Below are 137649 nucleotides of genomic sequence, written 5' to 3'. Positions count from 1 at the left end.
TCTACTTAAGCTAAATGACTAATATTGAACTTGAATTGGGCTCATCCACTGACCTGTGAGTAGTAAAACTGTTGCCACACAGCTCACTCATTCAGTGTATTTGTGGTGTATTTGTAGAATGAAGTGGCTGACTCGTAGTCAAATCGCATGAGACTCCCTGCGCCCATGTCCAGGTTTGATTGCGGGGTGACAATAAACCATGGCAGATGTATTGCTAATCCCCTCTCCCCCCACTTCCACCTTCAGCCCCTTCCTCCCCCGCTTCCCACTCAGCACAGGCGATGGGGAGGGACAGAAGGACAGGGAGAAGAGAGTTGGAAAAATTAAAGATGTTTTATTAATGCTACTAATAAAAATAGCGAAAATAATACAAAATATACAAAACCAATCTTGAAAGTCAAGGCACCCGAAGTCCTGGACTGGACTATGCAGCCAACCGGAGCTGGATTCAGTCTCTCACCGGCCTCAGTTCACAGGGATGACTCACAAGGTCCTCTCCTGATGCCGGCCATAAGGAAAAGGGACGAGATCCTCGTGATCTCCCACTTCTATATGAAGTATCATGTGAATGGGATGGGATACTTCAGTTGGTCAGTTTTATGTCACCTGTTTCTCGTTGCCCCTCTCGCGAGATGTGCATCCATCCTCATCAGTGACCTCGCATTCCATCGCTATGTCTACCAAAACATGTATCTGGTTCTCCAGGAAAATGCAGCTGATATGAAGCTTTAGCTGACAGGCAAATTCACTAAGAGAGAAACTTGTTTTTAACAAAACCAGGACAGCCCACAAGCCACTGGTGTTCAGTTGCTGTTCTGTTTCCCTGTGGGTCTCCTGGAAGGACTTGGCCTGGTTACATCTCAGGCCCTTCCCTCTTCTTGAGCCCAGACCAAACTGCTGCTGGTCTGGCTGGGGGGGATCGAGTGCACCCACCACAGTTGCCCAGCACCCATCAGCACTCACCCATGGGTTCCATGTGAATAAACTATTGCCATGTCAGCAGTAGACACCTAGTCCAGGTTCCCTTTCAAGTGACTGGATGGAGATGGGCATTTCGGGTACATAATTCATTGAACTTAACTTCACATCTATTCTAGGGTGGGTTAAGTTATTTTTTGGCTGTTCCTCCCTCTCTCGGCATCTGACCTGTCTTTATCGGCTTGCGAAAACTGAGTCCTGCCAACTGCCCCAATAGTTTCAAGATCCCTTCCTGGATCGGCTTCATCTTTATGCCGTAAATGAGGGGGTTGAGCACGGGAGGGACCGTCAAATAGAAATCAGCCACCAGGACTTGGATGTGAGGTGCCAAGCCAAACGGGAACATCTGGAGGTACATGGAGAGCAGGCCACCTATGTAAAACACCAGGATGATGGAAATGTGGGACCCGCAGGTCCTGAGGGTCTTCAGACGAGCCTCCTGGGATGGCAGCCGTATCACAGACCGGAGGATCATACCATAGGAGAAGGTGATGAAGACAGAGTCTGTCCCCACCAAGAGCGTTGCCACGGTGAGGCTGTAGAGATCGCTGACAGATGGGTCGGCACAGGCCAGCTCCACCACGGCCATGTGCTCACAGTAGGAATGAGGGATGACTCTGGTTTTGCAGTAGGGTAAGCCAGTGAGGAGACACATTAAAGGTATCATGACACCAACACCCCTGGCCAGCGACAGCAGTCCTATCTGGACGGTCCTCGAGCTTGTGAGGATGGTGGTGTACCTCAGGGGGTTGCAGATGGCTGTGTAGCGGTCAAAGGACATTGCCAGGAGCACCCCTGACTCCACTGCGGTGAACGTGTGGATGAAGAACATCTGGATGAAGCAGGCCTCAAACCCAATCTCTCTTGAACCCAACCAGAATACAGCCAGCATTTTGGGAACCACAGCAGTTGAGAAGATGAGGTCAATGACAGCCAACATGGAAATGAAATGGTACATAGGCTCGTGGAGGCTTTTGTCCAGCCTCACAGTGAGAAGGACCATGCTATTTCCTAGCAAGGTCATGATGTATGTGAAGCAGAATGGGATGGAAATCCACACATGGAGAGCTTCCAGGCCAGGGATTCCCGTCAGGACAAAAGGCAAAGAGTTGGTGTTGGATTGGTTGGAGGTTGACATGGCACAGTGGGCCAAGTCAACCAATGCTCCCAACTTCAGTTCCCTGTAACAGTGACAGAAACGTTGGGATTTTGCTGCCACGTGTTTGATCATGAAACTGTGCACACTGCCAGAGGACAACAAGGCTGGTGAGGGGCTGGAGCACAAGTGTGATGGGAGCAGCTGAGGGACCTGGGGGGTTCAGCTGGAGAACAGGAGCTGAGGGGAGACCTTCTGATCTCTGAACTGCCTGAAAGGAGCTTGGAGCCAGGGGGGTCGGGCTCTGCTCCCCAGGAACAAGAGCCAGGAGCAGAGGAAACGGCCTCAAGTTGCGCCAGGGAGGTTGAGGTTGGATCTGGGACCAATTTCTTCCCCAAAGGGCTGTGGGGCATTGGAACAGGCTGCCCAGGGCAGTGCTGGAGTCACCATCCCTGGAGGGCTGGACAGACGGACAGGAGGTTCTCAGGACATGGGGCAGGGACAGGGCTGGGGAACGGTTGGACTCTATGATCTTGAGGGTCTCTTCCAACCAAAATGATTCTATTCTATGACTCTATGTTTTCAAGCATCACACAATCTTGTTGTATTTATTTCTGGAAAAACTTCAGAACCTGTTGTCTACAGCGAGGGTTTTACCCCGGTGCTGTGGTCAGTGTGTTCCAGAGGACACATCACCGGAGAGTCCTGGCTGTCCTACTGCTCACGAGGGAAACCTTCCCACGTTTCCCTTTCCAGCCCCTCTGATTTACCTCTAACTTCTGCCCTGCCTTGTCATGGCTTCCAGCCACTATTGCTGCTATCAGTGGGAAGAAGTGGGGCATAATGACCCCCGGCTGTTCTACCCACCCTTCTCGAGCAGGGCAATGCAGGACTTCAGGACGTGCTGCAAGTCCTCCCTCCCTACGCCTGTCTCGGTCACACAAGTTCCAGCCTTTTGGCACTTTGGGTCATGCAGAAACTGCATTTGGACAACATGTCCATGGTGAAACTGGACAGAAAAATTGTGCTCCGAGTTGTCACTCGACACCATGAAGACACAAGCGTCATCGACAGCCACTGGCTGCAGACAAGGAGGGCACGATTAAAATGCTGTTTCCCCCTCCTCCACACTCACCCATCCACGAGACCGGAGGCCAAACCAGTGCGGGATGCTGTCCTGCCACAAACGGTGGAGTTGCACCCACTTTTTCCTCTCTGGAGCCCAATGACATGAGATTCGCTCAAGCATGCTTTCCTGGAAGAAACTACGTGTGGGCATCCGGAGATGGAGAGCCTCCGTCCCTTGATGCCTTTGGTAAGTGCTAATCATCCTGATGGTTATAGCCACCTGCTTTTCTTCCCATTTCTCTTTGTCCTTCTACTCCCACCCACAGCATCCTACTCCACCTTCCCATGCTAGGCCAGAGAGCCCTTCATGGCAGAGAACCTTCATTGCATGTTCTTCCCATGACCACGGAGTTACTCTTGATAAACTAAAGACCCAGAGCACTGCCAGTTTCTCATCTCCACTTACTCATTCCACTATCTAACTGCACAAGCCCCATGGGTCCCCGTGTCACCCTCTCCATGTGGTGCCAGTGGTTTTCCAGAGCCCGTTTTCCAGTGTCCCACTCCAAAAACCTGCGCAGCTCTCCTTACCCTGGTATTCAGCTCATGGCAGGAGTTCCTTTGAACCACCCATCTCTCTAGACTGCTCTCCATGAGTTGCCTTTCCCCAGCAGCATCTGAGATGCAATTTGTAGGGATTTTGGGAAAACTGATGAAAGTTGTGCGGAATAACTTCTAGCCCAGGGCCAGCCACTGCGGCATCCCCGCAGAAACACGAGGTTTTTGGTGATGATGGGTCTGACAGCTTCATTTTGAGGTCCCTTGATCATCCTGTTCTTCATCCACTTTGCTGATGCTTCACGGATGTTGCACAGTGCCATCTCCCCACCTGACAGCAGCCCGGCGAGGGACATTTCTTATAGATAACTCTGTGTACTCTACTCACACACACACACACGCTGATTAACTAAACTTGCTATCTCATCAGAAAATGAAATCAGTTTTGTCTGACGAGAGCCGTTTCCTGCGAAGCCACGCTGATTGCCATAATTCAATTTGATTCCAGTCCTTTAATTCTTTATTGACCAAATCTTCTGTTAACTTCTGGGCTGTTCTGCTGGGCATTGACGTCAGGCTAAGCAATCTGCAGATAATCACATCATCATAGTTCTTGCTCAAGTAGTGGCCTGAGGAAGCGTCTGCTGTCACCGCAGCACGCTGGGCTTGTGAAAGTTTGGCAGAACAGGCTGAAAACCTCCTTGCCCAACTCAGAGATGCTTTTCCCATCGTGCAAATCACCCAGAGCTGCTGCTTCACTTGTTTAGCAGAAGCTGTTTAACATCCTTCCCAGCCACCAATCAATTAAATTACGTTAGAAAACAAATTTCTCTGATCACCCTTCTCTCAGGTGGACACAGACCCCTCTTCTCCATGCAGAGGGGCAGATGCCTTCATCTGCTTTTATGTGATTTCCCTACTTTACAGCTCCTACCTCCCATCAGATCCTGACCGGCTCCCCAACTCGCTTTGTCCGTGGTGCCTCAGTTGCAGCTCTCAGTGCTCCATTTGCTTTTCTTGGCCATTAACTGAACTTGTTCAAAACATCTCTCGGCTTCCTCTGCAGCTTCCTTTTCTAAATTCCATCTGCTTTCAAGTTCTGTCGGCTTTGGGAAAATTAAATTTTAATGAAAAATCAGTACCGCAGGCTGAAATGCATTTAGATCAGCACCGCCAGCTCCTAGGCACCACCAGCTTTTATTTTTCCTGTGGTTTAATTCCTCTTTACTCCCCATAGCTCATTAGCGCTGGATGCAGAACCCTTTGATTGAAGGATCGGTCCCTGTGCCTTCCTGTGACATTTTATATCGGCTTTGTCACACCTTCCAGACCGAGCTCTCCCCACCTCAGCCCTTGCACCTTTTCCCTCTCGTCACGGACACCTCGGTGCCATTGGGCATTTCCCACCACAACACTCTGCATCCTGCAAACACACTTCCCCATGGAGATTAAAAAAAAGGCTATTTCGGGTGGGGACACAAAGCTGAGTCGAATCATTTTGGTTTTAAGAAACCCTCAAGATCATCGAGCCCAATCGTTCCCCACCCCTGTCCCTGCCCCATGTCCTGAGAACCTCATGTCCGTCTGTCCAGCCCTCCAGGGATGGTGACTCCAGCACTGCCCTGGGCAGCCTGTTCCAATGCCCCACAGCCCTTTGGGGAAGAAATTGTTCCCAGATCCAACCTCAACCTCCCCTGGTGCAACTTGAGGCTGTTTCCTCTGCTCCTTTCCAGCCCATTTCACCAAATTCTGCCTGTTGGCAAGAACCCCCAGCTGCATGACCATGGACTTCTATTGAGATACCTGCTGTGAAACACAAGGGATTAAGAACATTATCCATGGTTGAAAATTTAGGGTTTTTTAAACAGAAAAAAATGTATGTTTAGCTAATTATTGCTTAGTTTATGCAAAGAGAAACAATTTGACTCTTTTGCAGCTTTTTTTTTTTTGTCTTGTTAGAAGGTTTGGTATTTATTTTTTACTTTTTTTAAACTCAAGTCCTATTTTTACCTAAAAAAAAAAAAAAACCTTAAAAAAAATCAGAATTCTGCAGTGTTTGGCCTGCAGTTTCATTTCATAAGAAACTTTAAAATTTTGAAAAACTACTTAAAAAAGAACATTTCAAGCAACTGCCTGTTTTCCTAACTGATTCATGTGGTGAGTGCAGGCGGGTAGGATGCTGGAGTCCCACCAGCCTCCGTCCTCGGGCACCTGGAGCATCCTGCCGTGCCCTGACTCGTGCCAGTCCTCCCCAGCCGAGCCACCCACCTTGCTCTCTGCCTGCAGACACCTTCTACCCTTGGGTATGCTCACAGTGAGAAAGACGCATCTCCTGTGTTGGAGAACAGAGCTGTGCATAAATCACCCCAGGCAACGCCGCCCGGAGTCTCCCCTGGATGGAGATTCCCAAGAGCACGAGTCTTCTCCAGGCAATAACCTCAGCAAGGGGCTGGATGGTAACAGCCTCAGCCCCAATCAATTCTTGCTCATCTAAGTTCTTTCACAAACGGCAGGTGCTTGGAGATGACCGAGACAGGAATAGGCGATGCAGGTTGTCTCCAGCAGAATGAAAGACCTCTGTGTTTCTGCATAGAATCACAGAGTAATTTGGGTTTGAGGGTCCTTCCCAGCTCCCCAGTGCCCCCCCTGCCATGACAGGGACATCTTCACCAGCTCAGGGTGCTCAGAGCCCCGTCCAGCCTGGCCTGGGATGTCTCCAGGGATGGTTCAGCCACCACCTCTCTGCCCAACCTGGGCCAGGCTCTCACCACCCTCAGGGCAACAATTCCTTATATCCAGCCTCAATCTCCCTCCTTTAGTTTAACCCATCACCCCTTGTCCTGTCACAACAGGCCCTGCTCAAAAGTCTGTCCCCATCTTTCTTATGGGCCCCTTTTCAGGTCAGAAAGGAGCAATGCAAGTGCAGTTCCATTTCTGGCTCTGCTGAATGAGGCGCTGGACGCCTCTCCTGGGTCTCAGAGCAAAGGGCCATGCCATGGCATGAGCTGCCCTCATGCCCCCAGAGCCCTTCTCCAGGCCCCATGAGGCGAAAATGTGCAAATTCAGCATGGCAAGACATGCAAATTCAGGATAGCAGAGACTTCTGCCAACTATTTTTTTCAAGATGTCAAGGAAGAGCGGGGCAGAAAGTCAGAAAAGCACCGCAAAGACAGGCTAAAATATTTTTGATGTGGGGAATGACACATTCAAACCAGCTTTGAAACTGAATGTGTTTCACTGAGTTTAATTTCAAAGTGATTGTAAAAGTGAAGACTAAAGAGAACTTTTTCGGTGGGATTCATCTGAACAGACACAGGCGGCAGTTGTGGACATGGTGTCGGTCTATGGCTGGAGCTGGTCATCCAGGTTGCCATCACATCCACAGAGACAAACAGTGATTTTGGGGCGGTAATTATCCCAGTCTAAAGCTGATATCTGAAATAGGTCAGAGGAATTAGGCTGCACCTGCCCTTTTTATGGCTATGAGTGTGAGGGACATGGTGGTGACCATGTGGAGCTCTGTCCTGAATGTGTCTGAGGAGGATGAGGGTTGTCCCACTCCTTTGCTGTAGGACATGTGCCATCTCTGTGAGCTTTCATTCTGAATCCCTGTGTTAATGAAGGCAGTTCCCCAACTCAGTCACAGTCACAGAATGTGAGGGGTTGAAGGGCCCTGGAAAGCTCATCCAGTGCAACCCCCCCATGGAGCAGGAACACCCAGCTGAGGTTCCACAGGAAGGGGTCCAGGCGGGTTTGAATGTCTGCAGAGAAGGAGACTCCACAACCTCCCTGGGCAGCCTGGGCCAGGCTCTGACACCCTCACCCCCAACAAGTTGCTTCTCAAATTCAAGTGGAACCTCCTGTGTTCCAGTTTGCACCCTTTGCCCCTTGTCCTGTCACTGGTTGTCACCCAGAAGAGCCTGGCTCCATCCTCCTGACACTGCCCCTTTCCATATTGATCCCCAGGAATGAGTCCCCCCTCAGTCTCCTCTTCTCCAGCTCCAGAGCCCCAGCTCCCTCAGCCTTTCCTCACACGGGAGATGCTCCACTCCCTTCAGCATCTTGGTGGCTGCGCTGGACTCTCTCCAGCAGTTCCCTGTCCTTCTGGAGCTGAGGGGCCACAACTGGACACAATATTCCAGGGGTGGTCTCCCCAGGGCAGAGCAGAGGGGCAGGAGAACCTCTCTGACCTACTGACCACCCCCTTCTAACCCACCCCAGGTACCATTGGCCTTCCTGGCCACAAGGGCCCAGTGCTGGCTCATGCTCACCCTGCTGTCCCCAGGACCCCCAGCTCCCTTTCCCCTACACTGCTCTCCAACAGCTCCTTCCCCAACTTACACTGGAACCTGGGGTTGTTCCTGCCCAGATTCCAGACTCTACACTTGCCCTTGTTCTAGTTCATTCCATTTCTCCCCGCCCAACTCTCCAGCCTGTCCAGGTCTCTGATGGCAGCACAGCTTCCAGTGTCACCACTCCTCCCAGCTTGGTGTCCCCAGCAAACTTGCTGACAGTCACTCTATTCCCTTGTCCAAATCATTGACGAATATATTGAATAATCCCGGCCCCAGCACTGAACCCTGAGGTCCCTTGAGATGGCACCGAGGATAAGTCGTTCCATCAGTTTCCCAGGGATGGAGGTGAGGCTGACCGGTCTCCATCTCTCTGCTTCTCCTGCACCCTTGAACTCAACTGAGGTCGTGTCTCCTCTCTCTGGATGAAACTCCCCCCACCCCGCAGAAGACCACAATCATCTCTGAGACCCAGATATTCGCCTCTACTGGATTCTCTTTATCTCATCACTCACACAACGAACAGCAGCAATCACATAACCCTGGCAAAGCACCCAGGCAAACGTTCACCAGCCTGCTGCTTCTGTCCCCAAACACTGATTCTTTGTACTTTCAGCGTTACTGAGTCTGTGAAGACTCCAATGTGACCTCAGGAAGAGAATCCATGCAGAGTGGGTGCAGAGTGGGTGCAGAGCATCCCTCTGTTGTCGGAGCATCCTCCACGTCTGAGGACCAGAAACCCTTGCGGGTGGCTGAACCCCTGAGCCTGCTGAACCTCTTGGTAGTGAAGAAAGGGAAGGTTTGGGGACATCAGTTGTTGGTCTTGGCGGACAGTTCCTGTTGACACGTGTCTTCATGGTGGATGCCCCATCCCTGGAGACATCCCAGGCCAGGTTGGACGGGGCTCTGAGCAACCTGAGCTGGTGAAGATGTCCCTGTCATGGCAGGGGGGGAACTGGGGGAGCTGGGAAGGCCCCTTCCCACCCAAACTGTTCTATGATACTATGATTCATGCTCACTGAAATTCTACCTTTCCCAGCAAGTTTCCAGTACCAGTTTAAAATTATGCCTGCAGAGTATCTCCTATCCCAGGTCAGAGCTGGACTTTCCATCTACTGATGCCAAGCTGTAGAGCCTCAGAACAGCTCCTTGTGCCTGCAGTTTCTGGATAAAACCTGTCATTGCTGAGGGACCTGACCAGTCTGGGTCGTTGCCAGATGGATCCCAGCTTCCTTACCCTAGGTTCCAGTATAAGTTGGGGAATGATCCATTAGAGAGCAGTGTAGGGGAAAGGGACCTGGGGGTCCTGGGGACAGCAGGGTGACCATGAGCCAGCACTGGGCCCTTGTGGCCAGGAAGCCAATGGTACCTGGGGTGGGTTAGAAGGGGGTGGTCAGTAGGTCAGAGAGGTTCTCCTGCCCCTCTGCTCTGCCCTGGGGAGACCACCCCTGGAATATTGTGTCCAGTTGTGGCCCCTCAGCTCCAGAAGGACAGGGAACTGCTGGAGAGAGTCCAGCGCAGCCACCAAGATGCTGAAGGGAGTGGAGCATCTCCCGTGTGAGGAAAGGCTGAGGGAGCTGGGGCTCTGGAGCTGGAGAAGAGGAGACTGAGGGGTGACCTTATTAATGTTTACAAATATACAAAGGATGGAGCCAGGCTTTTCTCAGTGACAAACAATGGTAGGACAAGGGGTAATGGGTTTAAGTTGAAACATAAGAGGTTCCACTTAAACTTGAGAAGAAACTTCTTCTCAATGAGGGTGACACAGCACTGGCCCAGGCTGCCCAGGGAGGTTGTGGAGTCTCCTTCTCTGCAGACATTCAAACCCGCCTGGACACCTTCCTGTGGAACCTCAGCTGGGTGTTCCTGCTCTGGCATCCTGCACTGGATGAGCTTTCCAGGTCCCTTCCAATCCCTAGCATTCTATGATTCTATGATTCCAGAACAGGATGGCTCTTGCACCCAGGGAAGTCTCAGCATGGCTGGGTGCTGCAAGCCCTGGACAGAGCCTATGAATCTTGGTTGAACAAAGCTGGTTGGCTGAGAGAGGGCTCAGAGAGGGCTGGGATGCAGCAAGAGTTGACTGGGCTCAGGACGTAGACCTGTGGCACACTGTCCTTCAGGCCTCCCAGACATGCTGGATTTAGCTATTCATGTGCTTGGGGACATTACAACAAGCAGACACAGGACTGGTAGGCATCCCCAGGCAGATTCAGTGTGTATTTCACCACTACAAGGTGTGGACACATAGATACAGCGATGAACACCATTGTGCATCTCCACCCAGCTGGTGTGAACTGTTGGGTGGATAGAATGCCTTGAAGAGCTCAGTTTTGAAGATGCTCCATTTGCATCATCACCCAGAAACCCAGAAAAGCTGGTCTGTGCTCAGCGAGCATCAGCCTTTTGTGCAAGAGAGGCCCAGAGAGGACACCCTCTGTGTCTACAGCACCTGCAATGGGTGACAGTCTCCCATTGCCAGCCCTGACAGTCCAGCAGTGACTGAAGATGAAAGCACGTAACAAATTTCCTCATTGGGAACAGAATCTGTGTATTTACACATATGTACCCAGAGACCTGAAATGTTGCTTTAATTTACCACAGGGATGTTGATGGTATTGGGAACATCTCAGAGAAGTGGCCGCTTACTTCTCTGCATCACCTGGAAAGGAGGAAGGGAAACAGGACTCTCATATTTGCCGATGATCCGAGTCCCAAGGAGTTTTGTCACAGAGTAGGGTCTCATGTGGTCAGTTCATCACTTTTGTCACCATAGGAAAGAAATTGGTGCTGTCTTTATGCGTACACCTGGAAAAAACATTGACTGTGGTTCCAGGCACGATTCTTCCTGGAAAACAGCATTTTGAGCACTGCCTGACAGATCTGCTTGGTCCTTATGCTGTAAACAACGGGGTTGAGCACAGCGGGGAGGATCAGGTAGAGGTCCGCCAGCAGAACCTGTGCGTGCACAGGGACGCCGCTGCTGAACTGCTGCGCGTAGATGGAGACTATCCCAGGGACGTAGTACAGCAGCATCGTGCAGACGTGACACCCGCAGGTCCTCAGGGCCTTCCAGCATGACTTCTTCCCCAGGACGGTTTTGAGGATCATCCCATAGGACACAGCGATGAAAGCCATGTCCATCCCCACGATAAGAGAGGACCCAGCCACGCTGTACAGCCTGTTGGGTCTGGGGTCCACGCACGCCAGCTTGGCCACCGCCATGTGCTCACAGTACGAGTGGGGAACCACGTGGGAGCGGCAATAGGGGAGGTCTGTCATCATCCCTGCCAAGGGGACCATGAAAAGGAGAGCTCTCACCACAATGGCCAGGCCAATTTGGGCAACTGTTTGGCGAGTCAAGATAGCTTGGTACCTGAGGGGGTGACAAATTGCGATGTAGCGGTCAATGGCCATGGCCAGGAGCACTCCCGACTCCTCTGCTGTTGTGGAGTGAACAAGGAACATCTGAACAAAGCAGGCCACGTAGCCAATCTCCTTAGAGTTCAGCCAGAACACACTTAGCATCTTGGGGACGACAGATGTCACCATCACCAGATCAGTGACCGCCAGCATGCCAAGGAACCAATGGACGGGCTCACGCAGGGAGTTGTCCAGCCCGATGACCAGCAAAACTAGACCATTTCCTACCAAGGCGATGATGTAGCTTGAGCAGAAGAGGATGCCCAGGCAGGTGGGGAAAGCTTCCAGGCTGGGGACACCCACAAGGATGAAAGAGGAGGAGCTGCTGTTGGGGTGGCTAAAGGGATCAGAAGCCATGCAGCACAATCTTGCTTTTGTGTTTAGAAAAAGGGGACAGTTTCAAGCCCTAAGGGGGATAAGATGAGGACTCTGCATCAGTGCAAGAGCCAGATCAGGAATCCATATTGTTATTAGGCTGTGCAAGATGGGAGTGACGGGGCAGGGGAATGGATCAGAAATGCTGAATAAATGGGGTTGTTATGGCTTAAAAGTTCCTATCAAGTGGAAAGTTCATCTTTCGAGGATAACCAAGGAACTTTTACAGTCCATTGCTCGTGAAAGGCTTGTTTCTTTGATGGTTCCTCATCACTGCTCAGCTGACATCTGGAAATAATCTGCAAGAGGAGAGAAAAAGGTCAGCATCCAGCTTCCCTCGGACGGCACTTTTGCCTAAGCAGCCCTGGCTTCTCTGCCATGGGCCAAATACAAGAAGTTCCTACAAATTTATAGGGCAGAAAGCGGTCTGGGAAAGTGCTCGGGGACATTAAATGTGATCACAAAATTGCCTTTTGTTGCTCTGTCTTCATTCTGTCATTTACCCATGAGACAAGCCTGCAAAACTAAGCAATATTCAGAGGAAAATATTGTTTTCTGAGGTTTTATTCTTGCAGGAGAAGCTTTAAGGTAGTACAGAAACTCCAGAGGACAGTCCTGGAGAGGCAAGAAGAAGAGTCTGGGCATGGCGGGCAGGATCTACACATTAATTTGTGCCAAAGCTTTGATTCCGCTGCTCCTCCCCAGACGGTGACACAGACCAGGCAGGCGATGACCACACCAGGTCCCTACCTGTTGACAGAAATTGCCTGGATGATCACCCACCAGCAGCCTTTTAGCAAGCAACAAGTTGCGGGGTGGATTGTGCCTGACAACACCCGTGCTAGTGACAACACGCAGTAAAATACACCTGTGTACAGCCCTGCTGCGGGATTATTTAGGCTAAAATTTATCATCAGACATGCTTAGCATGGGAGTAGTGAGAAACAGAAGCTAGACAAGTTCAGAATAGAAATAAGATATTGGGAGACAACTAAGGAAACACAGCACTTGAAGTTTAAAAATGAAAATCAGACTTCGGTAGGTTTTGAACCCTCCATTTGAACTATTGATTTGCCTCAGGTGCGGGGCTGCTGCAAGAGCTGGTGGCTGGAAAGACCGATCAGGACAGAAGCACTTACCTTCTGGTCTAAATGTCTGCGAATTGGGACATTTTAGAGGCTAAAGTGGGATGAAAATTCCTTTTCAATCACTGCACTCAATTGTGTGGCACTGGCCCTCTGCATGCCGGTAACCAGCAGCTTGCAGGAGCCAGGTGTGACTCCAGATTGAGCAGTGGGGTTAACCCACAGCTGCTTTCACCCACCCACACTCCTGCGCAGACCCACATGATGCCAGGGACATGGACCAGCCTTCCAGACCAGACCCTGCTGCGGAACAGAAAACATGGGGTGCTGCAAAACCCAGTCTAACACAACAGATCTCAGGGCCTACATGAGGGTCCCCCTGCAAAGACCCGGGGTATGGTTCAGCTGCCTAGAGCCATCAGAGACCACTGGTGTGCCCCACGTGGCCTGTAATTCCTTTACACCAAGCAGGGTGCAGTCCCTGCAAACCCTGGGTGGTAGAATCACAGAGTCATTTTGGTTGGAAGAGACCCTCAAGATCATCATGTCCAACTTAGGCTGGAGAAGATCGTCAAGTCCAACCATTCTCCCACCCCTGGCACTAAGCCCATGTCCCTGAGAACCTCCTGTCCGTCTGTCCAGCCCTCCAGGGATGGTGACTCCAGCACTGCCCTGGGCAGCCTGTTCCAATGCCCCACAGCCCTTTGGGGAAGAAATTGTTTCCAAGGTCCAACCTCAACCTCCCCTATCGCAACTTAAGGCTGTTTCCTCTCATCCTGTCACTTGCTACTCAGGAGAGGAGACCAACCCCCTCCATGTGATGGTCTGCATCTCCCATGTGGGTACCTGGGTACCTGGAAGCATCTCAAGTGGCTGTAGACATGGAGGTAAGGGGCAGTGGAACGACACCCCAAGGGTCTGAGACTCTCTTGCAGTCAGATAAGAGCTCAGGTAACTCGCTCCCTAAATGTGAGGGTCTGTCCTGGGATGAGCTGAGTTGCTCCTCAGGATGTGCTGACTGCAGGGGCTGGATCTCCACTGGCGGTGCTCAGTGCTTAGACACCAAGCACTCATGCACACAATCATATGTGGACACCTCCCTCCAGGCACTTACGTGTGTCTGAGTCCAGAGACACGTCCCCAGGTGCCAACATCCAAGGCAAGAGTAGATTTGCTTCCAGAAGCTCTCTTCCATAGCCAGTGCTCATTGCAATAGTATTGTCAGTATTGCAGCAGTGATGAAGAACCCTGGTCACTGGGACTCCTGGGCCTGGGAGATGGAAATAGCGCAGGGATGAGCTTTGCAGCCTGAGCAAAGGCTCCTCATCTCACTCTACCAAGAAGGACGAGCGCTGTCAGACAGTGAGACATCTCCGTCACTTGCAGGACTGTCACCTGGGAGGCTGCAGCAGAACATCCCTGCGCATCTCCAAGTGCAGCGCCAGGGTATTATTCTGTCCTCTCCCCTGAGGGACAGCAGATAGAGGATGCAGAGATTGTCTGTCCTGTGAGGAGATGGTAATTTTCAACACTGCTTCAGCTTCTTTCATTAGCTCTCCCTTGGAGCGTCGTACTGTCGGGGTCTCGGGAGCACCGTGGTCTCCAGAGCACGCCGGGTGCCCATGAGATCAATGCAGAAAATGTAAACTAAGAAGTGGAGAAAAACCCCTTTGCTCTTGCCAGAGAGAGCAGGATGGTTTGGAAACTCTGGATTTCACAGAATCACAGAATCACAGAATTGGCTAGGTTGGAAAAGACCTCAGAGATCATCAAGTCCAACCCTTGGTCCAACTTCAGCCCATTTACTAGATCATGGCACTAAGAGCCATGTCCAATCTCAGTTTAAAAACCTCCAGGGACGGTGAGTCCACCACCTCCCTAGGCAGGCCATTCCAATGCCTGATCACTCTTTCCGTAAAGAACTTCTTCCTAATATCCAGCCTAAACTTCCCCTGGCAGAGTTTAAGCCCATGTCCCCTTGTCCTATTGCTAACTGCCTGGGAGAAGAGACCAGTTCCCACCTGACTATAACTTCCCTTCAGGTAGTTATAGAGAGCAATGAGGTCACCTCTAAGCCTCCTCCTCTCCAGGCTGAACAACCCCAGCTCCCTCAGCCTCTCACCATAGGTCATGTGCTCAAGTCCCTTCACCAGTCTTGTTGCTCTTCTCTGGACCCGCTCCAGCACCTCAATATCCCTCCTGAACTGAGGGGCCCAGAACTGAACACAATACTCCAGGTGTGGCCTCACCAATGCAGAGTACAGGGGAAGGATCACTTCCCTTGTCCTGCTGATCACACTATTTTTGATACAGGCCAGGATACCATTGGCCTTCTTGGCCACCTGGGCACACTGTTGGCTCATGTTGAGCTTGCTGTCAATCAGTACCCCCAGGTCCCTTTCTGTCTGGCTGCTCTCCAGCCACTCTGTGCCCAGCCTGTAGCGCTGAAGGGGGTTGTTGTGGCCAAAGTGCAGGACCCGGCACTTGGCCTTGTTGAACTTCATCCCATTGGAATCAGCCCATTTTTCCAGTCTATCCAGATCTCTTTGCAGAGCCCTCCTGCCTTCCAGCAGGTCAACACTGCCCCCCAACTTGGTGTCATCAGCAAATTTGCTGATGGTGGTCTCAATCCCCTCATCTAAATCATCAATAAAGATGTTAAACAGGACTGGACCCAACACTGACCCCTGGGGGACACCACTAGTGACTGGCCGCCAGCTAGATGCAGCCCCATTTACCAGCACTCTCTGGGCCCGGCCCTCCAGCCAATTCTTAACCCAGCAGAGAGTGCACTTGTCCAAGCCATGGGCTATCAGCTTTTGAAGGAGTATATTATGGGAGACAGTGTCAAAGGCTTTGCTGAAGTCTAGATAGATCACATCTACAGCTTTCCCCTCATCCACCAGGTGGGTCACCTGATGATAAAAGGAGATCAGGTTGGTCAGACAGGACCTGCCCCTCCTAAACCCATGCTGGCTGGGTCTGATCCCTGGTCCATCCTGGAGGTGCTGTGTGATTGCATTCAGGATGATCTGCTCCATCACCCTGCCAGGCACCGAGGTCAGGCTGACAGGCCTGTAGTTGCCAGGGTCAGCTTTGCAGCCCTTTTTGTGGATTGGGGTAACATTTGCCAGTTTCCAATCATTTGGGACCTCCCCAGTGAGCCAAGACTGTTGGAAGATGATGGAGAGCGGCTTGGCGAGCTCTTCTGCTAGCTCCCTCATCACCCTAGGATGGATCCCGTCTGGTCCCATAGACTTATGAGGATCCAGATGGCTCAGTAAGCCACCAACTATTTCCTCTTGGAATACAAGGGGACTATTTGGCTTCCTATTCCTGTCAACCATCTCCAGAGGCCAGTTATCCTGAGGGCCATCTGTTTGACTGGTAAATATTGAGGCAAAGTAGGTATTAAGTACCTCAGCTTTCTCCTCATCTTTGTTAACTATATTTCCCTCAAAGTCCAGTAGAGAATGGAGGTTTTCCTTGCCCCTCCTTTTGTTATTAACATATTTAAAGAAGGACTTTTTATTATCCCTAACAGAATTGGCCAAATTAACTTCAAACTGCACTTTTGTTTCCCTGATTTTTTTCCTGCACGATCTAGCTATTTTCCTAAATTCTTCATAGGTAGCCAGCCCTTTTTTCCACAGTCTGTAAACTCTCTTTTTATTTCTGATTTCCTTCAAAATCTCCACCCTTCTCTCCACTCAGAACCATCACAGCAAGCTCTCACTTCTGTGGAGTCCCCAAAAGGAATCTGAGAACCCACGCAGGGAGGTGGGATCTCACAGAGGGTCCTCAGCCCCGGCTGCACCATGCGGTACATAGGTGAGGAACGATGCTGGGGAACTGATCATGCACGAGGAAACCACACGCGATACCAAACCTCCAGCAGCTCCAAGGCCTGCCTTTAAGGGTCATTAGCAGAATGCCAGCGAATTAGGAAATAAATCCCTAATTTTACCTAATTTTTCATCTTATTTTCCACAAAAGATTCTGGGGGAAGTGCAGGTAGGAACATATGTGTGAGCAGAAGTGCAACACAAGAGGAACACCCTTCTGAAGTGGAGCCTGACAGTTATTCTCCTGTCATCCACATAAAGTTATCCTACCTGGTGCAAGGCAAGCAGGCGCACTTATTTTACAGCAATGACTGGTCTGTGTCAGGCCAAGCACAGCACTGAAGGGACAGGTGGAACGGCCCCAGAGCTCCTCCATCCCAGCTCTGTCCCACTGAGACCCTCTTCTGCCCTGCCCTGTCTCTTCTGGCTCCGCTTCCAGCGCCCCAACCCTCCCATCAAATACAAACCTTGATAGGAGAGAACAGCACCAGATTTGTTCAGCACAGGGACAAAGCAATGAGGGACATGTGAAATGGCGGAGGGGATGAAGATGTGATGTGCAGGGAGTGTTATTCCTAGAGATGATGTCAGAAAGGGGAGGTTTTCCTAATACGGGGATTTTGTTCTGCATTCCTTGCCCTAAGAGAACTTTGTCCTCAGCCCATGTCCTGTCTCCAGCTCTGCAATCACTGTGTCCCAGAGGAACGTGTGCACACTCTGACATGGAGACGCAGCCTCCAATGCGACCTTGAGTGGTCCCCATGTCAGCTGTCCTGTCCCATGACATCTACTCCAAAGGTGCAATTTCTGCTCTCCAGCACCATGTCCTGCCGAGCAGAGGGAACATCTTCAGTAGTCAGGCCACGTGCTGTGGCAGGGACACACTGTTAGACTGTGAACAGGAGCATGTTTTCAAGAAAAACCCTTATATTCAGGTCGTTTTGCTTGAAGTTCACTTCTCTGAGTGGTTGATGTGCCGCAATGGCAGATCAGGAAGTCTAAATACACCCAAAAAAGACCCTCTTCCCAAGGGAGGTCTCCCATGCCTCTCACACACTTTGGAGCCTGTCACATCACACAGACCGTGGAAGGACACCCAGACCACATTTCACAGAATCACAGCATGGACTGGGTTGGAAAAGCCCTCAGAGATCATCCAGTCCAACCTGTGGTCCAACTCCAGTCCATTGACCAGATCATGGCACTAAGCGCCATGGCCAATCTCAGTTTACAAACCTCCAGGGCTGGTGAGCCCAGCACCTCCCTGGGCAGCCATTCCAATGCTGACCACTCTCTCTGCACAGAATTGCTTTCTAATCTCCAGCCTCAATTTCCCCTGGCAGAGTTGAAGCCCCTACCCCCTTGTCCTATTGCTGACTGCCTGGGAGAAGAGCCCAATCCCCCCTGGCTAGAACTGCCCTTCAGGTCGTTCTAGAGAGTGCTGAGCTCAGCTCTAAACCTCCTCTTCTCCAGGCTGAACAAGCCCAGCTCCCTCAGCCTCTCCCCATAGGGCTTGTGCTCAAGTCCCTTCCCCAGTCTTGTTGCTCTTCTCTGGACCCGCTCCAGCACTTCCATCTCTTTCCTGAGCTGAGGGGCCCAGAACTGAACACAACACTCCAGGTGTGGCCTCCCCAATGCAGAGCACGGGGGAAGGATCACTGCCCTTGTCCTGCTGACCATGCTGGTTTGGATACAGGACAGGACACCACTGGCCTTCTTGGCCACCTGGGCACACTGTTGGCTCAGGCTGAGCTTCCTGTCCATGAGTCCCCCCAGGTCCCATTCTGCCTGACTGCTCTCCATGTCACAGTGTTCGTTGTTCTTGCACCCAGGAGATTCCTGGCTGCTGATCTGGAGCCTTTGGTCAGCTGGGGTCAGGTGTCCCAGCTGCGTCCCCCCACAACTCCCTGAGCACCCCAGTGCTACTCACTGTTGGGGCAACATGAGGAGCAGAAAAGGCCTTGAGGCTGTGCAAGCAATGAAAACATCCCTGGTTTATCAACACTGTTGTGGCGGTTGACCATGGTTGGACTACAGGTGCCCACCAAGCTGCTCTATAACTCCGCTCCTCAGCACGACGGGAGGGAGAGAATAAGACAGAAAACAAACCAAAACAAAAGCAGCCAACAACTCATGGGTCAGGATAGAGGCAGTTTAATAAAGCAAAATCAAAGACTGTGTGTGGAAGCAAAGCAAAACGGAAGTTTTATTCTCTGCTTCCCATCAGCAGGCCACATGCAGCCACTTCCCAGGAAGCAGCGACCTGGTGTGGCCTCGTAGGTGACCCTGCTTTGAGCAGGAGGTTGGACCAGAGTCCTCCTGAGGTCCCTTGCAGTCAGTTACCTGTGGTCCTGTGACCCCATGTCCCTTGCACCTCTTGGCACAGCTCTGCTGCACATAGAATGATACGCTGATGAAACAGCTGTTTTCCGTGGTTCAGCTGCGGTAGGTCATTTTGTCAGAACAAGTTCAGGTCGTGGCTGCAAAGGTCTTTTTGTTGGGAGCTCTGAGGGAGCTGGATCACCCGGAGGTGCTGTGCCAACATCACTGCCTCACTAGGGATGGGCAGAACAACCAGCTGAAGCCCCTGGTGCTGATCTGGATTCAGTGGGTGCCAACACTTCCTGAGGCAGCTGCAGCTCTGAACATACACCGAGAGCCACATCAAGGTCCAGCAGAAGATCTGACCATTTTAGGGAATGGACTTTGTCTTCATGAGCCCCAGCCTTGGGCCCTGAAGGCCAGACCCAATCCCTCCTGCCATGGGTCTCCTCCGGGAGATCACCCTGCGTGCTCCATCACGAATCTGCTTCGTCCTGATGCCGTAGATCAGGGGGTTGAATGCTGGTGGGATGAGTAGGTAGAGATCAGCCAGCAGGACCTGAATATAGGCTGGGAGCTCCTGGTGGTATCTCTCCATGTACATGGAGAGCAGCCCAGGGATGTAGTAGAGGGCCATGATGCAGAGGTGTGAGCCGCAGGTACCAAAGGCCTTTTTGTGGGCCTGTGGGGAGGAGAGGCCGAGCACGGCCCGGAGGATGAGCACGTATGAGATGGTGATGAGCAGCAAGTCGAAGCTGACCACGAAGGTGGAGATGGAGAGGCTGTAGGTGCTGCTGAAGGCAGCGTCCTCGCAGGACAGTCTGAGCACGGCCATGTGCTCGCAGTACAAGTGCTCCACGATGGCCGGGCCGCACAGGGGAAGGCAGCGAATCTGGAAGGTGAGGGGGGCCATGAAAACAACAGCCCTGAGCAAGGTGGCCAAGCCAATGACAACCACAACGGGACTGGTCAGGATGGACAGATACCGCAGTGGGTGACAAATGGCCATGTAGCGGTCAAAGGCCATTGCCACCAGCACCCCTGACTCCATTGCAGAGAAAGCGTGAACAAAGAACATCTGGGTAAGACAGGCACCCAGGCTGATGGTGGTGGAGTGAAACCAGAAGATGCCCAGCATTTTGGGGGTGATGGAGGTGGACATCACCAGGTCAATGACAGCTAGCATGGAGAGGAAGAGGAACATGGGCAGATGCAGGCTGGGATCGGCCTTTATTACGCACAGGAGCATGCAGTTCCCAACCAGTGTGATGAGGTACATGATGCAGAAGGGGATGGAGATCCAGAGGTGCAGGTGCTGCAGCCCCGGGATGCCCGTCAGGTGCAGCTCCAACAGCGAGGTGTTGGTGGGAAATGAGCCGGACATGTTGGTCGCTGCAGGAGCCTGAGCGAGGAGAGCCCAGGCGCACAAGGACAGCCATCCCCTGGCTCACATCAAAGGTCCATCCAGCCTCAGATCCCACGCCCAGCAGCAAAAGCAGACCCTGAGGGGAGAACATGAGAAAGGAAACATAGCATGAGATCTCTCCTTGGTGCCTCCCCAGATTCCAACAATTTGAAGCTCAGGGACTTCCTGAGCTTGATGTGGTTTCTCCATTATTGTTAACCACACCTCGGAAACCCATCTAGCCTCTTCTGTGCAAAATTTTAGTATCCATACCATAGAATCATAGAATCATAAAACCATAGAATCGTTTGGGTTGAAGGGACCTTCCCAGCTCCCCAGTTCCCCCTGCCATGACAGGGACATCTTCACCAGCTCAGGGTGCTCAGAGCCCCGTCCAGCCTGGCCTGGGATGTCTCCAGGGATGGTTCATCCACCACCTCTCTGCCCAACCTGGGCCAGGCTCTCACCACCCTCATTGTAAAAAATTTCTTCCTCATCTTTTACCAAGGAGCTTGACAAACTAGTGGAACCTTTCGTGAAATCATCCCTTCCCTTTTGCATGACTGACATTCACTGGCATCATTTGACATCCCATAGTTCCTACATCAAAACAGGCAAAGAAGAGTTAGTCAAATCCTTGACCTTCCTTTACCAGCCACCATGGAAATAACTAAACCTCAGGTGATGGAAGTTTTACTTCAGACCTGCAGGAGAACTTTTAACCCTTCTATTAGCACCGACTGTTTGATTTCCCGTCTAAGTTTCCCCTCTTCTTGCTCTGGATCTAGGAAGACTGAGCTGAAAAGGACTTTCTGGATCACCAAGCTGAGTGCCTGTTGCTTCAGGTGTGACAGCTCATCTTGCCCAGGAGAACCGGCAGTCAGCACCCTGGGGTATTCTGGTTTCATGCCTCTGCTGAGGACAGTCCCAACCCTCCACCCTGCTCCAACAGCTGGGAAATTACCTCCACTTTCCTCTCTCCATTTGTTCCCACCCAGTTTCCGTCTGTCACCTCTGAAGCTGAATCTGATGCTTTTTCCTCCCTGGCATTTTCACCCCAGCACATCCATAGAACCACATAACCCTCCTCCCAGCCTGACACTGGCTGCGCAAACTCCTCTCTGCTCTTTGTCCCCTTTCACAAGGCCAGAGCTCTGCTCCTGGTCCACAAGGGCTTTTCCTCTCTACACCTTCCTTTAGAGCACCTTTCTTGGCCACGCTTGGCCAGAGGTACAGACGAGGTCTCACCAAGGGGCCTCTGATGATGCACAAGAGTTTCCCCAAGACCAGTCTTTGAAGAGCTCTGCTCTATTTGTGGTTTAAATACTCCCACGATTTTTCGGTCCAGTTGCCCATATGGCTTTCACCTCTTCCCCTCGGGAAAGAGAAGCATTGGGGTTTCTGTTTCCCAGGGCTACAGCTCATCTGTCAACCAAACCAGCTGGTGTTTTCCAGCAGGACCTTGCAGGCAGAGGGCGACGTGTCCAGAGAGCATCACATTATCGAAGGTAGATCTTCCCAGGCCAATCTGACTGCTGCTCTTTCTCTTCTTTTATAAAACACATTTGCGGATCAAAGTGAAGTTTTGAGCTAATGATACTCTCAGAATTGCTTGTTTGGTGGACCACACTCAGGTAGGATGAACGTGAAGGGCAGGAGCAGAGGACTGAGCTGGAAGATCTTCAGAGTGATGTGCCTTGTGGTGGGCACTTTATGGAAAACAAGGGCAAACTGCACGGAGTTCAGAATGAGGACCAAGTGAAGCTGGAGAGCTGAGGTGACTGACTCACCCTGAGAAAAGCCTTGAAGCATCTTAAAGGCTGCAGTGAAGGGGAACGGAAAAATGTGTCCTACATGTCCTGTGAAAGGAAAGTCAGGGGTCTGAAGCCCTGAAAGAGTAGGAGAAATCCAGTCTAGGCTTAAAGAAAATGTCTCCGATGGCAAAGATAGCAATGTGCTGATGAAAATAAAGCTGCAGTGCCCAAGGAGACAATGCTCTGTTTTCACAGAAGACCGAGCAGGACAAAAATCTATTGGGGACGACCTCAACACAGCCCCTTTCATTGGCAAGGCAGCCAGATGGAATCAGGGTTTGTTCACTCTCTTCTGAAAGGCTTCTGAGGGTGGTGCAGGGGGAGACAGCAGAAACACCTTCAAAACCAAACCCGCACATTCCCTCCCTGCTCCTCCCGCCCACCCCTTCCCATTCCTGAAAGCAAACAGAACGCAGGAGAATAAAGCGATGTGCCTGCAGATAAGGTTCGTCCATAAATTTATTTAGTTCTAGATCAAATCTTCCGAGATGACCATGTGCAAGCTGGTCTGAGAATTTTCTGTTGCAAGAAGCCACAGTTGCCTTGAAGTTTTTCCAAATATCATAACATCTGTTTGTAGAGAATACGGTCAAGAAGGATGGGAGTGGAGATGGTCATGAGGCCTTTTCCAGGCTATTTTTTTATTATTTTTCCTTCTAATACATACATATATTACATTTATAAGTAAAATATGACAGCAGAATATCCTCTTTGCTGTTTCTATTTGAAATCCCCACACAGATGGATGACCTACCTGGCTTGCTGCTGCAGGTTCATCCAGATCAGTGAGCAGCCATACCCACCTCGCCCACCCCAGCAGCAGCGATGCTGCCAGCCCTGCTGCCCCCAGGAATGTCCCCGGCTGCTCTGACTCTGAGCTTTCAGTGCTGGAAGCATTTGTGAGTTTGCTGAGAGGAATCCCTGGTGTGTCGGTCTCAGGGCTCGAGAAACGAGTCCACACACAAGGGCGTGCGCAGCCGACTCGCTCATTACTGACCAACCCTCTAACTCAGTTCGTTTAATCAAGATGCTGTTGCCAATCCCCTGTTGTGTTTATCACCCTTGCAGCAGTTTGAACTCTTCCTCGCCCTTTGACGTGCAGCCTTCCAAACACAGGTCCCTGAGCCTGGCAATGCCAGCTCTCTATTTTCAGGATGCTGTATCTTTCCGGGTGCATATTCTGATTCCAATGGGATGAAGTTCAACCAGGCCAAGTGCCGGGTCCTGCACTTTGGCCACAACAACCCCCTGCAGCGCTCCAGGCTGGCACAGAGTGGCTGGAGAGCAGTCAGGCAGAAAGGGACCTGGGGGTACTGATGGACAGGAAGCTCAACAGGAGCCAACAGTGTGCCCAGGTGGCCAAGAAGGCCAATGGTGTCCTGTCCTGTATCCAAACCAGCGTGGTCAGCAGGACAAGGGCAGTGATCCTTCCCCTGTGCTCTGCATTGGGGAGGCCACACCTGGAGTGTTGTGTTCAGTTCTGGGCCCCTCAGCTCAGGAAAGAGATTGAAGTGCTGGAGCGGGTCCAGAGAAGAGCAACAAGACTGGGGAAGGGACTTGAGCACAAGCCCTATGGGGAGAGGCTGAGGGAGCTGGGCTTGTTCAGTCTGGAGCAGAGGAGGCTTAGAGGTGAGCTCAGCACTCTCTAGAACGACCTGAAGGGCAGTTCTAGCCAGGGGGGATTGGGCTCTTCTCCCAGGCACTCAGCAATAGGACAAGGGGGCATGGGCTTCAACTCTGCCAGGGGAAATTGAGGCTGGAGATGAGAAAGCAATTCTGTGCAGAGAGAGTGGTCAGCATTGGAATGGCTGCCCAGGGAGGTGCTGGACTCACCGGCCATGGAGGGTTTTAAGCTGAGATTGGACATGGCACTTAGTGCCACTATCTGGTCAATGGGCTGGAGTTGGACCAAGGGCTGGACTGGATGATCTCTCAGGTCTTTTCCAACCCAGTCCATTCTGTGATTCTGTGAAATGTGGTCTGGGTGTCCTTCCACGGTCTGTGTGACCATGAGCTGGAGCTCCTGGCTGTGTCCATTCTGTAAGAGGCTACAAGTCCTGGGGAGGGATGTCCTGTCCCACACTTGTGCTTTGCATCCTCTAAGGCAACAGTAGAAAGAGTGCAATAGATAGAAATCATGTCACAGACCAATTCTGGCCACTTTGACCTAACAGAAACACATGTTGTCTGTGTCTCCTTCTTCTGCAAAGCCGGGCTTTGCCATTGAGAACCCCCTGACCAAGGAGGGCTGGCACTGTGTGGTGAGAGGGCTGCTGGGTGGTGGGCTTCCCTGAAGGGGAGGAGAAGAGCTGCACCAAGCCTGGCTGGGGGTGCCCAAGGGAGGGAAGGTTGGGTGATACTGGTGTCACTGAGACACCCCAAAAGTCAGTTGAGGCAGGAAACTAACTCCAAACAGACTTTATACTAACCAGATCTGTTAAACAGAAACCAACCACGAACGGGTTTATCCAAAATTATTCAGCACTCCAATAACATTCCACAACACAGGTTTGGACACTGGTTCAGAGTTAATTATTACACAACCAACTCAAGCTCAAGGGGATCAGATCACAGAACTCAAGGGTGATCATTCAAGATTAACGTCTTCTCACTCTGTGTCAAAGTGAGGACTCTCATGGGTCCCCAGATGATCACTTACCATGTCAGCAAGGCGCCTCAGTCCGTGGTGAATGATCCTTAGATGCTCATTCTAAGGGTGAGAGTCTCCGACCGCAGACCCACTGCTCCAAGGACATCAACTCCATTGGGGTCTTCAGCAGCTCCATTTATACCCCTGTTGAATCTGAGCTGTGGTCACTTATGGGAGTTGTCTAGAAACTTCTCTCAGCCAAGGCTTTTCATTGGTCAAGGGCCCTGTCTGTCAACCGAGGGGCGTGTGCATGACTACAGTGGTCCATCAACCTAGAAGTTTCTGGTGCTTTCAGGGGGTGGTGAGGGGCAGAGTGAGTCTGGCACATGGGAAGAAGATCCGTCATTGGAGGGTGAGTCCACGGCCTGGCAGGCTCCAGGCAAGGCACCTGGCACTGGCCCTTCCAGCCCCAACTTCGACCAGCATGGGAGACTTGGGGTGGAAGAGTCTGGTCTCCAAGTCAGGCAGGAGGATCTGCGCCGTGCTTCAGTGGTTGGGCGCTGGGTGGATGGTGCTTTTCCCGAGGTGGTGGTAGTGGGTACGACTGTGTGCAATCCAGAAGAGCCCAAAGGCAGCAATGTCAGGAGATACTGGAAGAATTGAGTTTGTACCCACCAGCTGGGGTTTGGTGGTCACCACAGCTCTTTGCAACCTTCCCTTCTCCTCTCCAGCTCGGTGCAGGATACGTGCAGGACCTCATATTCTTTCAGAGGCCAGACTTGAGTGCCCTGATTCCCATTAGCTGAAGGCATAAGGAGAGCTGGGACAATAAGTCAGTGTGTATTGTTAGGAAATGAATTTTCATCACAGTTAAAATCTGTTACGGGTTTGCTGAGGAGAACAATAAGAGCTTAGTCCCTGTGCTCTGCTCCCCTACTTTAATCCACGCTCCTGCTCCTCACCTCCCTTGCTTGCAGGTGACCTTATCGTCCTGTAGGCTTTTTTGTAGTTTATGGCTGTGTCGGGTGTTTTTGTAGTTTATGGCCCTGCCCTTTGCATAAAGAGATCTGCATGAAGCAGAGGAGACTTGTGCGATCGCCCTCTCCACCCGCTCTGTGCACCCCATGGCAGACAGCTCCTGCTCCCCCTGGCACAGCGCTGCCCCTGGGCAGGGAGGTGGGATCTCACAGAGGGTCCTCAGCCCCGGCTGCACCATGCGGTACATAGGTGAGGAACGATGCTGGGGAACTGATCATGCACGAGCAAACCACACGTGATACCAAACCTCCAGCAGCTCCAAGGCCTGCCTTTAAGGGACATTAGCAGAATGCCAGTGAATTAGGAAATAAATCCCTAATTTTCCCTAATTTTTCATCTTATTTTCCACAAAAGATTCTGGGGGAAGTGCAGGTGGGAACCTATGTGTGAGCAGAAGTGCAACGCAAGAGGAACACCCTTCTGAAGTGGAGCTTGACAGTCATTCTCCTGTCATCCACATAAAGTTATCCTACCTGGTGCAAGGCAAGCAGGCGCACTTATTTTACAGCAATGACTGGTCTGTGTCAGGCCAAGCACAGCACTGAAGGGACAGGTGGAACGGCCCCAGAGCTCCTCCATCCAGCTCTGTCCCACTGAGACCCTCTTCTGCCCTGCCCTGTCTCTTCTGGCTCCGCTTCCAGCGCCCCAACCCTCCCATCAAATACAAACCTTGACAGGAGAGAACAGCACCAGATTTGTTCAGCACAGGGACTCAGCAATGAGGGACATGTGAGATGGCAGAGGGGATGAAGATGTGATGTGCAGGGAGTGTTATTCCTAGAGATGATGTCAGAAAGGGGAGGTTTTCCTAATACGGGGATTTTGTTCTGCATTCCTTGCCCTAAGAGAACTTTGTCCTCAGCCCATGTCCTGTCTCCAGCTCTGCAATCACTGTGTCCCAGAGGAACGTGTGCACACTCTGACATGGAGACGCAGCCTCCAATGCGACCTTGAGTGGTCCCCATGTCAGCTGTCCTGTCCCATGACATCTACTCCAAAGGTGCAATTTCTGCTCTCCAGCACCATATCCTGCCGAGCAGAGGGAACATCTTCAGTAGCCAGGCCACGTGCTGCGGCAGGGACGCAGTGTTAGACTGTGAACAGGAGCATGTTTTCAAGAAAAACCCTTGTATTCAGGTCGTTTTGCTTGAAGTTCACTTCTCTGAGTGGTTGATGTGCCTCAATGGCAGATCAGGAAGTCTAAATACACCCGAAAAAGACCCTCTTCCCAAGGGAGGTCTCCCATGCCTCTCACACACTTTGGAGCCTGTCACATCACACAGACCGTGGAAGGACACCCAGACCACATTTCACAGAATCACAGCATGGACTGGGTTGGAAAAGCCCTCAGAGATCATCCAGTCCAACCTTTGGTCCAACTCCAGTCCATTGACCAGATCATGGCACTAAGTGCCATGGCCAATCTCAGTTTAAAAACCTCCAGGGCCGGTGAGTCCAGCACCTCCCTGGGCAGCCATTCCAATGCTGACCACTCTCTCTGCACAGAATTGCTTTCTCATCTCCAGCCTCAATTTCCCCTGGCAGAGTTGTAGCCCATGCCCCCTTGTCCTATTGCTGACTGCCTGGGAGCAGAGCCCAATCCCCCCTGGCTAGAACTGCCCTTCAGGTCGTTCTAGAGAGTGCTGAGCTCACCTCTAAGCCTCCTCCGCTCCAGACTGAACAAGCCCAGCTCCCTCAGCCTCTCCCCATAGGGCTTGTGCTCAAGTCCCTTCCCCAGTCTTGTTGCTCTTCTCTGGACCCGATCCAGCACTTCAATCTCTTTCCTGAGCTGAGGGGCCCAGAACTGAACACAATACTCCAGGTGTGGCCTCCCCAATGCAGAGCACAGAGGAAGGATCACTGCCCTTGTCCTGCTGACCACGCTGGTTTGGATACAGGACAGGACACCATTGGCCTTCTTGGCCACCTGGGCACACTGTTGCCTCCTGTTGAGCTTCCTGTCCATGAGTCCCCCCAGGTCCCTTTCTGCCTGACTGCTCTCCATGTCACAGTGTTGATTGTTCTTGCACCCAGGAGATTCCTGGCTGCTGATCTGGAGCCTTTGGTCAGCTGGGGTCAGGTGTCCCAGCTGTGTCCCCCCACAACTCCCTGAGCACCCCAGTGCTACTCACTGTTGGGGCAACATGAGGAGCAGAAAAGGCCTTGAGGCTGTGCAAGCAATGAAAACATCCCTGGTTTATCAACACTGTTGTGGCGGTTGACCATGGCTGGACTACAGGTGCCCACCAAGCTGCTCTATAACTGCGCTCCTCAGCACGAAGGGAGGGAGAGAATAAGACAGAAAACAAACCAAAACAAAAGCAGCCAACAACTCATGGGTCAGGATAGAGGCAGTTTAATAAAGCAAAATCAAAGACTGTGTGTGGAAGCAAAGCAAAACGGAAGTTTTATTCTCTGCTTCCCATCAGCAGGCCACATGCAGCCACTTCCCAGGAAGCAGCGACCTGGTGTGGCCTCGTAGGTGACCCTGCTTTGAGCAGGAGGTTGGACCAGAGTCCTCCTGAGGTCCCTTGCAGTCAGCTACCTGTGGTCCTGTGACCCCATGTCCCTTGCACCTCTTGGCACAGCTCTGCTGCACATAGAATGATACGCTGATGAAACAGCTGTTTTCCGTGGTTCAGCTGCGGTAGGTCATTTTGTCAGAACAAGTTCAGGTCGTGGCTGCAAAGGTCTTTTTGTTGGGAGATCTGAGGGAGCTGGATCACCCGGAGGTGCTGTGCCAACGTCACTGCCTCACTAGGGATGGGCAGAACAACCAGCTGAAGCCCCTGGTGCTGATCTGGATTCAGTGGGTGCCAACACTTCCTGAGGCAGCTGCAGCTCTGAACATACACCGAGAGCCACACCAAGGTCCAGCAGAAGATCTGGCCATTTTAGGGAATGGACTTTGTCTTCATGAGCCCCAGCCTTGGGCCCTGAAGGCCAGACCCAATCCCTCCTGCCATGGGTCTCCTCCGGGAGATCACCCTGCGTGCTCCATCACGAATCTGCTTTGTCCTGATGCCGTAGATCAGGGGGTTGAATGCTGGCGGGATGAGTAGGTAGAGATCAGCCAGCAGGACCTGAATATAGGCTGGGAGCTCCTGGTGGTATCTCTCCATGTACATGGAGAGCAGCCCAGGGATGTAGTAGAGGGCCATGATGCAGAGGTGTGAGCCGCAGGTACCAAAGGCCTTTTTGTGGGCCTGTGGGGAGGAGAGGCCGAGCACGGCCCGGAGGATGAGCGCGTATGAGATGGTGATGAGCAGCGAGTCGAAGCTGACCACGAAGGTGGGGATGAAGAGGCTGTAGGTTCTGCTGAAGGCAGCGTCCTCGCAGGACAGTCTGAGCACGGCCATGTGCTCGCAGTACAAGTGGTCCACGATGGCCGGGCCGCACAGGGGAAGGCAGCGAATCTGGAAGGTGAGGGGGGCCATGAAAACAACAGCCCTGAGCAAGGTGGCCAAGCCAATGACAACCACAACGGGACTGGTCAGGATGGACAGATACCGCAGTGGGTGACAAATGGCCATGTAGCGGTCAAAGGCCATTGCCACCAGCACCCCTGACTCCATTGCAGAGAAAGCGTGAACAAAGAACATCTGGGTAAGACAGGCACCCAGGCTGATGGTGGTGGAGTGAAACCAGAAGATGCCCAGCATTTTGGGGGTGATGGAGGTGGACATCACCAGGTCAATGACAGCTAGCATGGAGAGGAAGAGGAACATGGGCAGATGCAGGCTGGGATCGGCCTTTATTACGCACAGGAGCGTGCAGTTCCCAACCAGTGTGATGAGGTACATGATGCAGAAGGGGATGGAGATCCAGAGGTGCAGGTGCTGCAGCCCCGGGATGCCCGTCAGGTGCAGCTCCAACAGCGAGGTGTTGGTGGGAAATGAGCCGGACATGTTGGTCGCTGCAGGAGCCTGAGCAAGGAGAGCCCAGGCGCACAAGGACAGCCATCCCCTGGCTCACATCAAAGGTCCATCCAGCCTCAGATCCCACGCCCAGCAGCAAAAGCAGACCCTGAGGGGAGAACATGAGAAAGGAAACATAGCATGAGATCTCTCCTTGGTGCCTCCCCAGATTCCAACAATTTGAAGCTCAGGGACTTCCTGAGCTTGATGTGGTTTCTCCATTATTGTTAACCACACCTCGGAAACCCATCTAGCCTCTTCTGTGCAAAATTTTAGTATCCATACCATAGAATCATAGAATCATAAAACCATAGAATCGTTTGGGTTGAAGGGACCTTCCCAGCTCCCCAGTTCCCCCTGCCATGACAGGGACATCTTCACCAGCTCAGGGTGCTCAGAGCCCGTCCAGCCTGGCCTGGGATGTCTCCAGGGATGGTTCATCCATCACCTCTCTGGGAACCTGGGCCAGGCTCTCACCACCCTCATTGTAAAAAATTTCTTCCTCATCTTTTACCAAGGAGCTTGACAAACTAGTGGAACCTTTCGTGAAATCATCCCTTCCCTTTTGCATGACTGACATTCACTGGCATCATTTGACATCCCATAGTTCCTACATCAAAACAGGCAAAGAAGAGTTAGTCAAATCCTTGACCTTCCTTTACCAGCCACCATGGAAATAACTAAACCTCAGGTGATGGAAGTTTTACTTCAGACCCGCAGGAGAACTTTTAACCCTTCTATTAGCACCGACTGTTTGATTTCCCATCTAAGTTTCCCCTTTTCTTGCTCTGGATCTAGGAAGACTGAGCTGAAAAGGACTTTCTGGATCACCAAACTGAGTGCCTGTTGCTTCAGGTGTGACAACTCATCTTGCCCAGGAGAACCGGCAGTCAGCACCCTGGGGTATTCTGGTTTCATGCCTCTGCTGAGGACAGTCCCAACCCTCCACCCTGCTCCAACAGCTGGGAAATTACCTCCACTTTCCTCTCTCCATTTGTTCCCACCCAGTTTCCGTCTGTCACCTCTGAAGCTGAATCTGATGCTTTTTCCTCCCTGGCATTTTCACCCCAGCACATCCATAGAACCACATAACCCTCCTCCCAGCCTGACACTGGCTGCGCAAACTCCTCTCTGCTCTTTGTCCCCTTTCACAAGGCCAGAGCTCTGCTCCTGGTCCACAAGGGCTTTTCCTCTCTACACCTTCCTTTAGAGCACCTTTCTTGGCCACGCTTGGCCAGAGGTACAGACGACGTCTCACCAAGGGGCCTCTGATGATGCACAAGAGTTTCCCCAAGACCAGTCTTTGAAGAGCTCTGCTCTATTTGTGGTTTTAATACTCCCACGATTTTTCGGTCCAGTTGCCCATATGGCTTTCACCTCTTCCCCTCGGGAAAGAGAAGCATTGGGGTTTCTGTTTCCCAGGGCTACAGCTCATCTGTCAACCAAACCAGCTGGTGTTTTCCAGCAGGACCTTGCAGGCAGAGGGCGACGTGTCCAGAGAACATCACATTATCGAAGGTAGATCTTCCCAGGCCAATCTGACTGCTGCTCTTTCTCTTCTTTTATAAAACACATTCGCGGATCAAAGTGAAGTTTTGAGCTACTGATACTCTCAGAATTGCTTGTTTGGTGGAACACACTCAGGTAGGATGAACGTGAAGGGCAGGAGCAAAGGACCGAGCTGGAAGATCTTCAGAGTGATGTGCCTTGTGGTGGGCACTTTATGGAAAACAAGGGCAAACTGCACGGAGTTCAGAATGAGGACCAAGTGAAGCTGGAGAGCTGAGGTGACTGACTCACCCTGAGAAAAGCCTTGAAGCATCTTAAAGGCTGCAGTGAAGGGGAACGGAAAAATGTGTCCTATGTGTCCTGTGAAAGGAAAGTCAGGGGTCTGAAGCCCTGAAAGAGTAGGAGAAATCCAGTCTAGGCTTAAAGAAAATGTCTCCGATGGCAAAGATAGCAATGTGCTGATGAAAATAAAGCTGCAGCGCCCAAGGAGACAATGCTCTGTTTTCATAGAAGACTGAGCAGGACAAAAATCTATTGGGGACGACCTGAACACAGCCCCTTTCATTGGCAAGGCAGCCAGATGGAATCAGGGTTTGTTCACTCTCTTCTGAAAGGCTTCTGAGGGTGGTGCAGGGGGAGACAGCAGAAACACCTTCAAAACCAAACCCGCACATTCCCTCCGTGCTCCTCCCGCCCACCCCTTCCCATTCCTGAAAGCAAACAGAACGCAGGAGAATAAAGCAATGTGCCTGCAGATAAGGTTCGTCCATAAATTTATTTAGTTCTAGATCAGATCTTCTGAGATGACCATGTGCAAGCTGGTCTGAGAATTTTCTGTTGCAAGAAGCCACAGTTGCCTTGAAGTTTTTCCAAATATCATAACATTTGTTTGTAGAGAATACGGTCAAGAAGGATGGGAGTGGAGATGGTCATGAGGCCTTTTCCAGGCTATTTTTTTATTATTTTTTCTTCTAATACATACATATATTACATTTCTAAATAAAATATGAAAGCAGAATATCCTCTTTGCTGTTTCTATTTGAAATCCCCACACAGATGGATGACCTACCTGGCTTGCTGCTGCAGGTTCATCCAGATCAGTGAGCAGCCATACCCACCTCGCCCACCCCAGCAGCAGCGATGCTGCCAGCCCTGCTGCCCCCAGGAATGTCCCCGGCTGCTCTGACTCTGAGCTTTCAGTGCCGGAAGCATTTGTGAGTTTGCTGAGAGGAATCCCTGGTGTGTCAGTCTCAGGGCTCGGGAAACGAGTCCACACACAAGGGCGTGCGCAGCCGACTCGCTCATTACTGACCAACCCTCTAACTCAGTTCGTTTAATCAAGATGCTGTTGCCAATCCCCTGTTGTGTTTATCACCCTTGCAGCAGTTTGAACTCTTCCTCGCCCTTTGACGTGCAGCCTTCCAAACACAGGTCCCTGAGCTTGGCAATGCCAGCTCTCTATTTTCAGGATGCTGCATCTTTCCAGGTGCGAATTCTGATTCCAATGAGATGAAGTTCAACCAGGCCAAGTGCCGGGTCCTGCACTTTGGCCACAACAACCCCCTGCAGCGCTCCAGGCTGGCGCAGAGTGGCTGGAGAGCAGTCAGGCAGAAAGGGACCTGGGGGGACTCATGGACAGGAAGCTCAACAGGAGCCAACAGTGTGCCCAGGTGGCCAAGAAGGCCAATGGTGTCCTGTCCTGTATCCAAACCGGCGTGGTCAGCAGGACAAGGGCAGTGATCCTTCCCCTGTGCTCTGCATTGGGGAGGCCACACCTGGAGTGTTGTGTTCAGTTCTGGGCCCCTCAGCTCAGGAAAGAGATTGAAGTGCTGGAGCGGGTCCAGAGAAGAGCAACAAGACTGGGGAAGGGACTTGAGCACAAGCCCTATGGGGAGAGGCTGAGGGAGCTGGGCTTGTTCAGTCTGGAGCAGAGGAGGCTTAGAGGTGAGCTCAGCACTCTCTAGAACGACCTGAAGGGCAGTTCTAGCCAGGGGGGATTGGGCTCTTCTCCCAGGCACTCAGCAATAGGACAAGGGGGCATGGGCTTCAACTCTGCCAGGGGAAATTGAGGCTGGAGATGAGAAAGCAATTCTGTGCAGAGAGAGTGGTCAGCATTGGAATGGCTGCCCAGGGAGGTGCTGGACTCACCGGCCATGGAGGGTTTTAAGCTGAGATTGGACATGGCACTTAGTGCCACTATCTGGTCAATGGGCTGGAGTTGGACCAAGGGCTGGACTGGATGATCTCTCAGGTCTTTTCCAACCCAGTCCATTCTGTGATTCTGTGAAATGTGGTCTGGGTGTCCTTCCACGGTCTGTGTGACCATGAGCTGGAGCTCCTGGCTGTGTCCATTCTGTAAGAGGCTACAAGTCCTGGGGAGGGATGTCCTGTCCCACACTTGTGCTTTGCATCCTCTAAGGCAACAGTAGAAAGAGTGCAATAGATAGAAATCATGTCACAGACCAATTCTGGCCACTTTGACCTAACAGAAACACATGTTGTCTGTGTCTCCTTCTTCTGCAAAGCCGGGCTTTGCCATTGAGAACCCCCTGACCAAGGAGGGCTGGCACTGTGTGGTGAGAGGGCTGCTGGGTGGTGGGCTTCCCTGAAGGGGAGGAGAAGAGCTGCACCAAGCCTGGCTGGGGGTGCCCAAGGGAGGGAAGGTTGGGTGATACTGGTGTCACTGAGACACCCCAAAAGTCAGTTGAGGCAGGAAACTAACTCCAAACAGACTTTATACTAACCAGATCTGTTAAACAGAAACCAACCACCAACGGGTTTATCCAAAATTATTCAGCACTCCAATAACATTCCACAACACAGGTTTGGACACTGGTTCAGAGTTAATTATTACACAACCAACTCAAACTCAAGGGGATCAGATCACATAACTCAGGGGTGATCATTCAAGATTAACGTCTTCTCACTCTGTGTCAAAGTGAGGACTCTCATGGGTCCCCAGATGATCACTTACCATGTCAGCAAGGCGCCTCAGTCCGTGGTGAATGATCCTTAGATGCTCATTCTAAGGATGAGAGTCTCCCACTGCAGACCCACTGCTCCAAGGACATCAACTCCATTGGGGTCTTCAGCAGCTCCATTTATACCCCTGTTGAATCTGAGCTGTGGTCACTTATGGGAGTTGTCTAGAAACTTCTCTCAGCCAAGGCTTTTCATTGGTCAAGGGCCCTGTCTGTCAACCAAGGGGCGTGTGCATGACTACAGTGGTCCATCAACCTAGAAGTTTCTGGTGCTTTCAGGGGGTGGTGAGGGGCAGAGTGAGTCTGGCACACGGGGAGAAGATCCGTCATTGGAGGGTGAGTCCATGGCCTGTGCTCTACTCCCCTACTTTAATCCACACTCCTGCTCCTCACCTCCCTTGCTTGCAGGTGACCTTATCGTCCTGTAGGCTTTTTTGTAGTTTATGGCTCTGTCGGGTGTTTTTGTAGTTTATGGCCCTGCCCTTTGCATAAAGAGATCTGCATGAAGCGAAGGAGACTTGTGCGATCGCCCTCTCCACCCGCTCTGTGCACCCCATGGCAGACAGCTCCTGCTCCCCCTGGCACAGCGCTGCCCCTGGGCAGGGAGGTGGGATCTCACAGAGGGTCCTCAGCCCCGGCTGCACCATGCGGTACATAGGTGAGGAACGATGCTGGGGAACTGATCATGCACGAGGAAACCACACGTGATACCAAACCTCCAGCAGCTCCAAGGCCTGCCTTTAAGGGACATTAGCAGAATGCCAGTGAATTAGGAAATAAATCCCTAATTTTCCCTAATTTTTCATCTTATTTTCCACAAAAGATTCTGGGGGAAGTGCAGGTGGGAACCTATGTGTGAGCAGAAGTGCAACGCAAGAGGAACACCTTTCTGAAGTGGAGCTTGACAGTCATTCTCCTGTCATCCACATAAAGTTATCCTACCTGGTGTAAGGCAAGCAGGCGCACTTATTTTACAGCAATGACTGGTCTGTGTCAGGCCAAGCACAGCACTGAAGGGACAGGTGGAACGGCCCCAGAGCTCCTCCATCCCAGCTCTGTCCCACTGAGACCCTCTTCTGCCCTGCCCTGTCTCTTCTGGCTCCGCTTCCAGCGCCCCAACCCTCCCATCAAATACAAACCTTGACAGGAGAGAACAGCACCAGATTTGTTCAGCACAGGGACTCAGCAATGAGGGACATGTGAGATGGCGGAGGGGATGAAGATGTGATGTGCAGGGAGTGTTATTCCTAGAGATGGTGTCAGAAAGGGGAGGTTTTCCTAATACGGGGATTTTGTTCTGCATTCCTTGCCCTAAGAGAACTTTGTCCTCAGCCCATGTCCTGTCTCCAGCTCTGCAATCACTGTGTCCCAGAGGAACGTGTGCACACTCTGACATGGAGACGCAGCCTCCAATGCGACCTTGAGTGGTCCCCATGTCAGCTGTCCTGTCCCATGACATCTACTCCAAAGGTGCAATTTCTGCTCTCCAGCACCATGTCCTGCCGAGCAGATGGAACATCTTCAGTAGCCAGGCCACGTGCTGCGGCAGGGACGCAGTGTTAGACTGTGAACAGGAGCATGTTTTCAAGAAAAACCCTTATATTTAGGTCGTTTTGCTTGAAGTTCACTTCTCTGAGTGGTTGATGTGCCTCAATGGCAGATCAGGAAGTCTAAATACACCCAAAAAAGACCCTCTTCCCAAGGGAGGTCTCCCATGCCTCTCACACACTTTGGAGCCTGTCACGTCACACAGACTGTGGAAGGACACCCAGACCACATTTCACAGAATCACAGCATGGACTGGGTTGGAAAAGCCCTCAGAGCTCATCCAGTCCAACCCGTGGTCCAACTCCAGTCCATTACCAGATCACAGCACTAAGCGCCATGGCCAATCTCAGTTTACAAACCTCCATGGCCGGTGAGCCCAGCACCTCCCTGGGCAGCCATTCCAATGCTGACCACTCTCTCTGCACAGAATTGCTTTCTCATCTCCAGCCTCAATTTCCCCTGGCAGAGTTGAAGCCCATGCCCCCTTGTCCTATTGCTGAGTGCCTGGGAGAAGAGCCCAATCCCCCCTGGCTAGAACTGCCCTTCAGGTCGTTCTAGAGAGGCTGAGCTCACCTCTAAGCCTCCTCTGCTCCAGACTGAACAAGCCCAGCTCCCTCAGCCTCTCCCCATAGGGCTTGTGCTCAAGTCCCTTCCCCAGTCTTGTTGGTCTTCTCTGGACCCGCTCCAGCACTTCAATCTCTTTCCTGAGCTGAGGGGCACAGAACTGAACACAACACTCCAGGTGTGGCCTCCCCAACGCAGAGCACAGGGGAAGGATCACTGCCCTTGTCCTGCTGACCACGCTGGTTTGGATACAGGACAGGACACCATTGGCCTTCTTGGCCACCTGGGCACACTGTTGGCTCCTGTTGAGCTTCCTGTCCATGAGTCCCCCCAGGTCCCTTTCTGCCTGACTGCTCTCCATGTCACAGTGTTTGTTGTTCTTGCACCCAGGAGATTCCTGGCTGCTGATCTGGAGCCTTTGGTCAGCTGGGGTCAGATGTCCCAGCTGTGTCCCCCCATAACTTCATGAGCACCCCAGTGCTACTCACTGTTGGGGCAACATGAGGAGCAGAAAAGGCCTTGAGGCTGTGCAAGCAATGAAAACATCCCTGGTTTATCAACACTGTTGTGGCGGTTGACCATGGCTGGACTACAGGTGCCCACCAAGCTGCTCTATAACTCCGCTCCTCAGCACGACGGGAGGGAGAGAATAAGACAGAAAACAAACCAAAACAAAAGCAGCCAACAACTCATGGGTCAGGATAGAGGCAGTTTAATAAAGCAAAATCAAAGACTGTGTGTGGAAGCAAAGCAAAACGGAAGTTTTATTCTCTGCTTCCCATCAGCAGGCCACATGCAGCCACTTCCCAGGAAGCAGCGACCTGGTGTGGCCTCGTAGGTGACCCTGCTTTGAGCAGGAGGTTGGACCAGAGTCCTCCTGAGGTCCCTTGCAGTCAGTTACCTGTGGTCCTGTGACCCCATGTCCCTTGCACCTCTTGGCACAGCTCTGCTGCACATAGAATGATACGCTGATGAAACAGCTGTTTTCCGTGGTTCAGCTGCGGTAGGTCATTTTGTCAGAACAAGTTCAGGTCGTGGCTGCAAAGGTCTTTTTGTTGGGAGATCTGAGGGAGCTGGATCACCCGGAGGTGCTGTGCCAACGTCACTGCCTCACTAGGGATGGGCAGAACAACCAGCTGAAGCCCCTGGTGCTGATCTGGATTCAGTGGGTGCCAACACTTCCTGAGGCACCTGCAGCTCTGAACATACACCGAGAGCCACACCAAGGTCCAGCAGAAGATCTGGCCATTTTAGGGAATGGACTTTGTCTTCATGAGCCCCAGCCTTGGGCCCTGAAGGCCAGACCCAATCCCTCCTGCCATGGGTCTCCTCCGGGAGATCACCCTGCGTGCTCCATCACGAATCTGCTTCGTCCTGATGCCGTAGATCAGGGGGTTGAATGCTGGTGGGATGAGTAGGTAGAGATCAGCCAGCAGGACCTGAATGTAGGCTGGGAGCTCCTGGTGGTATCTCTCCATGTACATGGAGAGCAGCCCAGGGATGTAGTAGAGGGCCATGATGCAGAGGTGTGAGCCGCAGGTACCAAAGGCCTTTTTGTGGGCCTGTGGGGAGGAGAGGCCGAGCACGGCCCGGAGGATGAGCGCGTATGAGATGGTGATGAGCAGCGAGTCGAAGCTGACCACGAAGGTGGGGATGAAGAGGCTGTAGGTGCTGCTGAAGGCAGCGTCCTCGCAGGACAGTCTGAGCACGGCCATGTGCTCGCAGTACAAGTGGTCCACAATGGCCGGGCCGCACAGGGGAAGGCAGCGAATCTGGAAGGTGAGGGGGGCCATGAAAACAACAGCCCTGAGCAAGGTGGCCAAGCCAATGACAACCACAACGGGACTGGTCAGGATGGACAGATACCGCAGTGGGTGACAAATGGCCATGTAGCGGTCAAAGGCCATTGCCACCAGCACCCCTGACTCCATTGCAGAGAAAGCGTGAACAAAGAACATCTGGGTAAGACAGGCACCCAGGCTGATGGTGGTGGAGTGAAACCAGAAGATGCCCAGCATTTTGGGGGTGATGGAGGTGGACATCACCAGGTCAATGACAGCTAGCATGGAGAGGAAGAGGAACATGGGCAGATGCAGGCTGGGATCGGCCTTTATTACGCACAGGAGCGTGCAGTTCCCAACCAGTGTGATGAGGTACATGATGCAGAAGGGGATGGAGATCCAGAGGTGCAGGTGCTGCAGCCCCGGGATGCCCGTCAGGTGCAGCTCCAACAGCGAGGTGTTGGTGGGAAATGAGCCGGACATGTTGGTCGCTGCAGGAGCCTGAGCGAGGAGAGCCCAGGCGCACAAGGACAGCCATCCCCTGGCTCACATCAAAGGTCCATCCAGCCTCAGATCCCACGCCCAGCAGCAAAAGCAGACCCTGGGGGGAGAACATGAGAAAGGAAACATAGCATGATACCTCTCCTCGGTGCCTCCCCAGCTTCCAACAATTTGAAGCTCAGGGACTTCCTGAGCTTGATGTGGTTTCTCCATTATTGTTAACCACACCTCGGAAACCCATCTAGCCTCTTCTGTGCAAAATTTTAGTATCCATACCATAGAATCATAGAATCATAAAATCATAGAATCGTTTGGGTTGAAGGGACCTTCCCAGCTCCCCAGTTCCCCCTGCCATGACAGGGACATCTTCACCAGCTCAGGGTGCTCAGAGCCCCGTCCAGCCTGGCCTGGGATGTCTCCAGGGATGGTTCATCCACCACCTCTCTGCCCAACCTGGGCCAGGCTCTCACCACCCTCATTGTAAAAAATTTCTTCCTCATCTTTTACCAAGGAGCTTGACAAACTAGTGGAACCTTTCGTGAAATCATCCCTTCCCTTTTGCATGACTGACATTCACTGGCATCATTTGACATCCCATAGTTCCTACATCAAAACAGGCAAAGAAGAGTTAGTCAAATCCTTGACCTTCCTTTACCAGCCACCATGGAAATAACTAAACCTCAGGTGATGGAAGTTTTACTTCAGACCTGCAGGAGAACTTTTAACCATTCTATTAGCACCGACTGTTTGATTTCCCATCTAAGTTTCCCCTTTTCTTGCTCTGGATCTAGGAAGACTGAGCTGAAAAGGACTTTCTGGATCACCAAACTGAGTGCCTGTTGCTTCAGGTGTGACAACTCATCTTGCCCAGGAGAACCGGCAGTCAGCACCCTGGGGTATTCTGGTTTCATGCCTCTGCTGAGGACAGTCCCAACCCTCCACCCTGCTCCAACAGCTGGGAAATTACCTCCACTTTCCTCTCTCCATTTGTTCCCACCCAGTTTCCGTCTGTCACCTCTGAAGCTGAATCTGATGCTTTTTCCTCCCTGGCATTTTCACCCCAGCACATCCATAGAACCACATAACCCTCCTCCCAGCCTGACACTGGCTGCGCAAACTCCTCTCTGCTCTTTGTCCCCTTTCACAAGGCCAGAGCTCTGCTCCTGGTCCACAAGGGCTTTTCCTCTCTACACCTTCCTTTAGAGCACCTTTCTTGGCCACGCTTGGCCAGAGGTACAGACGAGGTCTCACCAAGGGGCCTCTGATGATGCACAAGAGTTTCCCCAAGACCAGTCTTTGAAGAGCTCTGCTCTATTTGTGGTTTAAATACTCCCACGATTTTTCGGTCCAGTTGCCCATATGGCTTTCACCTCTTCCCCTCGGGAAAGAGAAGCATTGGGGTTTCTGTTTCCCAGGGCTACAGCTCATCTGTCAACCAAACCAGCTGGTGTTTTCCAGCAGGACCTTGCAGGCAGAGGGCGACGTGTCCAGAGAGCATCACATTATCGAAGGTAGATCTTCCCAGGCCAATCTGACTGCTGCTCTTTCTCTTCTTTTATAAAACACATTCGCGGATCAAAGTGAAGTTTTGAGCTACTGATACTCTCAGAATTGCTTGTTTGGTGGAACACACTCAGGTAGGATGAACGTGAAGAGCAGGAGCAGAGGACTGAGCTGGAAGATCTTCAGAGTGATGTGCCTTGTGGTGGGCACTTTATGGAAAACAAGGGCAAACTGCACGGAGTTCAGAATGAGGACCAAGTTAAGCTGGAGAGCTGAGGTGACTGACTCACCCTGAGAAAAGCCTTGAAGCATCTTAAAGGCTGCAGTGAAGGGGAACGGAAAAATGTGTCCTACGTGTCCTGTGAAAGGAAAGTCAGGGGTCTGAAGCCCTGAAAGAGTAGGAGAAATCCAGTCTAGGCTTAAAGAAAATGTCTCCGATGGCAAAGATAGCAATGTGCTGATGAAAATAAAGCTGCAGTGCCCAAGGAGACAATGCTCTGTTTTCACAGAAGACTGAGCAGGACAAAAATCTATTGGGGACGACCTGAACACAGCCCCTTTCATTGGCAAGGCAGCCAGATGGAATCAGGGTTTGTTCACTCTCTTCTGAAAGGCTTCTGAGGGTGGTGCAGGGGGAGACAGCAGAAACACCTTCAAAACCAAACCCGCACATTCCCTCCCTGCTCCTCCCGCCCACCCCTTCCCATTCCTGAAAGCAAACAATTTATTTAGTTCTAGATCAGATCTTCTGAGATGACCATGTGCAAGCTGGTCTGAGAATTTTCTGTTGCAAGAAGCCACAGTTGCCTTGAAGTTTTTCCAAATATCATAACATTTGTTTGTAGAGAATACGGTCAAGAAGGATGGGAGTGGAGATGGTCATGAGGCCTTTTCCAGGCTATTTTTTTATTATTTTTTCTTCTAATACATACATATATTACATTTATAAGTAAAATATGACAGCAGAATATCCTCTTTGCTGTTTCTATTTGAAATCCCCACACAGATGGATGACCTACCTGGCTTGCTGCTGCAGGTTCATCCAGATCAGTGAGCAGCCATACCCACCTCGCCCACCCCAGCAGCAGCGATGCTGCCAGCCCTGCTGCCCCCAGGAATGTCCCCGGCTGCTCTGACTCTGAGCTTTCAGTGCTGGAAGCATTTGTGAGTTTGCTGAGAGGAATCCCTGGTGTGTCGGTCTCAGGGCTCGAGAAACGAGTCCACACACAAGGGCGTGCGCAGCCGACTCGCTCATTACTGACCAACCCTCTAACTCAGTTCGTTTAATCAAGATGCTGTTGCCAATCCCCTGTTGTGTTTCTCACCCTTGCAGCAGTTTGAACTCTTCCTCGCCCTTTGACGTGCAGCCTTCCAAACACAGGTCCCTGAGCTTGGCAATGCCAGCTCTCTATTTTCAGGATGCTGCATCTTTCCAGGTGCGAATTCTGATTCCAATGGGATGAAGTTCAACCAGGCCAAGTGCCGGGTCCTGCACTTTGGCCACAACAACCCCCTGCAGCGCTCCAGGCTGGCGCAGAGTGGCTGGAGAGCAGTCAGGCAGAAAGGGACCTGGGGGGACTCATGGACAGGAAGCTCAACAGGAGCCAACAGTGTGCCCAGGTGGCCAAGGAGGCCAATGGTGTCCTGTCCTGTATCCAAACCGGCGTGGTCAGCAGGACAAGGGCAGTGATCCTTCCCCCGTGCTCTGCACTGGGGAGGCCACACCTGGAGTGTTGTGTTCAGTTCTGGGCCCCTCAGCTCAGGAAAGGGATTGAAGTGCTGGAGCGGGTCCAGAGAAGAGCAACAAGACTGGGGAAGGGACTTGAGCACAAGCCCTATGGGGAGAGGCTGAGGGAGCTGGGCTTGTTCAGTCTGGAGCAGAGGAGGCTTAGAGGTGAGCTCAGCACTCTCTAGAACGACCTGAAGGGCAGTTCTAGCCAGGGGGGATTGGGCTCTTCTCCCAGGCACTCAGCAATAGGACAAGGGGGCATGGGCTTCAACTCTGCCAGGGGAAATTGAGGCTGGAGATGAGAAAGCAATTCTGTGCAGAGAGAGTGGTCAGCATTCGAATGGCTGCCCAGGGAGGTGCTGGGCTCACCAGCCATGGAGGTTTTTAAACTGAGATTGGCCATGGTACTTAGTGCCACGATCTGGTCAATGGGCTGGAGTTGGACCAAGGGCTGGACTGGATGATCTCTCAGGTCTTTTCCAACCCAGTCCATTCTGTGATTCTGTGAAATGTGGTCTGGGTGTCCTTCCACGGTCTGTGTGACCATGAGGTGGAGCTCCTGGCTGTGTCCATTCTGTAAGAGGCTACAAGTCCTGGGGAGGGATGTCCTGTCCCACACTTGTGCTTTGCATCCTCTAAGGCAACAGTAGAAAGAGTGCAGTAGATAGAAATCATGTCACAGACCAATTCTGGCCACTTTGACCTAAGAGAAACACATGTTGTCTGTGTCTCCTTCTTCTGCAAAGCCGGGCTTTGCCATTGAGAACCCCCTGACCAAGGAGGGCTGGCACTGTGTGGTGAGAGGGCTGCTGGGTGGTGGGCTTCCCTGAAGGGGAGGAGAAGAGCTGCACCAAGCCTGGCTGGGGGTGCCCAAGGGAGGGAAGGTTGGGTGATACTGGTGTCACTGAGACACCCCAAAAGTCAGTTGAGGCAGGAAACTAACTCCAAACAGACTTTATACTAACCAGATCTGTTAAACAGAAACCAACCACGAACGGGTTTATCCAAAATTATTCAGCACTCCAATAACATTCCACAACACAGGTTTGGACACTGGTTCAGAGTTAATTATTACACAACCAACTCAAGCTCAAGGGGATCAGATCACAGAACTCAAGGGTGATCATTCAAGATTAACGTCTTCTCACTCTGTGTCAAAGTGAGGACTCTCATGGGTCCCCAGATGATCACTTACCATGTCAGCAAGGCGCCTCAGTCCGTGGTGAATGATCCTTAGATGCTCATTCTAAGGATGAGAGTCTCCCACTGCAGACCCACTGCTCCAAGGACATCAACGCCATTGGGGTCTTCAGCAGCTCCATTTATACCCCTGTTGAATCTGAGCTGTGGTCACTTATGGGAGTTGTCTAGAAACTTTTCTCAGCCAAGGCTTTTCATTGGTCAAGGGCCCTGTCTGTCAACCGAGGGGCGTGTGCATGACCACAGTGGTCCATCAACCTAGAAGTTTCTGGTGCTTTCAGGGGGTGGTGAGGGGCAGAGTGAGTCTGGCACACGGGGAGAAGATCCGTCATTGGAGGGTGAGTGCACGGCCTGGCAGGCTCCAGGCAAGGCACCTGGCACTGGCCCTTCCAGCCCCAACTTCGACCAGCATGGGAGACTTGGGGTGGAAGAGTCTGGTCTCCAAGTCAGGCGGGAGGATCTGCGCCGTGCTTCAGTGGTTGGGCGCTGGGTGGATGGTGCTTTTCCCGAGGTGGTGGTAGTGGGTACGACTGTGTGCAATCCAGAAGAGCCCAAAGGCAGCAATGTCAGGAGATACTGGAAGAATTGAGTTTGTACCCACCAGCTGGGGTTTGGTGGTCACCACAGCTCTTTGCAACCTTCCCTTCTCCTCTCCAGCTCGGTGCAGGATACGTGCAGGACCTCATATTCTTTCAGAGGCCAGACTTGAGTGCCCTGATTCCCATTAGCTGAAGGCATAAGGAGAGCTGGGACAATAAGTCAGTGTGTATTGTTAGGAAATGAATTTTCATCACAGTTAAAATCTGTTACGGGTTTGCTGAGGAGAACAATAAGAGCTTAGTCCCTGTGCCCTGCTCCCCTACTTTAATCCACGCTCCTGCTCCTCACCTCCCTTGCTTGCAGGTGACCTTATCGTCCTGTAGGCTTTTTTGTAGTTTATGGCTGTGTCGGGTGTTTTTGTAGTTTATGGCCCTGCCCTTTGCATAAAGAGATCTGCATGAAGCAGAGGAGACTTGTGCGATCGCCCTCTCCACCCGCTCTGTGCACCCCATGGCAGACAGCTCCTGCTCCCCCTGGCACAGCGCTGCCCCTGGGCAGGGAGGTGGGATCTCACAGAGGGTCCTCAGCCCCGGCTGCACCATGCGGTACATAGGTGAGGAACGATGCTGGGGAACTGATCATGCACGAGGAAACCACACGTGATACCAAACCTCCAGCAGCTCCAAGGCCTGCCTTTAAGGGTCATTAGCAGAATGCCAGTGAATTAGGAAATAAATCCCTAATTTTCCCTAATTTTTCATCTTATTTTCCACAAAAGATTCTGGGGGAAGTGCAGGTGGGAACCTATGTGTGAGCAGAAGTGCAATGCAAGAGGAACACCATTCTGAAGTGGAGCTTGACAGTCATTCTCCTGTCATCCACATAAAGTTATCCTACCTGGTGTAAGGCAAGCAGGCGCACTTATTTTACAGCAATGACTGGTCTGTGTCAGGCCAAGCACAGCACTGAAGGGACAGGTGGAACGGCCCCAGAGCTCCTCCATCCCAGCTCTGTCCCACTGAGACCCTCTTCTGCCCTGCCCTGTCTCTTCTGGCTCCGCTTCCAGCGCCCCAGCCCTCCCATCAAATACAAATCTTGACAGGAGAGAACAGCACCAGATTTGTTCAGCACAGGGACTCAGCAATGAGGGACATGTGAGATGGCGGAGGGGATGAAGATGTGATGTGCAGGGAGTGTTATTCCTAGAGATGATGTCAGAAAGGGGAGGTTTTCCTAATACGGGGATTTTGTTCTGCATTCCTTGCCCTAAGAGAACTTTGTCCTCAGCCCATGTCCTGTCTCCAGCTCTGCAATCACTGTGTCCCAGAGGAACGTGTGCACACTCTGACATGGAGACGCAGCCTCCAATGCGACCTTGAGTGGTCCCCATGTCAGCTGTCCTGTCCCATGACATCTACTCCAAAGGTGCAATTTCTGCTCTCCAGCACCATGTCCTGCCGAGCAGACGGAACATCTTCAGTAGCCAGGCCACGTGCTGCGGCAGGGAAGCAGTGTTAGACTGTGAACAGGAGCATGTTTTCAAGAAAAACCCTTATATTTAGGTCGTTTTGCTTGAAGTTCACTTCTCTGAGTGGTTGATGTGCCTCAATGGCAGATCAGGAAGTCTAAATACACCCAAAAAAGACCCTCTTCCCAAGGGAGGTCTCCCATGCCTCTCACACACTTTGGAGCCTGTCACGTCACACAGACCGTGGAAGGACACCCAGACCACATTTCACAGAATCACAGCATGGACTGGGTTGGAAAAGCCCTCAGAGCTCATCCAGTCCAACCTTTGGTCCAACTCCAGTCCATTACCAGATCACAGCACTAAGCGCCATGGCCAATCTCAGTTTACAAACCTCCAGGGCCGGTGAGCCCAGCACCTCCCTGGGCAGCCATTCCAATGCTGACCACTCTCTCTGCACAGAATTGCTTTCTCATCTCCAGCCTCAATTTCCCCTGGCAGAGTTGAAGCCCCTGCCCCCTTGTCCTATTGCTGAGTGCCTGGGAGAAGAGCCCAATCCCCCCTGGCTAGAACTGCCCCTTGGGTCGTTCTAGAGAGTGCTGAGCTCAGCTCTAAGCCTCCTCTGCTCCAGACTGAACAAGCCCAGCTCCCTCAGCCTCTCCCCATAGGGCTTGTGCTCAAGTCCCTTCCCCAGTCTTGTTGCTCTTCTCTGGACCCGCTCCAGCACTTCAATCTCTTTCCTGAGCTGAGGGGCACAGAACTGAACACAACACTCCAGGTGTGGCCTCCCCAGTGCAGAGCACAGGGGAAGGATCACTGCCCTTGTCCTGCTGACCACGCTGGTTTGGATACAGGATAGGACACCACTGGCCTTCTTGGCCACCTGGGCACACTGTTGGCTCCTGTTGAGCTTCCTGTCCATGAGTCCCCCCAGGTCCCTTTCTGGCTGACTGCTCTCCATGTCACAGTGTTCGTTGTTCTTGCACCCAGGAGATTCCTGGCTGCTGATCTGGAGCCTTTGGTCAGCTGCGGTCAGGTGTCCCAGCTGTGTCCCCCCACAACTCCCTGAGCACCCCAGTGCTACTCACTGTTGGGGCAACATGAGGAGCAGAAAAGGCCTTGAGGCTGTGCAAGCAATGAAAACATCCCTGGATTATCAACACTGTTGTGGCGGTTGACCATGGCTGGACTACAGGTGCCCACCAAGCTGCTCTATAACTCCGCTCCTCAGCACGATGGGAGGGAGAGAATAAGACAGAAAACAAACCAAAACAAAAGCAGCCAACAACTCATGGGTCAGGATAGAGGCAGTTTAATAAAGCAAAATCAAAGACTGTGTGTGGAAGCAAAGCAAAACGGAAGTTTTATTCTCTGCTTCCCATCAGCAGGCCACATGCAGCCACTTCCCAGGAAGCAGCGACCTGGTGTGGCCTCATAGGTGACCCTGCTTTGAGCAGGAGGTTGGACCAGAGTCCTCCTGAGGTCCCTTGCAGTCAGTTACCTGTGGTCCTCTGACCCCATGTCCCTTGCACCTCTTGGCACAGCTCTGCTGCACATAGAATGATACGCTGATGAAACAGCTGTTTTCCGTGGTTCAGCTGCGGTAGGTCATTTTGTCAGAACAAGTTCAGGTCGTGGCTGCAAAGGTCTTTTTGTTGGGAGATCTGAGGGAGCTGGATCACCCGGAGGTGCTGTGCCAACGTCACTGCCTCACTAGGGATGGGCAGAACAACCAGCTGAAGCCCCTGGTGCTGATCTGGATTCAGTGGGTGCCAACACTTCCTGAGGCAGCTGCAGCTCTGAACATACACCGAGAGCCACACCAAGGTCCAGCAGAAGATCTGACCATTTTAGGGAATGGACTTTGTCTTCATGAGCCCCAGCCTTGGGCCCTGAAGGCCAGACCCAATCCCTCCTGCCATGGGTCTCCTCTGGGAGATCACCCTGCGTGCTCCATCACGAATCTGCTTTGTCCTGATGCCGTAGATCAGGGGGTTGAATGCTGGCGGGATGAGTAGGTAGAGATCAGCCAGCAGGACCTGAATGTAGGCTGGGAGCTCCTGGTGGTATCTCTCCATGTACATGGAGAGCAGCCCAGGGATGTAGTAGAGGGCCATGATGCAGAGGTGTGAGCCGCAGGTACCAAAGGCCTTTTTGTGGGCCTGTGGGGAGGAGAGGCCGAGCGCGGCCCGGAGGATGAGCGCGTATGAGATGGTGATGAGCAGCGAGTCGAAGCTGACCACGAAGGTGGAGATGGAGAGGCTGTAGGTTCTGCTGAAGGCAGCGTCCTCGCAGGACAGTCTGAGCACGGCCATGTGCTCGCAGTACAAGTGGTCCACGATGGCCGGGCCGCACAGGGGAAGGCAGCGAATCTGGAAGGTGAGGGGGGCCATGAAAACAACAGCCCTGAGCAAGGTGGCCAAGCCAATGACAACCACAACGGGACTGGTCAGGATGGACAGATACCGCAGTGGGTGACAAATGGCCATGTAGCGGTCAAAGGCCATTGCCACCAGCACCCCTGACTCCATTGCAGAGAAAGCGTGAACAAAGAACATCTGGGTAAGACAGGCACCCAGGCTGATGGTGGTGGAGTGAAACCAGAAGATGCCCAGCATTTTGGGGGTGATAGAGGTGGACATCACCAGGTCAATGACAGCTAGCATGGAGAGGAAGAGGAACATGGGCAGATGCAGGCTGGGATCGGCCTTTATTACGCACAGGAGCGTGCAGTTCCCAACCAGTGTGATGAGGTACATGATGCAGAAGGGGATGGAGATCCAGAGGTGCAGGTGCTGCAGCCCCGGGATGCCCGTCAGGTGCAGCTCCAACAGCGAGGTGTTGGTGGGAAATGAGCAGGACATGTTGGTCGCTGCAGGAGCCTGAGCGAGGAGAGCCCAGGCGCACAAGGACAGCCATCCCCTGGCTCACATCAAAGGTCCATCCAGCCTCAGATCCCACACCCAGCAGCAAAAGCAGACCCTGAGGGGAGAACATGAGAAAGGAAACATAGCATGATACCTCTCCTCGGTGCCTCCCCAGCTTCCAACAATTTGAAGCTCAGGGACTTCCTGAGCTTGATGTGGTTTCTCCATTATTGTTAACCACACCTCGGAAACCCATCTAGCCTCTTCTGTGCAAAATTTCACTATCCATACCATAGAATCATAGAATCATAAAATCATAGAATCGTTTGGGTTGAAGGGACCTTCCCAGCTCCCCAGTTCCCCCTGCCATGACAGGGACATCTTCACCAGCTCAGGGTGCTCAGAGCCCCGTCCAGCCTGGCCTGGGATGTCTCCAGGGATGGTTCATCCACCACCTCTCTGCCCAACCTGGGCCAGGCTCTCACCACCCTCATTGTAAAAAATTTCTTCCTCATCTTTTACCAAGGAGCTTGACAAACTAGTGGAACCTTTCGTGAAATCATCCCTTCTCTTTTGCATGACTGACATTCACTGGCATCATTTGACATCCCATAGTTCCTACATCAAAACAGGCAAAGAAGAGTTAGTCAAATCCTTGACCTTCCTTTACCAGCCACCATGGAAATAACTAAACCTCAGGTGATGGAAGTTTTACTTCAGACCTGCAGGAGAAATTTTAACCCTTCTATTAGCACCGACTGTTTGATTTCCCATCTAAGTTTCCCCTTTTCTTGCTCTGGATCTAGGAAGATTGAGCTGAAAAGGACTTTCTGGATCACCAAGCTGAGTGCCTGTTGCTTCAGGTGTGACAACTCATCTTGCCCAGGAGAACCGGCAGTCAGCACCCTGGGGTATTCTGGTTTCATGCCTCTGCTGAGGACAGTCCCAGCCCTCCACCCTGCTCCAACAGCTGGGAAATTACCTCCACTTTCCTCTCTCCATTTGTTCCCACCCAGTTTCCGTCTGTCACCTCTGAAGCTGAATCTGATGCTTTTTCCTCCCTGGCATTTTCACCCCAGCACATCCATAGAACCACATAACCCTCCTCCCAGCCTGACACTGGCTGCGCAAACTCCTCTCTGCTCTTTGTCCCCTTTCACAAGGCCAGAGCTCTGCTCCTGGTCCACAAGGGCTTTTCCTCTCTACACCTTCCTTTAGAGCACCTTTCTTGGCCACGCTTGGCCAGAGGTACAGACGAGGTCTCACCAAGGGGCCTCTGATGATGCACAGGAGTTTCCCCAAGACCAGTCTTTGAAGAGCTCTGCTCTATTTGTGGTTTAAATACTCCCACGATTTTTCGGTCCAGTTGCCCATATGGCTTTCACCTCTTCCCCTCGGGAAAGAGAAGCATTGGGGTTTCTGTTTCCCAGGGCTACAGCTCATCTGTCAACCAAACCAGCTGGTGTTTTCCAGCAGGACCTTGCAGGCAGAGGGCGACGTGTCCAGAGAGCATCACATTATCGAAGGTAGATCTTCCCAGGCCAATCTGACTGCTGCTCTTTCTCTTCTTTTATAAAACACATTCACGGATCAAAGTGAAGTTTTGAGCTACTGATACTCTCAGAATTGCTTGTTTGGTGGAACACACTCAGGTAGGATGAACGTGAAGGGCAGGAGCAGAGGACTGAGCTGGAAGATCTTCAGAGTGATGTGCCTTGTGGTGGGCACTTTATGGAAAACAAGGGCAAACTGCACGGAGTTCAGAATGAGGACCAAGTGAAGCTGGAGAGCTGAGGTGACTGACTCACCCTGAGAAAAGCCTTGAAGCATCTTAAAGGCTGCAGTGAAGGGGAACGGAAAAATGTGTCCTACGTGTCCTGTGAAAGGAAAGTCAGGGGTCTGAAGCCCTGAAAGAGTAGGAGAAATCCAGTCTAGGCTTAAAGAAAATGTCTCCGATGGCAAAGATAGCAATGTGCTGATGAAAATAAAGCTGCAGTGCCCAAGGAGACAATGCTCTGTTTTCACAGAAGACTGAGCAGGACAAAAATCTATTGGGGACGACCTCAACACAGCCCCTTTCATTGGCAAGGCAGCCAGATGGAATCAGGGTTTGTTCACTCTCTTCTGAAAGGCTTCTGAGGGTGGGGCAGGGGGAGACAGCAGAAACACCTTCAAAACCAAACCCGCACATTCCCTCCCTGCTCCTCCCGCCCACCCCTTCCCATTCCTGAAAGCAAACAATTTATTTAGTTCTAGATCAGATCTTCTGAGATGACCATGTGCAAGCTGGTCTGAGAATTTTCTGTTGCAAGAAGCCACAGTTGCCTTGAAGTTTTTCCAAATATCATAACATTTGTTTGTAGAGAATACGGTCAAGAAGGATGGGAGTGGAGATGGTCATGAGGCCTTTTCCAGGCTATTTTTTTATTATTTTTTCTTCTAATACATACATATATTACATTTATAAGTAAAATATGACAGCAGAATATCCTCTTTGCTGTTTCTATTTGAAATCCCCACACAGATGGATGACCTACCTGGCTTGCTGCTGCAGGTTCATCCAGATCAGTGAGCAGCCATACCCTCCTCGCCCACCCCAGCAGCAGCGATGCTGCCAGCCCTGCTGCCCCCAGGAATGTCCCCGGCTGCTCTGACTCTGAGCTTTCAGTGCTGGAAGCATTTGTGAGTTTGCTGAGAGGAATCCCTGGTGTGTCGGTCTCAGGGCTCGAGAAACGAGTCCACACACAAGGGCGTGCGCAGCCGACTCGCTCATTACTGACCAACCCTCTAACTCAGTTCGTTTAATCAAGATGCTGTTGCCAATCCCCTGTTGTGTTTCTCACCCTTGCAGCAGTTTGAACTCTTCCTCGCCCTTTGACGTGCAGCCTTCCAAACACAGGTCCCTGAGCTTGGCAATGCCAGCTCTCTATTTTCAGGATGCTGCATCTTTCCAGGTGCGAATTCTGATTCCAATGGGATGAAGTTCAACCAGGCCAAGTGCCGGGTCCTGCACTTTGGCCACAACAACCTCCTGCAGCGCTCCAGGCTGGCGCAGAGTGGCTGGAGAGCAGTCAGGCAGAAAGGGACCTGGGGGGACTGATGGACAGGAAGCTCAACAGGAGCCAACAGTGTGCCCAGGTGGCCAAGAAGGCCAATGGTGTCCTGTCCTGTATCCAAACCGGCGTGGTCAGCAGGACAAGGGCAGTGATCCTTCCCCTGTGCTCTGCATTGGGGAGGCCACACCTGGAGTGTTGTGTTCAGTTCTGGGCCCCTCAGCTCAGGAAAGAGATTGAAGTGCTGGAGCGGGTCCAGAGAAGAGCAACAAGACTGGGGAAGGGACTTGAGCACAAGCCCTATGGGGAGAGGCTGAGGGAGCTGGGCTTGTTCAGTCTGGAGCAGAGGAGGCTTAGAGGTGAGCTCAGCACTCTCTAGAACGACCTGAAGGGCAGTTCTAGCCAGGGGGGATTGGGCTCTTCTCCCAGGCACTCAGCAATAGGACAAGGGGGCATGGGCTTCAACTCTGCCAGGGGAAATTGAGGCTGGAGATAAGAAAGCAATTCTGTGCAGAGAGAGTGGTCAGCATTGGAATGGCTGCCCAGGGAGGTGCTGGGCTCACCAGCCATGGAGGTTTTTAAACTGAGATTGGCCATGGCACTTAGTGCCACGATCTGGTCAATGGGCTGGAGTTGGACCAAGGGCTGGACTGGATGATCTCTCAGGTCTTTTCCAACCCAGTCCATTCTGTGATTCTGTGAAATGTGGTCTGGGTGTCCTTCCACGGTCTGTGTGACCATGAGGTGGAGCTCCTGGCTGTGTCCATTCTGTAAGAGGCTACAAGTCCTGGGGAGGGATGTCCTGTCCCACACTTGTGCTTTGCATCCTCTAAGGCAACAGTAGAAAGAGTGCAGTAGATAGAAATCATGTCACAGACCAATTCTGGCCACTTTGACCTAAGAGAAACACATGTTGTCTGTGTCTCCTTCTTCTGCAAAGCCGGGCTTTGCCATTGAGAACCCCCTGACCAAGGAGGGCTGGCACTGTGTGGTGAGAGGGCTGCTGGGTGGTGGGCTTCCCTGAAGGGGAGGAGAAGAGCTGCACCAAGCCTGGCTGGGGGTGCCCAAGGGAGGGAAGGTTGGGTGATACTGGTGTCACTGAGACACCCCAAAAGTCAGTTGAGGCAGGAAACTAACTCCAAACAGACTTTATACTAACCAGATCTGTTAAACAGAAACCAACCACGAACGGATTTATCCAAAATTATTCAGCACTCCAATAACATTCCACAACACAGGTTTGGACACTGGTTCAGAGTTAATTATTACACAACCAACTCAAGCTCAAGGGGATCAGATCACAGAACTCAAGGGTGATCATTCAAGATTAACGTCTTCTCACTCTGTGTCAAAGTGAGGACTCTCATGGGTCCCCAGATGATCACTTACCATGTCAGCAAGGCGCCTCAGTCCGTGGTGAATGATCCTTAGATGCTCATTCTAAGGGTGAGAGTCTCCGACCGCAGACCCACTGCTCCAAGGACATCAACTCTATTGGGGTCTTCAGCAGCTCCATTTATACCCCTGTTGAATCTGAGCTGTGGTCACTTATGGGAGTTGTCTAGAAACTTCTCTCAGCCAAGGCTTTTCATTGGTCAAGGGCCCTGTCTGTCAACCGAGGGGCGTGTGCATGACCACAGTGGTCCATCAACCTAGAAGTTTCTGGTGCTTTCAGGGGGTGGTGAGGGGCAGAGTGAGTCTGGCACACGGGGAGAAGATCCGTCATTGGAGGGTGAGTCCACGGCCTGGCAGGCTCCAGGCAAGGCACCTGGCACTGGCCCTTCCAGCCCCAACTTCGACCAGCATGGGAGACTTGGGGTGGAAGAGTCTGGTCTCCAAGTCAGGCAGGAGGATCTGCGCCGTGCTTCAGTGGTTGGGCGCTGGGTGGATGGTGCTTTTCCCGAGGTGGTGGTAGTGGGTACGACTGTGTGCAATCCAGAAGAGCCCAAAGGCAGCAATGTCAGGAGATACTGGAAGAATTGAGTTTGTACCCACCAGCTGGGGTTTGGTGGTCACCACAGCTCTTTGCAACCTTCCCTTCTCCTCTCCAGCTCGGTGCAGGATACGTGCAGGACCTCAGATTCTTTCAGAGGCCAGACTTGAGTGCCCTGATTCCCATTAGCTGAAGGCATAAGGAGAGCTGGGACAATAAGTCAGTGTGTATTGTTAGGAAATGAATTTTCATCACAGTTAAAATCTGTTACGGGTTTGCTGAGGAGAACAATAAGAGCTTAGTCCCTGTGCTCTACTCCCCTACTTTAATCCACACTCCTGCTCCTCACCTCCCTTGCTTGCAGGTGACCTTATCGTCCTGTAGGCTTTTTTGTAGTTTATGGCTCTGTCGGGTGTTTTTGTAGTTTATGGCCCTGCCCTTTGCATAAAGAGATCTGCATGAAGCAGAGGAGACTTGTGCGATCGCCCTCTCCACCCGCTCTGTGCACCCCATGGCAGACAGCTCCTGCTCCCCCTGGCACAGCGCTGCCCCTGGGCATTGGTTCAGGGGACAAAGCGATGATGTGTCACCCTGGTGCAGTGCAGCACGTGCAGAATTACAGGGTCTGCAGAGAGGAGAACCGGTTTGCTAAAGCGCCATATCCACAGGAGCAGGATCTGACAGGAGTTCGGGGGCAAGTGAAGACTTGTGAAAACCTGGAGTTTCTCAAAATCCCGTTACAGGTGCCTATGTGTTTAGGCAGGAGACACGGTAGAGAAAGTTAGGGAGTCCCATCAAAGTGTCGGAAAAAAATGTGTTTGACCAGCATTTCATGGCTGATGATGTTTTGGTGTTTCTAATAATAAAGGAAATAATAAAGAAAGTAATAAAGAAAATAATATTAATAATATTAATATAATAATAATAATAATAATAATAATAATAATAATAATAATAATAATAATAATAATAATAATAATAGAAGAACATTATCTTACTTGACACTGCAGGGTTTCAGTGTGACTTGTGGACCTGTTCTTGAATGAGCTGAGTTTTTGTGTTGGTTGCAAACGCATCCAAGACAGAGTTAGGAGGAAAAGAAGATCTGTTTAGGCCAGCATCCAGATGAGAGTGTGAGTGAGTGTGTGTGTGTGTGTGTATGTATGTGTGTATGTGTGTGTGTGTGTCTCCATGTGTTCACTAGTCAGTGAATAAATGAAGAGTTACAGATTGGCTGGAAAAGGTATGTGTGGAGGATGAACCCACAAACAGACTTTAATTCCCAAAGGGGTGACAGTCTTATATGGAGAGCAGAGATGAAGAGGAAAGCCATGAGGTGATACGGGTGTGAGGAGGACAGGTACAGATACAGTTGGATGCAATTTATCTTTGCATTCTGAAGAGGAATGTAGAATTCACTCTATAAACAGAATGCTTCATCAGTCAAAGTTTCCATGGTGCTCCCATCTTTCAGGGTTTGGCCAAGATGATGGAAGGATCGTCCAGCTGTTCCAGCAAACAGTTTTGAAAGCTTTTTCTTTGCTTTCCAAACATGCTGCTGCTGTTCCCTGGTCCCAACCCCTTTCCATCCCACCTGGCATTAGCAATGGGCTGAGGTCAGGACCTGGACGGGATCCCTTTCTGGCGGAGCAGGCTCAGCACCAGCTCTCGGATCTGCTTGGTGCTCATCCCGTAGATGAGCGGGTCGAGCATGGGAGGCACCAGCAGGTAGAGATCAGCCACCAGGATCCGGAGGTGAGCAGGGATGCTCTGGCCCCAGCGGTCAGTGTAGAAGGAGAAGAGCCCGGGTGTGTAGAAGAGCAGGATGACAGCAATGTGGGAGCCACAAGTGCAGAAGGACTTCAGACGAGCCTCCCTGGAGGAGAGGCCTAGGACCTCCCTCAGGATCAGTCTGTAGGAGACAACTATGAGGACGGAGTCTGAACCCACCACGATGGTGGCAACTGTGATGCCATAGATGCAGTTGGGCCGCGTGTCCCCACAGGCCAGCTTCACCACGGACATGTGCTCGCAGTAGGAGTGGTCAATGACGTGCGGGCCGCAGTAGGACAGGCTGGCCACCATGAATGACAAAGGGATGATGATGGCGGTGCCACGGCCCACAGCAACCAAACCCAGCTTGGCAGTGGTGGGACCAGTCAGGATGGCAGAGTAGTGCAGGGGCTTGCAGATGGCCAAGTATCGGTCAAAGGCCATGGTGAGCAGGACCCCTGACTCTGCTATGGAGAAGCTGTGGATGAAGAACATCTGGGCCACACAGCCCTCAAAGTTGATCTCATGGGAGTGGAACCAGAAGATGCTGAGCAGCTTGGGCATGGTGGAAGTGGTGAGCACAAGGTCAATGGCAGCCAGCATGGAGAGGAAGTAAAACATGGGCAGGTGCAGGCTTGGGTCCATCCAAATGGCCAAGAGGACTGTGGTGTTCCCCAGCACTGCCATGAAGTACATGGTGCAGAATGGGAAGGCAATCCAGAACTGAACATCCTCCAGCCCAGGGATGCCTGTGAGGATGAAGGACAAGGGACTCGAGTGGTTTGAGTAGGACATGAGACACTGCTGCAGAGCTGGAAGGAAAGACACAGGAGCAGTTGGCATCGAAAGGGTGAGGAATGAGCTGTAGTAGACACTGTGAGGGACTCCAGGCACAGGCAGACTACCCCTGCCTGTCTTCTCAGGCACACAGACCTGTGGTCAAATCCTCCTGCCTCTTATCCAGGTACACTCAGGCCAAACACTGGCAAGATGCAAACACACATGGTCTTAGCCTGAACATGCGGGAGATATCGCTCCTCACATCCCAGTCTGGCACTGGCTGTTGTCCCCAACCCTCCACTCCATAGTTCAACACATACAAATAGAAGTTGAGTACCTTTAGTTGCCATCAGTACAAAACCTAACGTGGGACAAAACCCAGAATTCTTTGAGTCTGTGGCTCAGCAGGACTGTGGTCACCCACACAGCTCTGCGGATGTGAACCGTGTCTTCTGCTGGGCTGGTGTGCCCCATCTGATCCCCACCTTGGGAAACCGCAGCAGGTGTGTATTTCCAACATCAATGTTGTCGCCTGGAGCGTTTTTTGGAAGGATCGTCCACTAGATCTGTGGCCTGCTTTGGGACAGCACTGCCACCTGCGGGCTGCTCCTGCTGGAGCCAAAATCCAAACCACCTTGCTGGAGTGCCTCTCTGAGTGGACATCCCACCTACAGGGTCCTGCCTCCGGCATCAGGAAGGAAAAACAGCCTGGTCCCTTCCAGCACTAACCCCGCCATGGTGCCTTCACCTCCTGACCCTCAGCCCTTGCCGAAAGAATGAAGCCCCGTGAATTGTCCCTTTTTTACATGAAAAACAGGCTCAGAAGGGTTAAATCGCCTGCTGGCAGTATGGGAATCAGATGAAAGTTTCTCAGGCACTTGTACCTTCTGTTTTCCCCAACACACCGAAGGGCCAGACTTCATCTCCTTGACATTCCAGGCATTTGACTTGCTTGGCCCCTAAACAGTTTCATCACCCCCCAAACTTCTTTGAATCCTCCAGATGACACAAACCAACAGGCATTTCAGTCTGTTTCTAGTCATTGCTTTTTGTGATTTAAGGCCAAATACTGCGAAGCCAGTATCGTGAAAATGCTGCCAAGACTTCATTATTTATAACAGTTTATTGCAAAGAGGACTCTGTTTGCAGCGCAGTCAGTTGCTTTGGCTGTAAATTCAGAGAGGCAAAGCCACAGCTGGCACAAGCCAGTCCAACAGGAAATGTGTCTCATGCCAGAGTTATTTGTTTGGAAAGGGTAAACACATCTGAGATCCTGTAATCCAGAGCTTGGAAACAAGCAGATGTTCCCTCCATCCTCTCTGTCAGAGGTAACTGATCCACCAATCCCATATACTGTTCTGGGTGGTGGTACCTGTACCTCATGGTGTATAATAAAGCTATCCAGATTATTAAATAATGCTGTTCAACAGGTGTCAGACTCAGTTTTGCATCACACCTGGAGGAGCTACTCCTTCATCCCCATAGCTCCGACCAGCCTTGCATGGACCTCTCACTTCTACCACCAACCCCAAGAATGACCGTGGTTGCAGCCTACATACAAACGCCACGTTCAAAAGATATTGTGTGATTTTTAGCTATTTTTGAGCTGTACCTGCAACAGCAGGGATGGGAGCAGCACTTTCAGGCCTGTTGGCATTTTCTTTGTGCTCTATTGGCATGAAAAGCGGGTAGAGTCCTATTTTGCACAATTAAGTAATTCAATAACTTGTAAAGTGACAAGTTTTGCTCATTGCAGTAGTCAAAATCCAGAATATTTTCTAGAAATAGGGGACATCACCAGACACCTTGAGCTAGCTTGCTGTAGCCCATTAGATTTGTTGCAAACTTATTGCAATTTATTGTTGAAGAGTGAAACAGATTAAAATACCCTCAGAGAATGAGATGCTCGAGACTGAACAAAGCACAACATGGGTTGAAATCTTTGATTGCTGGCAGACTGGCAAAGCTTCCCTGACTTTGTCAGGAGTGAATAGATCCTGGTACTTGAAGCTGAGATTTTAACTCTTTCCTCACTCATTTTTGTCAACTCTGCTGCTAAGCAATAACCATTAAATTTACCAGGTTGTGTGCGTTTTGTGTCATTCTTAGACAATGTAAATCTACCAGCCATGCAGTCTGAGCTCGTGAAAAACACACGGACAACTCCTTGTGCAACCGCGTGCCGATCTGATGCACTGAAAGCCACCAGCACTCCTGTCGTGAAACAAAGATCCCTTGAATTTGGAGGTTTGGGAGAGACAGAGTAATCATCCAGTCCATGCTCCTTCCCCAGCCCAAAGTAATCTCTAATAGACTCATGCACAATCTGATCTCCCATTGCAGAAATTCTATACTTTCCCCAAATCATCCATTCCAGAGCATTTTTCTAGTGTCAAGCCTATATCAGTGGAGCTCATGACTTTTGTCCTTTCCCTAGGGAAGAAGAACAAATTATTACCTTCCTGGCAGTGTTTGCCATCCTCTTCAGGTCTGTGCAAGCAAGGGTAGGGTTAGGGTTAGGGTTAGGATTAGGGTTAGGGTTAGGGTTAGGGTTAGGGTTAGGGGTTAGGGTTAGGGTTAGGGTTAGGGTTAGGGTTAGGGTTAGGGTTAGGGTTAGGGTTAGGGTTAGGGTTAGCGTTAGCTAGGATCAGGGAATTGCAGGTCTTCACAGGTGACTGGGTTGGCAGATGTTACTACTCTGTGTCTACACCTTGTTTAAAGTTGATTCAACCAAGGAATGGCTTGCAGACCAATAATTAGCATTGTTGTAATGAACCCATACAAGGAAGCAAACTGAGGTTACAGGTACATGACTGGCAGTTCTCTATGACAATATTCACTTAATGTGGGATATCTGTAATAGGAGTAATGAAGTAACTTATTAACTCAGTAAGAGATGCAGTCCACTTAGGTTGGCATATCTGCATAGTAGCTTTTCTGAATAGATTGTTCTATATTTTGCCTCAATTTGGCTAAAATTTGAACTTGGCTCAGAGCTTGGAACTGCCTAAAAATACAGACATAACACCAGATGAAATTAAATTAAATTTAAAACAAAAATCTCCCCAGCTCACCTGGATGGTTTGGATGTGACCCTGGCTGTATCTACATCACCTTCAAATACTGTTTCTCTCTCACACAATGAAGAAATTCCTCATCCTGCCAAAAGGACCTGCGTGGAAATATTTATATGGCTTAACAAACCTGATCGGCCTAATCAGCTGCTGCTGGGACTTCAGAGACTGTAATCAGCACAGAGGAGAAACTGCTGCCTGGGAATAGCCAGGAATAGCAACGGTGTGTATGTCTGTCTCAGCATCAAGCAGGGACAAACAGATCTTGGTTCCACAAAGGGGGAAGATTTTCCCTCTGGGTGGGCAAATACCTCTCTGACATGACCTAGTGTCATGACTGAGTCCTTGGGGCTTAATCATGCTGCCATAAAACTCTCTTTGGATTTGGATCCAGTGTCATAGAATCTAGGATGGAAAGGACTTTAAAGATCGAGTCCAACCGTTAGCCTAACACTGTTCAGTCGACCTCTAAACCTTGTCCCTAAGAATCTCATCTACTTGGTGATGCCCTGATGATCATGACCAAAATGCTGAGTAGCTTCTGGTTCAATGCCCAAGAGATCACCTTCAGTACTTGCCTTGTGCAGATGTTTTTTCTTCACAGTTTCTCAGTCACAGAGTTGCTGGAGCTGCTGGCCATGGCTTTCAACAGGTATGTTGCCATCTGTAACCTCCTGAGCTACAAGCTCCATTCTGACCATCTCCCTGGTAGTCAAGAATGGGCTGCTGGCTCTAACCAGGCCAGCTGGGCTGATGTTGCCTCTGCCTTTCCTCCTCCATCACCTGCTGTACTGCTGCTCCCACATCATCTCCCACTGATACTGAAAACAATGGCAGTGGTGGAGCTGGCCGGTGCCAGCACCAGGTTCAGTAGCATCACCGTCCTTCTCTTCGTTGTGGGGTTGGATCTGCTGTCCATCAGGCTCTCCCCTGGATCCTGAGGACCGTGTTGAGCCTGGCATCCAAGGAGGAGAGACTAAAGGTGTTTGGGACCTGCCTCTCCCACATCTGCATCATCCTGGTCTTCTGCACCCCTGTTGTTCTCTCATCAGGAATCCACAGGTTTGGTTGCCACATTGCCTCTCACAAACACATCTTGATCGCTGGTTTCTACCTCCTGTTCCCTCCCACGGTGAACCCCACTGCGTATGGTGTCAAAACCAAGCAGATCCATGAATGGGTGCTCGTTGCATTTTCTCTCAAAAGGGTATAAATTCTTGCACATCCCATCAGCAGCAGCATGTACGCATTTCCATACAACTGCACATGCAAACTGCAGCACGTGATGGGCCACAAAAATTAACCCTGGACACATTTAGTCTGCAACATGTATGTGACCCACTTTAAATGACTCTGATCTCTTCTCATGGATCTTTCCAAGTTAATGACTTGAGAATCATGAGAGGACGGTATATATGTGCTGGAAATGGTAAAGTTTTAGCTGATCACTGCCTGCAGCAAGCAGTGAAACCTACATGGCAGACCAAGGATGGTGCTAAATCCAGAGGTCATCCTATGTAGAACTGGAACATTTTCAGAATATTCAGCCTTGACATCACTGTGCTGATAGTGAACTGGTGGTAAATAACTTTCTTGTTTGAGCTCCACAGGCTGCACTTCTTTTTTTGTGTGCTAAGGAAAAGAGCTGATTGCCCACAGGTCTTCTCCAAAGAGCTATTGATCCTGCTGGACCGTTTAACTAAAGTGGGTTGGGGAAAGAGGGGCCAAACCATAGAATCATGGAACAGTTGAGTTGGAAGGGACCTTTAAGGGCCATCTAGCCAAGCTTGTGTTGACAGGCAGTTGGGAGAGGAGCAAGGTTCAAGGTGCTGACCCTTGCTGCTGGGACACAGTTGGGTGGTGAATGATGCCCACTCCTTGAGCACATGGCCAAAAACCCACCAGCAGCCCCACAGAGTCACAGAATGGTTGGCGTTGGAAGGGCCCTCTGGAGATCCCCCAGTCCAACCCCTGCTCACACAGGGTCACAGAGCAGATCACACAGGGTCACAGAGCAGATCACACAGGATCCCAGGGCTTTGAATGGCTCAGAGAAGGAGACTCCACACCCACTCTGGGCAGCCTGGGCCAGGCTCTGGCACCTCCCAGCACACAGGGTTCTGCTCATGTTCAGATGGAGCCTCCTGTGTTTCAGTCTGTGCCCGTTGCCCCTCACCCTGGCGCTGGGCACCACTGAACAGAGTCTGCTCCATCCTCTGACACCCACCCTGAGCTATTGATCATTGATCACATCCCTCTCAGCTTCTCTTCTCCAGCTCAGTAGCCCCAGCTCTCTCAGTCTCTCCTCATAAGAAAGATGCTCCATCATCTTCGTGTCCCTCCACTGGAATCTCTCAATAATTCCTTGCCTTTCTTAAACTGTGGAGTCCAGAACCAGACCCAGTGCTGCAGACGGGGCCTCACCACAGCGAGTAGATGGGAAGGAACCTCCCTCCCTCGACCTGATGATCACACTTTTCCTAATGCACTCCAGGTGCCATTTGCCTTCTTGGCCACACGAACACATTGCTGGCTCATGGTCAACCTGTTGTCAACCAGAACGCCGCAATGCTGCTTTCCAGCAGGTCAACCTGTAGTGTACAATCTCACCTGTACTGGTGCCTCTTGGCTGGACACGCCATGCCTGGTGATCCATCTGCACGGAGTGGGTTGCTCGCGTTGCCCAATGTGAGCTCTGAGGGTGGTCTCAGTAAGCGTGAAGTTAAACCTGCTGCATGGACCTCATCCCCCCTCCACAGCCTCCTTCCTCTACCCCTGTATGCACTGGGAGACCAGAGGACCAGCTCCCAGGGTCATGGGGAGGAGCCCAAACACCTGTGAACGCTCATTTTTTAGCTGTCTTTTCAATTATGATTGTCCTCATATGGCTTAGATGTGATTTCTGTTGCCTGAGTTCACAGAATCACAGAATATGTCATTTATTGGTGTGCTTGGCTGCTGCAGATCTGATTCATAGATCAGTGCTGCAAATACAGCACAAAAAAATAATGAAAGCCATAATCTTTCTACTGAATTAATGTATCCACTTTCTTTATTTTCCTGAAGCCTTAGAGCAAGAAATATGTTTTGCTGCATAGCTGGCACATTTATAAAAATGGACTACTACAAAAGGAGATTCCTGTTCACAGTGTTTAATGAATTTATGTGACACAAGAAGTAAGTCGGCCTGTTTTACCAGTGTATCTGTAGCTGTTACATCCCTGACCCAGCTTTTGCAATTGTGACACAGCAGGTATTAAATCTCCCCGTCCAGCCAGCTTGTGTTTCATGTGGTGGCTCATGTCCCACATTGCCATGAGGGTCACAGGGTCTTGTGGGGTCTCTGTTTGCTCCCCCCAGTCTGTCCTAAGCAGTTCTTCTATTGATCTAGGGAAGGATGAAAATTGGGTTGTTATGAAGCTTTTTATTAAACCGGTATACCTGGAGTAGTAAGATGAGGGATTATGGGAAAACTTCTCAATACTGAGTGACTAAGTGACAAACTAGACAGAAGAATTCAGTATAGATTCATTAAAACTGGGGTACTATGGCAAAACACAGCCCTATTTTTGCATGCATGGTCTTGTGCTGTGAACTGTCCACTCCCACTCAGACATCTGGGAGTTATGACTGATGACACCTTGAAAACACCAGAGTGGTACCCATCACTTAGAATCACAGAATAGTTTGGGTTGAAGGCCCTTCAAATGTCCCCCAGTGCCCCCCCTGCCATGACTGGGACATCTTCACCAGCTCAGGGTGCTCAGAGCCCCGTCCAGCCTGGCCTGGGATGTCTCCAGGGATGGTTCAGCCACCACCTCTCTGCCCAACCTGGGCCAGGCTCTCACCACCCTCAGGGCAACAATTTCTTCCTCATGTCTGGCCTGAATCTCCCTCCTTTAGTTTAACCCATCACCCCTTGTCCTGTCACAACAGGCCCTGCTCAAAAGTCTGTCCCCATCTTTCTTATGGGCCCCTTTTAAGTCTGGAAAGACCGCACTAAGGTCTCCCCGGAGCTTCTCTTCTCCAGCTGAACACCCCAGCTCTCTCACCTGTCCCCAGCAGAGCTGCTCCAGCCTCGGGTCATTCCTGGGGCTCCTCTGGCCCCTCTGCAGCAGATTCCTCTTCTCTCCTTGTTATCACCTCAGGGTTCACTCAATCCCCTCAGCAATGTGATAACTGGCACAGATCAGGGTCAGGACACTCTTTCTGGATCACAATATCACAGTATGTTTGGGATTAGAAGGGACCTCAAAAGACCATCTAGTCCAATCCCCCCGGAGCAGGAACACCCAGCTGAGGTTCCACAGGAAGGTGTCCAGGCGGGTTTGAATGTCTGCAAAGAAGGAGACTCCACAACCTCCCTGGGCAGCCTGGGCCAGGCTCTGACACCCTCACTGAGAAGAAGCTTTTTCTCAAATTCGAGTGGAACCTCTTGTGTTCCAGCTTGATCCCATTGCCCCTTGTCCTACCATTGTTTGCCACCGAGAAGAGCCTGGCTCTATCCTTGTGGCACTCATCCTTTATATATTTATAAACATCAATGAGGTCACCCCTCAGTCTCCTCTTCTCCAAACTAAGGAGACCCAGCTCCCTCAGCCTTTCTTCATAAGGGAGGTGCTCCACTCCCTTCAGCATCTTTGTTGCCCTATGCTGGACTCTCTCCAGCAGTTCCCTGTCCTTCTTCTCACTCATTTCCAGAGCTCCAGGCAAGTGATTGAATCACCGTCCCTGGAGGGGTTTAAAAGACCTACAGATGAGGTTCTTAGGAACATGGTTTAGTGCCAGAGTTAGGTTATGGTTGGACTCCACCACTGCCCTGGGCAGCCTGTTCCAATGCCCCACAGCCCTTTGGGGAAGAAATTGTTCCCCAGATCCAACCTGAGCCTCCCCTGGTGCAACTTGAGACGGTTTCCTCTCATCCTAAATCTCCCCTGTCTGGCTCAACTTTTGTGCATGATGGGTCTGTTACTGACCCAGCTGCAAACATCTGTATCTGGCACAGGGACCTCCCTCCTGGCCACCCCTGTAGCCCCGTCCACCATCAAAACCTTTCCACCTACACCCAGCAAATACTTTCAGCTGCTATTTACAAATATTGTTTTGCTTTGTGCTGTGTGGGTAATGACTTAATTTGTTGCTAATTGGGGAAATGAAGCTCTTAATCAGATTTGTGCTAGATATGTCTCCTTCCACAAAGTGGTATTAATCTACTCGTTCAGAAAGTAAGCAGTGAATAAATGAAAGAAAAAGAAGACAGGGTGAAAAAGTTTATAGTAGGTAAAGTGTTTTATTTTGTGTGTCTGTGTCACTGCCTTTCTGGGACACACTGCAAGGACAGGAACAAGTCCCAGCTGAACATTAACTCCTGAAGGGCTCTGACCACATCCATAAACCCATCAACCTGTAGAGCTCATGTGGCCTTTTATTACAGTACTAGTACTTGTTGCACAAAGTGTATTTACTTGACAATTTGCAGTCATAAATTGTTGTTATTTGTATTGTGACAGTGACTGAGAGCCTGCCGAGGGCGAAGAGAGCAGGCTGCATAGTCAAAGAAGAGGAGCATGTTCCTCACCCCCAAAGCTACCAATCTAAGTCCAGAAGAGCCAAGAGCTGGGTGCAGCTCAACAGGCAGTTTTGTCATTGGAAATCTTAATTAAAGTCAGGATCCTCCTCTGTGTCTGCTTGGTCCTCACCTCATAGATGATGGGGTTGAGCACAGTGGGCACCAGGATGTAGATGTTCCTCCTGGTGAACCAGTGCTCCTCTTCTCCTCTTGTCAGTGAGGACGCCCCAGGCACCCCTCACTCCTCCACACCTCTCCACCCAAGCACTTGTCTGCATCGCACCCTGCCCCACGCAGAGCATCCTCCACCTTGGTCCCCCTGGTGTCCCAACCAAGCTGTGTCTGTGGCCCAGGCTAGGGACAGACCTCCAGAGAAGTGCTCTGCACGTGACCAATGCACAGACCACACTAAAGGGCTGGAGGTGTTGTAGATAATTTTCAAAAATAAAAATCCACGTCCCAGTTTTTTGCAGTTTTGCCTCTTTGCCATCTTTTAAATATCCAGCCCATGATGTGCAGGCACCTTCCCTCCTGAGACAATGAGGAGGCGAACACCAGGCCCACCATGGTCATCCCTCAAGTGGTTAAAAGTGGCTTGTACTGCAGGAGGTTGTGGTTTGCTCCTGAGGGCCATCAGCAGCAACACAGACATCTCCACGAGCAACAGCGAGTGATGAGGGAGATCTGAGGGAAGCAAGCACTGCAACTGATTTCCTGTACTTACACCAGAATATGTACAATGTGCACAATACATCCTGAAGACAGGCAGTTAGAACGATGGACAACATGGCCAAGAAATAGTATATGGGCTTTGTGCCTCCTGCATAGACTCATGGAATCACAGAATCACCAGATGGTTTGGGTTGAAAGACCTTCCCAGCTCCCCAGTGCCCCCCCTGCCATGACAGGGACATCTTCACCAGCTCAGGTTGCTCAGAGCCCCGTCCAGCCTGGCCTGGGTTGTCTCCAGGGATGGTTCATCTACTACCATTCTGGGCAGCCAGTTCAGTGTTTTACCACCCTCATTGTAAAAAACTTCTTTAATATGAGATGTGGAGACGTTTCCAAGGCTCACAGTGAAACAGAGAGAGCAGAGATGTGGAATTTCCAAGCCTTGGAAACCTGTCGGGGGAAAAATGCAGCCCTGAAGCTCACGTTATTGAACGCTGACACGAGCTCCATGCCAGTTTGCCTGAGCTCCTAAACCTTGAAGTGAAGAATGGTGTTTATCAAATATGCTACTATAATCAGCAATAAAGATTTAGGGGCAAGGATAAAGCACAGAGAAACATCAGTATATCCTGCTTCGAACACTGGTGACAACCAATGGTAGGACAAGGGGTAATGGGTTCAAACTGGAACACAGGAGGTTCCACTTGAATTTGAGAAGAAACTTGTTGGGGGTGAGGGTGTCAGAGCCTGGCCCAGGCTGCCCAGGGGGTTGTGGAGTCTCCTTCTCTGCAGACATTCAAACCCGCCTGGACCCCTTCCTGTGGAACCTCAGCTGGGTGTTCCTGCTCCATGGGGGGATTGCACTGGATGAGCTTTCCAGGGCCCTTCAACCCCTGGCATTCTGGGATCCTGTGAACTCTGGGTCAGGCTCAGCCCCACCTCACTGCAACCATCAGAAATATTTGCACTGAGTCCAGCAGGAAGGGAAAAGGAACTGTACTTCGAATACCCGGTGTGACCCTTGAGCAACCCGCGCCGTTACCACTTGCGATAGTATTCGCAGACTTGTACCCCATCATGCTGGGTGTTGAACTGTTGCCACAGCTGCAAACATCTGCACTCCTGAAGGTCTCCTGGTAGGGTCTATCACAGACACAGACACGTGGTGGTCAGTGGTTTGTCCCATTGCAATCAAACATTGTCTTAGCAGAGCAGAAGTCCCAGGAAAGGGTGAGGACTGTAAATTCAGGTTCCAGGGGACTTGGAAGGTAAGGGTGAAAAATTACCTTGCCAAGTCCACGGTGAACATGTTCCTGCTTAGTCTAAATTCCATAGTTTTTGTGTTCTTCTTCTATTTTGTCAATTTGGACGTCTCCCATCCCTGTGCTCTCAGCCAGGGCACACAGTATGTTATGGCAACAACAGGAAAATTTCACACTTTTTTTTAATTACAGCCAATGTCCCAAAGCTGCCTTCACTCCCGATTTTCACATTCTGCCATTTGTTTCAGAGAAGAAAGGAAAACCTCCTCATACACAGTCCCATGGTGCTCACGTCCCCTGAAGAGCAAAGAAATCAGCTGTGATGCGCTGGATGAGACCCATGGGGTTTGCTCTGATGGGTTAAACGTGATTTCCCCGCCTGGTGCCCACAGCATCGTTTGCAGCCACGGCTGCTGCTGGTCCCCAGCCTGTGTCCTGTGCTGTCACCTGGGTGAGTACTGGGGGGGTTGCTGGGATGTTTTTCTTCTGCAAGGACAATTTGTTTGAGGGCTTGCATCGAAACAAGAATTTACAGAAGTCTGTGGCAGAACCAGCAAACCAACATATTAGAAAATTGTTACAAGCAAATGGCTTTACTGAATATTACCTTTGATCTCATATATGCAGATGGGAGCTTGATACGAAAAGTCACCCCAGAAACTGACCTTGGTCCATAATTAAAAATTTCCCTCTTTCTCTCAAGTACTACACGGATAGGACATGTAAGTTTATTTCTACGATGACTTTACTCCCCACAGGAGCAAACGGGGACCTTCAGCTCCGTGGCTTTAGGTTCTTCACACCCCCAGTTGCCTATTTGGCCACCCCAGTTCTCCCTCTCCCACACTGCTCAGTCCTGTTTCAGAGAGGTTTTTTCCCCCATCCCAGGGGAGTTCATCTCTAATATTTGTCCCTACATGACTCTGTCCCCTATTAAGGGAAGTGAGGGTTTAGTGGCGACTGAGGACCAGCACCATGGGCTGGAGCAGGAGAGCAGCGCCGGGGAGAGCTGAAGGCACCCCCCTATCCCACCGCCGTCTTCCAGGTCTGACCCTTTGGCCATCTGAAATCTTAATTTTTAAAAATTTATCTGGTTTATTTTTTTCTGATAGCAGATGAGGTCTCGGAGGGTGTGTGCGTGCGTGTGCAGACAAACTCTGGACGACCCTCTAGAATCACAGAAGGGTTTGGGTTGAAGGGACCTTCAAAGCCCATCTAGTCCAACTCCCTGCCTTGAGCAGGGACATCTTCACCCCCATCAGGTTGCTCGATCGGTTTGTGTTCCTCTGTTATGCAAAACGTCTTCATTTCCAGAGACACACGCTGATCGGCCTGGCAAGGGGTGAGGATGAGCTGCTGTCCATCTGGCTCGTTTGAGCAGCACTGAATTTAACGGCGTTTGCAGAGGAGCCTCTTTGGAATATTTCTCTGGAAGTCTCCCCAGCCCCTCGTTGTGCAGCACCGCAGCTGATCCCCTCCGCTGCATGCCCAGGAAGGCAGGGTGCTCAAACAGAGACCCGCTGTTTGCTGCTGGGTGTTCTGATGGCCTCAGGCAGACGGAACATCACTCTCTGTCTCATTTGAGCCCCTGAATTTCTTCCTTTCCATTTAATGTTTTTGGCAGCTGTAAAGCACAAATCCATTTTCTTTCCATCAGGATTAGTTTGCTTAATTGACCTACAGGTTTAGCTGATAAAGCTCCCTAAAATGTTATACATTTTGCCATGCTTAAACAAAAAGGGATTAAATCAATACAGAGTCACACATAATGGGACTGCTTCTCACCTCAAAGTGAGATGTTATCTCTCGTGGTCTGACCGCATTCAATTCAACTCAAACACTGACCTTTCTCTGCCTTCATCTCTCCCCACTCCATCCCCCCTTCCCGCTCCTGCCCGGGTTCTTCAGCCTTGCAGGGACCAGCATGGCCAGGGCTGATGGTCCCGGTGCTGTGGGCACCAGCCATCCCCATCATCCCCATCCCAGAGCTGACGTCCAGGTCTCCATCCCTCCTCTCCCCCTTCTCCAGGCAGGAGCACCCTGGCCACAGGGTCTTGTCCTGCCCATGCTGCTGAGCAGCTTTCAGGCACCCCACAAAGGTCTGAGCACCAAGTCTCCCGTGAATCTGTAGGAGACAATTATTTTGCAATAAAATAAGCTCAGGCAGGATCTCTCAGCAAAGCAATTTTTTAATAACAATACTGCAACACCGGGTGTTCTACCTAAGGGTAGGCACACATAATAGGGCGAAAAGCCCCTGCGCATACCCCCCCAAATCCCGGCTGCAATTCCCCTCCCCTGTTCCCCATTGGTTGGGTACTTCAGGGTTTACAGACTACCCCGACGCCTGCCTCAGTTTACATACCATACCCTTCCCCTTATCAATCTATTTAAAATATGGATTCCTGGTACTTTGGCTGCCCTTCTGCCTAAATTAACTTGTAAATACAAGTATCAGTATGCATACAGGTATCAGTATATATTCGGGAAAGAGACTGTGTTTTACATTAAGGATTCATAGTCCGATGTCTCTCGGTCCTTACCCCTGCTGGGCTCAGGCACCAGGTCCTCAGCTATGTAAAAACAACCGTTCTTTGTTAAGCGTTCCTTACATATTTATAGAATAATAGAATCACAGAATGTTTGGGTTGGAGGGACCTCCCCCAGCTCCCCCAGTGCCCCCCCTGCCATGACAGGGACATCTTCACCAGCTCAGGGTGCTCAGAGCCCCGTCCAGCCTGGCCTGGGATGTCTCCAGGGATGGTTCAGCCACCACCTCTCTGCCCAACCTGGGCCAGGCTCTCACCACCCTCAGGGCAACAATTTCTGCATCATGTCCAGCCTGAATCTCCCTCCTTTAGTTTAAACCATCACCCCTTGTCCCATCACAATGGGACAGACTAAGTGGTGCACTGCTCTTTCCTCATTTTCTGCTGCTGTGCACAGCCAGACAGTGACCCCAGGGCTGGTCCACTGTGGCTTTTCCTCGGTGGATGTGATGGATAAGTCTGGAGGCAGCTGCACATGGTGTTTCTTGGCTCTCAGGAGCCCATCCTCCCAACACCATTGTAGCAGGGGGGTGTGGGAGTTCTCATACCACGGGTTTTATTCCAGTGAACTACTGTTTCCAGATCCCTGGACCACCAGCGAGTGAGATGTCACCTTCCAATGGGACCGGGTCCGGTCCCCTGACCTTCATCCTCACCAGCATTCCCGGTCTGCCGATGAGCAGCTCCTGGATGGCGCTGCCTCTCTGCTGCCTGTACCTCCTCATGCTCCTGGGGAACTGCACCTTGCTCTGGATGATAAAGACAGACCACAGCCTGCATACGCCAATGTACTATTTCCTCTCCATACTGGCCATGGCAGACCTGGGCTTGTCTCTCTCCACCCTGCCCACCATGCTGGCCATTTTCTGGTTTGAGTCCACCTCCCTCCGTTTTGAGGCGTGCGTTGTGCAGATGTACTTCATCCACTGCTTCTCTGCCATCGAGTCTGGGGTCCTGGTGGCCATGGCTTTTGACCGCTTCATTGCTATCTGCTACCCTTTGCGCTATGCCTCTGTCCTGACCGGCTCCCTGATAACGAAGGCAGCGGGAGTGATCTTCACACGGGGCATCGTTGTGGTGCTACCCGTTGCCATCCTTATGAAGAAGATGCCTTTCTGCGGGTCCCGTGTGCTGTCTCACTCCTTCTGTCTGCACCAGGACATGCTGAGGCTGGTTTGTGGGGATGTCAGGGTCAACAGCTTGTACGGGCTGACCGCGGTGATACTCACCAAGGGCCTGGACTCCCTGACCATCCTCCTGTCTTACATGATGATCATCAGAGCTGTCTTGAACATTGTCACTCCAGAAACACGAGCCAAAGCCTTTAGCACGTGCATCGCTCATCTCTCTGCAGTCCTGATCTTCTACATCCCGCTCATTGGCTTGTCCATCACTCACCGGTTTGGGAAGCACCTGCCCCCCCTCACTCACACGCTCCTGGCCGATGCCTATCTCCTGGTGCCGCCTGTCCTGAACCCGCTCGTGTACAGCTGGAAAACCAAACAGATCCGCAGGCGGATCCTTATCCTGCTCTGTCGAAGAGGGACCCAGGTCTAGTCCTGGGGCAGTGATACCCCAAAGACAGTCTCCTCCTTCCTTTCCTCTCCAGACTGTTGCTCATGGGCAAGATCATCTCCAAGAGAAAGTCACTTGTGCCAGAGGAAACCTGTCACCTCTTCTGCAATACAGCTCTTTTCCTTTCCATGGAGGGATGGATCAATGGCCTCAAGTTGCACCAGGGGAGGTTGAGGTTGGATGTGGGAACAATTTCTTCCCCAAAGGGCTGTGGGGCATTGGAACAGGCTGCCCAGGGCAGTGCTGGAGTCACCATCCCTGGAGGGCTGGACAGACGGACAGGAGGTTCTCAGGACAGGCGCAGTGCTGGGGTGGGGAATGGTTGGACTCCATGATCTTGAGGGGTTTTTCCCAACCAAAATGACTCTGTGATTCTGTCACGGCAATTCACATTATTCCACCTCCCATTTTGGGATGGCCCAGAGCAGACCTTCATCAAGGGACTCGCTGCTAATGACAGTTTTTATCTCTGAAGAAATACAAACAGTGTTCCCAGGCTCGTGCTTTTAATTACAATATGGTCTATGATATGAAACTGTCACTTCCCAGGGCTGTGTGATCATAGGAGACTCGTCAGCTTTCATTATACAAATAATGTGATTCTTCAGAGGTATGAAGGACAAAGAAGTACTAATGGCCTATGGACTGCAACCTAAGGACACAAAATAAGAAACCTGAGTCCCATCTCATTGCAGGGTCTGCAAGGACAGAGTATGATTTTTATTGTTTCATGATATCATCTGTTTTGCCTATGACCCTTTTCAGAATGCCATGAACATCTCTCCCCACCTCCGAGGTTATGATCCAAACAAGGGCAGGCTCGTCTGGAACGGAGCTGTAGGGTGCAATGGGGGTGCCATGCAACCCAAATGCATCCTGTGACACGGGGTGCTGTTTGTGTATTGACACATTTCCTTAGGGATGCACGTGATGTATAAGTGACACACATGATGTATAAGTGACACACCACACCCGGGCTGACTGAGCTGTCCCTTTCAGAGCATCAACCTGTCCTTAGAGGAACCTCCACCCCATCCCAAGGCAATCTACCTCCTGATTAACCACCCTTGTTATTGCATAGAATAACCCCCCTGCAAGCCAAATCCCTGTGGCTTCATCATGTCTGCAGGGTCAGACCAAACCATTTTGCCTCTTGCAAAATGAGCTACAAGGTCAGGACCAGGACTGGAGCTTGGGATGCCCTGCACATCTCTCCGCAGGTCCCAGCAAACTGTGGGTGCTGCTGCAGGGATGCGCTGGAGAGCTTTGGTAGTGAGGAAAAATGGGTGTTTCTCTTTAGTTTATTTATTTGTTTCCCACCTACCCCTTACAGCTCCAAAAGCTGCTTTGGTAAATGTAGTGAGAGCTTCTCCCAGCTCTCCTGGGTGCTGCTGTGGAGAATCCAAATGGCAAGGATCGGTGTCGTGAAAGGGTGTTAGGTGCCTTATCTATCTATCTCTCTATCTATCTCTCTATCTATCTATCTATCTAATTATTATTATTATTATTGTTGTTATTATTATTATTATTATTTTATATTTTTATTTTGGAAAGCAGGGGTTTTCATCACAGGAAGGAAATGCTCCGTCTCTTCCACGATCTCTCAGGTAGTGTCACTGGGAGGTGCTGAGCAGTAAAGCCAGCAAGAACACATGGGTGCTGCTGTGCATCTGCAAAGCGCCCCGTCAGTCGGGTGCTGGGACAGGACTGGTGCCTGCAGGAGGAAAGATGTTCCCCATGCAAAAATACAGGTGGATGCGAGGCAAATTTGAGGGTTTAACATCCAGATTCTGCGCCTTGTGGCTGGGAAGCAGCCAGGAGTCTCTGCTGTATTTTTGCAAGTCTGTAAAGCAGATGTGTGAAGACAGGCAATTTGTGCACGTCTGCTTGTGCCTGCTGGAGCTGTCAAGCCGCTCCAACCTGCCAACAAGAGGTCAGAATCTGGGGACGCAACCACGGAGACCTGGGCAGTGTCGCGCTGTGCAATAACCACAGGCATGTTCTTGTGTGAGCACGGGAAGGAGCCGTTTATCTCCCACTTGAACGTTCTGATAAATCCAGTAAATCAGACTGGGTCAGCCGTGGGGAAGAGCAGATGTTGCTGTAAATCAGCTTGTGGGCAGCAGAGAGCAGCTCCCAGTACGGAGCAGTTCTCTGTGGGGTTCATGCAGCTGATGGATGTCTACGGAGCAGTTCACTGGAGGTCCATGCAGCTGATGGATGTCTACGGAGCAGTTTGCTGGAGGTCCATGCAGCTGATGGATGTCTACGGAGCAGTTCACTGGAGGTCCATGCAGCTGATGGGTGTCTACGGAGCAGTTCACTGGAGGTCCATGCAGCTGATGGGTGTCTACGGAGCAGTTCACTGGAGGTCCATGCAGCTGATGGATGTCTACGGAGCAGTTCTCTGAAGGTCCATGCAGCTGATGGATGTCTACGGAGCAGTTCACTGAAGGTCCATGCAGGTGATGGATGTCTATGGAGCAGTTCTCTGAAGGTCCATGCAGCTGATGGATGTCTATGGAGCAGTTCTCTGGAGGTCCATGCAGCTGATGGGTGTCTACGGAGCAGTTCGCTGGAGGTCCATGCAGCTGATGGATGTCTATGGAGCAGTTCACTGGAGGTCCATGCAGCTGATGGATGTCTACGGAGCAGTTCGCTGGAGGTCCATGCAGCTGATGGATGTCTATGGAGCAGTTCTCTGGAGGTCCATGCAGCTGATGGGTGTCTACGGAGCAGTTCGCTGGAGGTCCATGCAGCTGATGGATGTCTATGGAGCAGTTCACTGGAGGTCCATGCAGCTGATGGATGTCTACGGAGCAGTTCGCTGGAGGTCCATGCAGCTGATGGATGTCTACGGAGCAGTTCTCTGGAGGTCCATGCAGCTGATGGATGTCTACGGAGCAGTTCACTGGAGGTCCATGCAGCTGATGGATGTCTACGGAGCAGTTCTCTGGAGGTCCATGCAGCTGATGGATGTCTATGGAGCAGTTCACTGGAGATCCATGCAGCTGATGGGTGTCTACGGAGCAGTTCGCTGGAGGTCCATGCAGCTGATGGATGTCTATGGAGCAGTTCTCTGGAGGTCCATGCAGCTGATGGGTGTCTACGGAGCAGTTCACTGGAGGTCTGTGCAGCTGATGGATGTCTACGGAGCAGTTCACTGGAGGTCCATGCAGCTGATGGATGTCTATGGAGCAGTTCTCTGGAGGTCCATGCAGCTGATGGATGTCTATGGAGCAGTTCACTGGAGGTCCATGCAGCTGATGGATGTCTACAGAGCAGTTCTCTGGAGGTCCATGCAGCTGATGGATGTCTACAGAGCAGTTCTCTGGAGGTCTGTGCAGCTGATGGATGTCTATGGAGCAGTTCACTGGAGGTCCATGCAGCTGATGGATGTCTACAGAGCAGTTCTCTGGAGGTCCATGCAGCTGATGGATGTCTACGGAGCAGTTCACTGGAGGTCCATGCAGCTGATGGATGTCTACGGAGCAGTTCTCTGGAGGTCCATGCAGCTGATGGATGTCTATGGAGCAGTTCGCTGGAGGTCCATGCAGCTGATGGATGTCTATGGAGCAGTTCACTGGAGGTCCATGCAGCTGATGGATGTCTACAGAGCAGTTCTCTGGAGGTCCATGCAACTGATGGATGTCTACGGAGCAGTTCACTGGAGGTCCATGCAACTGATGGATGTCTACGGAGCAGTTCACTGGAGGTCCATGCAGCTGATGGATGTCTACGGAGCAGTTCACTGGAGGTCCATGCAGCTGATGGATGTCTATGGAGCAGTTCACTGGAGGTCCGTGCAGCTGATGGATGTCTACAGAGCAGTTCTCTGGAGGTCCATGCAGCTGATGGATGTCGGCTGCTGACAAAGCTGGTGGCGGTTTGGAACCAATTGCCTCCCAGGCGAGGTCTGCAACTGGGTTAAACACCGAGCACTTCGTCCATTTCAGCTGAGCAGTGCAGGTTGACACAGTGGCTCTGAGTCACCCGGCCCAACCAGCCCAAGCATCCCTTTCCAGGGACAGACGTGACATGACAAGTTGTCCATCTGGTGCTGATGGGGCTTCCCAGTGCTCCTGGAGGTGGCCATTCACTTGAGAACAGAGCGTGGCCCAGAAAGGTCTGTGGGATGACGAGTAATGAAATCCATAGTTATGCTGGTTTGTATTTACCCTAAAAACATCTCACTGAGTAAAGTAGCCAGGAACCTTGATAGGACACGGGGTGATGGTTTTAAACTAAAGGAGGAAGTTGCCCAGAAGCCCTGCACACAAATACCTGAATGGAGCCACATCTGGGCTTCACCACCTCTTGATCCTGACTGCATCCTGCTCTGGGGTCCTCAGCACAGGACACACATGGAGCTGCTGGAGAGGGGCCAGAGGAGCCCCAGGAATGACCCGAGGCTGGAACAGCTCTGCTGGGGACAGGTGAGAGAGCTGGGGGCTTCAGCTGGAGAAGAGAAGCTCCGGGAGACCTTAGTGCGGCCTTTCCGGACATAAAAGGGGCCCATGAGAAAGATGGGGACAGACTTTTGAGCAGGGCCTGTTGTGACAGGACAAGAGGTGATGGGTTAAACTAAAGGAGGGAGATTCAGGCTGGACATGAGGAAGAAATTGTTGCCCTGAGGGTGGTGAGGGCCTGACCCAGGTTGGGCAGAGAGGTGGTGGCTGAACCATCCCTGGAGACATCCCAGGCCAGGCTGGACGGGGCTCTGAGCACCCTGAGCTGGTGAAGATGTCCCTGTCATGGCAGGGGTGGCACTGGGGAGCTGGGAAGGTCCCTCCACCCCAAACCATCTGTGGTTCTGTGATTCTTGCTGCCTTGATTTACATTTGCAATATGAAATGTGCTGCCTTGAGGTTCGCCTGCATTTGCCAAACCTGCAACTCCCCCTAAACCTGGCTGTTCTCCAGCTGTCTCTGAGTCACGGTGATTTGCTGCCTTCATTTAATAATTGACAGGACCACACATCTGCCTAATGTTTGCTGTTTGCTTTGCTATGTTTGACTTTCCATCCGCGGTGCCAAGAGCGATAATGTACATACCACTTTTTCTACAAGTGCTTTCCACCTGTCAGTCCCTCTCCCTTATCTGCATTTGCTCAGTACTGTACCTACACACCACATTTGACATCACAAAATTCCCTTTTGCCAGAAAACAGTGTAATTTTTCAACTTCAGCACCTTCACGGATTGGTGAGTACAGTAGTTCTGGTGGTGCCACACGAGGATGTGAAAATAAAGGATGTCCAGACTCTACCTCGCTTCATATTCTGGTCAAGAATTGTGTTTTGTACCAATCTCACATTTTAGTCTTGTGTGCAGCTTTCCTACTGAAATAGCTAACCATGCGCAGCCCTGGCAACCGATTCACTTGGGTTTGTGTTAACGGATTTCAAAGGGTTTTTCTTCAAAACAATAAAATAAAAAGGAAGAGGACTCGCGACAGCACAGCTTTCTTACTGGTAAAACTTCATCTACTCTGGAAGGCATAAAAAATAGGCTATAATGTGGATATTAGGACCAATTTCTTCCCCAAAGGGCTGTGGGGCATTGGAACAGGCTGCCCAGGGCAGTGCTGGAGTCACCATCCCTGGAGGGCTGGACAGACAGACAGGAGGTTCCCAGGACATGGGGCGGGGACGGGGGTGGGTTGTGGATGGACTCCATGATCCTGAGGGGCTTTTCCAACCAAAATGACTCTGTGATTCTATCATGGCAGTTCACATTATTCCACCTCCCATTTTGGGATGGCCCAGAGCAGACCTTCATCAAGGGACTTGCTGCTAACGACAGTTTTTGTCTCTGAAGAAATACAAACAGTGTTCCCAGGCTCGTGCTTTTAATTACAATATCCCTATATTGGTCTACGATATGGAACTGTCACTTCCCAGGGCTTTGTGATCATAGGAGACTCGTCAGCTTTCATTATACAAATAATGAAAGGGGGCGGGGGACCGGTTGGACTTGATCTTGAGGGTCTTTTCCAATCAAAATGATTCTATGATTCTATTCTATGATTCTAAGTTAGAGCAGTCTATAGACAAGCTCTGAAACTGGGTCAGATCTGGGATGCTCTGATGCATACCACTGACGTATTTTTTTCTTATTATTATCTTTAGTAGCAACCATCCAACTCCACTGCTTACGCATCTTGGAATTTCGCTGTTATGAGGTCTTGTTATGTTCCAGGGAACATTGTAGTAAATCAACATGAATGGGACGGTCCTGGGAAGGGTTACGTGTTCATTGGGAAAGTTTGTTTTCTCTCTGGAGTTAGACACGGACTAATGTTCTGACCTAGTTTAAGACCACAAAATCCTCTGTTTACACCTCCATATCCATATGTTTGCACATTGCTGGATGGAGCAGCTCGGTAAACAGATTTCATGTAAACAGATTTCAGACGTTAACCTCAACCTTGAGAATGAAGTGTAATAGATCATGGTTGAGGCCAGAATGAGTTGGATGTTTTAAGTACACAAAGCGGGACACCATAAAAGGGCACACAGCTTTCCAAAGTGCCGACGAAGAACTCCAAAAATCCAGCTTCTGGATTTCTCTACATTCAACTCTGCATCCAGTGTCCCAGATTTGGGGCTACGTGTGGGCCTGGGGTCCAAGCTCCCACGGCAGTCAGAGGTGGTGAGTCAGTGCAGACCATGGAGCTGTGGAGCACGTCTGCTCTAAGGTGACCTGAGATGCTCTGCAGGTTCAAACAAGGAAACTTCAAACTAAATCCTACTCCCAAACCCACATCCCAGGTAACAAACACTTCATCCTAAAATTCACCTGGTAGATATGACCCATTGGAGATGCTTATAGCTCACATATGAATAAACCCTCAGCTTTTGCCCCACAAGCGACTTCAAGAAGGTCAGGGTGGGTTATGCTGGGTGGGTTTCAGGGTTTGCAGAATAATCCTAATCTACAGTTGGGTTGGAAAATGATGCAGTGTGGCTGCTGAGCCTGACCTTGTTGGATCACATGGGGACTTGGCCAGCCCACGCCTGGGAGATGCTGCCCACTGCCACCAGAGGATCCCTCTCCCATGTCCTTCCTCCTGCTCCTCCTCCTCTCAGCACCTTGTCTAAGCATGGTGAGTCTTGTGGCTCTTGGCCACACCGTTGTGTCTCTTCTTGCAGAGCGGGGGAGTTTATCCAGCCCCATTTAGAAACTCACTAACCCACTTCAGTGTGAGGGATGGACCAGATGACCTCTTCAAGTCCCTTTTGACCAAATTGTCCCTGATTTCTACGATTAGCACAAAATGGACAGCATAATACTGTCACATCATGGCTTTGATGGTCCTTTGGGCACTTGTCTAGGTGTTCACCTCTGTTTCTCTTGCAAGGTCCTGCACTATGGACCCTGGGATATGGTGTCCAAAAACTATTTCCCAGTAACAGCATCTTTAATCGTCAGACATCCACCCTGATGGGTGGCAGTGACAATTCTGTCCAGCCTCTGTGCTCTGATCTCCTGAGACTCACCAGAAGCTCTACATCCTCTGTATTGCAAAAGTGAAGTTTCCATGCGTCCAGGTATATTTTGCGTTTTGTGCAAACCCTCGCAGATCCAGTCCCACCTTTTCTGACACTGCCGGCCACGCTGAACTTGATTTGGTCTAATCCCATGGAAATTGTCCACCGCGCTCTCCATATCTCCTTTAGTGAGGTTGGCTGTGCATCCCTGTCGCAGTGCTCTTCAGTGAATTAATCGCACTAATGACCTCGGAGAAAGACCTCATTCCTCCTGGCCATTTAAATGGAGAAAGTAGGAGTGATGACTTTATCCAGAGACACCTGCATTGTCCTCTCATGCTCTGACTTTGTTAAATACTCTTTTAAAAACCTGAGGGCAGAGAAGATGGGGTCTATAGCTGTAAAGACCAAGAACCTGTGGGACCTGAGTACCGCACCCTGTGGGTGGCCCTACAGTCCTTGTGGTGTGTCATCTCCTGACCCCTCTGGTGATGCTGAACATCAAAGGACCTGAGACCTGCACCTCTCCCATCAATCTTGCCCAGTTTCCCCCTTCCCCGTCTCCTGCAGGGACTCGTGCACAGGCTGGAGAGACATCGGTGAGCCCATGGGCACCAAACAGCCCTGCAGGTCTGCAAACCAGGCTGCCCATCAGCCACTCCTCACAAAACCGCTTCCCAAAGAAACCGCAAGGTTACGAATGCAAATCCTAATGGAATTTTCCCCTGCAATCCTTGGGAATACATCTCTGCTTCCACTGGTGTTTCTCCTTCCACTGGTATTTTCTGTTGCCTCTGCTTCCACCTCATCTCTCTGAGAAACCATTTCAGATATACAAAGGGCCTGTGAAACCAACAAACAAAAAAATTGTATATACAGGAGCAGCAACGAGATTTTGACTCCATCAGAGTTGCTCGTATGTCAGTTATGAAGTCCTCTTGATTCTTTCCCCAATCCCTTTTGAAAGCAGAGTCATCTGATAACATTTTCTCAATTGCCAGATTGAATTTCGACCGGTTTGATGATGTCACAGTGATTTATTTTTAAGAAGTAATTGCAGATTAGCAATGTACCGTTGTTACTCTCTCCCTCACGGTCCTACTCTCATTTCCTTGCCGCTGTTACTGAGATGCCCGCAACGATACCTTCTTAAAATCCTGATGTTATAGCAGACAGATAAAGGTGAATGGACACATTTGGCCTTATCAGAATGGAATTACCTCAACCTACAGCGTACAAAATATGTCCATGAGATCAAAACTCCAAGTTTTTTCAGTCTTTTCAAAATGATATTCTGGATTTTCAGTCTCTTTCAACCCTGCAAAATGGAATGAAGACATGTGTGAAATTCCTGTGGCACAAGTGCACCGTGATCCAGCCACCTTGATCCAGATGGGGCCAGGCAACCTAGAAACCATTGGGTTTAATTAATTAGCTCCACTCTTCTTTTTCCTTCTAAGAAGAACCCTCCTGCAGACCAGACCGCGGGTGTTTTCACCCCCAGCAAGCATCTGCATCCATTTGACCCTGTTTTAGGCACTCAGTGAAGTGCCTAAAAATGAAGTGTGCTTTCCACACACACTCTTTTTTCGGTTAATTTTGCAGAACAGTGGTCTCTACAGCTAATGCCCTCTACTTCAGCCAACCATTCCCAGCAGAGCTGTGCTGTGGGTGGTGAGCAGACGAGGTAGAAACCCAACTTGTTAAGAAGTCCCTGAGGAACGATGCTTGTCCAAGAGTTGCGTCATGCACCATAAGGTTCCAGAGCAAGCACCACTCTCATTGAAAGCGCACACCGGCAGCGAGATTCACAGCGTTACCTTGACATTCCTTCCCAATTTAAACCAGATTTATTGCATCCCAGCTGCTATTTACAGACTTCAGACAACGTCACCGTGCCGGTGGAGGTTTGGGGCACACTGTACATGATGCTGCTTTGAGTCCACATTTTAGCGGATTATATGCAGGTCGTGTCGACCTACATTCACCTCTCGGTTGCCTCTGAATCACCTCTATCTACCAGCTTTGCTTAATATGGGAAAATGAGATACAGGGCTTTGCAATGTTTGCAGATTTCTCTGGGATTGTTTGATTTTCCACCCCGCACACTGAAAGCAGAGAGGCCAATGCCTTTGTGACAGGACTCCCTGTCCTTGCTGCATTTTCTGAATCCCCCCCATTGTATTGTATGCACCAAGTCAGGCATTAAATATGTCAATATTTATCCATACAAGAGCTCATTCATTTCTGCAGGACGGAGCGCCGGAGACCAAGTATCTCCTGTGTGTCACCCATGGCAGCGCAGGAAATTGGTTGACACCACTTCACCCAGGGTTTTTGTGACGATTTCAATTAAAGGCACAATTTTTCTGCTGAAACAGTCCAGATGGATCAGCCTCTGAATGCAAGGCTTAAAAAACAAGCCGTCCACACAGGTTTAGCTGCCGTGGTCGCTGTAGAAGATGATGCTGGAGTGCATTGTCTGCCCCTGTGGTTTCTACCAAGCTCTGAGTTGAGGTCACCCTGTTGTTCATGGGGTGGTGAAGGTAAAGTGGACCAGCTTGAGGATGGATAATATAGCTGGAGGCTGTGGTGCTCTGGCAGAAGCCAACTTCTATTATTATAGTAACCACTGAATAAGGGTTTTCACTTGAGCAGCAAGGCGATGAAAAATAAAATACAGAAACACAGCTGTTATAACAGAACCTGGGGGAGTTGGGAAGGTTTTACCCACGTCTACAACGTGGTGTTTTCCAGGCAGGGCACTCAGCACTGGAGCAGTTTTCTGCAGTTTTGGAAGTTGCCCAGAAGCCCTGCACACAAATACCTGAGCGGAGCCACATCTGGGCTTCACCACCTCTTGATCCTGACTGCATCCTGCTCTGGGTCCTCAGCACAGGACACACATGGAGCTGCTGGAGAGGGGCCAGGGGAGCCCCAGGAATGACCCGAGGCTGGAACAGCTCTGCTGGGGACAGGTGAGAGAGCTGGGGTGTTCAGCTGGAGAAGAGAAGCTCTGGGGAGACCTTAGTGCGTCCTTTCCAGGCTGAAAAGGGGCCCATGAGAAAGATGGGGACAGACTTTTGAGCAGGGCCTGTTGTGACAGGACAAGGGGTGATGGATTAAACTAAAGGAGGGAGATTCAGGCCGGACATGAGGGAGAAATTGTTGCCCTGAGGGTGGTGAGAGCCTGGCCCAGGTTGGGCAGAGAGGTGGTGGCTGAACCATCCCTGGAGACATCCCAGGCCAGGCTGGACGGGGCTCTGAGCACCCTGAGCTGGTGAAGATGTCCCTGTCATGGCAGGGGGGGCACTGGGGGAGCTGGGAAGGTCCCTCCAACCCAAACCATCCTGTGATTCTATGATTCGCAGTTCAGTCTACAAAGTGTCTTGCAGCCAGCTCAGACACCCCAAACAGAGTGCAGGAGATGCGCTGTTGACACCAGGCACAGCAGCAAAGCTGTGGGCACAAGGGAGGGATCTCCTGTCCCCTTTCAGCACCACTTGAACTTCCAGGGTTTAAGTGGTGACATTTGCAGAGGCCGGTGCAGATGTGATGTCTGCAGCAAAACCTGTTTCCATGTCCTAACCCTGATCCAGGAGACTCGCTGATCCTCCCCTCCATGCACAGGTACAGCTGCCCCTGACCTGAGTTCTGTCCCATATCAGTCCTTCATATACTTAGTGCAACTCCAAACTGGAGCCTCACCAAGGCCTCCCTTCTCCATCCTTCCCCAGGACCTAGAGAAGTGGTTCATTGGTGGACTTTGTAGTTTTAGGTTAATGGTAGGACTTGATGATCTTAAGGGTCTTTTACAACCTAAATAATTCTATGATTCTATCTTCCCTTCACTTCCCACCACAAGACAAAGCCTAGTCCCATGGCACGCCTCTCCAGCATCCACCAACACCTTTCAGGTCAGGATTGTAGTCCCAAGCCCACCAGTTCCACCATCTTCAGCCACAACCCTCAACACGCACACGGGAACAGTGGGGACCAGCAATGACTGCCACCTGCAAGGGGCTGCTGGATCGTGGGTGTCTGACCCATCACACCTCCCGTGGTGCTGGTTCTACAACCTCATCCCTGGAGCTCAGCAGGAGAGGGATTTCCCCTAAAATTAGGGCCCAAGAGAGATCCCAAAGCAGGAGAGCTGCCCGGTTCTGGCATTACATGGTCCTTTGGGGAATCTCTCATTAGAGCAGCTGGTCTGTGTCCAGGTCCTGCTGAGCTCTTTTCCTCAGTGCTATTTTTGAGCGTCAGTAGATGGTTGACTTGGAAAAACTCGTCGCTGCTGAGTGATGTCGGAGCTTCTGGTGCCAACGCGGTCGGCTGCTCCTTTGGTGGCAAGCAGGAGGGACAGCCTGCCAAGGAGGAGACATCCCTTCTGGGATAAAACCTCTCCTTCCAGGCTGCTGGGATATTTTTGTCCAGCTCAACACAGCCAAAGAAAACTGAGTATGATCAAACAGCCTTTGTATTCTTGAAACTTTCCGAAGCAGAGAAGTATGGGTGACATGTCCTCAGCACAGGACACACATGGAGCTGCTGGAGAGGGGCCAGGGGAACCCCAGGAATGACCCGAGGCTGGAACAGCTCTGCTGGGGACAGGTGAGAGAGCTGGGGTGTTCAGCTGGAGAAGAGAAGCTCTGGGGAGACCTTAGTGCGGCCTTTCCGGACTGAAAAGGGGCCCATGAGAAAGATGGGGACAGACTTTTGAGCAGGGCCTGTTGTGACAGGACAAGGGGTGATGGGTTAAACTAAAGGAGGGAGATTCAGGCCGGACATGAGGAAGAAATTGTTGTCCTGAGGGTGGTGAGAGCCTGGCCCAGGTTGGGCAGGGAGGTGGTGGCTGAACCATCCCTGGAGACATCCCAGGCCAGGCTGGACGGGCTCTGAGCACCCTGAGCTGCTGAAGATGTCCCTGTCATGGCAGGGGGCACTGGGGGGCTGGGAAGGTCCCTTCCAACCCAAATTACTCCGTGATTCTATGATTCTGTACATCATTCCTCCCCTACCCTGGATCTGCAAAGGCTGGAGCAACCCTGATGGTTGCTGTGGGGCTGGTGGGAGGTGAAACCTCCCCTTGAGCCTCAGTTTCCATTTCAGATCTCTGTGTGGACAGACTGACAGGGGAACAAAATAATGAAGCCAGGAATGGTGCCAATGTGGTGATTTTAGATAGCAATGGTGTTCCTGTTCTCTGGGATCTTCCTAAGCCCTTTCCTACTTTTTATTTCTGTCCCTGCAATGAGCGTTACCTTCGTGTTATGGAGGTGCTTGTTTTGAACAGGGTCTTCTAAAGACTTTTACGTGGGAGGACCAAGCCCCCACTGTTCCCTTCCCTCCTTGCTATCCATTCTCACACTCCTAGCAGAACTGACACACTGAACTCTGGCCTGTACAGTAAATATGATTAGGACTGGCTTAGGCTCAAATTATAATATAAACATTTCCAGCAAATAGACTGATGTGTGCCAAGTGGTGGCTGTGTTGTCCTTTAGCTGTCATTCTGGGAAAACAGAATTTTCAGGATGGGAAAATAAATGAAGAGATCCTCACACCCCTCCCTGTGCACATGAAATACCTATGCTTCTGGGAAAAGAGATAAAGCAGAAAACCAGCAAGAGCAGTTTGGTGGGGGCACAGTGTGCGAACATCACTGCAGGGCGCTTGGTGCAGATGAGTGAGCCTTAGGACACAAATCAGAGGTAATAATAAGATTTTGAGTATATCTGGTGCAAGACAAGATCTTACAGTGTGCAACAGGCATTCAGGCCCGTAGTGATTCAAGCAAGAGAAGTGAGCATTTTGTGGAATCACAGGACCATTGTGGCTAGAAGAGACCCTCAAGATCATCGAGTCCAGCCATAACCCACCCTGTCCCTGCCCAATGTCCTGAGAACCTCATGTCCGTCTGTCCAGCCCTCCAGGGATGGTGACTCCAGCACTGCCCTGGGCAGCCTGTTCCAATGCCCCACAGCCCTTTGGGGAAGAAATTGTTCCCACATCCAACCTCAACCTCCCCTGGTGCAACCTGAGGCTGTTTCCTCTCATCCTATCAACGTCCTGTGTTGGCTGCTGGAAGCCTGAGCACCATTTCTCGTTTAGCTGCAGGTCAGCTGGAGAACCCTGTGCAGACATTGTCATCTCCAAGCCATTCCCTACCCCAGCAGACCCCGTCGAACCCCTCTCTCTGCTCTGTGCGTATTTCCCATCTCCTCAGCACGCTGATCTTGGGAGGATCCTCACACACGACGTTCATGCTAGAAATACGTTGTCATTTTCTTGGCATTTTCTCTCTGTCATCTCCCGGGGGTGATGCTGCACTTTGCAAAACAGATCGTTGTTTCCAGCTGCACAGACATGGGTTTGCTCAACACAGTTTGACAGCAGCCCCTCAGTGCAGGAGGCCGAACGAGTGATGCTGGAATTGCCTGGTGTGTGAAGTGATGGCAGAGAGTCCCCAGGGAAAGAAACTGAATATTTCGGGGTGCGTGGAAGATGGGTGTGTGTGTGCAGGTAGGCTGAGCAGGGTAAGGAAAGAGGCACCGTGGTATTTCCACAGGTGGCTGAGGCCAAAGATACCCGAGGTTATACCTTTTTCTGGATGTCCTGGTTTTGTTAAAAAACAAGTTTCTCTTTTAGTGAATTTGCCTGTAAGCTAAAGGCTTCATATTAGCTGCATTTTCCTGGAGAACCAGATACATGTTTTGGTAAACCTAGCAATGGAATGCAAACTTATTGATAAGCACCGATGGACATCTCGCGAGAGGGGCAACGAGAAACCGGTGACCAAGAAACTGACCAACTGTATATAACATCCCATTCATGTGAATACTTCATATAAGAGTGGGAGATCACGAGGATCTCGTCCCTTTTTCCTTTTTGTTTTCTTTACCTTTCTGCTTATGGCCGACATCAGGAGAGGACCTTGCTGGTCGTCCCTGTGAACTGAGGCCAGTGAGAGACTGAATCCAGCTCCGGTTGGCTGCAGAGTCCAGTCCAGGACTTTGGGTGCTGGTTCTGCAGTTGCTGAGACTTTCAAGATTGGTTTTGTGTATTTTGTATTGTTTTCTCTATTCTTATTAGTAGCATTAGTAAAACATTTTTCATTTTTCCAGCTCTCTTCTCTTGGTCCTTCTTTCCCTCCTGATCGCCTGCCCTTAGTGGGAAGGGGGGAGAGGGAGAGGCAAAAGGGGGAAGTGGGGGGAAGAGGAGGTTAACAATACATCTGCCAGGGTTTGATTGTCACCCCGCAATCCAAACCCTCGACACTGGAGAACTGTGGAAAACCAGGTCTGGAAAAGACCTGTGCCTTTGCTCTGAGACAGGACCAGCTCAGCCAGAACCATTGCTGGGAGACATTCAGGAAAACCACAAATGGTCTGTGGTGGTGACTCCGTGCCAACCTGCTCCTCCGTGTCTCTGCCCATCCCCCGCACAACCACAGGTTTCCTGCCTGACGGTCCGTCCCACAACACTTTGTTTTGTCCCCACAGCCTGGTTGCTCCCATGTCTTTGCCCTGCTGCAGGACACTCTCCCTGCTGCCTCTTCTTAGGTCTTCTGCTTTCACTGTGGCACCTCAGCTGCTCCAGACCCACCGTACCGTCCGTCGTTGATTTTGTTCTCATCACGGCCAGCTGTGACACCGCTTTCCATCTCCAACATGAAGATGCTATTCTCTGGCTAAAGCTTATTTGCTCTGAAGACGATAAGAACTATTCTACTAAATCAAACTAGAGGTCCCTCCATGCTGCCATCCTGCCTTGAAGAGTGGCTATTAATGGCCATTTAGAAGGTAATTTACAGTTTATCCTTCCCTTGGCGCACGTCCCAGCCTCTAGCAATCAATTTAGAGGCTTTCAGCACCTCAGCCATCATGCTTGATAGAAATCAATGAATGTCTCACCCATGGGTTTGTCTAATACCTTTTTGAGCCTACATGTACTTTGGGTTCCCACAACATCCAGTAGTGATGGCTTTCGTAATTTCATGATGACGTCTTTATAAAAAGTAATTTTGTATTTCTTTTAGCTCTTCTGCCTGGTAATTTCAGGGTGTGTTCTCCCCCTCCTAGTTCAGGTAGTGTGATAACAGATGAATAATCGCCCCACATGTATCTACTCCTCCTCATTCATTATCTCATAGATCTTTCCTGTATTACTTTATTGTCTCTTCTCAAGGCTGAAGAGACCTTTTGTGGTAAACCCCCCTTCTATAGGAACTTCCCTGAAGTGGTCAGGCTGTTGGAATAGATGCTCATTGTAGGTCCCTTTCAGCTGAACTACTATTCTATTCTATTCTATTCTATTCTATTCTATTCTATTCTATTCTATTCTATTCTATTCTATTCTATTCTATTCTATTCTATTCTATTCTATTCTATTCTATTCTGTTTCTATTTCTATTCTATTCTATTCTATTCTATTCTATTCTATTCTATTCTATTCTATTCTATTCTATTCTATTCTATTCTATTCTACTCTGTTCTGTTCTGTTCCATTCCGTTCCATTCCATTCCATTCCGTTCCGTTCCGTTCCGTTCCATTCCATTCCATTCCATGACACCAGATAGGAGCAGACAGCTGTCTTAATTAAAATTAAGGCTTGTAAATGAATCGTCCTTTGGCACCGGGGTCACCCAGCACCACATGCTCCAGGTTCATGCCAACAAGCCCTTCAGCCTCTAAAATGAGGCAGCCACAGCGCTCGGACTCCTGAGCCCCTGCCTGGGACTTGCTGGGGCATCGCTTGGCTCAGGTCAGCAACATGCCAGGGACCATGATCACAATTTGCTGGTGCCCATCACGGGCAGTGACCCAGCACAGGCTGGTTTATGACTACAGAAGAATCTCTTAGGTCCAGTGGCTGTATTTGCTGTAGAGACCTCACACGAGAATGGGCAAACCCATTAGCTCTGCCGGGTCTTGGTTTGGCAGCCGCAGAAATAGGGGTTAACAGCAATTTCCACCTCACGGCTGAGGTGGCAAATATAACTTCATCACCACAAGACACCCAGATACAACAGGCTTCTGGGCCGTCTGAGAGGATATCTGCTAATGTGTCTGTGTTTGGCGTTGTAATATTTAGTTTGTTTGCAATATATTACGGTTTTAATTAAACATCTTGTGTCTGACTGGTCACAGGGGGGTTAGCTAGAATTTCACCTCTGTTATTCCCTTGGAGAGATGCTGCAAGCGCGCTTCTTGCAAAATTTATTATTATTTGCACTACAGATCCATTCTCACCATAAAAATTATGTGTATTAGCAGCACGCTGCAGCATTGCCAGCCATAAATCACAGGGAGCTATAAACACGTCGCCCAGTTAAATTATCAGGAGAAAATCATGCCTGCCGGGAGAGCATCATAAATGGAAAAAGAGATCATTTACTTCACACACTATTTTCATTGGTACGCCTCACGCTGTTTACGCATGGGGAGCCCGGGCTCCGTGCGGCTCCTGGATGATTGGACAGGATCCGTCCTCGGGGCTCATTATAAGCGGTGCCCTCCCACCGCCGGGACGCGGATGAAGGTTCATCCTCTGCATCACAACGGGGTCGTGCCACCTGCACAGGTTGAAAAGCCCCCGGGTCCCCACTGCTACGCTCGGTAAGTACCCAGGGCGATTAGCAGGCTCTCCATCATTGCACTCATTAACTGGTGCCGTGGTTGTGGTTTATGGAGATGGACACCAACACGGGTGGGGAGGTTCATCTCCAAAGTGCTGCTCGGGAGGTCCTGCTGGGTTGGGTGCTCAGGAGAAAGCGGGCAGATGGAATTTCAGGCAGTTCTGCTGGGGAACATCACGGTGCTGCTGGTCACTGTGCCATGGGCTTTGTGCAAGAGTCAACCTGCTCTCTCTTCCACCCTCCAGTGTCCCAGTTCACTGGTGGGAATGGCGTGTCCCTGTTCTTGCCTATAAAGCCAACAGAAATTCATTGCTGTGGGTGCTGCGTCCCCAGAGTCCCTTTGCGAATCCTCCTCCCTTCACCAAGCAGCTGAGCCCTTGCTTGGATGCTCAAGCTGGCAGTGACGTGGTTGTTAAAATAGCAAAGTCTCTTCTTGGGAAAAAAGCAGATTTCTTGGTCTCATCCTTCCCAAGCCCCTGCTCTTGAGAAGCAGCCCTTAGAGCACCAGCATTTTGCTTAAGTTACGGGTGAAAATCAAAGTCAGAGACAGGCAAGACATCAGGAGGTGGCTTTTGAGGGCTGGAGGAGGAGGGAAGGCACCATGTCCTCCATGAGGCATCTGGATCCATGCCCGACCCCTTCCCTGGCTCCTGGGGAGCAGAAATGTCTGGATGCTGAGCAGGCAGAGTTTGCTGTCTGTGTAGGGTGCTGCTCCAGGGTGGCAGCAAATGCTACCCAGGTGCTGCCACTAGTGTTTATATTTATTCTATATCCTCCCGTAAATGAGATTTGTTTCCTCATCAGGGCTTGACTGCAGTGTGAAAGGTGTAATTGCTGTCCCGCCATAGTCAACTGGGAGGTGTAACATATATATGTGGGCTGTGTGTTATGTATACACATATAAATGTATATAAACATAAATAACCATGCATGCTTGTTAATGTATTTTTATATGCATTGTATATGTTTCTGTATATATTATTTATAGATACACGCGCACATATGTAAAGCGTGTAGGGGGAAAAAAGCAACAGCTTGGAGTAGGATCTGTATCTGTAACACACAGGAGCATTTAACAAACCGGAGTAACCCAGAGGGGAACAGAGCTAGTAAAGCCCATTTCTAAATAACTTCTTATAGCATGGTAGGAGTTACCAGTGTCTAAAAATATCAGGTTTGCATGAAGGTTTTCTTGCGGGGGACGTACTTCTTGCAGACCCCTGGGAGTTCTTTCCCACTATGCTCCAACAGTCTTTCTTCTTTATCTGTGTCCATATTCCTGGAAACTTCTTGAATCTCAATATCTTCAAGTGTTGTGGATGTCTGTCAGATGCTGCTGTAAGGGAGGCAGTCAGACAGGCACACAGACATGCACATACTCCTTTTTTTAGCTCTTTTAACCCATCCTCCAGATGAGACCGAATTTCCCGAGGCTGCGGATCAGTTCTCGCTGCTCAGATGCTGTTGGGTTGGCAGAAAGGGACTGATCTTCCCTGTGGGGAGCTCCAAGCTGCCACTGAGGACCAGAGCCATCTCTGCACAGCTTCCCTTTGCCAGCGTGGAGCAGTCGATGCCTTAGGGAAGCGCTGTCTGCCCCTCACAGGCATCTCCATCCCGGCTGTGCTGTCTCACGTGCTGATGAGCATCTCCTGAAGATGATGTCCCTTCAGGACAAGCCAATCCCTGATGCTAATGTGTTACTTTGCAATGAAGATAAAGTGGCCCTGCCTGGAGGAAATGAAATGGCTTTGGGTCTTCCCCCAGTTCCCATCAGTTTCTTGTTGCTTTGGCCCTGGAGCAGGGAGATGTTTATCCTCATTAAGCTCTGGGATTTATTGCCGCATTATACACTCAACCAGGCCAAGAGTTAAATCATATTAGGAACACAATAAATACATCGTGGATGATATGTGTGTTCAAAAATTAACTGTGTCATAGTGAACACTCTTGTTTAGAATTCAGGCACACTTTGGGCTGCTCGTTTTGTGTTCTACAGGAGGTACGTTAAGACTGAAGCCACAAATGCTTCTTCTCCCCTTTAATTGTGTCTTGTTTCCCCATTCACTCCTCCCCCCCATCCACCCAGCCAGTCATTCTGTCACAGAAGGCACAAAGGGCTTGAGGACCTCATCATCCTCTCCATCATCTCTGCACTGTCACGTGCAGTATGGAAACTTAGGTCGTGCTGAGATATCCTCCAATGGTGAAATCACAGGCTCATAGATTCGTTCGTTGGATAACTCAGGTTGGGGAGACTTCAGAACATCTCTGGTCTGACGTCCTGCTCAAAGCAGGGCCAGCTATGAGGTCAGACAAGGACACAGCTTTATCCCATTGAGTCTTGAAAACGTCCAAGGAGATTGCACGACTTCTCTGGGCAACCTGATCGAATTCTTGATAGTCCTCATGGGGAAACATTTGTCATTTTATCCAGTCTAAACCTCCCTGTTGTGTCTCATCTTCCCACCACACATTGCTGTGAAGAACCTCGACCTTCTTGATAACATCCCTGTAGGTAGGGGAAGGCTGCTGTTGGGTCCCTGCAGAGCCTTCTCCAGGCTGAACAAGCCTTGGTCTCTTATCCTGGGGCATTGCTCCTACCCCCATCCATCTCAGTGGCTGATCTGACGTCTGCTAGGTTTCTGTAAAAGCCTCACTGACCTCGTACTCTTGATCCCTGTGTAAAATCTTCACTGGATCCCCTGTGCCCCTTCCCTCTGATTCGGACCCAGACACTTTCCATGGACACCTCCCACTTCTGAACTTGCAGCTTCTGGTGCTTGGGTTTGTGTTTGCTCATTGTTAAGGAAAGTTGCAGGCACCACATGAGCAGGGTTTTTCTCATTTATTTCCCTTCACGTGGTAGCAAGGTAAATTATGAAATGAGCAACAACATGAACGTGAGAGCCACTAAGAATCCACCTCACCCCGGTGGCCATCTCCTGAGCTGAAAGCAGCGACTTCTGAGTGCCTGACTCTCTGTTGTATTTTGTCACTTGTTTCCAACATTGATTTCTTAACTGAGAAATCAGAGCTAAACTCTCACTATTTTCATGTGGTTCAATCTCCAGCTAGCATCAAAAAGGAAGCAGCTGCTTTGCAGCTTAGTATGGGTTGGGATGATGCTAGAAAAAGCATTTGCTCACTTAACAGAGCATCTCAACCTGTGCAATTTGGGGACAACTGTAGCACAGTGCTCACCAGGAGGGTTTTCACTTTCATTTTGAGATTTTTTAATTTTTTTTTCCTTCTTTTTGTTGTTGTTGTTTTGGTTTGTTTGTTTGTTTGGTGTGTGTGTTTTAAGAAAAAATATCCACCCTTTTCCTTCATTTTGTAGTTTAATGGATAACCAAGAGTATATTCGTATGTGACGCTGTGGCGATTAAAATCGTGTCCTGAACATCATGGGGGCATCTGCATACGTTGAAGGGGAGGTGGAGGGATATGGCGGTTGTCATTACCCAGTTCTGTATTCAGTGGAGAGTCCGACTGTGTGGAGTTTCTGTTGTTGGTTTGTTTTAGGTAGAGGTCATGTGAGAGCTGAGCTGGGATGGAGCATGACTCACATACCACGTGGGAAATGAATGGCTCCTTCTTTCAGCCTTCGGCTTTCCTCATGATGGGCATCCCAGGCCTGGAAGCCTTTCACCACTGGATCTCCATCCCTTTCTGTGCGCTCTACCTTATTGCTCTCTTGGGAAACTGCATGATCCTATTCATCATAAAGAGGACCCAAAGTCTTCACGAACCAATGTACTACTTCCTTGCCATGCTGGCGGTCACTGACCTGGGCTTGGTTCTATGCACACTTCCCACTACTCTGGGCATTTTTTGGTTTAACATGCGAAGGATCGGGTTTGATGCTTGCCTGACTCAGATGTACTTCATCCACATCCTGTCCTTCATTGAATCCTCTGTGCTCCTAGCAATGGCAATTGACCGCTTCATTGCCATCTCCCATCCGCTGAGACACTCATCCATACTGACCAAGACGACCGTCATAAAAATAGGTCTGGCAATCATAGTGAGAGGCATGGTGTCCCTCCTTCCCATACCCTTCTTGCTCAAGAGACTAACCTATTGCAGGAAGACTGAGCTTTCTCATTCTTTTTGCTTCCATCCTGATATCATGAACCTAGCATGTGCAGATATAAAAGTCAATGTCTTCTACGGTATGATTATTCTCTTATCAACGGTGGGGATGGACTTCATCTTTATTGTGCTGTCCTACATCCTGATCATCAAAACTGTTATCAGCCTTGCAACCAAGGAGGAGTGTCTCAAGGCTCTGAATACGTGTGTTTCCCACATCTGTGCTGTTCTAGTGTTCTTCATCCCAATGATCGGACTATCCATGATCCATCGCTTTGGAAAGAACCTTCCACCTCTGGTTAACACTTTGGTGGCCTACACCTACCTGATAATTCCCCCTGCTCTCAACCCCGTTATCTACAGCATAAAATCCAGCCACATCCGTGAAGCTTTGCTCAGGGCACTGTGGAGGAAGCGGGAATCCAACTGGTAGATTTTTCCACTGGTTCTGCCAAAAAGTGCTGGTGGACTGGTTTCTTGGCCAGAGCTAGTGGACCATTTTCTCGATCCTCCATCCATGGAGATCCCTGTCAAATGAGAGAACTGCAGATCCACTCAGACACTGTCGCTCAGCCCAGAGCTGTGATCTTCCTAGCACCATGTTTTCCTGCCTTCCAGCAGCCTGTGAACATCACAAGCATTAACCCAATGATATACACAGATGGAAACCCCAATGAGAGGGAGACAATTGCAGAAAAATGGGCTGCATGTCTTTGTCTTTCCCAGTCACACAATGGGGTGGATCAAGGAACCTCTGCAACACGTTATGCAAGCTCTAATAACCAGTTGATAGTGTGTAAGAGTCACTCAGGCTCCTTTGCATGGGGTCATCATTCCCTCACCACGTGTTACAGCCTAGTTAACCAGGCAGCAAGATCAACAGGCCAGGGCTTGGGCCAAGAGCTTGTAATCGCTCTGAATATCCCAGTCATGAGTTGTTCAGCTGCAAACATCCCACAAGATGGAGCTCAGTTCCACAGGCTGAGCGCAGAGCATGTTCTGGAGATTAGGTCCTGTTAAGTGGGCTCACAGCAATCTCAGTCCTCCTAAAAAAATGGTTCATCTTTCACCTTCACCTTCATCTTCATCTTCATCTTCATCTTCACCTTCACCTTCATCTTCATCTTCATCTTCATCTTCATCTTCATCTTCATCATCTGTGTTTCTGAAGTGCCAAACACTTCTACAGCTATGCAAACAGTGCTGCTTTCGCATCTCTTTTTGATGTCACTGAACCTCACCATCTTGCCAGGTCTAATGTTCCAGCCATTGTTTCGCATTGAATGTAATGTATGTGTGCAATATCTTCAATAAAAGACATCTATGAGCTGTAAAGGGTCGAAAGATTCAATGAAGCCATTCTTTTCTCTTTATATAATGCAGAGATATTAGCTTGGAGTTGCTTGAAATCTTCAGGATTTGCTGTAGATGAGCATAGGACTGTGTGAATTATCTATGGATCAGGATGGTGCTTGGGGGTCTGGTGTGGCTGACTCTCTTGCTGAAACAAAAAGGAGTTTCAAAAATATAACAGGAATGGCTGAATTTCCTGACAGTATGGACTACATACTACAATATTCCAGTGGAGATCTGCCAGGTACCGTGTCCCTCAGAGGGATGGGAGGACATCTCCAGGGGTAGTCCATGGGTGGGACAGTGTCCCCCAGCATCTCATTGCTCTGCTGTAGGATGGGGCTCAGCCAGGCCTGCAGAAACACTTCACAATCCTCCTGTCTGGCTTCCTCCCACAGGCATGATACAATGACCCAAAATCTTTCATGCCTCCAAATTACGGAGCTGTATTTTTGCTGATGTTAACCTGCATTTTGGCCGGCCTGGACCATGTTGGAGAACAGGAAGAAGCGGGGGGTGTTCACCTAGGAAGGGTGAAGCAGCAGAGGGAACAGGGACAGGACTGCACACCAGAACTGGCCTGTTCCTGCCCACTGCTAAGCACTTCACACTTCAGCCTAACCCAGGATTTGTGTCTTTTCCTGTTCTGCTCTACATATAACCTAGAATATAGGTTGCATACACCTACATATATTCTACATATACCTAGAATAAAGAGAGAAAATAATAACGAGGGAAAACCTCCATTAAAAAATAGGAAGGGGAAGGGAAAGTGGAGCATTCCCAGGCCACTGCTTGTTTTGTGTTGTGCTCATCATTTTGCTGAGGATCCCAGCAGGACCTTGCATGGGGTGAAATAGTGTTTGGCAAACCACCCCCAGAGCCTCTGCCCGAGCCTTGGCGCAGCAGGTCCCAGGGTTCCCGTTTGCATTGAGATAGCACCGAGTGGGAGAACCCTTGGCTCAAGATATCCAAGGTCCACCCTAGCACTTGTAGTCAGCTATTATTAGAGGAAAGATTAACATAAAGGAACAAATTCAACTTTCAGCAGAAAAGCTTAGAAAAGAGCTTTGCCAGAGGCTCCTGGCGCAGCACTGCTCCTATTTTGGTAACTTCCAGGGTTTCTGGTGTGTGCTTCAGGCTGCAGCCACTCTCTGGAGCAGCAGAAGCCCCGGGAGCCTGTGCTGCAGCAAGCAGATGTTTGAGCGGGACAGCCAGGGAGGAAACGTGTGGGAGGTTCCTCAGCACATCCATTAGCACAGCTGGAGACCGCGGCTTGCAGAGCGTTGGGTGCCTCTCCATCCCCCATTTCAGCAGAGATTCGTCTGCCGTCCCGATTGCTCCGCAGCCTGTGTGACCGGAGGGTGCCGAGAACACACTCAAGATGCGGGAGCCTCTATACAAGGTATTGTCTTCTAGGAACGTACGTTGAAACTCTTTGTGGCTGCTTCTGGGAACGGGAAACTTAATTGTGATTAAACATCTGGAAAAAGAGATAAATGAACCACTTAAAGCTGCTAATTCCTGTTCTGTGGTGCTTTGAGCTCCCCACTTGGTACTGTGGGATCACTTGCAGTATTTGCCTATGGATTTATTTCCTATGAGGCACAGGAAAAGCAGTGTGAGATGTATCAGGGGCATCTCTTGAGGAGAGAAGGATAGAAGGATGGGAATGGGAAGGGAAGGATGGGAAGCAGAGGAGATGGGAAGGATGGGAAGCAGAGGAGAAGTGGGGAATGGGAGAGGGAGAACAAGAGAGGGAGAGAAGGGAAAGAGGAAGGGGAAGGAGAAAAGGGGGAGAAGGGGGAGAAGGGGGAGAAGGGGGAGAAGGAGGAGGAGGAGAAGAAGGAGAAGGAGAAGGAGAAGGAGAAGGAGAAGGAGAAGGAGAAGGAGAAGGAGAAGGAGAAGGAGAAGGAGAAGGAGAAGGAGAAGGAGGAGGAGGAAGAGGAGGAGGAGGAGGAGGTGGAGGAGGAGGTGGAGGAGGGGAAGGAGAAGGAGAAGGACAAGGAGAAGGAGAAGGAGGAGGAGAAGGAGGAGGAGAAGGAGAAGGAGAAGGAGAAGGAGAAGGAGGAGGAGAAGGAGAAGGAGAAGGAGAAGGAGAAGGAGAAGGAGAAGGAGAAGGAGAAGGAGAAGGAGAAGGAGAAGGAGAAGGAGAAGGAGGAGGAGGAGGAGGAGGAGGAGGAAGGCCATTCCTGCCACTTCCATTTGAATGTCTCTGGAGGCGAGGAACGGTTTAGCAGTGAGGATGGTGGTGGGATGAGGCTCCAGCCATGTGCTGCTCTCTTTGGTACAGGCTTGTGTGACTTGTGTGAGTCCAAATACAGCAAGTGCCTGTCCAGGGCAACCGGCTTAGCCAGGCCCTGGGCATGTTTATAAAATAGCAGCAGAGCTACGTACGGGTTTTCCGATTACAAGTGATGAACAAACAGCTGGGGAAAAACAAAACCAAACATACCAAGAGAACCCCCAAACCAACAAACTCAAAAAAACCCAAACCAAACAAACTCAAAAAAAAACCCCAAAACCCACAAAAAAAAAGAACAAACAAAATAACGAAAAAAAGACAACAAACCCACACCACAAACAAAAAAACCCCACGACAACGTGTTTGTTCAAACCATCGATTAAGATGAAGTTTTAATTTTGTTTTAAAAAATGCTTTGAATTTGAGTAATGCCTTGTGGTTTTAATTTTTCTATTCTCTTTTCACTCTGAAGTGACAGTTTGGCTTCATGTGTACTTTTTCTGATGAGATTATATGGAAAAATAGCTGTGCATTCAAAATGTCTTAAAGGGCTTTTGAGGAGGTGTGTGTATAACTATATATATATTCCCCTCTCACTGCCACATCGCGGGAGGGAGCAGAAAGATGGATTCAGATGGTGAAGACTGTCCCGTTGCCTGTTCCATCCTGGGAAGTTGGTCTCAGACCAATTTCGGTTCCATGGGACGAGTCTGGTCAATGTTTATGAGATCAGCTGCTCCTGGTCCTCAGGCTTGGCTGGTTTTACCGTCTGGATGTGCCGACCTCTTGTTAAACGCAGTTACTGGTGGGAGGATCACCACAGTAAAATAAATCTGCATTTACTGTTGTTTTTAAAGACATGGATCCAGTTTTCATCTCTACAGAAAGCAAAGCCCTTTCAGTACCTGGTCTTCATCCCACCACCAATCCAACATCATTTGTCACTTCTGAAAACACTGGTGCATTTATCGATGCCAAAGAACTGCAGATGAACCAAAACACCCAGGGTCTATTTACATTGTGTGTCTATCTCTCACAGTCACATTCTCTCAAAAGAGATGAATAGGATGGCAGATATTTACAATGAGACTCACACGGTAATTATGCTTCAGAGGCTGGCAGGTGAGGCAGCTCAGTCAGATGCTTGTTGGCAATTACTGAAGCGCTTTGCTCATTCAGCCTGCGTCTTAATGTCAGTGTTTTACTGAAAATTTCATAGCTAGATTAGCTTTCAGGCAGTTTGACAGTAAAAGCCCACCTACGCTGTTTGCAAATTTTGTATAAAAAGCTGGAGTGCGGGTATTATTTGTTATAGGTTCAGGATGGAAAAACCCCACATCAGGGAAATAAATCACGATTGCTATTTTAGGGTAAGGACTTCACCATAGACGGGCAGTAAAAAAACCCAACATTTTCACAACCGAATGTTACTTTTCAAAGAGCTGTATTAATAGCCTACAGAACTTGCCATACAAACATTTTGCATCCTTGTTTTATGTGGATAGGGCATGAAAGAAATAATCAGAAAGCTCAGTAACATTGCAGAGAGTGATGTGCTTGACCTCATGCTGTCCATGCAGGGTGGTGGGTTTATTCCAGTGCTGGTCACTGGCTTTCTGCTGATCCAAGTGGGGGGCAGGGATGAAGCCCCAGGCTACCCAGGGGTCGAGCTGACCCTCCTTTTCTCTTTGGGGGTCAGACAGGGTCTCTGCACCAGGCTGGGCTCTGACCCACCCGTTGCACAAGCCTTTGGTGCTCCATCCCAACACCTTTTAAATCCCTGAGAATAGAAAGGTGCCAAAAGCAAAAGCTTTTGCTGGTCTTGCTGACCATTCTCCTTGGATCACAGCCCTCCCGGCACATCTACAGAATAAGGCGAACAGATATTCTGATATTTCTATATGTGTTTTCAGACTGAAAGGATGAAAATCCAGTTTCCATGTGCAAAGAAATAAATGTGCACGTCTTACTGTGCACATCTGCAGTACTTGGGAAATGGGAAGCAGCACAACCAGTTTCGCTGAGTGCATTTCTGATGGGACAGCACAGCACAGGCAGAAAAACTCGAGCAGAACTGAAGTTTAACAGGAAGCATGATAAATATGATTAGTTTCTTTGTGGTGCTTTTTTCCTTTCCTCGTTTTTTTGTTTGTTTGGTTGGTTGGTTGGTTGAGTTTTATATGTGTGTGTGTGTGGTTTTGTGTGTGTTTTTTGTTTGGTTGGTTGGTTGATTGGTTTTGGTTTTGTTTTGGCGCTGTTGTGTGTGTTTTGGTTTTGTTTTGGGGTTTTTGTTTGTTGGTTGTTTTTTATTTTCTTTGTTAATTTTGCCTCTAAAAATAAAAGAAAACAAGTCCAGCCACTGGGTTTATCATTACAAATGTTGATTTTTACAGTGTTCTGCATTTAAGAGAATTCTAGTAATTCCTATTCAAATTCAAATGCCACCATTTCGTGGCTGTATATGTTGTTGTATATATCCATAATGGGCTGAAGAAATAAGAGAGGAGCTCCCTGTATCAGCATGGCAACTATAAGATTCCCCGGAATTCCACAGGCACGGCCCCATGGGACTCGCAGTCGTGGGAAAGGATTTATAAAGCTGCTGTTTCTCTTTCCCTCGCAGCAGAGGATGTGCCACGGGGTAGCATGACCGCTCGCCACCCCGCGGGCCATGCCCTCCCCCAACAGCTCTGACCTCAGCCCGTCCTCCTTCATCCTGGCCAGCATCCCAGGGCAGGAGGTTGCCCATTTCTGGATGGCGATCCTGCTGTGCTCCATGTACATCCTGGCGGTCACGAGCAACTGCGCGGTGCTGTTCATCGTGAAGGCAGAGCCCAGCCTGCACACTCCCATGTACTTCTTCCTCTGCATGCTGGCGGCCATCGACCTGGCCTTGTCCACCTCCACGGTGCCACGGGTCCTCTCCTTCTACTGGTTCAACACCAGGGAGATCAGCTTCGCCGCCTGCCTCATCCAGATGTTCCTCATCCACACCCTCTCGGCCATTGAGTCCACTGTCCTGCTGGCCATGGCCGTGGACCGGTACATGGCCATCTGCCACCCGTTGAGATACACTGCCACCCTCACCAACGCCGCGACGGCAAAAATAGGGCTGGTAGCCATGGCCAGGGGAGTTGTCTTCTTCCTGCCTTTGCCTTTGCTCCTCCTGCCCCTTCCCTTCTGCGGCTCTCGGGTGCTGTCACATTCCTTCTGCCTGCACCAGGACGTGATGAACCTGGCCTGCGCCAACACCACCCCCAGCGTGGTGTACGGCCTCACCGCCATCCTGCTGGTCATGGGGGTGGATGCCATCTTCATCTGCCTCTCCTACATCCTGATCCTCAAGTCCGTCTTGCGACTGGCGTCGTGGAAGGAGAGGCTCAAGGTGTTCAGCACCTGCGTTGCCCACATCTGCGTGGTCCTGGCCTTCTACGTGCCCCTGATTGGGCTGTCGGTGGTGCACAGGTTTGGGAAGGACTTGGCTCCTCTGGTCCATATCATCATGGGCAACGTCTACATCCTGGTGCCTGCTGTGCTCAACCCCATCATCTACGGGGTGAGGACCAAACAGATACAGAGGCGGATCCTGAATTTAATTCACATACACAGTGACAGAACTGCCCAGTGACCTGTGCTTGGCCACACTGTCCTGTATCGTCACACCAACTCATCTTGTTTTACACTTGGAGTCTTTGGGCAGGACTGTCCTCCGTATGGCACAAGGCAGATGGTAGGAGACTCTGAGGATGCTACCACAAGGGAAAGAGTAAATTACAGTTGTGAACTCCTTCCAAGAGTGTTTATCTTCAGCAAACTTGGAGTGAATCTACTACAACGATGCAAATCCAACCCTGACACAACAGGCAGCATGACGGGAAGGAAAAGTGGCTCAGCAAATAGTCTTGACATTGCACCTCTTTGTTTCCATCTCATTCATAACAATGGCAGAGATTAGTGAACACTGCAGTGGTTTTTTTAATTATTTAGTTAATTCATAGTTTCCACTTGTGCCACATTCACTTTCCAAATACATTTTAGCAAATTTTTTTGTCTGAAACTTTGGCTGTAACAGCAATCTCTAAGTGAAGTAGTTACAGCAAGTGACATTGTAGATGCAGAAATGCACTTCAGAATAAGACAACCTCTGTGGTCTTGTTCTGACCTATTGGGTGTTCAGTCAAGACACCTCAGACTCCTTGTAGCAAATGCTCTGGAAAAAATTCTGACTTTTTTTGGCAAAAATTGTGAAAATAATTTTAGATAATAATTATGTTCAATAAAATTACAGCCTCTCAAGAGAGAAAATAAACAAATATTAACATTATACTTCCAGGCTGAAGGAAGTGGTATTTCCGTGTCGAAGGTGTTTCGTACCTTTGACTTCACACATGCTTGGAGTTCAAGATCTTCAGTTTTCAAGCTTTTTTTTAAAATGCTTCCTAGGTATTCCCCATAAAACAGAGTACCCAGCAGCCCTTCCTGCCTTTATTCTCATTACTCTTCTACCACTGGACAGTACTACAAAAGTCTTATTATGACGAAAGCCAACAAGCCTTGAGGCCAATGAAGAAGGTCTGAAAGCAAAGTGCACTTGTTTTCATGCCATCACAGAACGGATGAGGTTGGAGACACCTCTGAAGGTCGTCTTGTCCAACCGTCCAGCTCAAGCAGGGCCAGCTAGAACCAGCTGCCCAGGACAGTGTCTAGACAGCTTTTCAATATCTCAAAGGATGGAGACACCACTTAATATTTTGGAAAAAGGTTAAAGATGCTGGAAAAGGATGTTGTACAATAGGGTTTTACAATGAAACATACAGATTTGAAGAGTGTTCACTTCTAGTTTTTCCCTTAATCCATTGAAAACTTTATATTCTTTGCATTTTTAAAAATAAATCTGTTTCTTTATAAGTAGAAAGAAACAAGCAATCTTTCATTTTTACTCTCAGTTTGAACTCTTGCCCTGTTGTTGGTTGTCATGTGTTGTGGTCTTCATCCTTGAGGTGGCTGCATTGCCACGCGCTGGGACGTGTTTGCTGTTCCCACTGCACTTCCCTGGGATCCCTCCAGTGAGAGGTGCCAATGTGAGATCTCTAATTTGAACACATTGGCTTTCACTGCACAAGGGAGTAGCAGAAGGTAAATCACTAGTTGTCGAGGTTTGATTGTGGGGTGACAATAAACCATGGCAGATGTATTGTTAACCCCCATCTCTTCCCCCTCTCCGCCCTTCCCACTAAGGACAGGTGATCAGGAGGGAAAGAAGGACCAAGAGAAGACAGCTGGAAAAATGAAAAATGTTTTACTAATGCTGCTAATAAAAATAGAGAAAATAATGCAAAATATACAAAACCAATCTTGAAAGTCCCGGCAACTGCAGAGCCGTCACCCGAAGTCCTGGACTGGACTCTGCAGCCAACCGGAGCTGGATTCACTCTGTCACTGACCTCAGTTCACAGGGACAACTCGCCAGATCCTCTCCTAATGTCGGCCATAAGGAAAAGGGATCCTCATGATCTCCCCCTTCTATATGACGTATCACGTGAAGGGATGGAATACTTCAGTTGGTCAGTTTTTGGTCACCTGTTTCTCGTTGCCCCTCTCGCGGGATGTACATCTTTGAGCGGCGGAGGAACACGCAGGTCGACTCAATACGACTGATAAAGCATAGTTCGATTTATTAGCCCGAATAGCGTATACTTATACAGTTCACGATAATTATGCATACCTGTCACCTACTAATTGGCTTAAGCTCTAACAGTCACATTTGCATGGTCCTCCTACTTGCAGCTGCTTGCTATGCTTATTCTACATTCTTGTGCTGTTGAAAGCTGCTTGTGAGACTCTGCCAAGGTCTCAGTGACCTTGCTGATTTCACTGAAACAGTCAGCGGTTCCCACTGCGGCCCAGTCTTGCTACTTATGCTAAGGCCTTCAGAACAGGTTCTGCTTGCACAACCGCTCTACAGACCCACGTCCCCCATTTCCAAGTCATTCTCCAACATTTCCCCCTTTTTCTTTTTGTACGAGCACCGCCTGATTCGCTATTTGCTCAAACATTCTTTTAAAGCAAGAGAGAGCACAGCTTAAACACAATAACCCTATAGCTACTATAACTAAGATATGCAACACACTTTGTAAAAAGCTCTTAAACCACCCTTCTAACCCTAACCAGTTTGTTAACCCCTCCAAGCCGAAAAGCCCTATGTCTTCTTTAATCTTCTGGGTGTAGTCCATAAGTTGTTGAATTTCCTTATGGATTGACTTCGATTTATCTCCCAGGTCTGTGAGCATCTATAACACTGAATTAGGATCCATGGTTTACATCGGAAACAGTCCTCACAACTTAGCTCCCTCCTGTCCATCTGCATCCGTTGAACCTTTGTTGTCTTTATTCAGCCATGGCTTGACCCATTTCATGGGAATCCACTTCAATTCTTGGCCTGTAATGACACAAACATAACCTTTTCCCCAGGTTATCAATTGATGTGGCCTTTTCCATTGACTAGTGATTTGACCATAACTAATGTAGGTTCTTTCTGATTTAACGTGGTTTTGGGTCATACTTGCAAAGTATTTCATCACATACAATGTTTTCGATAGTTGTTTTTGTGGTGTTTCCCCTACTTACATCCATTCTTATCAGTGATCTCGCATTCCATTGCTATGTCTACCAAAACATGTATCTGGTTTTCAGGAAAACGCAGCTAATATGAAGATTTAGCTGACAGGCAAATTCACTAAAAGAGAAACTTGTTTTTAACAAAACCAGGACACTAGTGCACAAAACCTTGCACCTTCACGAGTGACTAGAACAGCAGCAGGTACTACTAAGAAGACTGTTCTACACTCCATCAGGAGGCACAGGTGCTCTTGAACACTGATGTCTGGAAGGGACCTCAGGACATCTCTAATCCAACCTGCTGCTCAAAGTAGGGGCAGCTCTAGGACCAGACAATGTTACTCAGGGCTTTATCCAATTCGGTGTTGAAAGCTTCCAAGGATGGATGTTGCACAACCTCTTTGGGTTTCTATTACAGTGCTTGATTGTCCTTACTGTGAAAAAGCTTTTCTTTATATCCAGTCTGAACCTCTCTTGTTTCAATTTATGCTTTTCTCTTATTCTCCTGACATGCCCCACTGAGAGGAGCTTGGCTCCGTCTTCTTGACAACCTTCTCATAGGCAGAGGAATGTTACTCCTTTGCTGTTGAGTCTTCCTGAAACTGTTAATTTTCCAGACAGAACAAGCCCATTTTCCTAAGCCTCTCTTCATTGACCATGGCTCCAGCCCCAGCCACCCCAGGAGCCATCAGCTGGACTTGCCCCACTTTGTTATGGAATGACAGAATGTCCTGAGTTGAAAGGGACCCACAAGGTCACCAAATCCAACTCCTGTCCCCACTTAGGACAAGTCCAAAGTTCTCACCATATATCTGAGGGCATTGTCCAAACGCTTCTTGAACACTGGTGTTAATGCCTTTGTTGCAGTATCTAGATGTGGCGTGGAAAGTGCTGAAGGGACAGTGGGATAATCCTTTGGGATCATGGCAGATTGTTCTTTGGGAAGGTCAACCCAGAGCCCCAAATAAATAAATATCAGTAGGAACTGCTAGAGAAGGAGGAAAGAGAAAAACAAATAAAATGTAAAGCATGTAAATCTGCACTGATTCATACCGTGCAAGTGGAAGTATGCTTGGTGGTCTAAGATTTGTAGGGAGAAGTTCCATCCGGTGTTAGACCAGTTTGCTCAGGGTTTTATCCAGCTGAGTCCCAAAAACCTTCAAGGATGGAGGAAGTACAATCCATCTGGGCAACCTTTCTTTGCATGACATGGGTGGCCTCTGTATATGCTGGTGTAATATAAGTTTAGCTGTGAAAAATAAATTATTTGGGGAAAACAGTGGAAAGCAGGCAATGAACAATGAGTTCCACCAGGGAGGGCAGAAGACAGGTCACTCAGAGGGTCTTGCGTCTTGTCCACAACTCCTAAGTGTGCTGAAAGAAGAATCTTACCAAGATGTGTTGTCTTGCATCAGGGCCTTCGAGTGACAGCAAATACACTGGAGTCTGGCGCAGTTTCCTCCAAGTGCCAGCTAAACTGAAAGTAAAACGGGTGTCCTTTCTGTGGTCTGTGCTTGTACAGCTTCAGTCTGCCTGAAACACATCTCATTGTAACCTTTTCTGCTTTTCAGCACATGTTATTTCAAAATAAATACTTTCATTTAAGTGAATTACAAGTAGTTGCCATCTGGGACTTAAAGGGAATTTTGTCCCCTGTCATTTTTGTTATATTCTGTTTTATTAGAACTCAGAATTATACAAAAGTTTTCACAGAAATGAAAACAATCTGTACCTGTCTAATGTGATTTGGGAAGTGTGAATGAATTTTTCAGAGGTGTGCTACGGATCTTAACACTTTTTCAGGTGGCCATGGCATTGAGAAATGGCTCCTGCTCATTCTCCATATGTTCCTTATTATTTTTTTCCTTTTGTGTTAGGAGAAAAATTAATAAAGAAAAATGAACAAACCATATTGAAAATGCTCTATTATATTTCCTTGTCATCTGTTTCTCAGAAAGACAGTTAATAAAACCTCAGAGCAGAGAGGTGTGATGGATTTTTCCTGGGTACAAATGAAAACTGTGTGGGATTCTCACTTTCCATCTTGCTTTCCAAACTTTAGTCATGGAGCATTGCTGTCCTGGGGAAGAGATGGAATGGGTCTTCTTCCTCAATGTGTACCTTTGCTGATGACTATGACAACTGCTTTCCAGTTGAGATGTTCATTGATGAGACCCCATGTCACCTCTACCCTGCAGCAGAAGGAAAAACCCCAACCAGACCATGAGCCTGGTTCACTTGCAAAAGGAACTGAAAAGAGGGACAAGGAGAGGGAGGTAGGGGAGGGCAGGATGGGAATGTGGTTTGCACAGTGGTGGGGAGAAGACATGGAGTCACAGGAGGTGACAACGGAGGCAATGAGGGGTCCCCTTCCCTTCCCTTCCCTTCCCTTCCCTTCCCTTCCCTTCCCTTCCCTTCCCTTCCCTTCCCTTCCCTTCCCTTCCCTTCCCTTCCCTTCCCTTCCCTTCCCTTCCCTTCCCTTCCCTTCCCTTCCCTTCCCTTCCCTTCCCTTCCCTTCCCTTCCCTTCCCTTCCCTTCCCTTCCCTTCCCTTCCCTTCCCTTCCCTTCCCTTCCCTTCCCTTCCCTTCCCTTCCCTTCCCCTCCCCTCCCCTCCCTTCCCTTCCCTTCCCTTCCCTTCCCTTCCCTTCCCTTCCCTTCCCTTCCCTTCCCTTCCCTTCCCTTCCCTTCCCTTCCCTTCCCTTCCCTTCCCTTCCCTTCCCTTCCCTTCCCTTCCCTTCCCTTCCCTTCCCTTCCCTTCCCTTCTCCTCTCCTCTCCTCTCCTCTCCTCTCCTCTCCTCTCCTCTCCTCTCCTCTCCTCTCCTCTCCTCTCCTCTCCTCTCCTCTCCTCTCCTCTCCTCTCCTCTCCAATACAGTTCCCCAATACTGGGAGGGGGGGGTTTATTTGCAAGACTTGCTTTTTATTTGAAATTGCCATGGCCGAAGATTTGCCACAGAGGTGCCATGTTGCCCAAACTCCACAAAATCATTGCAGAGTGGTGCGGTGTGACACAGCAGTGAGAGTTACTGAGCAAACATGCTGAGAGCTCCCAAATCTGGTGTTTGTTATTTCACCATTCCCCATCTACATAATGGTGCTACCGACTTCCCTCCCAAAGCCTGATTTAGAGTTATGGATGGAACCTATCAGAGAAAGGACAGATTGCTGGTGTTTGTAAAGTACCTTGTGATTCATGCTGCTGCAGTATGAGTTACAAACCCGGTCCTGTGATTTAATCTTGAACTACCCCATTACTCTTGAGCCCCCTCCAAATAAACAAATATGAAACTGTCCAAAATGCAGCTTTGTCTGTGAGGCTGAACAGGTTAAAAACTGTCTGTTTGTCTCTCCCTGATTACACGGTATGCAGCATGGAAAATGCAGAGCTCCCTGCTGGGATTTATCTGTCACACCGGTAAATATCTCAAGGTCTCTGCAATGCTCAGTCCCTTTGTGGAAACCTGCAGGAGGTGGGTGAGATTTTGGGTTCAGGCAGCAATTTGTTGCTCTGTGATAAAGCCTTTTATGCCATCACTCCTCCTGGGTAGCAACCACAAGCCTTGAACAGCCCCTGGTTAACGGAGCTGGCAGGGACATCCCTGTCCCTCATGTCACCTTGACCTGGGACCCGCGTGTCCTATGGTGGTGTTCTGCACGGGACAATGAAGCTTTAGCTAAGGCAGCACCCATGGAGGCAGCTGGGGGGGAGGAGGTGGAATGAAGGAAGGAAAATATCAGGAATTTCCATTCCCAGGATGTTTACAGGCATATGAAATAACAAACAAACAAACAAACAAAACCAAACAACCAGGAAATCTCTCCCAGCATGCAGGCGACCATGAACCACATGTATTTGCAGGGTTTCAAGTGCAATTGGCCCCAGGAAGGTGTCTGAAGGGTCCTTATTAGGTGAGGAAAATTGGCTTAATCTGTGCTGCAGGGCTTTTTAAGGAATCCTTTTTCCCAGGTGTTAGGGAAAAGAAATGGAGTTGAGTGATGCTGATGGGCCGTGTGAGCTGCAGCTTTTGCAGGGAGTGTAATGGACATCGCTGGAGCATCGCGTTTGGGGGGGGTTGTCAAGCACTGTGGCGCTGGCTCCGTGTTTCACTCTGAAATCGGGTGTTTCTTACCTGTGGCAAACACCTGTTGCCTCCCTTAACGCCGACAAGCAGTGAAGCGCGGAAAAATGCTTCCTTAGAGCTACAGGGCTGTTGCGAGTGGTCTCATATCCCCATTGCAAACTTTCAGGAGGGTTTATTTCAGACCAACTTTCTCCTGGTCTGCTGGGCTGGACACCCTTTGGACACCGTGGAGTCTCAGGTGTGCAGCTCAGCACCCGTCCCGTTCAGCGCGATCCGGGGGGATCCGGTCTGCACGCTCCAGGCCCGCTCCACCAGGTAGGGCAGAGCACTTCAAGTGGAAGCTGGGCAGATATTTCCTTCAAAAGTGCTCTCCTGAACCAACCCAAGCTGCTGCCACAGGGCTGGCTGGCTGTGCGGTGAATCTGGGCTTCTGGACTGCACCTCCTGCCAGTCTCTGTTTGCCACCCCCATCTGATGATTTTTTATAGGATTCAAAAGCCCTTAGTGCGGGCAAGAGACAAGAAGGTTTTAATGTCTCTGAACTCCACCACCCTCTCCCACCCTCCCTATTTCCTACTCATTGGCATCCCTGGGCTGCAGAAGGAGCAGTTCTGGATTGCGTTCCCCTTCTGCATGATGTATGCCATTGCTGTGCTGGGGAACATCACCCTTCTCCTCACTATAAAGGCATAGTCGAGCCTGCATGAGCCCATGCACCTCTTCCTGGCCATGCTGGCCTCCACCGACTTGGTCCTGTCACCATTCGTGGCACCCAAAATGCTCGTTGTCTTCTGGCTGGGTTTAAGGGAGATTGAGTTTCAATCCTGCCTTACTCAGTTGTTCTTCGTCCACACCTTCTCGTCAGTGGAGTCGGGCGTGCTCATGGCTATGGCCTTGGATGGCTACTTTGCTATTTGTTGGCCGCTGTGGCACTCCAGCATCCTCTCTGTGCTGGTGGTGATGGCCCTCGGGAGCCTGGTGCTGATGCGCAGGGTCCTCCTGGTGAGCCCCGGCTGCTTCTTCCTCCACAGGATGCCCTTCTGCCACCATCGCATCATCTCCCACTCCTACTGCGAGCACATGGCTGCGGTGAAGCTGGAGTCTGGGGACACCAGGCTTAATGTCATTTATGGCCTCTTCGTGGCTTTCATGGTGATAGGATGTGACACCATCCTGATCTCTGCGTCCTACATCATGATCTTGTGGGTGATCCTGGGGTTGCCGTCCACAGAGGCACTTGTGCGTCCCACGTCTGTGTCATCCTTGGCTTTTATGTCCCTGCCCTCTTCGCATTCCCCACCCACCGGTTTGGGCACAGCATTCCTCCCCACATCCATATAATGGTGGCCAATCTCTACCTGCTGGTGCCCCCCATGTTAAACCCCATTGTTTATGGGGTGAGGATCAAGAAGCTCCGGGACAGGGTGGTCCGCCTCTTCCAGCAGAAGGGAAACTGACCCACCTGTATGTGCCCCAAACTGTGTTCAGAATTTACCGATGATTCTGGTGAACTTCACAAGAGTTAACGCTGTGACGATTTGTTCCTCAATGCTTGGAGTTTAAGCAATGAATTATTGCAGAAATCACTTGATTGTCTCTTCTGTTATCTCCGTCCAGGTTGTTTCATTCATTATGTGACGATACTTGGCATAAAGACATTCAGTCTGGCTTCTGCGCCACTGGGAGATGGAGAGTTCACCCCTCCCAGAAGTCGTTAGATTCCTCACGGTTAAAATTATTTCACTATTTAAAAAAAAGACCCTCTCATAATTAAAATAAAGGTCTTCCTGCAGTGGCTCTTACTATATGAAGAGTGTTACCTGGACTGTGTGATGAGAAGGTGCTTGAATGGGAATGATGACTGTCCTTGTAGAAGGAAATGAGCAGAAATCAGTTTTAAGCATTATCCTGTTTTATTATTGTAAAGAAGGCAAAACCTACAGTAATACTATCACAGAAATCCCAAAAGTCCTATGTAAACATAAACCCTTTCAAAAATACCAGAAATCCTCACTGATGAAATAATATCAGAAATAATATTTTAAAAAAAAATCAGAAGTTCTCACTTATTTGGGTGACTATCACAGGGATATTGTTGCTAACAGGACTGCACTATATTAACACAAGTCAACTATCACAATAAACAGTCAAAGGTGTCTTATAATACAAGATCACAACTCCATGCCTGGAAAAGGTAGGAAGCAGAATGAGGTGACGGTCACACGACCAAAATTCAAGTTGCACATCTCCAGCACGTTATGGAGCTTTGCTCTGTTTTTAGTGCAAAATACGTCACTGTTTTCATTTTCATTGAGGACATAAGGGAGCTGCCCTCATGACCAATGTCCATCCATTCCAATAAGAGACGCCTTCTAAGAGATGCGTTTATAAGTAAAAAATGACGGCAAGGGATCACTGCTATTTGTGCACTTGTACAGGAAAGGATATCCAAGCCCTAAATCTTTTGCTCCTGGGCTGGCAGATGTTCCCGGTGCTGCTTTTTGGCAGCACATCAGGAATGCTTGTTGGCTGGATCCTGTGAAATGCTGCAGCACTGCCTGGGTTCTCACTGTGCACAGCTCTGCGGGATGCAGAAACGCTTGGTGGAAAGGCACTTACATCAGGAATTTGCTGCCAAGGCTATTTTTAGGGAAAGGAGAGATCACCCAATCTGATATTTGTTCATGGAATGAAAGGAAATAGATGTTTGAAGAATTTAAATCAGAAAAAACCAAATCTCTAAAGTGAGGGTGAAGCTCACAGCCAGCAGAGGTGATGTGTGCTGTGACAACCACACAGAAGGGATATGGGAATCTCATCCATAAAGCACCAAAAGCCATGCTCAGATATCTGGGTGGCAACGTCAGAGCGCATCTGGGTGTCTGCATGGTGCCCCTTTTCTTGGTCTTCTACAGAAAGCAGCACATAGCTGTGGTTGGTTCCACCCCAGGATATCCCGCTTGCTCCCCGTGCCTCCCCCTGCATTCACCTCCAGGGGTTTCAACAGCGTTGCTTTGGCACAAGGTGAGAAGGCAGAGGGGTGAGGCAGCGCTATGCACTTAAAATGAAATCCCTGGTAGCGGTGCTGGTTGCTTGCGCAAGGCTGGACATCGAGGGCCAGCGATGTCCTCACAGCTCTGCAGCACCCACCGTCCCAGGAGGAGCTGGGAAGGGCCACAATAAACTCTTCCTGATTTTTTCCCTTACATAAAACTGGCATTTCTGAGAACAACCAGGGAATACTGGTATTGACTGAAACCTGAATGGGAACATGAACACCGAAGGGAAATTACAGAAAGAATTTAAAATACCCTGCGCATTCCAAGTCAGACTGAGAACTGAATGGTCATCAGTGCTTTATCTGACAATATTTCGCTGATCTGACCCAAACAGACTCTGCCATCCTACAGCTGAGTCCCCTTCCCAGGGCTTGACAACCTTTGTGGTGTTTCCCTGTTCCTCATGGCAGCCCAGAGCTGCCAACAGATATGTTACATGTGCCTACCACCACGCAGCGAGAGTTTCTCCAAACTCCTCGCTTTGAGACCCAGTTCTGTGAGAATTGTGATCCAACTAATAGTTTGTCACATGCAGGTGTTACCAAGTCTGGTGGTGGTTCGGGTTGTTGGGGCTGTGGTACACCCGAAAGCTGTTACAGCAGAAGGAAACACACCCGTGCAGAGCCAAGAATTTATTGTTATTGCAATTAAAGTTTTAATAAACTTATAAAAACTCAGAATGCAGTTTTTCTCAGTCCGGTGGCTGACCTGGTGTCACCTGCAAGCTTTGAGATTTCATTGTGCGCTCCCTCGTCCAGGTCACTGGTGACAACGCAGAATAAAATGGGTCCTAGCAGAGGTCCCTGGGGCGGCCACTGCTGACTCTGGACCAAAAATCACCTGCCCTTGCTTTAACCAAGTTCCCATCCCAAGACAGAAAAAGCCAGAGCACGGCTGCGGTTCCCAGGGGACAGGCTTGCTCCAAGCTGATGCCCTGCCTGGGTTAAAGGCCCCTTTTCATAACAATTCAAAGGTAATGCAGGATTAGAATTTGCAGGGCAATGAAAATGAACAGTGCAGTGTCTTGGAGTGAGCATGCACTTTGTTTTCTCCTCCTTGAAGATGCACCAGAGCAGAGAAGAGCACTTTGCAGCGCTGGTTCAGTCCTTCTTCCTGCTTTATTTCCTCCAATAATAACATCATTTGTTGCACCAGCGCTGCATCCCTCCCAGGACATCACTGCAGGCTCTTCACCCCTGTCCTGCCTGGCACTCAGGCCCTGGTCTCTGCCTCCATGTGGGTCCCTCTCCAGCTCCCTACATTGGATGTGCAGCCTTTCCCCTCGGTCCAAAGCCGTTTCCACATCTCCAACAACCCTTTCTGGGAAGAATTGTTTTCTAATATCCAAATAAAGCCTCCCTGGCTCAACTTGGGGCCACTTCCTCCAGTGTGGATTTGTCAAAAATCACACTAACTACCATGACATCTGTTATGATGCAATAAATATGTGGGTCCGTAGTGCAGGAATTCTTAATTTCCGTAGGGTGGAGTGTAGGGACCTCTCTGGACAGCAGCAGTCATTCAGCCTGAGCAAAGAAAGATTGGGAAGACATGATAAAAGGCTGCCAACAAAACCAAAATAAAGGAATAATTTGGTTTCTGAGTTCGCTTTGTGCTGGACAGTGAGAACTCCTGCACTTCTGGACAGATGAGTCTTCAGGGTGTGAAACAGAAGCTCTTCATCATCTCAGAAACATTGTCCCTGCCACTTCGCTTTGGGATGGAAAATGAGCACGTGCATGGTTCTCTTATTGAAGAGGATTTGGGCTGGAAGGGCACAGCGGTGGGAGGAGGTGAGGGGGCAGAAAAAATGAGCCATGAGCCAGATCAGCTACAATAAGTCACTCCGGAGGTTCAAACCTTCGTTTCTGACAAGTTACCAAGGGAGGTGGGTTAAAAATATCTTAATATCCAAGTGATCTTTCTCCAGAGTTTTGAAGTGGTTGCCATGACATCAGGTTTTGCTGCTGACACAGGAAAAAGAGTCGAGGTCCTGTTCCCAGCCAGCCCTTGCCCAACGTGGCTTGTGCAGAACAGCCAGCAGAGCCGGTCCCATCCCTCCAGCTTCACCCCCGGGATCGCTGGTGGCCCTGGAGATGGCAGCCCTCTCCTATGGGCCGGCAAACCTGAAAGAATCCCCTTTGTTTCACAGTCAGATAGGTTTTCTGTCCAAAGATCTCCGTAAAAGAATGTGCATTGTAAAAATCTACCAGAAATTGTTGTTGCAGGAGCACGGAGCCATTAGGCAGCCTGAGTATTTCCATACTGTCTCTGGCAGATAACAACGTCTTCATCTACTTCTTGAAAGCAATAAAGCATCTTTTACAAAACCAGAACAAGTGCATTACCATTCATCCTCATTTCGAAACACAACAGACATGTCCCATGGATGGCTGCGCTTGGTTATGAATCCAGTCCCACCAGCTGCAAGACCCGTCTTCTGAAATGCTGCGTTGTGCTGACATTCTGACAGAGAGCTCTCTCTAGAGGCATAAAGTCGTGCCTTACGCTATATATAACCCTGGCAGGGGCATCACAGAGTCAGTTAAAGAGTATTTTTGTCTTATGCTAAAAAGTGAACTTGTTTGCTATTTTTTTCGCTCCGGTTATTGTGGCGAGTGTGGGGGATCAGGAGGGATAAAAATAATTCTACTTAATAGTCTCCTGGTTACCCTGCTCCTTAAACTGACATTAAGCTTTTGATAAGAGTTTCTTAGAGGGCTCTGGGGTTTGATTAGTTCATTATATTTTTGAGCAGGAGTTGTTAAGGTTTCATTTCCAGGCAATATGCCATGGCGGTTAACAACAGGGGCAGGAGGGTTTCACTGCAGAGAGAGCATGAAGGCTTCTCCCATAAGCACAAAACACATCACATTTTCCGTTGCACAGGATACATTAATTAGTCCGGGATAGATATTTTTCTTAGCACCTGTAAGAACTGCAGATAATATCTATTATGAGATAAATGAGAAGTTTTATCTCCATTTGGTGGGTCTGCAGGAGGGCAGACTCCCGGAGAGGTGACATCTGATGGCCGAGGAAGCACAGGCATCACATCCACAGATCACAACTGTTCTCCAATTTACATAATTGAAGGCTATTTCCTAATGACTTTTCCTACCGATTTTAACAAGAAGTAGCCCCCCTTTCACACAATCTATCCAGTTGTTAGTCTGTGCTGTTGTCGTGGAAGTTCCCTTCGTTTCTTTCCAAAGCAACAGGACGTGCTCATCCATCAAAGGTTTTGCTCTGCTGTCTGAGGTTTGAGATGAGCTGCCGGGAATGAGAACTATCCATCAGCCCTCAGGGTGCTGGGACAGCTCTGTCTAGACCTCGTTCTTGCCAAGAAAGGTTGGACCAGATGATCCTTGTGGTCCCTTCCAGCTTGGGATTCTGTGATTCCTTGATGCTCGTGTGAGTTTCCCATCATTTCGGAGTTGCAAAATGCAATTCGTAGGGATTCAGGGGGTTTCTGTAATTTCTAAACTTGACCTGAACCTGACTGTGCGGATCACAATTCTTAAGAAGTGGAAGAACATCGAGGGCACTTCACAGGGGTGTGCACTGGACCAGCCTCGTGGTCGCAGCCTTTCTGCTGACTGCATTCCCTGGGCGTGAAGAATCTTACCCCAGATTTCCACCTCGGTTTGCTCTGTTCATGTCACTATGAGCATTGGAAATCGTGTTTTCCTACGTGCTAGAAAAGCAGACCAAACCTCCACCAGCCCCGCACCATGTCCTCTCGGTGCTGGCCCTCACTGACCCTGGGCTGTGTCTCTCCACCAAGAGAGGTCCTTGCTCATGGAGATCAGCCTGTACCCTGTGTGGCTCAGCAATTCCCCATCTGCTCCCTCACCCTCCTGGACTCAGCGGTGCTTTCTGCCATGAGAAGCTGGTAGGTGTCAGCTCCCCACGGAGCTGTACGACCACACCAACAGGCATGAGGGTTGTCAAACACAGGCTGACGCACCCACGGAGGAGAAGAGTCCTGGTCATACCCTGAGCCTCCACCTCTGGCTGCTTGGTGACCTTGTCCCATCCCGTTTGCCTCCATCCCAGGATGACTTGGCTGCCCTCCAGGCAGATGGCATTCAACAGCATCCACTCCCTGGGACTCATTTTCTTCACCACGGGTTCAGATCTCCTCTTCATTTTGTTGTCCTCCATCATGGTCCTTGTGACACCTCTCAGCAGTGCCTCCACTGATCTGAAGGTTCTGTGGTCTCAGTCTTCTACACCCCAGAGCTTGGTTGGTCCGTCCTGCAGAGATTTAGGAAAGAAGCATCTTCATCTGCCACACTGTGACAGGCAACACCTGCATCCCCCTCCCACTCCAATCCTGTCTTCACAGCATCCAGACAAAGCAGATTCAACTTGCTTCTTTATAGACCCCTTCCAAACAAGCCATGGTTGAGAAAAGTGAGCAAACGTCTCGTGACCTCAAAGCGCAGAACCACAGGACAGCTGGAGCAAGGAGGGTGCTGCAGGGGCCCCTCGTCCGTGCCCTGCTCGAGGCAGGGTTGGTGTGCAGACCCGTGCTATTCTCTGTACAAAAATCGGCAGGTTTGGTAGAGAGAAGCCCGGTGAGCCCCGGGGGGTGAGGGCATGCTTTGGAAGGTTGTGACCCAAAACACCCCTGTCCTCCCTGGTGACCCCAGAGATGTCTGTCACAGCCAGGACTCCGCTGTGCCAGGGGCTGTAAACAGCACTGCCTGTCAGCCCCTTTTTCGGAGAATTTCCAGTCTTGGCTTAAGAAGAGATTTAAAAGTGAGATAAACGCAGACCTGACCATTTTTATGTTTGGAGGTTTTTTCGTTTGTTGGTTTATTTTGGGGGTTTGGAGCGAGGCGGGGATGGGGGATATGCTGGCAGGAGGGGGGGGGGACTCTTTGTGTTTTCCTGTGTTGTATATAAAACAGATTTTAAAAAAGCAACTTAGAACCCTTGTCCCAAAAAATGAACAACCAAACCTGACCCACAACCTCCCTCCATGAACCACAAGGCACCCTCAGATGGGAGAAGGAGGGCAGGGCACAGCAAGGCCCAGACACCTGTTAGCATGGTGGGCTTTGTTCACAGGATGGTGTTGGGAACTGGATGTCCTCAGTCTGGAGAGAGGGGGATTTCAGGCCTGGGAGTGTCTGGGAATGAGGGTCTGATGTGCGCATCAGTCATTGAATCACAGATGGTTTGGGTTGAAGGACGTTCCCATCTCCCCCAGTGCCCGCCCTGCCATGACAGGGACATCTTCACCAGCTCAGGGTGCTCAGAGCCCCGTCCAGCCTGGCCTGGGATGTCTCCAGGGATGGTTCAGCCACCACCTCTCTGCCCAACCTGGGCCAGGCTCTCACCACCCTCAGGGCAACAATTTCTTCCTCATGTTCAGCCTGAATCTCCCTCCTTTAGCTTAAACCATCACCCCTTGTCCTATCACAACCCCTCATTATTCCCATGGCCCTCTCTGAAACACCCCTCAGTGTCAGGGCCCTTTGTTGACAAGTCTCTAGTATTTTCATAGAATCACAGAGTCATTTTGGTTGGAAAAGCCCCTCAAGATCATCGAGTCCAACCATAACTCACCCCCGGCACTGCCCCATGTCCTGAGAACCTCCTGTCCGTCTGTCCAGCCCTCCAGGGCTGGTGACTCCAGCACTGCCCTGGGCAGCCTGTTCCAAAGCCCCACAGCCCTTTGGGGAAGAAATTGTTCCCAGATCCAACCTCAACCTCCCCTGGGCAACTTGAGGCCGTTTCCTCTGCTCCTGGCGCTTGTTCCTGGGGAGCAGAGCCCGACCCCCCTGGCTCCAAGCTCCTTTCAGGCAGTTCAGAGATCAGAAGGTCTCCCCTCAGCTCCTGTTCTCCAGCTGAACCCCCCAGGTCCCTCAGCCGCCCCCATCACACTTGCATGGGTTTTCTCATCGCAGACCCCACACATGCACTGGCAGGGACCGCACATGAGAGCGCACTGCAGAGTTAAGGAAGGTCTGCAACAGCCCTTAGAAACAAGAAATACACCCACACATGGATGTCATGGCATTTGACAGCACAAACTGCCCTGGCCCCTTCCTCCCCCGGCACAGAGACAGGGAGACTCTGCAGACATGGTGCTGGGAGACATTTATTTGGTGGCCACAGCCTGTCAGTATCTGAAGGGCATCTCCTCGTGCTCAGAGGTGCTGGGGGTTGCAGGGGCTCTTCCTCACACAGCCGGGTCCAGGATGCTCAGTGGTACCTGCGGGCCAGAGCATGAGCCACCACGCCAACCAGCTTCTGCCAGGCGAACTGGCAGGCAGGAGTGAAATCCTTGGTGAAGTGGGAAGCCAGGACGATGATGAGGATGTCTCCAAGGAGCTGCAGGAGAAAGAGGAAAACAGGGTCAGCGCTGCTGGAACTGTGGTTTACCTTCTGCAGACTTCCCTCCGGGTTCAGTTCTGCCACCTTCTCCATCCTGTCCCCCCCAGACACCTCCCTGCAACCCCCAGGATGAATGTCCCTTCTTCTGATGTCTCCCTGAGGCTGAAATCCCTTCCCGAAAGGACTGTCCCTCCTCCTCTTCCTCCTCAGCCCCTGTCCCATTGGAGTGGTGTCGGGCTGCAGGCCTGGTTACAGGGACTGGATCACTCCCTGTTCCCTGGGACTGCTATGACAGGTCCTCCGTGTTCGTATAGAAAGCTCTGAGGTTTGGGAAAGCAATATTTACTTCATTCTGAAGGGCAGGGAAGGGCAGGGAAGGGAAGGGCAGGGCAGGGCAGGGCAGGGCAGGGCAGGGGAGGGGAGGGGAGGGGAGGGGAGGGGAGGGGAGGGGAGGGGAGGGGAGGGGAGGGAAAGGAAGGGAAGGGAAGGGAAGGGAAGGGAAGGGAAGGGAAGGGAAGGGAAGGGAAGGGAAGGGAAGGGAAGGGAAGGGAAGGGAAGGGAAGGGAAGGGAAGGGAAGGGAAGGGAAGGGAAGGAAAGGAAAGGAAAGGAAAGGAAAGGAAAGGAAAGGAAAGGAAAGGAAAGGAAAGGAAAGGAAAGGAAAGGAAAGGAAAGGAAAGGAAAGGAAAGGAAAGGAAAGGAAAGGAAAGGAAAGGAAAGGAAAGGAAAGGAAAGGAAAGGAAAGGAAAGGAAAGGAAAGGAAAGGAAAGGAAAGGAAAGGAGAAAAGAAATAAAATAAAGGGAAGGAAGGGAGGAAGGGAGGAAGGGAGGAAGGGAGGAAGGGAGGAAGGGAGGAAGGGAGGAAGGGAGGAAGGGAGGAAGGAAGGAAGGAAGGAAGGAAGGAAGGAAGGAAGGAAGGAAGGAAGGAAGGAAGGAAAAGAGAAGCGTTGAAACTGTTTCTGCCCATTATTTGGGATGGTGAAGTAATTTGGTGTAAGACCCACCCTGGAAAACGCTGTGGGGGCGGGTGGGGTGGTATTTTTCTCTTTACATGTAAATAAAAAAAACTATTCATTTTTCTTCAAAAGTGCTGGAGGAGGACTGAGTGTCCCGTCCAGGCAGGCAGCCCATGGGTGACACAGAGACGTGCTCTGTTGTTTTCAACCAGGTTAGCTGCTTATCTTGCTATAGGACCTATAATTTCCTTAAATGCTCTGCTTAGCCTCCTCCAGCCCAAGCTGCACCTTATCCTGCGTTTGTTTCTTTTGTCCTTATCCTCAGCATTGCCTTCAAGTAACAATCTCTCAACACCTTCTCCTACCCATTGCTGTACTGGTACTAAAAATGATACTTTTCAGTGTGAAAATCACCCACGCTCCTGCAAACAGCCCCGCATGAGGACTCACCTCACTTGGGTACTACACAGGGACTCTGTCTCCACCAGCCACCCCTGGAGCTGGAGGTAATATCCCTAGTTTCAAAGCAAAACCTGCTTTTGCCCACAGGACACAGGGAAGGGGCTGGGACTGCGAACACGGCTCACCCTGAAGTTCTCGGGGTCCACGTGCAGCTTCTCGCAGTGCAGCTCAGACAGCTTGGAAAAGGTCGTCTTGATGTTGTCCAGGTTCTTCACAGCTTCCCCGAAGGAGGTGAGCACTTTCTTGCCATGGGCGCGGACCTTGGGGTTGCCGATGATGGCGGTGGGGCTGGAGAGGTTCCCGAAGGAAGAGAAGAACCTCTGGGTCCAGGGGTAGACGATCAGCAGCCTGGGGAGAGATGGAGGGACACAAGCAGAGATGTTAATGCTCCCAAATGCACTTACCGTGGTTTCTGTCTCCAGGGTGCAACTGAGCAGGTGCCCAGGAGCTGGACCTACCTGGACAGGGCCTCGGCACCACATTCCTCCACGTTGACCTTGCCCCAGATGCTGGTGATGAGCTGCTTCTCCTCGGCTGACCAGTGCACCATGGTGGCAGGCGGGTTTGCTCGGAGCTGCGGGAGGACACAGACGCCGTAGCTGAGCTGCAGACCCCACGGAGGCTTTTATCCCCTGCCCGCAGCTCCTCCCCGTCCCGCCCCGGGGGGTCATTGGCTGGGGACGGGGTGGGGGTCCCCTCTGGTCAGGGAGCAGAAGGGGGTGGCCAGGGTGTGGTCTCTGGTTATCCTGAGTGCAAGACCTTTATCCTGGCCCTGCTGTGCAGGCAGTTCTGCATCACAGCTACCAGATGTGGGCCCCTTCAAAGAAAAAGTCCATAGTCCATCACAATTTAACGTGTAGTCCATCACAGTTTAACATAGAATCATAGAACCATAGAACCATAGAACCATAGAATCATTTTGGTTGGAAGACACCCTCAAGACGATCAAGTCCAACTGTTTCACAGCCCTGTCTCTGCCCCATGTCCTGAGAACCTCATGTCCGTCTGTCCAACCCTCCAGGGATGGCGACTCCAGCACTGCCCTGGGCAAGATGTGTGCATGGGACTCGGCGAGGTGGGAGCCTTGTGTCTTGGCTCTCCCAAATGCTGGTTTCTGCCTTCCCTGAGCCTCTGTCAGCAAAATGATGAATATTCCAGACAAAATGCGCCCTGTGTCAGAGCAATACCGAGGGTTTTGCCACCAACAAACCGTGCAGACACCTGCACTGCAGCAGGACTCCATTCCCCCTGCACCAGCAGGAGCTCTGGGCAATGCTGGAGTTGCTCAGAGGATGCTCAGACTTTGCAGCCCAAATCTGCATTAACCCCATTGTCCTTTTCCCGTAAGAGAACTTGGCCTGCTTGGTTTACTTTTCCCTTTTGAAGCAGGAAGAAAATCACCTGAATGTTTTCCCCTCTGATGTAAAAGGACTGGCCAGATGTAAATCTCCTGAACTGGGAGCAAATATCAAACAGGATCACAGAATCACAGAATGCTTAGAGTTGGAAGGACTTCTGGAGATCATCTAGTCCAACCCTCTCATCACCTGTTTCATCCCAGTTCTGCTTTCATTCGCATCCATAAAGTGCAGGAGAAATGTGCTTTGAACACAAGGTTTGCCACTGCAGGATCTGCCGTGGGCTCAAAAAGCAGCAAAAGCTCAGCTCAGGGATGTCCAGCCCAGGGGGAGCCCAGGGCCTTTCCATGCTGATCCTGCCCTGACAAGGCGGCCGTATTTCATTTTCTCCACGTTCATCCAGAATGCACTCATCCTCCTTTGGTAGGAGGAGGTGATTTGGCCTCCTGTGAGAAAGAGAAGGGAAGGGAAGGGAAGGGAAGGGAAGGGAAGGGAAGGGAAGGGAAGGGAAGGGAAGGGAAGGGAAGGGAAGGGAAGGGAAGGGAAGGGAAGGGAAGGGAAGGGAAGGGAAGGGAAGGGAAGGGAAGGGAAGGGAAGGGAAGGGAAGGGAAGGGAAGGGAAGGGAAGAGAAGAGAAGAGAAGAGAAGAGAAGAGAAGAGAAGAGAAGAGAAGAGAAGAGAAGAGAAGAGAAGAGAAGAGAAGAGAAGAGAAGAGAAGAGAAGAGAAGAGAAGAGAAGAGAAGAGGAAGAGAAGGAAGGAAGGAAGGAAGGAAGGAAGGAAGGAAGGAAGGAAGGAAGGAAGGAAGGATACTGAATGATATTTTCCCCCTGATAATATCTCCCCCTTTAGTTGTAGACATTTTTTTCAATGGAATAGGGATGAATAATCTTTGTTAGAGTTGCCAGGTTGCCTCTTCTCAAGAAAATGTATTGCGCTAGGGCTGGCATGCTGGAGCATGATGATAAATCAAGTCGAGCGCTGCCGGGTGCATGGATGGGGAGAGAACGCGAAGGCAAAATGCTGCTGGGTTGATGCCAGCGCCCGACCTCCTGCACCACCGTATCGGCTCCTCCAGGACCCGCGGTGCTGCTGGTGCCCGGGCATCACCGAGGGTGTCACCTCCCACTGCACCGAGCATCACCGGCGGTGTCACCTCCTGCTGCATTGGGCGTCGCTGGGGGTGTCACCTCCTGCTGCTCCGGGTATCACTGGGAGTGTCACCTCCCACTGCAGTGGGCATCGCCGGGGGTGTCACCTCCTGCTGCATTGGGCATCACCGGGGGTGTCACCTCCTGCTGCTCTGGGTATCGCCAGGGGTGTCACCTCCCACTGCACCGGGCATCACAGGGTGTGTCACCTCCTGCTGCATTGGGCATCGCCGGGGGTGTCACCTCCTGCTGCATTGGGCATCACCGGGGGTGTCACCTCCTGCTGCATTGGGCATCGTTGGGGGTGTCACCTCCTGCTGCTCTGGGTATCGCCAGGGGTGTCACCTCCCACTGCACCAGGCATCACAGGGTGTGTCACCTCCTGCTGCATTGGGCATCGCTGGGGGTGTCACCTCCTGCTGCTCCGGGTATCGCCGGGGGTGTCACCTTCCACTGCACCGGGCATCACAGGGGGTGTCACCTCCTGCTGTATCAGGCATTGCCATGGTTGTCAGCATCAGGCACCACTGAGGGTGTCACCCCTCGCTGCACTGGGTGTCACCAGAGGTGTCACCTCCTGCTACACCAGGCATCACCAGGGTGTCACCTCCCACAGACCCAGAGATCTCCAGGGGTGTCACCTCCTGCAGACCTGGGCTTCATTGGGGGTGTCACCTTCTGCTGCACTGGGAATTGCCAGAAGTGTCACCTCCTGCAACACTGGACATCACTGGCAGTGTCACCTCTGGATGCACTGGACATGGTCAGGGTGTCACCTGCCACTGCACCAGCCATCACTGGGGTGTCACCTCCTGCAGCACTGGGCATCGCTAGGGGTGTCACCACTGGACATCACCAAGGGTGTCACCTCCCGCTGCAACAGGCGTTGCTGGGGGTCTCACCTCCCGCAGCCACTGCCATCACGCAGGAGCAAAGCGGGACCAGGTAAAGCAGCACAGGAAGGGGACATCCCCCAGGATCTGTTTGCTGGGGGGACAGGGACCAGGGTGCCAATGCTAAGCTGAGCCTGGGGACAGGGACTAAGGCCATGGGCAGTGCCAAGGGAACTGTCACCGTCCTGCCGTGCTGCCAGGTGCCGGCGATGGGACCCCTGTCCCTGTTCCTGGGGATGGGGACCCCATCAGGACCCCAACAGCAGCAGAACCCTCTGCTGCACTGACCTGAGGTCTGCGGTCTGCTCGGACCGTTTCTACCCCAGACAGCTTGTCTATGAGAGAAGACCCGCTTGTTCAAATAATTCAGTCTATGAACAACCACACTCACATTAAGGTCTACAAATATCCATCAAGAAACCTACGAAAAATCACGTAAGAATCTGGTTTTTTGGTGAGCTGACCGCGACCCTGCACTCCATGCCTGCCCAGACTCCCTGTAAAAGCACTTTGGGTCTTACCAGGAGTCACCTTCTCAGTGTCTGCCTTAGCACCAAAAAACAAAGTGCCTCTTCCTCTGAGAAATGTGTGCGAGAAGGGGGATTTACCGGCCACAAAGGGCTTCCGATAACCTGCAGTGGGTCAGGGACAGGAGGATGTGGTGCAGGAGTGTGGATGAAGCAGGGGCAGGACGCAGCGCAGACAGGTGTCAGAGATACCAAGACATAAAGTGATGCCCTCTTTTTTCCTTTAAAAAGTAGGCATTTCAGCTAACCATTGCTTTTAGTGCATCATGCTCAGATCAGACGGGGCAGACGGTGCTTCCCATGCCAAGAACAAACTCTATCCCAGAGAGTCCTGCTCTGCAGACACTTAATCGCCCGAATAGCTTTGCACGCACAGGGCATCGATTGAAACACACGTCCAGAAAATTACCGATATCACCACTATTATCAGGACCACCCCCTGCCGAGTTGCAGAATGGGTGGTGCAGGGTGAAGAAGAAGCGCATAAACAAAGTCTGGACAGGTCTTGATAGCAAAATGTTTATCTAAAACCTACCCCCACCCAGCTGGCTGCTTGGCCAGTATGAGTCAGCTCATTTCTCTGTGGGCCTTGTGCCAGGGATGAGCCAGGGTGGATTAAAGTCTTCGGTTTGTTTATCCTTCCTGAAAAACACAAATCCTCCAAGTTCCCCTCGCCTGCAGGAAAACACGCGGGTTTCACAGTAAAATACAACCCAGCTCCTCGATGCAAACACCCCGGTGCGTGACCACGGGGGCTGCAGGGCTGTATCTACCCAGTGCTCTGTAAATGTCATTTCCAGAGGCAAATCCCACACAACCCCCTCAGTAAAACCAAGCATAACAAAGGCAGGTGGTATTTTCTGGGAGCAAAATGCTCGCCCTGCTCAAGCTTACACCCCGTGGGTGCCCCAGGTCCCCCCAACCCCTCCAGCCCCTCAGGGAGACACGGACTCGGTGGGGATTTCACAGGATGATCTTTATTTGGGTGTTACGAGCTGTCAGCTCCAGAACATGTCAGACGGTGCGTGACACGCGGCTGGAGACGCTGCCGGGGTTTTCCTGCTGGCGTTTAGTGGTACTTGCGGGCCAGAGCGTGGGCCACCACACGGACCAGCTTTTGCCAGGCGGCCTGGCAGTCGGGAGTGAAATCCTTGCCGAAGTGGGCGGCCAGGACGATGATCAGGATGTCACCCAGGAGCTGGGGGGACAAGAGCACCCTTGGGTTAGCAAAGCCCAGAAACCTGCAGATCCTCCTCCGCTTCGCTCTTGCTCCTTCCCCTTGGCTCAAACCTCTTCCTGCCCAACAACCACTTCTGCTTTACTCTCCCTCTCTATTTCTGCACTGAAGCCACCTCCTGGCTGCCTTCCCCACTCCGGTGCACCCCCCAGGCGGCCCCTCCATCACCATCACCACTCAGCCCCTTCGGTGCTTTCTCACCAAACTGCAGGTTGGTCCCTTCCCTCTCTGTCCCTCTCCTGCATCTTCCCCCCAACCCCAACCACCAGCCCCTCATCATCCTGCACATCTAGGGTGACCCTCACATAGGGGGCTTGGGGCTGGGGGAGAAACTTCCCGCAAAGATGTGGTGTGGAGGGGGTGGTCCCGCGGTCAGGAGTGTGTCTCACCCTGAAGTTCTCGGGGTCCACGTGCAGCTTGTCACAGTGCAGCTCGGACAGCTGGGCGAAGGTGCCCTTGATGTTGTCCAGGTTCTTCACAGCATCCCCGAAGGAGGTGAGCACTTTCTTGCCGTGGGCGCGGACATTGGGGTTGCCGATGATGGCGGTGGCACTGGAGAGGTTCCCAAAGGAAGAGAAGAACCTCTGGGTCCAGGGGTAGACGATCAGCAGCCTGGGGAGAGATGGAGGGACACAAGCAGACACAGACACGTTAATACTCCCATGATCGGAGTGGTTTCTTTCTCCAGGGTGCAGCTGAGCAGGTGCCGGGGAGCTGGACCTACCTGGCCAGGGCCTCAGCACCGCACTCGGCCACATTGACCTTGCCCCAGATGCTGGTGATGAGCTGCTTCTCCTCGGCTGACCAGTGCACCATGGTGTCGGCTGGAGGGTAGCGTGCGGCTCTCGGCGGGTACGGAGGAAGTTTCGGCTCTTGCTCCCAAGGGGATCGCACGTTGGCGAGCAGCTCTCCCCATTTTTATATGCTCCGCCGGGCCCCTCCTCTTCCCCGTGCACCCCTCCATTGGCTGGGCCCCCGGGGGGGCCCCGCAGTCCTGGCACCCCGAGGGAGGGGACGCGGCACCAGGGTGGGGCGCAGGGCAAGATGCCCAGATCCAGCGCTGGGACGGGCTTGGTGGCCGCCCTCCCCCTGCCTTTGATTTCCAGCTGTGCAGCTCCCTACTGAAGGGTGGCATTTATCTCCACGCAAAGTCCAAGCATGGCTCCACGTGAGTCCCGTGTAAGCCCTCCGAGGAAGCTTTGTGCAAGGCTTGGTGCCCCTCGTACGGTGCAAACCAGAATGGGCTCCATGGCTGCAAGGCAGAAGACTCAGACGTGGGGCTGTTGGATCCTCCCTCTGAATGCACAGGTGGCGTGCAAGCACTTTCTCTTTGTCCGCTTCATGCAGGACCTGTCAGGCTTAGAGTTCTCCTTGTTCTTTCCTATCAGCAATTTCACAGTTTGCTAAGTTTAGGGTAGCACTAAGAAAACCATGGGCAGTAGCTTGCACTCAGAGAGCTCCTGTCTCAGAGAGCCTGTTAGCAGAGGTCAACCCAGGCTGGAAGGGAAACGTTACAACACAGGGCACACCAGTAGCTTGCAGGACGTTGGTTCACAGGGGTCCCAGGAGAGGTGGGGAAGGCTGGGTATACTGGGGTCTGCGCAAATGTGCAGCAGGAAGCAGTGCCTGACCCTGCAATTTGGCGACCGGCAATTGTCCTCCTGGGTGGTGGGAGAGGCAACTGGGTCTCTTGGGGCTGCACATCTGTTCCTGCTCCCAACGAGGGTGGGACGCAGGAGCTGAGGCTACATGGAGCTTGTGGGGCCAGAATAGGGAATGCTAACTGGTCCAGAGGGGTCTGGATGACCATGGAGCAATGTGTGGGCCTTGGCCAAGGGCGGTGGGCCAAGGGCCACTTGTGATGGGCGCACCAGCTCTCCTCTGCCTGCTCACTCAGAACAACAGAATCACAGAGTAATTTGGGTTGGAGGGAACTTCCCAGCTCCCCAGTGCCACCCCTGCCATGACAGGGACATCTTCACAGCTCAGGTTGCTCAGAGCCCCGTCCAGCCTGGCCTGGGATGTCTCCAGGGATGGTTCATCCACCACCTCTCTGGGTACCTGGGCCAGGTTCTCACCACCCTCAGGGACAACAATTTCTTCCTCATGTCCAGCCTGAATCTCCCTCCTTTAGTTTAACCCATCATCCCTTGTCCTGTCACAACAGACCCTGCTCAAAAGTCTGTCCCCATCTTTCTTCTCAGCCCCTTCTGAGTATGGAAAGGCCACTTCAGGAGGGGGCTTGGCCAAAGGACCCTGGGGCCAGGCCTGGGGGTGACACTGCTCCCCAGATCTCCTCGTTGAACAGCACGGCTTTTACGGCAGACCTGGTCCGGAGCCATTCGTTCTGCCTTCTCCTTGATAAGAGCCACCAAAAACCCCAAACGTGTCCCCAGGCCGCTCTCAGTGCTGTGGGGATGCTCCCGGTCTGGACGCAGGAGCCGGTGAGGGCCATGGTCCTCATCATGGCATGGAGACTATTCCGGGAATTCCATTTTGCACGTGGAAGGTTGGATGTAGTGGCCAGTGAAACCAGATGCTCTCCTTCCTGTACACGAAATTACTGTTCTTGGTGTGTTTTTTTCCATAACAGATAGTTGTGTCTGTTACATTCTGCCTTTAATAATACCAGAATGATAATGATTTAAACAAAATGTCATGAAAAAAGCATTTTTCCTTCCATGAAGGAGGTTACAAACCCTGGGCCTAATCTCACTGCCACCTCTCTCAGTACATGTTTTTTCCACTTAATCTGTGAAAACCTTAAAACATTCAATGCAATGACGCCTCGAAAAAGCAACGGTGTATTTCTCTCTACATTTCGTGGTGTGTTTAATTGGTTTTTGTCTTGAATGTTCCCCTGAGTTCTCTATCTTAGACAAGTCTCACGTGAATTCATAGACAAGACCGTGGCTCTCGTTGCCCTGTGTGTGATTACCCCCTTCCCATTCCCCAGCACCCCGGGGTGGCCTCCACTCCTTCCCACAGAGAGGCAGACACCTCTTCACGGATGAAGCAGTTGGTGTTTATTTGGCAATCAGAGGCCAGCAGAACCAGAGGGTGTTTCTCCACGAGCACCTCTGGGCGCAAACGCTTGCGGGAGGCTCAGTGGTACTCGTGGGCCAGCGCGTGGGCCACCACGTGGACCATCTTCTCCCAGGCGGACTGGCAGGCGGGGGTGAAGTCCTTGCCGAAATGGGAGGCCAGGACGATGATGAGGATGTCACCCAGGAGCTGGCGGGGGAAGCAGAAGAAGCCATCAGCCCGGTGCTGCCCCCGCTTCCCTCCCCACCATCGCACCACCCAGGTGTTCCTGCATGGACACCAGTTTTTTGGGAATTAATCGCAAAACAAGGAATGCATTTATCACAGACCTGTGCACAGCACCAGGCTCCTGGCACAACTTGAATCTCTGGTGGTCACCAGGACACCTCAGTGTTCTGGATCCTCTTCCCCAACGCCTTCCCCTGCCTGCCATGCAATGTCCTCCCTCTGCTTCAGCTGGGTTTATCCTTTCCTTCCATTTCCCTACCCACCCGTGCTTTCTCAGGGCTCAGATCCCCTCCTGATGAAGTAGCTGTGTTTATTTTCTCTCTGGGTTTAAACAACCGATCACAGCCAAGCTCAACTCTTCCCTCCAAATCCTGCCTCAGTTTCTTCTGTTCTGGTCTCTGGCTGCTCCAAGCCAGTCACTTCCTACCAACAGGTATCTGGTTCTGCACTTCATACCTGTCTGCCTCAGCTGGGTCGTCCCCTCACACATCCCAGCCCCAAAACTCCTCTCTATTCTCCCCAAATATTCACTCCCTTCCCCTCCATCGCCCCTGCCCTCAGCAGAGCCCCAGGCTCTGGGTTTCTCTCCAGATCTGATTGACCATCAGACACCTCAGAGACCCGAACTCCCTCTCCAGAGAGCAGGAACCCCTGCCCAGCTGAGCCTGGACTCCCAGCACAGCTCACCCTGAAGTTCTCGGGGTCCACGTGCAGTTTCTCGCAGTGGAGTTTGCTCAGCTGAGCAAAACATTTCTTGATGTTGTCCAGGTTCTTCACAGCATCCCCGAAGGAGGTGAGCACTTTCTTGCCATGGGCACGGACCAAGGGGTTGCCATTGATGGCGGTGGGGTTGGAGAGGTTCCCGAAGGAAGAGAAGAACCTCTGGGTCCAGGGGTAGACGATCAGCAGCCTGGGGAGAGATGGAGGGACACAAGCAGACACAGACACGTTAATGCTCCCATGATTAGAGTGGTTTCTCTGGGTGCAGCCAAGCAGGTGCCTGGGAGCTGGACCTACCTGGACAAGGCCTCAGCACCACATTCGGCCACGTTGACCTTGCTCCAGATGCTGGTGATGAGCTGCTTCTCCTCGGCTGTCCAGTGCACCATGGTGTCGGGTGGTGGGTTTACCTGGGGCGTCCCTGAACAAAGATGAAGAAGTGGAGCCGAAGTGTGCCCCAGGGATTTTTATACACTAGTAACAGCTTGTCCTAATCTCAGTTCACGTAGCTATTGGTTGGGGCTGGGGAGGGCGCTGGGCTGCACAAGGAAAGATAGCAATTTTGGATGCTGTCCAAGGGGAAAAGAGGCCCTTTCCCCCCTCTGCCCTGGAGTGGACAAGCATCATCTCGCACCCATGGAGTTGTATCCGCGGTCCCGAGCGCAGGTGGAGCTGCCTGCGCGGCTCCTCCATGGCCGTGGGCTCCCCGAATTGCAGAGGCAGCTGGAGGCTGGGGGCTGGACATGCACTGCTGACCCGAGAAGACAGGCAGTGAGGTTCAAAGAGGTTGTAGTCTTTGTCTTGACCATGTTTTCAGACTTGTAATGGTGCATTGATACCCCGCACTGCTGGGGTTCCTCCTGAACAACTCCGGGCATCATAGAATCACAGAATCATAGAATCACAGAATCATTTTGGTTGGAGGAGACCCTCAGAATCACCAAGTCCAACCCATTCCCCCAGCCCTGTCCCTGCCCCATGTCCTGAGAACCTCCTGTCCGTCTGTCCAGCCCTCCAGGGATGGTGACTCCAGCACTGCCCTGGGCAGCCTGTTCCAATGCCCCACAGCCCTTTGGGGAAGAAATTGTTCCCACATCCAACCTCAACCTCCCCTGGGCAACTTGAGGCCGTTTCCTCTGCTCCTGGCGCTTGTTCCTGGGGAGCAGAGCCCGACCCCCCTGGCTCCAAGCTCCTTTCAGGCAGTTCAGAGATCAGAAGGTCTCCCCTCAGCTCCTGTTCTCCAGCTGAACCCCCAGCTCCCTCAGCCGCTCCCATCACACTTGTGCTCCAGCCCCTCACCAGCTCCATTCCCTTCTCTCCACTCGCTCCAGCACCTCAAGGCCTTTCTTGGCCTGAGGGGCATCATCCACCCCAGTCTTAAAGGATCAGAGATTCACTGGGAAAGAAGGGCTGAAGGATCACTCCCAAATCTAGGGCTCATAATTTAAATGCAAGAGCCTCCTTTCGTGTCTGTCCCAGTAAAGAGCTTCAGAGTTGTCATCCATCGTTGTTGTCCATCGTTGCTATCATCGTTGTCTATTGCTGTTGTCCATCATTGTTGTCCATTGTTGTTTTCCGTCATTGTTGTCTGTACTTTTCTGAGTCTGAGCTCTCCCATTGCCCATCCCCAGTACCATTCCCTGTCATTAGAGGAAGTGGATCCATCTCGAAGGCACAACTCTGGTTGGGGCTGGGGAGGGCGCTGGGCTGCACAAGGGAAGATAGTGTCTAGAGCACAGTGTTACCACCAGCCTCAGTCTATGAGGAGTCCCGAGCTGGACGTGTCACGCACCTGGGTGGTCTGTCCCATGTGATGCCAGCAGAGTCTACATACAGAGTACTGTGCAAAACCAGTTCATTTCATCTGCTAGCCCTCCAGAAAGAGGACAACACAGCCTTCATTTCGATTTATTTCAGATTTTGAATGCCTTGCTACTGTGCAGGGCTGATGACTGTCCCTTAGTCTAATAACTGGGCAAATTTGAGGCACAGTTCTTAGCCTCCCCAAATCAGAAATTGGATGTACACCAAATAAAAAGCAGAACCAAATAGGGAACCATGTTTATTTTTTCTGAGTGCTGGCAGAATTATGCGATAAAACCTTGTCTACATTGCAAAAGTTGGATGGTTTTGCTATCTCGGGCACTAGCACCGAGGAACCCTTGAGCGCAGACACTGCTTATACGAGAAGAAAAGAGTTTGTTTAATATATAGTGTACTTCATACCCCAAAAGGAATAAGCAGTCCTGGCAAAGCAGCATAGCTACTGTTGGCAGAGCTGTCTTGATCAGATTGCTTCTTCACATAAAATATTTCAGCCCAAGAAGCAGCTTTGCAGGGATCGTCCCTCGCTGCATGCGAGATGAATTCTGTCCTCTTGTCCTCTTGGCAGCGAGCTTTACAAACCTGAAGAGCACGATCTTGTCTCTTATCTGCCTGCTCCAAATAAACCTGTCAATAAGTTCTCCCAGCCTTACCTCTGGTCAATACCGTTACTCCCTGCAGTTACTGTCTCTTTCAAAATTGTGGCTTTTTTCCACCCTGATACTTAACAGAGCATCTCGATCCAAGATGTTTCAGAACAACAGGGGAGTTTGTCAAGGTATTCTTACCAGTGTAATTTTTGCAAACAGTGTCCTGATGCACTGTAGGATGTGTTGATGCCCTTAAAATCATGGAAGAAGCATGTGACACAGGTACTGAGCTCTGCCCGGAGACTGCAGCTGTAACTGGTGACCTATCCAATTCCATCTCTAGTTCTGCTGTGTGTGCAGATTGGTTCATGCACGTGCTTTCCCAGTTAATACAGACATAGGAAATGAGGGGGCTGTAATGCCAGTAAAGTGCTCTGTGGACGCAGCTCCCAGGTGACTTATTAGCAGTGTGGACTGGTGACCTGGTGGCATCAGCCCCATGGTGCCTGGGGACCAGAGCAGCTGGGATGCACCATCCCATGGGGATAGTTCCCAATGCTCATCTCAGGCACGAGGTGAGATGCTCAAAAAAGAGAAGCAGCAAAAGATGAACAGCTCTTGGGGCTTGCTGAGCTTCACCTTATCTTTCCCTCCTTCTCCTTCAGCCCTGTCCATCCCCAGCCCACACGGCTTCTCCTCGTGGGCAGCAGCATCTCCTGGGATCACAGTGTCCCTGCCCAGGAACATCATCCCATCCTGGCAAGTGATTCCTTCAAAGTACTTTTCACATCATCTCCGGCAGCGGCATTAGTGCCACAGGGCAGCTGCCAGCTGACAGAAGGGAGAAAGCATGAGATTGCACTCCCTGTGAAAGACTTCCGAGGGCTTTTGAGTTTTAGGATTAATCAACCACAAAGACATTTTAAGGAAACCCGCTATGTTGGGCATGCCCAGAGGCTGTTTACAACAGTCGCGCAGCAGTCCACGATGCCAGCAAAGGCATGAGCTCACCGTCGAGCACATACAGCCCCTAAGGTGCCTGCAAGGATGGCAGAGGGATCTCGGCCAGGACACCACGAGCATCGGCTGTGAGCAGCGATGAGACACGAAAACCAAAGGCACAACTGCCCAGACAGTCCCAGCCCTGCGCTCTGCTTGGGGCTCCTCCGGGGGACCCATCCATCTCACCCATTTTTATAACAAAGAGCTCATTTTAAGTACATTTTGAAATCACTTGTTTTACGGCTTGGGGGCAGAGGCCTGGCTGCCAGTTTTGTGATGCTCAGAGCTCTCAGTGCAGGGGTTCATAGAATCACAGAATATCCTGAGCTGGAGGGACCCACAGATCACGGAGTCCAACTGCTGTCCCTGCAGTGACACCCCACAGGTCACCCCGTGTGTCTGGGGACGCTGTCCAGTCTCTTCTTGAACACTGTCAGGTCGGGCCGTGACACCTCCCTGGGAGCCTGTTCAGTGTCCTGCAACCTCTGGGTGAAGAACCTTTGCCTCATGTCCCACTGACCCTCCCTGGCACATCTCCTGCCGTTCCCTCGTTGGTTACCAGAGAGAAGAGACCAGCACCTGCCCCTCCTCCTTGTCTGTTGAGGGGGATTTTTGGTGGCACAGGGTGGAAGGGGAAATGTTGATCACAACATACCGAATAGAGGCAATTTCTGTAGCTTTTTTCGCAGTTCACAGAGTCAAAGGGAGATCTGCTTTTCCCTCGTGCCCCCACAGCAACAACTTGCAGCATCCTTATCCCCAGCAGCAAAACTGGAGGACCTTTTGCTGCTCAGGACTCTTCCCTCGAGCATCCTTCGATCTGTTCCCTTTGGTGTGGGCGGAATACCCCCATAGCCCTTCTTCATCTCTTGGTCCCACACTGGGACGTGCCCACTTCCATGGACTAGAACCATCCCTTTTTACAGACAAACCATTCCAATGATGGCAAAAGGCAGCTACACTGACAGCCTTTCCAAACCAAGCAGAATTTATTGGTCACTCTGATTGCGGCAGGCAGTGTCCCGCGCCAAGCTTTACCCGAGCCCTTATCAGCAGGAGCGGCAGCTGTGCCCAGCCTCTGCGGCTCTGGATGCCGGCCAGACTCTTCTGTCTCCTCCAAAACGTTCTGTTTCTTGTGTCTTGTGCCAGTAGATCTTGGTTCCCACTTTATTTGCTGTGCTCTTCCCTTCCAAGCTCAACAGGCCTGTCCAGGCTCATCCCACTCGGTGCCAGCATCTCTTGGTCTCCCGGCTGAGGGCAGGAGCTCAGTCTGTCCGCTTTGGGTGGAAGCAGCAGGCAGAAGAATAGAAATATGCACCAGACAGCCCTGCCTGGGTCAGGCCATGGAGGGTTGGAACCGCTTTGAAGGGTCTCTGGTCTCCAAAAGACTGTTTGCACCATGCAGGGAACCTGGGGATCGCTGTCAGCATCTGGGGCTCACTGAAATGGCCAAGGTGGAGCCAGGTACTGAACGTAGCCAACTGCTAATCACAGAACCATAGAATCACAGGATGGTTTGTGTTGAGGGGACCTTCCCAGCTCCCCAGTCCCCCTGCCATGACAGGGACATCTTCACCAGCTCAGGGTGCTCAGAGCCCCATCCAGCCTGGCCTGGGATGTCTCCAGGGATGGTTCATCCATCACCTCTCTGCCCAACCTGGGCCAGGCTCTCACCACTCTCAGAGCCAACAATTCCTTCCTCATGTCCAGCCTGAAAGGATCAAGCTAATGATGAAACTGATGGTTCGGAGTCCCCTGGTCACTTGGTGGCTCTCAGCCCTGCCCAGGCGTCCCAGCATCACTCTGCTCTGCCACTGCAGAGATGTCCAATGACCATTTTATCTTGCGGTGAAACACCAGCGCTGTGTTAGCCCTCTCTGACTGTGCTGGTGAGGTTGGGCTCTCCTCCCCAAGGGGTACGTTCTGCACAGCGTGATGGCCTGGAGATGCACAGCCGATTCCTGCTTTCCCACCATGAAGGAAGGAGATATCAGTGACATCGCATCCTCAGTAAGAGCTGTTAGAGCGACTGATGCAACACTGCTAGGACCAGGCAGCATCTTTGCAACACCAGGCTTGCCGTGGTGTTCACCTAACCTGCCCCCAGGGCTTGCCTCTAAACCTGCTTTGGGTTCAGATAGGCTGTTGGTGGCCACAGCTTTGCTCTCACTTCATAAAAGAGATGGACAACTCTCACTTGAAAAGCCTGGCACAGGCATTCTGCAACACCAGCACCCCATCCTGCCCCTTGCCTGTACCTCTAAGTGCAGATTAATGCCACCAGGACCATCCAGCTGCTGGTCATAGCGCACAGTCAAGGAGCAGGACACACTCCACATCACCACTGTGAGGTGCCGACGGGTGGGAGGGGAGGAACAGAACAATTAAGACATTCACAGACACTGTGGCAAAAACATTCCTGAGGTCCACGGTCCCTCTGCAAATGTCTACAGGTTTGGGACTCAAACAGGTGAATAGCCAGAGTGTGTGCAGATGGATGCAACCACCAGCATTTTATTAATGTTATGTGCACCAGTGCCTCAAGGGTTTGGCGGCGACTGCCAAGGTTTTGACCTGCACTTTTGTGCTAGCCGGAACCAGACGCCGAGAACAGTATTACCTCCTGAAATCGTGCTGAAATGCCCATTTTCTGACGAAAAGGAGAATGATGTACTGCAGGAAAGCTGGACTGTCTCCTGCTTTTTTAATTTTCGTTTTTATTTCCCTCTTGACCAGGGTGTTCTCGGTGCTGCCAGTGGGGCTGGATCCTTTGCCTTTCGAACAGGCCATCTGTGTAGCATAGAGGGGTCATAAACACAAACCTCCACTTTATCAGGACAAAGGCAGAAAATTTATTCCTAAATCACGCAAAAGAAGGATTTCGTCATTCTGAGACACCAGCGTATCTGTCCTTGTTGCTTTTTAGGTTATTCCTGGCAAAGCATTGCTGAAACTCATGTACTTACACAGAATCCTTCCATTACAGTGGAAAAACATTCTTCCATTAAGCCAGTCTCAGTAAGAAAAATCTCGGCTGGGTCGGGTTTAAAAGCTGCCCTCATCCCCTCCTCTTGACATTTTTAGGTATAACATTCTGATCAAAACACACAAGAGCAACCGTAAGAGCGTTTTCACTGCTGATACAGAAAATGCTTTTGATCAACATCATCTACGTCAGTACTAAAATATGAAGGGCCAAATTTCTGCCTAATCTAGGCTGTCTTCAGTGAATGTCTGCAAATTTATATCCCTGCATGTGTCACAGGTTTGGGCCAGAGGAGCCTCTGCTTGCCCTGCAGCTCGACCTTTGGTGCAGAACAGGTCAGAAAACCCCCACCAACAACTTCTGGCAAGCTCAGAGGGACTAAGCGTGCTGGGACATGGGCATTGCTGGTTTAGACACCACTATTGTCCCACTGGAGCTTCATGTGCATGGGCCACCACAACATCACTTTGTGCCTGGATCTCCAGGACCAGCGCCATCAGGCAGGCAGGAATGGGCAGTAACAAGGGGGCTGATGCCTTTTGGAGAAAACCCCAATATGCAGGAAATATGGGGATGCTGTTTGACAGGTGATTGAACATGAGCCAGCGTGTGCCCAGGTGGCCAAGAGGCCACAGCATCCTGGCTGGGACCAGCACTGGGGTGGCCAGCAGGCCCAGGGCAGTGACCGAACCTGTGCTGGGACCTGGGGAAGCCAAACCGCCAATCCTGGGGGTGGTTCTGGGCCCCTCACACCAAGAAAGGCCTTGAGGTGCTGGAGCGAGTGGAGAGAAGGGACCGGAGCTGGTGAGGGGCTGGAGCACAAGTGTGATGGGAGCGGCTGAGGGAGCTGGGGGGTTCAGCTGGAGAACAGGAGCTGAGGGGAGACCTTCTGATCTCTGAACTGCCTGAAAGGAGCTTGGAGCCAGGGGGGTCGGGCTCTGCTCCCCAGGAACAAGCGCCAGGAGCAGAAGAAACGGCCTCAAGTTGCACCAGGGGAGGTTGAGGTTGGATGTGGGAACAATTTCTTCCCCAAAGGGCTGTGGGGCATTGGAACAGGCTGCCCAGGGCAGTGCTGGAGTCACCATCCCTGGAGGGCTGGACAGACGGACAGGAGGTTCTCAGGACAGGGGGCAGCGACAGGGCTGGGGGAATGATTGGACTCAACAATCTTGAGGGGCTTTTCCAACCAAAATGATTCTGTGATTCTATGAAAAGCAGCCTCTCCTTTGCCCAACCTGACTGTCTTTTTGGAATGTGATACTCCCAGGATCCCTGAGCCCATCTCCCCTTTCACATCCCCTGCTCCCTCCCTCCCACCCCACAGGCAGCCGCAGAGACACAGCAGAACAAAAAGTCCAGAAAATGCGGGTTTTTTAATTGACTGTTACAGACACATCTGCCTCCAGATGATTTAATGGTACTTGTAGGCCAGAGCATGGGCCACCACCCCGACCAGCTTCTGCCAAGTGGCCTGGCAGGCAGGATTGAAGTCCCTGCCGAAGTGTGCGGCCAGCACGATGATGAGGATGTCACCCAGGAGCTGGAGAGGAGAAGGAAGGAAACCAGGTCAGCATGGTGCTGAGCACCCCTTGGTCCTGCGCAGGACCCAGGGACCTGCGGCTGGAGGGAACCCAGGTCTCTGGTGGGTCCCAGAGGATGCAACCCAGGGAAGCTCTTCTAGCCGAAGTGCAGGAAAATTGTCCTGTGCTGGCTACATGCGCCAGCATCCTCATCCTCTGTCTCTGCTGCTTCTCACACCTGCTTTTTCCAGCCTCTAGACTTTATTTCCAGACCTTTTCTGTGACACCTCATGCCCTCTTGAGCAGAGGGTTAGGGGCAGTGTGAGGTCTCCCTGCTACACCCTCAAAGTCAGGCTTAAACAGAGACTAAAACGGAGGCCATCAACCACATCCAACTCTCTCAACCCCTTCCAGCCTGAACTGCTGCATCTCTTCACCCACAGTGATTTCCCAGCCCCCTGTACCCTGATCTCCTCTGCTTCATCCCTCTCCCACTCCTCTCCCTCATCTGCTGACCTTGTCCTCACGCTCAGAGCTGTCCTCTGTCTCTAACCCCAGTCTACATCTCTTCCCATCAGTGTCCAGTTCCCGACCATCCCATGCTTACTTTTCCCTCTCCAGCCTTGGAAAAAGGGGACACAAAGTGGTCCCCATCCCTGGGGCCAGAAGGTGCCAGGGAGAGGTGGCATATGTGGCACCGACACAGGGGCAGCACCTTCAGGCTCCCCACCCTCAGCCCCACCAGGCTCCCTGCATCTTCTCGCACAAGAGAGAGGGTCAAACCCTAAGCACAGCTCACCCTGAAGTTCTCGGGGTCCACGTGCAGCTTCTCGCAGTGCAGCTCAGACAGCTTGGAAAAGGTCGTCTTGATGTTGTCCAGGTTCTTCACAGCTTCCCCGAAGGAGGTGAGCACTTTCTTGCCATGGGCGCGGACCTTGGGGTTGCCGATGATGGCGGTGGCGCTGGAGAGGTTCCCAAAGTTATCAAAGAACCGCTGGGTCCAGGGGTAGACGATCAGCAGCCTGGGGAGAGATGGAGGGACACAAGCAGACACAAACACATTAACGCTCCCAAATGCACTTGTCATGGTTTCTCTCTCCAGGGTGCAACTGAGCAGGTGCCCAAGAGCTGGACCTACCTGGACAGGGCCTCGGCACCACATTCCTCCACGTTGACCTTGCCCCAGATGCTGGTGATGAGCTGCTTCTCCTCGGCTGACCAGTGCACCATGGTGGCAGGCGGGTTTGCTCGGAGCTGCGGGAGGACACAGACGCCGTAGCTGAGCTGCAGACCCCACGGAGGCTTTTATCCCCTGCCCGCAGCTCCTCCCCGTCCCGCCCCGGGGGGTCATTGGCTGGGGACGGGGTGGGGGTCCCCAGCAGCAGTGGGCTGGTCTGTCCATGGAGTGGTCAGTCTGCAGTGAGGTGTGGTCTTCAAGGAAAAAGCCCTGTGACTTGCTTAACAGGCAGGCTCAGGACACAATTCTCTGTTATCTCACACTCCGTCCCCCTGTGACTGCCTGCTCACCGCAGCCGTGCACAGGCCACCCCATGTCCTGCACCCTGCAGCAGGCACTGACCCATGTGTGTGATTCTGCGTCCAGTGCTGGGCTCCCCAGTTCAAGTAAGACAAGGAGTCAGTGGAGAGAGTGCAGGGAGGGACACAAAGATGCTGAGGGGTCTGAAGCATCTTTGTGTGAGGAAAGGCTGGGAGAGCTGGGGCTGCTGAGCTGGAGAAGAGAAGCTGAGAGGGATGTGATCAATGATCAATAGCTCAGGGTGGGTGTCAGAGGATGGAGCAGACTCTGTTCAGTGGTGCCCAGCGCCAGGGTGAGGGGCAACGGGCACAGACTGAACCACAGGAGGCTCCATCTGAACATGAGCAGAACCTTGTGTGCTGGGAGGTGCCAGAGCCTGGCCCAGGCTGCCCAGAGCGGGTGTGGAGTCTCCTTCTCTGAGACATTCAAACCCCCTGGGATCCTGTGTGATCTGCTCTGTGACCCTGGGTGATCTGCTCTGTGACCCTGCGTGATCTGCTCTGTGACCCTGTGTGAGCAGGTGGGGCTGGGGATCTACAGAGGGCACAACTCAACCAGCCCGGGATGCTGGGATTCTGTGATTCTGTGTGCTGGGTGCATCACAACCACCTCATGGCTGCAGCACCCAACCTCTGAGTCCTCTCAGGATTTACAGGCTCTCCAAACTTGAGGGATTCATCTCTAATGGGATAGATGACCTGATTTATGAACTTAGGTGCTTCACAGACCCTTGTGCACAGGAACACGCTCTTGGGGATGCTGAGTGCTCCTGCCCTTGGCTGCAGCCCTGCAGCCCTGGACACACAGACAAGTCCCTGTCCGTTCTCCTAAGCAGACACCTTTCATCAGGCGAAATTGTGGAAAACATCAGCCCATCCGTCCTGTTCCTCCACACCCAAACCAAGTGCTTTAAATCAGGGATGTGCAGCCCGGCTTGGTGTCAATGAAACAGCGATCACCTCCTCGTGCTCCAGGTTCTGAGAAGGATCCTTGTGGGTCCCTTCCAGATCAGCACATTGTATGAATATCCATGTGGGAAGCTGGTGCCGAGGCAGCTGTGACTGGGGCGGGCTCCTCTGCTCTTTTAATGTATTAACAGTATTAATGAGGCTGACACTTCACTAGCCTCTCCCTCCTGGGAAATCAAATGCCTTGCACAAGGGTAACAGGACCCTCCATGCTACAACCAGACCAGCAACATCCATTTCCACCAGTTCAAGGTCTGGACAAAGGCTTTTGTTTGACTCAGTGTCACCTTCACGTTGAATTACGTGGGTATTTTCCCATTTTTCAGGCTTCAGCTGAAGCTGTGCTCCAGGATGCAGGAAATGTGGGGCATCCTGACAAGAGCATGGACTTTGGGTCTGTTTGTGGCAGTTTAGGGGGTTTCGTCCAGACTTCTGTTTCATTCCGGTTACTGGTTGATACTGGTCCATTAATCGCACCAGAACCACACCTAGCAGTGACACAAGCCCATCACTATGGTCCTGTTGGGGTGGTTCACATCTGTGGTCACATCTCAGCTTCTTTCCACAGGGTCCAAAGAGGCATTATTCATTTTCAAAAGTTCCGAGTCCTTGGCAAGACTCGCAGGCCCCCTTGAGCAGCGAACGAGCCGCCGGAGCGGTCTGATAACACCGTGCGGAGCGGGGGCTGCTCAGCGCAGATAAATGTGTCGTGCAGGTGGCCAGCGCTTGCTTTAGCTCCTCACCTACCGAGCCGACACACAGCCACACGCCCCCCGTTCCGAGGAGATATGAAGACTTCAGAAGCTGTCAATTTTCAATAAGACAGGGCTCAAAGAGCGAAATCCAACGTGTGCGACCCTAGATTCACAAGCAGATATTCCCACCACGCGAGTCAGCCCATAGGGTTGAGCACAGAGCTGCTCAGAACAGCTGCACGCTCAGCTGGGGATGACAATAAGTGACCCCCCCAGCCTTTTCATTTACTGCTTCTCCCATCCTGTATGTAGCCTGCATTTCTTGGCAGACTCACATTGAAAATAAAACCCAAGCGACATCTGGGTCTATTATTAGCAATGCATTTGCCTCGTCTGTGATAGCAGGCTCATTTTCAGCTCTGCAAAGCTGAACTTTAAAAAAAATAAAAGATAATGATGCTTTTCTTCTGCATTTGAACCAGCAACATGAAAAAGCTCAGGGAGGGGGGGTAGAGAGCAGGAGGAATGCGAAGCTGGGACAAGCAGGACAACATCAAACACGGAGGCTTAGTGAAGAGCGCTAACTGCATAATTTATGTTTTTAGAAAATGGTTAATAAACGCTGTTTTTCTGGACTCTGCAGAAAAGCAGGCAGAGATGTGGGTTGCAGTGAGAAACCACCGGTCCTGGTACCACTGTTGGACCTGTTCGGGGTCTGGTTTTGCTGGTGCAGTTGCGGGAGCAGAACCACGGGATGGTTAACGATGGTCACAAATTGCGGAGGGAAAGG

At 50.9% G+C, this 137649-nt stretch overlaps 16 protein-coding genes across 16 annotated transcripts; 5 read left to right on the top strand and 11 right to left on the bottom strand.

Annotated features, from left to right (window-relative positions):
- Positions 1–996: 996 nt before the first annotated feature.
- Positions 997–2116, bottom strand: LOC136111330 (olfactory receptor 52K2-like). Its single transcript, XM_065855465.2, has 2 exons — positions 1194–2116; positions 997–1099 (listed from the first exon to the last, which is right to left on the bottom strand). Exons 1-2 carry the CDS (start codon positions 2114–2116, stop codon positions 997–999), a joined length of 1026 nt encoding a protein of 341 aa, XP_065711537.2.
- An 8384-nt stretch (positions 2117–10500) lies between these two features.
- On the bottom strand, positions 10501–12041 carry LOC136111397 (olfactory receptor 52I1-like). The gene has a single exon (XM_065855591.2). It carries the CDS (start codon positions 11770–11772, stop codon positions 10789–10791), a length of 984 nt encoding a protein of 327 aa, XP_065711663.1. The 5' UTR covers positions 11773–12041; the 3' UTR covers positions 10501–10788.
- Positions 12042–19412: 7371 nt separating this feature from the next.
- On the bottom strand, positions 19413–25010 carry LOC136099965 (olfactory receptor 52K2-like). Its single transcript, XM_065834657.2, has 2 exons — positions 24921–25010; positions 19413–20544 (listed from the first exon to the last, which is right to left on the bottom strand). The coding sequence occupies exon 2, from the start codon at positions 20424–20426 to the stop codon at positions 19413–19415; it is 1014 nt and encodes a 337-aa protein (XP_065690729.1). The 5' UTR covers positions 20427–20544; positions 24921–25010.
- A 3219-nt stretch (positions 25011–28229) lies between these two features.
- On the bottom strand, positions 28230–34428 carry LOC136099968 (olfactory receptor 52K2-like). Its single transcript, XM_065834669.2, has 2 exons — positions 34290–34428; positions 28230–29915 (listed from the first exon to the last, which is right to left on the bottom strand). The coding sequence occupies exon 2, from the start codon at positions 29795–29797 to the stop codon at positions 28784–28786; it is 1014 nt and encodes a 337-aa protein (XP_065690741.1). The 5' UTR covers positions 29798–29915; positions 34290–34428; the 3' UTR covers positions 28230–28783.
- Positions 34429–37104: 2676 nt separating this feature from the next.
- On the bottom strand, positions 37105–43201 carry LOC136099976 (olfactory receptor 52K2-like). The gene is made up of 2 exons (XM_065834681.2): positions 43118–43201; positions 37105–38790 (listed from the first exon to the last, which is right to left on the bottom strand). Exon 2 carries the CDS (start codon positions 38670–38672, stop codon positions 37659–37661), a length of 1014 nt encoding a protein of 337 aa, XP_065690753.1. The 5' UTR covers positions 38673–38790; positions 43118–43201; the 3' UTR covers positions 37105–37658.
- Positions 43202–46648: 3447 nt separating this feature from the next.
- Positions 46649–52529, bottom strand: LOC136099985 (olfactory receptor 52K2-like). The gene is made up of 2 exons (XM_065834691.2): positions 52440–52529; positions 46649–48112 (listed from the first exon to the last, which is right to left on the bottom strand). The coding sequence occupies exon 2, from the start codon at positions 47992–47994 to the stop codon at positions 46981–46983; it is 1014 nt and encodes a 337-aa protein (XP_065690763.1). The 5' UTR covers positions 47995–48112; positions 52440–52529; the 3' UTR covers positions 46649–46980.
- A 2071-nt stretch (positions 52530–54600) lies between these two features.
- Positions 54601–55599, bottom strand: LOC136099995 (olfactory receptor 52K2-like). The gene has a single exon (XM_065834703.1). The coding sequence runs from the start codon at positions 55597–55599 to the stop codon at positions 54601–54603; it is 999 nt and encodes a 332-aa protein (XP_065690775.1).
- A 2066-nt stretch (positions 55600–57665) lies between these two features.
- On the top strand, positions 57666–67490 carry LOC136111459 (olfactory receptor 52K1-like). The gene is given in 9 exon segments (XM_071803621.1): positions 57666–57783; positions 58606–58654; positions 59137–59293; positions 59295–59430; positions 59433–59537; positions 59540–59817; positions 66506–66564; positions 66817–66835; positions 67428–67490. Coding segments are annotated over 9 exon segments (984 nt in total).
- Positions 67491–69268: 1778 nt separating this feature from the next.
- On the top strand, positions 69269–70219 carry LOC136100056 (olfactory receptor 51H1-like). Its single transcript, XM_065834806.1, has one exon. The coding sequence runs from the start codon at positions 69269–69271 to the stop codon at positions 70217–70219; it is 951 nt and encodes a 316-aa protein (XP_065690878.1).
- Positions 70220–90917: 20698 nt separating this feature from the next.
- Positions 90918–91892, top strand: LOC136100020 (olfactory receptor 51G2-like). The gene has a single exon (XM_065834746.1). It carries the CDS (start codon positions 90918–90920, stop codon positions 91890–91892), a length of 975 nt encoding a protein of 324 aa, XP_065690818.1.
- A 2105-nt stretch (positions 91893–93997) lies between these two features.
- On the top strand, positions 93998–103520 carry LOC136100047 (olfactory receptor 51E2-like). Its single transcript, XM_065834780.2, has 2 exons — positions 93998–94217; positions 97681–103520. Exon 2 carries the CDS (start codon positions 97729–97731, stop codon positions 98683–98685), a length of 957 nt encoding a protein of 318 aa, XP_065690852.1. The 5' UTR covers positions 93998–94217; positions 97681–97728; the 3' UTR covers positions 98686–103520.
- A 2709-nt stretch (positions 103521–106229) lies between these two features.
- LOC136100001 (olfactory receptor 52R1-like) lies at positions 106230–107212 on the top strand. Its single transcript, XM_065834715.1, is given in 2 exon segments — positions 106230–106986; positions 106989–107212. Coding segments are annotated over 2 exon segments (981 nt in total).
- A 7699-nt stretch (positions 107213–114911) lies between these two features.
- Positions 114912–117188, bottom strand: LOC136100168 (hemoglobin subunit epsilon). Its single transcript, XM_065835025.2, has 3 exons — positions 117040–117188; positions 116707–116929; positions 114912–115162 (listed from the first exon to the last, which is right to left on the bottom strand). The coding sequence occupies exons 1-3, from the start codon at positions 117129–117131 to the stop codon at positions 115034–115036; spliced, it is 444 nt and encodes a 147-aa protein (XP_065691097.1). The 5' UTR covers positions 117132–117188; the 3' UTR covers positions 114912–115033.
- Positions 117189–121464: 4276 nt separating this feature from the next.
- LOC136100154 (hemoglobin subunit beta) lies at positions 121465–122654 on the bottom strand. The gene is made up of 3 exons (XM_065834998.2): positions 122469–122654; positions 122134–122356; positions 121465–121705 (listed from the first exon to the last, which is right to left on the bottom strand). Exons 1-3 carry the CDS (start codon positions 122558–122560, stop codon positions 121577–121579), a joined length of 444 nt encoding a protein of 147 aa, XP_065691070.1. The 5' UTR covers positions 122561–122654; the 3' UTR covers positions 121465–121576.
- A 2093-nt stretch (positions 122655–124747) lies between these two features.
- On the bottom strand, positions 124748–126299 carry LOC136100160 (hemoglobin subunit beta-like). Its single transcript, XM_065835011.2, has 3 exons — positions 126035–126299; positions 125705–125927; positions 124748–124978 (listed from the first exon to the last, which is right to left on the bottom strand). Exons 1-3 carry the CDS (start codon positions 126124–126126, stop codon positions 124850–124852), a joined length of 444 nt encoding a protein of 147 aa, XP_065691083.1. The 5' UTR covers positions 126127–126299; the 3' UTR covers positions 124748–124849.
- A 7194-nt stretch (positions 126300–133493) lies between these two features.
- On the bottom strand, positions 133494–134972 carry LOC136100188 (hemoglobin subunit rho). The gene is made up of 3 exons (XM_065835061.2): positions 134798–134972; positions 134459–134681; positions 133494–133679 (listed from the first exon to the last, which is right to left on the bottom strand). Exons 1-3 carry the CDS (start codon positions 134887–134889, stop codon positions 133551–133553), a joined length of 444 nt encoding a protein of 147 aa, XP_065691133.1. The 5' UTR covers positions 134890–134972; the 3' UTR covers positions 133494–133550.
- Between the last annotated feature and the right edge of the window lie 2677 nt (positions 134973–137649).

The sequence above is a fragment of the Patagioenas fasciata genome, chromosome 1 (genome assembly GCF_037038585.1).
Source record: "Patagioenas fasciata isolate bPatFas1 chromosome 1, bPatFas1.hap1, whole genome shotgun sequence".
Taxonomy (NCBI): domain Eukaryota; kingdom Metazoa; phylum Chordata; class Aves; order Columbiformes; family Columbidae; genus Patagioenas; species Patagioenas fasciata.
This window is presented reverse-complemented; position numbering and strand designations above follow the sequence as displayed.

Bases quoted from the DNA above. Each gene is read 5' to 3' on its own strand.
- LOC136111330 (XM_065855465.2), bottom strand. From the start codon at position 2,116: ATGTCAACCTCCAACCAATCCAACACCAACTCTTTGCCTTTTGTCCTG. The intron at 1,100-1,193 runs ATTGGGGCAGTT...TAACTTAACCCA, and splicing joins CAGGAAGGGATCTTGAAACT to CCCTAGAATAGATGTGAAGT.
- LOC136111397 (XM_065855591.2), bottom strand. From the start codon at position 11,772: ATGGCTTCTGATCCCTTTAGCCACCCCAACAGCAGCTCCTCCTCTTTC.
- LOC136099965 (XM_065834657.2), bottom strand. From the start codon at position 20,426: ATGTCCGGCTCATTTCCCACCAACACCTCGCTGTTGGAGCTGCACCTG.
- LOC136099968 (XM_065834669.2), bottom strand. From the start codon at position 29,797: ATGTCCGGCTCATTTCCCACCAACACCTCGCTGTTGGAGCTGCACCTG.
- LOC136099976 (XM_065834681.2), bottom strand. From the start codon at position 38,672: ATGTCCGGCTCATTTCCCACCAACACCTCGCTGTTGGAGCTGCACCTG.
- LOC136099985 (XM_065834691.2), bottom strand. From the start codon at position 47,994: ATGTCCTGCTCATTTCCCACCAACACCTCGCTGTTGGAGCTGCACCTG.
- LOC136099995 (XM_065834703.1), bottom strand. From the start codon at position 55,599: ATGCCAACTGCTCCTGTGTCTTTCCTTCCAGCTCTGCAGCAGTGTCTC.
- LOC136100056 (XM_065834806.1), top strand. From the start codon at position 69,269: ATGTCACCTTCCAATGGGACCGGGTCCGGTCCCCTGACCTTCATCCTC.
- LOC136100020 (XM_065834746.1), top strand. From the start codon at position 90,918: ATGGAGCATGACTCACATACCACGTGGGAAATGAATGGCTCCTTCTTT.
- LOC136100047 (XM_065834780.2), top strand. From the start codon at position 97,729: ATGCCCTCCCCCAACAGCTCTGACCTCAGCCCGTCCTCCTTCATCCTG.
- LOC136100168 (XM_065835025.2), bottom strand. From the start codon at position 117,131: ATGGTGCACTGGTCAGCCGAGGAGAAGCAGCTCATCACCAGCATCTGG. The intron at 116,930-117,039 runs GTAGGTCCAGCT...ATCTCTCCCCAG, and splicing joins GGTGCCGAGGCCCTGTCCAG to GCTGCTGATCGTCTACCCCT. The intron at 115,163-116,706 runs GTGAGCCGTGTT...TTTCTCCTGCAG, and splicing joins TGGACCCCGAGAACTTCAGG to CTCCTTGGAGACATCCTCAT.
- LOC136100154 (XM_065834998.2), bottom strand. From the start codon at position 122,560: ATGGTGCACTGGTCAGCCGAGGAGAAGCAGCTCATCACCAGCATCTGG. The intron at 122,357-122,468 runs GTAGGTCCAGCT...ATCTCTCCCCAG, and splicing joins GGTGCTGAGGCCCTGGCCAG to GCTGCTGATCGTCTACCCCT. The intron at 121,706-122,133 runs GTGAGACACACT...TTGTCCCCCCAG, and splicing joins TGGACCCCGAGAACTTCAGG to CTCCTGGGTGACATCCTGAT.
- LOC136100160 (XM_065835011.2), bottom strand. From the start codon at position 126,126: ATGGTGCACTGGACAGCCGAGGAGAAGCAGCTCATCACCAGCATCTGG. The intron at 125,928-126,034 runs GTAGGTCCAGCT...ATCTCTCCCCAG, and splicing joins GGTGCTGAGGCCTTGTCCAG to GCTGCTGATCGTCTACCCCT. The intron at 124,979-125,704 runs GTGAGCTGTGCT...TTCCCCCGCCAG, and splicing joins TGGACCCCGAGAACTTCAGG to CTCCTGGGTGACATCCTCAT.
- LOC136100188 (XM_065835061.2), bottom strand. From the start codon at position 134,889: ATGGTGCACTGGTCAGCCGAGGAGAAGCAGCTCATCACCAGCATCTGG. The intron at 134,682-134,797 runs GTAGGTCCAGCT...ATCTCTCCCCAG, and splicing joins GGTGCCGAGGCCCTGTCCAG to GCTGCTGATCGTCTACCCCT. The intron at 133,680-134,458 runs GTGAGCTGTGCT...TCTCCTCTCCAG, and splicing joins TGGACCCCGAGAACTTCAGG to CTCCTGGGTGACATCCTCAT.